The 129569-nt window shown below is 47.1% G+C and overlaps 1 protein-coding gene across 1 annotated transcript; it reads left to right on the top strand.

Moving 5' to 3' along the window:
• Positions 1 to 30577: 30577 nt before the first annotated feature.
• LOC122923010 (peptidase inhibitor 16-like) lies at positions 30578 to 114685 on the top strand. The gene is made up of 7 exons (XM_044273800.1): positions 30578 to 30792; positions 41109 to 41330; positions 84131 to 84240; positions 86352 to 86443; positions 96647 to 97798; positions 101683 to 101980; positions 110747 to 114685. Exons 1-6 carry the CDS (start codon positions 30652 to 30654, stop codon positions 101946 to 101948), a joined length of 1983 nt encoding a protein of 660 aa, XP_044129735.1. The 5' UTR covers positions 30578 to 30651; the 3' UTR covers positions 101949 to 101980; positions 110747 to 114685.
• The last annotated feature ends 14884 nt before the right edge of the window (positions 114686 to 129569 follow it).

Raw genomic sequence — 129569 nt, 5'->3', positions numbered from 1 at the left:
CATGGCTGGACGCTTCTCATGATGGGAGAGCTGGAGGCCTTGCTACTGGTGTGGCTGAGACATGGCTGGACGCTTCTCATGATGGGAGAGCTGGAGGCCTTGCTACTGGTGTGGCTGAGACATGGCTGGACGCTTCTCATGATGGGAGAGCTGGAGGCCTTCGTACTGGTGTGGCTGAGACATGGCTGGCCACTTCTCATGATGGGGGAGCTGGAGGCCTTGGTAGTGGTGTGGCTGAGACATGGCTGGACGCTTCTCATGATGGGAGAGCTGGAGGCCTTGGTACTGGTGTGGCTGAGACATGGCTGGACGCTTCTCATGATGGGAGGGCTGGAGGCCTTGGTACTGGTGTGGCTTAGACATGGCTGGACACTTGTCATGATGGGGGAGCTGGACGCCTTGGTACTGTGGTGTGGCTGAGGCATGGCTGGACGCTTCTCATAATGGGAGAGCTGGAGGCCTTGGTACTGGTGTGGCTGAGACATGGCTGGACGCTTCTCATGATGGGAGAGCTGGAGGCCTTGGTACTGTGGTGTGGCTGAGACATGGCTGGACGCTTCTCATAATGGGAGAGCTGGAGGCCTTGGTACTGGTGTGGCTGAGACATGGCTGGCCACTTCTCATGATGGGAGAGCTGGAGGCCTTGGTACTGGTGTGGCTGTATTACTGTTTCCTTCCTCCTCAGGCTTATTGCTGCTTCTGAGGATGTCTGTCCTGGCGCATGCGCCATCTGCACTTCTGAATGCTGAATCCTCGTCACTGTATGACTCTGTTGTAAAAAGAAGGAAGACCGGCACTCGCGTAAATTTTGAATGCTGTGAATTTATTCAGTCACTTATTTAAAGTATAGTGACGCGTTTCAGCACACACACGTGCTTTCTTCAGACTATGTAATGCAATCCTATCCTCATGTCTTATATACATCCAAATGACAAAAAAACTGCAAAAAACGGAAATGACATCATCATGTGAAGCTCCACCCACATGGGAGCCGATACAGATTATATAATGATAGATACTAGGGATCATAGAAATCAATGTAGAGAAGTTGAGCTTCAAGTCCGCTGAAAATAAGACATAAATGAAATATTAAATATTATATACACTTGATCGAGAGCTAAATAAAGCCAGAAATGCTATATTGCATGACGTTTCTCATGAAAATGATGAGGTAAGGGTAATAATAAATTCTCAGTGCGGAGGGTGGACTTATGTTTACCTAATCTGTCTCTTATCCGCATTGAGGTTTCCCCTACATAAAGTAAACCACAGGGACATTTCAGAATGTATATAACGTTTTTACTATCACATGGGAACATGCCCTTAATTGGGATTTGTTCACCAGAATAAGGATGGGTGAAAGTAGAGCCTCTAATGACGCTCAAGCAATTGTTGCAATTTAGACACGGAAATGCGCCCTGACGCGGGGTGGTCAGTGTGGTTTGTCTAAAGCTTGGTTTATTAGGGCCTGTATCTGCTCTAATGATTATCGCGGATATTGTCTGCTCTTTTGAAGCACATCATTGGAGGATTTTGAAATACCTCTATCTGGGGATATGACTTAGATACTATGGGCCAATGCTTGTTGGTATTTCACTACTAATGGAATACGTGGTGATTTAACCCCCTCAGCCCCGCTAGCTGAAACCCCCTAATGACCAGAGCACTTTTTACACTTCGGCACTACACTACTTTCACCGTTTATCGCTCGGTCATGCAACTTACCACCCAAATGAATTTTACCTCCTTTTCTTCTCACTAATGGAGCTTTCATTTGGTGGTATTTCATTGCTGCTGACATTTTAAAATTTTTTGTTATTAATCAAAATTTAACGATTTTTTTGCAAAAAAATGAAATTTTTCAGTTTCAGTTGTAAAATTTTGCCAAAAAAACAACATCCATATATAAATTTTTCGCTAAATTTATTGTTCTACATGTCTTTGATAAAAAAAAAAATGTTTGGGTAAAAAAAAATGGTTTGGGTAAAAGTTATAGTATTTACAAACTATGGTACAAAAATGTGAATTTCTGCTTTTTGAAGCAGCTCTGACTTTCTGAGCACCTGTCATGTTTCCTGAGGTTCTACAATGCCCAGACAGTAGAAAAACCCCACAAATGACCCCATTTCGGAAAGTAGACACCCTAAGGTATTCGCTGATGGGCATAGTGAGTTCATAGAACTTTTTATTTTTTGTCACAAGTTAGCGGAAAATGATGATTTTTTTTATTTTTATTTTTTTCTTTCTTACAAAGTCTCATATTCCACTAACTTGTGACAAAAAAATAAAAACTTCCATGAACTCACTATGCCCATCACAAAATACCTTGGGGTGTCTTCTTTCCAAAATGGGGTCACATGTGGGGTAGTTATACTGCCCTGGCATTCTAGAGGCCCAGATGTGTGAGAAGAACTTTGCAATCAAAATATGTAAAAAATGGCCGGTGAAATCCGAAAGGTGCACTTTGGAATATGTGCCCCTTTGCCCACCTAGGCTGCAAAAAAGTGTCACACATCTGGTATCGCCGTACTCAGGAGAAGTTGGGCAATGTGTTTTGGGGTGTCATTTTACATATACCCATGCTGGGTGAGAGAAATATCTTGGCAAAAGATAACTTTTCCCATTTTTTTATACAAAGTTGGCATTTGACCAAGATATTTATCTCACCCAGCATGGGTATATGTAAAATGACACCCCAAAACACATTCCCCAACTTCTCCTGAGTACGGCGATACCACATGTGTGACACTTTTTTGCAGACTAGATGCGCAAAGCGGCCCAAATTCCTTTTAGGAGGGCATTTTTAGACATTTGGATCCCAGACGTCTTCTCACGCTTTAGGGCCCCTAAAATGCCAGGGCAGTATAAATACCCCACATGTGACCCCACTTTGGAAAGAAGACACCCCAAGGTATTCAATGAGGGGCATGGCGAGTTCATAGAATTTTTATTTTTTTGCATAAGTTAGCGGAATTTTTATTTATTTTTTCTCACAAAGTCTCACTTTCCGCTAACTTGGGACAAAAATTTCAATCTTTCATGGACTCAATATGCCCTTCACGGAATACCTTGGGGTGTCTTCTTTCCGAAATGGGGTCACATGTGGGGTATTTATACTGCCCTGGCATTTTAGGGGCCCTAAAGCGTGAGAAGAAGTCTGGAATATAAATGTCTAAAAAATGTTACGCATTTGGATTCCGTGAGGGGTACGGCGAGTTCATGTGAGATTTTATTTTTTGACACAAGTTAGTGGAATATGAGACTTTGTAAGAAAAAACAAACCAAAAAAATAAAAAATATTTCCGCTAACTTGGGCCCAAAAATTTTTCTGAATGGAGCCTTACAGGGGGTGATCAATGACAGGGGGGTGATCAATGACAGGGGGGTGATCAATGACAGGGGGGTGATCACCCATATAGACTCCCTGATCACCCCCCTGTCATTGATCACCCCCCTGTCATTGATCACCCCCCTGTAAGGCTTCATTCAGACGTCCGTATGATTTTTACGGATACATGGATCGGATCTGCAAAACACATACGGATGTCTGAATGGAGCCTTACAGGGGGGTGATCAATGACAGGGGGTGATCAATGACAGGGGGGTGATCACCCATATAGACTTCCTGATCACCCCCCTGTCATTGATCACCCCCCTGTCATTGATCACCCCCCTGTAAGGCTCCATTCAGACGTCCGTATGATTTTTACAGATCCACGGATACATGGATCGGATCTGCAAAACACATACGGACGTCTGAATGGAGCCTTACAGGGGGGTGATCAATGACAGGGGGGTGATCACCTCATATACACTCCCTGATCACCCCCCTGTCATTGATCACCCCCCTGTAAGGCTCCATTCAGACGTCCGTATGATTTTTACAGGGGTGGCTGTGGATGTAGTGAGGTGAGTAGTACCCTGGACAGAGGGGCGGCTGTGGATGTAGTGAGGTGAGTAGAAGCCTGGACAAAGGGGCGGCTACGGATATAGTGAGGTGAGTAGAAGCCTGGACAGAGGGGCGGCTGTGGATGTAGTAAGGTGAGTAGTAGCCTGGACAGAGGGGCGGCTGTGAATGTAGTGAGGTAAGTAGAAGCCTGGACAGAAGGGCGGTTATGGATATAGTGAGGTGAGTAGAAGCCTGGACAGAGGGGTGGCTGTGGATGTAGTGAGGTGAGTAGTAGCCTGGACAGAGGGGTGGCTGTGGATGTAGTGAGGTAAGTAGAAGCCTGGACAGAGGGGCGGCTATGGATGTAGTGAGGTGAGTAGAAGCCTGGACAGAAGGGCGGCTGTGGATGTAGTGAGGTGAGTAGTAGCCTGGACAGAGGGGCGGCTGTGGATGTAGTGAGGTGAATAGAAGCCTGGACAGAGGGGCGGCTGTGGATGTAGTGAGGTGAATAGAAGCCTGGAAAAAGGGGCAGCTATGGATATAGTGAGGTGAGTAGAAGCCTGGACAGAGGGGCGGCTGTGGATGTAGTGAGGTAAGTAGAAGCCTGGACAGAAGGGCGGTTATGGATATAGTGAGGTGAGTAGAAGCCTGGACAAAGGGGTGGCTGTGGATGTAGTGAGGTGAGTAGTAGCCTGGACAGATGGGCGGCTGTGGATGTAGTGAGATAAGTAGCAGCCTGCACAGAGAGGCGGCTGTGGATGTAGTAAGGTAAGTAGAAGCCTGGACAGAGGGGCAGCTGTGGATGTAGTGAGGTGAGTAGTAGCCTGGACAGAGGGGTGACTGTGGATATAGTGAGGTAATAAGAAGCCTGTACAGAGTGGCGGCTGTGGATGTAGTGAGATGAGTAGAAGCATGGACAGAGGGGCAGCTGTTGATGCAGTAAGGTGAGTAGAAGCCTGGACAGAGGAAATGGCTGTGGATGTAGTGAGGTCAGTAACAGGCTGGACATAGGGGCTGCTGTGGATATAGTGAGGTGAGTAGAAGCCTGGACAGAGGGGCGGCTGTGGATATAGTGAGGTGAGTAGTAGCCTGGACAGAGGGGCGCTGTGGATGTAATAATATTAGTAGAAACCTGGACAGAGGGGCGGCTGTGGATATAGTGAGGTGAGTAGTATCCTGGACAGAGGGGCGGCTGTGGATGTAGTGAGGTGAGTAGTAGCCTGGACAGAGGGGCGGCTGTGGATGTAGTGAGGTGAGTAGAAGCCTGAACAGAGGGGCGGCTGTGGATGAAGGGAGGTAAGTAAAACCCAGGACAGAGGGCCGGCTGTGGATGTAGTGAGGTGAGTAGTAGCCTGGACAGAGGGGCGGCTGTGGATGTAGTGAGGTGAGTAGAAGCCTGAACAGAGGGGCGGCTGTGGATGAAGGGAGGTAAGTAAAACCCAGGACAGAGGGCCGGCTGTGGATGTAGTGAGGTGAGTAGTAGCCTGGACAGAGGGGTGGCTGTGGATGTAGTAAGGTAAGTAGAAGCCTGGATAGAGGGGCGGTGTCACAACCAGACAGCTGAGAAGCTCTGACAGAGGCCTTTCAGAACCTCCTCCTTGAGTTTCTGTGTTGTGGTATTCAGCTCCTCCTCTCGTTAGCCTCTCTCAGCTGTCATGTGTTGAACTAATTGCTTCCCTTTAAATTCTTCCCCAGAAGGCTTTTCTGGGCGGCTTATACTACTTCCTGGAGTGTGTGTGCACGCTGACTCTGTCCTCCTGTTTGCAGCAAAGCTAAGTGTTGTACCTTTATCTGTTATTTTCTGTTTGCTGGATCCCAGGTGACCCTGACTCCCTCCGTATCTTGTGTAGGGAGCCGGTGGTCGTGTCCCCTCACTATTGTAGGGTGCTCAGGGCTTTATAGTCAAGGTTCGTGGATATGCAAACCTCCACCATTCGGATCTTTGCATAGGCTGAGCAGCCAGGGAAAGTGCCAGGTCTTCTGCAGGGGTCTCCCTTGGTTCCTTAGCTTTTGGATCCAGCGAGTCGTTTATACATGTTGCTTTGCCTTGTTTCCTGTACACCGTCCGTGACATTATAAGCCGCCATAACCGTCTCAAGCATGGATCCGGTTTCACTTTTGGCTGAACGCTTCCAGAGTCTTTCATTGGAGGTAGCTGATCTCCGTAAGACTTTTTCTCAGCTTCAAGTGACCGGTTCAGCTTGCGTTCATGGAGTTTGTTCTGAGCCTAAGATCTCACTCCCGGATACGTTCTCCGGGGGTAGTGAGAATTTTGTGCGTTTTAGAGAGGCTTGCAAACTCCATTTTCGCCTTCTTCCCCACTCCTCTGGTGATGAGGAACAGAGGGTGGGGATCATTATATCGCTGCTCAGAGGTAACGCTCAGTCCTGGGCCTTTTCGCTGCCGGAGGGGGCACGGCCTCTCCGTTCAGTGGATGAATTCTTTTTAGCCCTGGGTCAGATATATGATGATCCGGATCGTATTGCTCTGGCTGAGTCTAGACTACGTCTATTATGCCAGGGTAAACAATCCGCAGAGATATACTGCTCAGAATTTCGGAGATGGGCAGTTGATACTGGTTGGAATGATGCTGCACTCCGAAGTCAATTTTGCCATGGTCTTTCAGAGGGATTGAAAGATGCATTTGCTTTTCACGAGAGGCCTATTTCCTTGGACTCTGCCATGTCTCAGGCCGTTCGTATTGACAGGCGTCTTAGAGAGAGAGGAGAGATCTCTCCTTCCTGTCATACTCAATCCCAGGACAGTGCAGCGGTCCCGCTCTGTGCGCAGGGGTCTCAGTCGCCGTCAGCGCCTTCTGAGCAGGAGCCCATGCAGCTGGGGTTGATTGCTTCTGACAATAGAAGATTCAGCTCGCATGGGAGGGTTTGTTTTTGTTGTGGAGGTATAAATCATTTGGCAAATGTTTGTCCCTCTAGGAGATTCAGGCAGTTCTCTGGGAGTAATAAAGAAACAAACAGGAAAAAATCTTTTAAAAATGTTCCGTCTGTTGCTATTGGCAGGGTTGAGGCGGAAATTGAAGGTTTTCCGTTTGCTTGTAGTTCCCGTTTTGTCCTGCCTGCTAGGGTGGCGCTAGAGAGCAAGAACATTTTTTGTGAGATTTTTGTGGATAGTGAAGCAGCGGTCAATCTCATTGATAATCAGTTTGCGATAACTCATGGTTTCCAGGTGTGCGCTTTGAGAAAGGTTATTCCGGTTTTTGCGATTGATTCCGCTCCACTTTCTCAGAAATCATTATAGGGCATAGTTCACAATATCCGTTAAATTGTGAGTGATGCTCATGTTGAGGATGTGTCATGTTTCGTCCTTATCGGTTTGCCTACCCCTCTAGTGTTGGGGCTACCCTGGCTCACTAAACATAACCCCACCATTGATTGGCAAGCGAGGCAAATAAATGGTTGGAGTGACTTTTGCAGAGAGAATTGCCTCATGACATCTGTTTCTGAGGTTGCTACTAAGACTGTACCATCTTTTCTCTCAGAATTTTCGGATGTCTTCTCTGAGAGTGGAGTTCAGGATTTGCCCCCGCACAGGGAGTACGATTGCCCTATTAATCTCATCCCAGACGCCAAGCTGCCTAAATCTCGTTTATACAATCTTTCCCAACCTGAGAGGATCGCTATGCGTGCTTATATCTCTGAGAGTCTGAGAAATGGACACATACGACCCTCGAAGTCACCTGTTGCCGCTGGTTTTTTCTTTGTTAAGAAAAAAGATGGTTCTTTAAGACCTTGTCTGGATTTCAGGGAGCTGAACAGTATCACAATTCGTGACCCTTATCCGCTTCCTCTGATCCCGGACCTGTTTAACCAGGTTGTTGGGGCTAAAGTATTTTCCAAATTAGATCTAAGAGGGGCATACAACCTGTTTAGGGTCAGAGAAGGAGACGAATGGAAGACGGCCTTCAATACCCCTGAGGGCCATTTTGAGAATTTGGTTATGCCTTTTGGTTTGATGAATGCCCCAGCCGTTTTTCAGCATTTCGTGAACAGCATTTTTTATCATTTGATGGGAAAATTTGTATTGGTGTATTTGGATGACATTTTGATTTTTTCTCCCAATTTCAAAACTCATAAGGAACATTTACGTCAGGTCTTGCTCATCCTGCGGGAGAATAAATTATATGCGAAACTGGAAAAATGTGTGTTTGCGGTTCCAGAAATTCAATTTCTGGGGTTTCTTCTCTCCGCTTCTGGTTTTCGCATGGACCCCGAGAAGGTCCGCGCTGTGCTTGAGTGGGAGCTTCCTGAGAATCAGAAGGCGCTGATGCGTTTTTTGGGCTTTGCCAATTATTACAGGAAGTTCATTTTGAATTATTCTTCTATTATTAAACCACTCACTGATATGACCAGAAAGGGGGTAGATTTTTCTTCTTGGTCAGTAGAGGCGCGTAAAGCTTTTTCTGATATCAAGGAGAGTTTTGCTTCCGCTCCCATCTTGGTGCAACCTGATGTTTCTTTACCCTTCATAGTTGAGGTTGATGCTTCTGAGGTGGGTGTGGGGGCGGTCTTGTCTCAGGGTTCCTCTCCTGCCAATTGGCGACCGTGTGCCTTTTTCTCAAGAAAACTCTCCTCCGCAGAGAGAAATTACGATGTGGGAGATAGGGAATTGTTGGCCATCAAGTTGGCTTTTGAGGAATGGCGCCATTGGCTAGAGGGAGCCAGACACCCTATTACCGTATTTACTGACCATAAAAATCTGGCCTACTTGGAGTCAGCCAAGCGTCTGAACCCGAGACAGGCCAGATGGTCGTTGTTCTTTTCTAGGTTTAATTTTGTTGTCACGTTCCGCCCTGGAGTTAAGAATGTGAAGGCAGATGCCCTGTCACGTTGTTTTCCGGGAGGCGGGAATTTTGAAGACCCGGGTCCCATTTTGGCTGAAGGTGTGGTGGTCTCTGCTCTTTTTCCTGAATTGGAGGCAGAGGTGCAGGCAGCCCAGTCAGAGGCTCCTGATCTTTGTCCTCCTGGGAGGTTGTTTGTGCCTCTCGCTTTAAGACACAAGGTTTTTAAAGAACACCATGATACGGTCCTTGCTGGGCACCCGGGGGTAAGAGCCACACTGGATCTCATCGCTCGGAGATTCTGGTGGCCTGCGCTTCGTAAGTCGGTTGAGGGTTTTGTGGCAGCCTGCGAGACTTGCGCTCGTGCCAAAGTCCCTCATTCACGGCCATCAGGTCCTCTCCTTCCCTTACCCATTCCTTCCCGTCCTTGGACACATCTGTCCATGGACTTCATAACGGACCTGCCTCGTTCCTCGGGGAAGACTGTGATTCTGGTGGTGGTGGACCGTTTTAGCAAAATGGTGCATTTCATCCCTTTTCCTGGTTTGCCCAATGCTAAGACGCTGGCGCAGGCATTTGTTGATCACATTGTCAAATTGCACGGTATTCCTTCAGACATAGTCTCTGATAGGGGCACACAGTTTGTTTCCAGATTCTGGAAGGCTTTCTGTTCTCGCTTGGGGGTTTGGTTGTCATTCTCTTCTGCTTTCCACCCGCAGTCGAATGGCCAGACAGAGCGCGTCAATCAGAATCTGGAGACATATCTGCGCTGTTTTGTGGCGGAGAATCAGGAGGATTGGTGTTCTTTTTTGTCCCTTGCTGAGTTTGCTTTAAATAACCGTCGTCAGGAGTCCTCTGATAAGTCACCATTTTTTGGTGCATATGGGTTTCATCCACAGTTTGGGACTTTCTCGGGAGAGGGGTCTTCTGATTTACCTGATGAGGACAGATTCTCCTCGTCTTTGTCATCTATTTGGCAAAAGATTCAAGATAATCTAAAAAGCATGAGTGAGAGATATAAGCGTGTGGCTGATAAGAGACGTGTGCTTGGTCCGGACCTGAATGTTGGTGATCTGGTGTGGTTGTCTACCAAGAATATCAAATTGAAGGTTCCCTCCTGGAAGTTGGGTCCTAGGTTTATTGGGCCTTACAAAATCCTGTCTGTCATCAATCCTGTTGCCTACCGTCTTGATCTTCCTCAGACTTGGAAGATCCATAATGTTTTTCATAAGTCCTTATTGAAACCTTATGTTCAACCCATTGTACCCTCGCCTTTGCCTCCTCCTCCGATTATGGTTGATGGGAATCTTGAATTTCAGGTCTCTAGGATTGTGGATTCTCGTCTTGTCCGCGGTTCTCTTCAGTACCTTGTTCAGTGGGAGGGGTATGGTCCTGAGGAGAGGATGTGGGTCCCAGTGACGAACATTAAGGCCTCTCGTCTCATCAGGGCTTTCCATAGGTCCCATCCTGAGAAGGTGGGTTCTGAGTGTCCGGAGTCCACTCGTAGAGGGAGGGGTACTGTCACAACCAGACAGCTGAGAAGCTCTGACAGAGGCCTTTCAGAACCTCCTCCTTGAGTTTCTGTGTTGTGGTATTCAGCTCCTCCTCTCGTTAGCCTCTCTCAGCTGTCATGTGTTGGACTAATAACTTCCCTTTAAATTCTTCCCCAGAAGGCTTTTCTGGGCGGCTTATACTACTTCCTGGAGTGTGTGTGCACGCTGACTCTGTCCTCCTGTTTGCAGCAAAGCTAAGTGTTGTACCTTTATCTGTTATTTTCTGTTTGCTGGATCCCAGGTGACCCTGACTCCCTCCGTATCTTGTGTAGGGAGCCGGTGGTCGTGTCCCCTCACTATTGTAGGGTGCTCAGGGCTTTATAGTCAAGGTTCGTGGATATGCAAACCTCCACCATTCGGATCTTTGCATAGGCTGAGCAGCCAGGGAAAGTGCCAGGTCTTCTGCAGGGGTCTCCCTTGGTTCCTTAGTTTTTGGATCCAGCGAGTCGTTTATACATGTTGCTTTGCCTTGTTTCCTGTACACCGTCCGTGACAGGCGGCTGTTGATATAGTGAGGTAACTAGAAGCCTGGACAGAGGGGCGGCTGTGGATGTAGTGAGATAAGTAGAAACCTGGACAGAGGGGCGGCTGTGGATATAGTGAGGTAATTAGAAGTCTGGACAGAGGGGTGGCTGTGGATATAGTGAGGTAAGTAGAAGCCTGGACAGAGGGACGGCTGTGAATGTAGTGAGGTGAGTAGTAGCCTGAGCAGAGGGACGGCTGTGGATATAGTGAGGGGAGTAGAATCCTGGACAGAGGGGCGGCTGTGGATGTAGTGAGGTGAGTAGTAGTCTGGACAGAGGGGCGGCTGTGGATGTATTGAGGTAAGTAGAAGTCTGGACAGAGGGGTGGCTGTGGATGTAGTGAGATGAGTAGAAGCCTAGACAGAGGGGCGGCTATGGATATAGTGAGGTGAGTAGAAGCCTGGACACAGGGGTGGCTGTGGATGTAGTGAGGTAAGTAGAAGCCTGGACAGAGGGGCGGCTATGGATATAGTGAGGTGAGTAGAAGCCTGGACAGAGGGGCGGCTGTGGATGTAGTGAGGTGAGTAGTAGCCTGGACAGAGGGGCGGCTGTGGATGTAGTGAGGTGAATAGAAGCCTGGACAAAGGGGCGGCTATGGATATAGTGAGGTGAGTAGAAGCCTGGACAGAGGGGCGGCTGTGGATGTAGTAAGGTGAGTAGTAGCCTGGACAGAGGGGCGGCTGTGAATGTAGTGAGGTAAGTAGAAGCCTGGACAGAAGGGCGGTTATGGATATAGTGAGGTGAGTAGAAGTCTGGACAGAGGGGCGGCTGTGGATGTAGTGAGGTGAGTAGTAGCCTGGACAGATGGGCGGCTGTGGATGTAGTGAGGTGAGTAGTAGCCTGGACAGAGGGCCGGCTGTGGATGTAGTGAGGTGAGTAGTAGCCTGGACAGAGGGGCGGCTGTGGATGTAGTGAGGTGAGTAGTAGCCTGGACAGATGGGCGGCTGTGTGATGTAGTGAGGTGAGTAGAAGCCTGGACAGAGGGCCGGCTGTGGATGTAGTAAGGTGAGTAGTAGCCTGGACAGAGGGGCGGCTGTGAATGTAGTGAGGTAAGTAGAAGCCTGGACAGAAGGGCGGTTATGGATATAGTGAGGTGAGTAGAAGTCTGGACAGATGGGCGGCTGTGGATGTAGTAAGGTGAGTAGTAGCCTGGACAGATGGGCGGCTGTGCATGTAGTGAGATAAGTAGCAGCCTGCACAGAGAGGCGGCTGTGGATGTAGTAAGGTAAGTAGAAGCCTGGACAGAGGGGCGGCTGTGGACGTAGTGAGGTGAGTAGTAGCCTGGACAGAGGGGCGACTGTGGATATAGTGATGTAATAAGAAGCCTGGACAGAGTGGCGGCTGTGGATGTAGTGAGATGAGTAGACGCATGGACAGAGGGGCAGCTGTGGATGTAGTGAGATGAGTAGAAGCATGGACAGAGGGGCAGCTGTTGATGCAGTAAGGTGAGTAGAAGCCTGGACAGAGGAAATGGCTGTGGATGTAGTGAGGTCAGTAACAGGCTGGACATAGGGGCAGCTGTGGATGTAGTGAAATCGGTAGAAGCCTGGACAGAGGGGCGGCTGTAGATATAGTGAGGTGAGTAGTAGCCTGGACAGAGGGGCGGCTGTGGATGTAGTGAGGTGAGTAGTAGCCTGGACAGAGGGGCGGCTGTGGATGTAGTGAGGTGAGTAGAAGCCTGAACAGAGGGGCACCTGTGGATGTAGTGAGATGAGTAGAAGCATGGACAGAGGGGCAGCTGTTGATGCAGTAAGATGAGTAGAAGCCTGGACAGAGGGGCGGCTGTTGATGCAGTAAGGTGAGTAGTAGCCTGGACAGAGGAAATGGCTGTGGATGTAGTGAGGTCAGTAACAGGCTGGACATAGGGGCAGCTGTGGATGTAGTGAAATCAGTAGAAGCCTGGACAGAGGGGCGGCTGTGGATGTAGTGAGGTGAGTAGAAGCCTGACAGAGGGGCGGCTGTGGATATAGTGAGGTAAGTAGAAGCTTAGACAGAGGGATGGCTGTGGATATAGTGAGGTAAGTAGATGCTTGGACAGAGGGTGGCTGTGGATGTAATGAGGTGAGTAGATGCCTGGAGAGACTACTGTGGATGTAGTGAGGTAAGTATAAGCCTGAACAGAGGGGCGCTGTGGATCCAGTGAGGCAAGTAGAAGCCTGGACAGAGGGGCAGCTGTGGATATAGTGAAGTAAGTAGAAGCCTGGACAGAGAGGTGGCTGTGGTTGTAGTGAGGTGAGTAGTTGCCTGGACAGAGGGGCGGCTGTGGATGTAGTGAGGTGAGTAGAAGCCTGGACAGAGGGGCGGCTGTAGATATAGTGAGGTAAATAGAAGCCTGGACAGAGAGGTGGCTGTGGTTGTAGTGAGGTGAGTAGTTGCCTGGACAGAGAGGTGGCTGTGGTTGTAGTGAGGTGAGTAGTTGCCTGGACAGAGGGGCGGCTGTGGATGTAGTGAGGTAAGTAGAAGCCTGGACAGAGGGGCGGCTGTGAATGTAGTGAGGTAAATAGAAGCCTGGACAGAGGGGCGGCTGTGGATGTAGTGAGGTGAGTAGTAGCCTGGACAGAGGGGCGGCTGTGGATGTAGTGAGGTAAGTAGTAGCCTGGACAGAGGGGCAGCTGTGGATGTAGTGAGGTAAATGGAAGCCTGGACAGAGAGGCGGCTGTGGATGTAGTGAGGTGAGTAGTAGCCTGGACAGAGGGGCGGCTGTGGATGTAGTGAAGTAATTAGAAGCCTGGACAGAGGGGCGGCTGTGGATGTAGTGAGGTAATTAGAAGCCTGGACAGAGGGGCGGCTGTGGATGTAGTGAGGTAATTAGAAGCCTGGACAGAGGGGCGGCTGTGGATGTAGTGAGGTAATTTGAAGCCTGGACAGAGAGGCGGCTGTGGATGTAGTGAGGTGAGTAGTAGCCTGGACAGAGGGGTGGCTGTGGATGTAGTGAAGTAATAAGAAGCCTGGACAGAGAGGCGGCTGTGGATGTAGTGAGGTAATTAGAAGCCTGGACAGAGGGGCGGCTGTGGATGTAGTGAGGTAATTTGAAGCCTGGACAGAGAGGCGGCTGTGGATGTAGTGAGGTGAGTAGAATCCTGGACAGAAGGGCGGCTGTGGATGTAGTGAGGTCAATAGTAGCCTGGACATAGGGGCAGCTGTGGATGTAGTGAGGTGAGTAGTAGCCTGGACAGAGGGGCGGCTGTGGATATAGTGAAGTGAGTAGAAGCCTGGACAGGGGGACGGCTGTGGATATAGTGAGGTTAATTGAATCTTGGACAGAGGGGCGGCTGTGGATGTAGTGAGGTGAGTAGAAGTCTGAACAGAGGGGTGGCTATGGATATAGTGAGGCGAGTAGAAGCCTGGACAGAAGGGCAACTGTGGATATAGGAAGGTGAGTAGAAGCCTGGACAGAGGGGCGGCTGTGGATGTAGTCAGGTGAGTATTAGCCTGGACAGTGGGGTAGCTGTGGATGTAGTGAGGTAATTAGAAGCCTGGACAGAGGGGCAGCTGTGGATGTAGTGAGGTGAGTAGAAGCCTGGACAGAGGGGAATCTGTGTATATACAGAGGAAGGAAGAAGCCTGGATAGAGGGGCGGCTGTGGATATAGTGCGGTAAGTAGAAGCCTGGACAGAGGGGCGGCTGTGGATATAGTGAAGTGAGTAGAAGCCTGGACAGAGGGGCGGCTGTGGATATAGTGAGGTTAATAGAATCTTGGACAGAGGGGCGGCTGTGGATATAGTGAGGCGAGTAGAAGCCTGGACAGAGGGGCAACTGTGGATATAGGAAGGTGAGTAGAAGCCTGGACAGAGGGGAGGCTGTGGATGTAGTGAGGTAATTAGAAGCCTGGACAGGGGGCAGCTGTGGATGTAGTGAGGTGAGTAGAAGCCTGGACAGAGGGTCGGCTGTGGATAAAGTGAAGTGAGTAGAAGCCTGGACAGAGGGGCGGCAGTGGATATAGTGAGGTTAATAGAATCTTGGACAGAGGGGAGGCTGTGGATCTAGTGAGGTAAGTAGAAGCCTGGACAGAGGGGCAGCTGTGTATATACAGAGGTAAGCAGAAGCCTGGACAGAGTGGCGGCTGTGGATGTAGTGAATTGAGTAGAATCCTGGACAGAGGGGCGGATGTGGATATAGTGCGGTAAGTAGAAACCTGGACAGAGGGGCGGCTGTGGATATAGTGAAGTGAATTGAAGCCTGGACAGAGGGGTGGCTGTGGATATAGTGAGGGTAATAGAATCTTGGACAGAGGGGAGGCTGTGGATATAGTGAGGCGAGTAGAATTCTGAACAGAGGGGTGGCTATGGATATAGTTATGCGAGTAGAAGCCTGGACAGAGGGGCAACTGTGGATATAGGAAGGTGAGTAGAAGCCTGGACAGAGGGGAAGCTGTGGATGTAGTGAGGTGAGTAGTAGCCTGGACAGGGGGCAGCTGTGGATGTAGTGAGGTGAGTAGAAGCCTGGACAGAGGGGCGGCTGTGGATATAGTGAGGTTAATAGAATCTTGGACAGAGGGGTGGCTGTGGATCTAGTGAGGTAAGTAGAAGCCTGGACAGAGGGGCAGCTGTGTATATACAGAGGTAAGCAGAAGCCTGGACAGAAGGGCGGCTGTGGATGTAGCGAAGTTAGTAGAATCCTGGACAGAGGGGCGGCTGTGGATATAGTGCGGTAAGTAGAAGCCTGGACAGAGGGGCGGCTGTGGATATAGTGAGGTGAATTGAAGCCTGGACAGAGGTGTGGCTGTGGATATAGTGAGGGTAATAGAATCTTGGACAGAGGGGAGGCTGTGGATATAGTGAGGCGAGTAGAATTCTGAACAGAGGGGTGGCTATGGATATAGTTAGGCGAGTAGAAGCCTGGACAGAGGGGCAACTGTGGATGTAGTGAGGTGAGTAGTAACCTGGACAGAGGGGGGGCTATGGATGTAGTGAGGTGAGTAGAAATCTGGACTGAGGGGCGGCTGTGGATGTAGTGAGGTGAGTAGTATCCTGGACAGAGGGGCGGCTGTGGATGTAGTGAGGTGAGTAGTAGCCTGGACAGAGGGGCGGCTGTGGATGTAGTGAGGTGAGTAGTAGCCTTGACAGAGGGGCTGCTGTTGATTTAGTGAAGTGAGTAGTAGCCTGGACAAAGGGGCGGCTATGGATATAGTGAGGTGAGTAGAAGTCTGGACAGAGGGGCGGCTGTGGATATAGTGAGGTGAGTAGTAGTCTGGACAGAGGGGCGGCTGTGGATATAGTGAGGTGAGTAGAAGCCTGGACAGAGGGGCGGCTGTGGATATAGTGAGGTGAGTAGAAGCCTGGACAGAGGGGCGGCTGTGGATGTAGTGAGGTGAGTAGTAGTCTGGACAGAGGGGCGGCTGTGGATGTAGTGAGGTGAGTAGAAGCCTGGACAGAGGGGCGGCTATGGATATAGTGAGGTGAGTAGAAGTCTGGACAGAGGGGCGGCTGTGGATATAGTGAGGTGAGTAGAAGCCTGGACAGAGGGGCGGCTGTGGATGTAGTAAGGTGAGTAGAAGCCTGAACAGAGGGGCGGCTATGGATGTAGTGAGGTGAGTAGTAGTCTGGACAGAGGGGCGGCTGTGGATGTAGTGAGGTGAGTAGAAGCCTGGACAGAGGGGCGGCTATGGATATAGTGAGGTGAGTAGAAGTCTGGACAGAGGGGCGGCTGTGGATGTAGTGAGGTGAGTAGTAGTCTGGACAGAGGGGCGGCTGTGGATGTAGTGAGGTGAGTAGAAGCCTGGACAGAGGGGCGGCTATGGATATAGTGAGGTGAGTAGAAGTCTGGACAGAGGGGTGGCTGTGGATATAGTGAGGTGAGTAGAAGTCTGGACAGAGGGGCGGCTGTGGATATAGTGAGGTAAGTAGAAGCCTGGACAGAGGGGAGGCTGTGGATATAGTGAGGTGAGTAGAATGGATGTATTTCTGTGTAATGATATTACAGGCTATAGCTTCTAGAGAGGGGTCGTTGATCCAGGGAGTTATTCTGATTCCTGATTGGAGTCAGGAAGGAATTTTTTCATTCCCCTAAAGTGGGGAAAATTGGCTTCTACCTCACAGGTTCTTTTTTTGCCTTCCTCTGGATCAACTTGCAGGATGACAGGCCGAAATGGATGGACAGATGTCTTTTTTCGGCCTTATGTACTCTTAAGGATCTGGATGTATTAGTAGATTATAGACTAAATAACAGCATGTAACGCCAGTCAGCAGCCTCTAAGGCCAACAAAATTATTGTATTTAACGAGGCATGGACTTGTGGGGCAGGGATGTGATATTACCACTTTACAAAGCGTTGGTGCGGCCTCATCTGGAAGATGCAGTTCAATTCTGGGCACCAGTCCATAAAAAGGATGCCCTGGAGTCAGTAAAAGTGCAAAGCAGAGCGACTAAACTGATGAGGGGCATGGAGGGTCTCAGCTCGGAGCAAAGAGTAAAAGAACGGAATTTGTTTAGTCTTGAAAATAGATGTCTGATGGGGGACATGATCAACCTGTAGAAATATAAAAACGGACCCTACAAAAAATATCAAGGAAGCTATTCTGTGTTAAACCCCTCAAAAAACAAGGGGCCGCTCCCTACACATGGAGAAAAAGATCCAGCCATAAGAAGAACCATTCTTTACTGTAAGGGCTATAATTCTCATGAAGAGCCGCAGGAGCCGCTCACAGCAGATACAGGAGATGCTTCAGAGAAGGTTTAGATGACTTTATATCTCACAATAACTTTGAGGCTTCTGACAACGTATAGAAATCTCCTTCTGCACACCCTTTCCATTTGGCCTAACCCCTCCTTAAAGGGAAGATGAACGCTGAGCCTGGGATTTGTTCCAAGGACCAGTACAGCAGGATTACAGGTTGGACTTGATGGACTTTTGTATTTTTCCAACCTTAATCACTATCTATGTTCTGAGGTTCTGTTCTGTTTTTCTGTGTTCTGTAGTTTTGGATTCACCTTGGTTGCCGTGAGATGTTGTGGGCTGCTCTGCTGTGTACTGAGGTTCTGGACTGTTTTGCTGCGTTCTCAGGTTCTGGACTCACCTGAGTTGTCCGGAGATGTTCTGGGCTGTTCTGCAGTGTTCTGAGCTCTCCTGGTGTCTCCTGGGCTGTTCTGAGGATTTCATCTGGGATATTCTGGACAGTGATTTGTGTTTAATAACTTGCTGATGGTTTCCTTTCACTGCCCCTGGTACATTATGACTATGTTCTCATGAGAAAAATATCCCACTAATATCTGAGAATAATCTTTGTACAAAACAAGAGTCCAGTGGGAGACCCTCCCGCCTACTTATCACCTGATGATAGGAGCTGGCAGGAGACCAAGGCTCGGCTTCTCGCTCCATCGTCCTATATTCAGGGTGTGGACACCATGTATGGAGAATGCTGAGGTCACCGCCCGGGGCCTGACACATCGCCAAATTATAGGCCTGATGTACAGCTCAGGATGGAGCAGGTGTGGGAAATGCTGATCGTTCATCAGTAATGGATTCATCAGAAGTTATGAGAGAGACAGAGAGTGACCTCAACCTCATGACTGCGGAGATAAAAGAGGAAAATGCTGATACATGTATGATTCAGTGAAAAAAAAACTCTGCCTGCCAGAGTCATAGTATGGCCAGACATAAGGTGGAGCCTGGTGTGATGAGCGCCATCTATAGGAGACAAAATACATGTCCAGACATAGTGTGGGATCTGGTGTGATGAGCTCCATCTAGAGGACACCAAACACATAACCGCACATAGTGTGATGAGTGCCATCTACAGGAAACCAGACACATGACCAGACATAGTGTGACAAACGCCATCTACAGGACACCAGACACATGACCAGACATAGTGTGATGAGCTCCATCTAGAGGACACCAAACACATGACCAGACATAGTGTGAGGAAGCCATCTACAGAACACCAGACACCTGACCGGACATAGTGTGGAGCCTGGTATGATGAGCGCCATCTCAGGACACCAGACACATGACCAGACATAGTGTGGAGCCTGGTGTGATGACCGCCATCTACAGGACACCAGACACATGACCGGACATAGTGTGGAGCCTGGTGTGATGAGCGCCATCTACAGGAGACCAGACACATGACCAGACATAGTGTGACAAACGCCATCTACAGGACACCAGACACATGACCAGACATAGTGTGATGAGCTCCATCTAGAGGACACCAAACACATGACCAGACATAGTGTGGAGCCTGGTGTGATGAGCGCCATCTACAGGACTCCAGACACATGACCGGACATAGTGTGACAAACGCCATCTACAGGACACCAAACACATGACCAGACATAGTGTGATGAGCTCCATCTAGAGGACACCAAACACATGACCAGACATAGTGTGGAGCCTGGTGTGATGAGCGCCATCTACAGGAGACCAGACACATGACCGGACATAGTGTGACAAACGCCATCTACAGGACACCAAAGACATGACCAGACATAGTGTGATGAGCTCCATCTAGAGGACACCAAACACATGACCAGACATAGTGTGGAGCCTGGTGTGATGAGCGCCATCTAGAGGACACCAGACACATGACCGGACATAAAGTGACAAACGCCATCTACAGGACACCAAACACATGACCAGACATAGTGTGATGAGCTCCATCTAGAGGACACCAAACACATGACCAGACATAGTGTGGAGCCTGGTGTGATGAGCGCCATCTACAGGAGACCAGACACATGACCGGACATAGTGTGACAAACGCCATCTACAGGACACCAAAGACATGACCAGACATAGTGTGATGAGCTCCATCTAGAGGACACCAAACACATGACCAGACATAGTGTGGAGCCTGGTGTGATGAGCGCCATCTACAGGACACCAGACACATGACCGGACATAGTGTGACAAACGCCATCTACAGGACACCAGACACCTGACCGGACATAGTGAGGAGCCCGGAGTGATCAGCGCCATCTACAGGACATTAGACACATGACCAGACATAGTGTGGAGCCTGGTGTGATGAGCACCATCTACAGGACACCAGACACATGACTGGACATAGTGTGATGAGCGCCATCTACAGGACACCAGACACATGAGCAGACATAGTGTGGAGCCTGGTATGATTAGCACCATCTACAGGACACCAGACACATGAGCAGACATAGTGTGGAGCCTGGTATGATTAGCACCATCTACAGGACACCAGACACATGACCGGACATAGTGTGGAGCCCGGAGTGATGAGCACCATCTACAGGACACCAGACACATGACCAGACATAGTGTGGAGCCTGGTATGATGAGCACCATCTACAGGACACCAGACACATGACCGGACATAGTGTGGAGCCCGGAGTGATGAGCGCCATCTACAGGACACCAGACACATGACCGGACATAGTGTGGAGCCCGGAGTGATGAGCGCCATCTACAGGACACCAGACACATGACCGGACATAGTGTGGAGACCGGAGTGATGAGTGCCATCTAGAGGACACCAGACACATGACCAGACATAGTGTGGAGCCCGGAGTGATGAGCGCCATCTACAGGACACCAGACACATGACCAGACATAGTGTGGAGCCCGGAGTGATGAGCTCCATCTAGAGGACACCAGACACATGACCGGTCATAGTGTGAGGAAGCCATCTACAGGACACCAGACACATGACCAGACATAGTGTGGAGCCTGGTGTGATGAGCGCCATCTACAGGACATCAGACACATGACCAGACATAGTGTGGAGACTGGTGTGATGAGCGCCATCTAGAGGACACCAGACACATGACCGGTCATAGTTTGAGGAAGCCATCTACAGGACACCAAACACATGACCAAACATAGTGTGGAGCCTGGTGTGATGAGCACCATCTACAGGACACCAGACACATGACCGGACATAGTGTGACAAACGCCATGTACAGGACACCAGACACATGACCAGACATAGTGTGGAGCCCGGAGTGATGAGCGCCATCTACAGGACACCAGACACATGACCAGACATAGTGTGGAGCCTGGTGTGATGAGCGCCATCTGCAGGACATCAGACACATGACCAGACATAGTGTGATGAGCGTCACCTACAGAACACCAGACATAGTGTGATGAGCATCATCTACAGGACACCAGACACATGACTAGACATAGTGTGGAGCCCAGAGTGATAAGCGCCATCTACAGGACACCAGACACATGACCGGACATAGTGTGAGGAAGCTATCTACAGGACACCAGACACATGACCGGGCATAGTATGAGGAAGCCATCTACAGGACACCAGACACATGACCAGACATAGTGTGGAGCCCGGAGCGATGAGCGCCATCTACAGGACACCAGACACATGACCGGTCATAGTGTGAGGAAGCCATCTACAGGACACCAGACACATGACCAGACATAGTGTGGAGCCTGGTGTGATGAGTGCCATCTACAGGACATCAGACACATGACCATACATAGTGTGATGAGCGTCACCTACAGAACACCAGACATAGTGTGATGAGCATCATCTACAGGACACCAGACATAGTGTGGAGCCCAGAGTGATAAGCGCCATCTACAAGACACCAGACACATGACCGGACATAGTGTGAGGAAGCTATCTACTGGACACCAGACATATGACAAGACATAGTGTGGAGCCTGGTGTGATGAGCGCCATCTACAGGACATCAGACACATGACCAGACATAGTGTGGAGCCCAGAGTGATAAGCGCCATCTACAGGACACCAGACACATGACCAGACATAGTGTGGAGCCCAGAGTGAAAAGCGCCATCTACAGGACACCAGACACATGAGCAGACATAGTGTGGAGCCTGGTATGATGAGCACCATCTACAGGACACCAGACACATTACCGGACATAGTGTGGAGCCCGGAGTGATGAGCGCCATCTACAGGACACCAGACACATGACCAGACATAGTGTGGAGCCTGGTGTAATGAGCACCATCTACAGGACACCACACACATGACCGGACATAGTGTGATGAGCGCCATCTACAGGACACTAGACACATGACCAGACATAATGTGGAGCCTGGTATGATGAGCGCCATCTACAGGACACCAGACACCTGACCAGACATAGTGCGGAGTCCTATGTGATGAGCGCCATCTACAGGACATCAGACACATGACCAGACATAGTGTGATAAGCGTCACCTACAGGACACCACACACATGACCGGACATAGTGTGATGAGCGCCATCTAGAGGACACCAGACACATGACCAGACATAGTGTGGAGCCCAAATTGATAAGCGCTGTCTACAGGACACCAGACACATGACCAGACATAGTGTGGAGCCCAGAGTGAAAAGCGCCTTTTACAGGACACCAGACACATGAGCAGACATAGTGTGGAGCCTGGTATGATGAGCACCATCTACAGGACACCAGACACATGACCGGACATAGTGTGGAGCATGGAGTGATGAGCGCCATCTACAGGACACCAGAGACATGACCAGACATAGTGTGGAGCCCAGCGTGATGAGCGCCATCTACAGGACACCAGACACATGACCGGGCATAGTGTGGAGCCCGGAGTGATGAGCGCCATCTACAGGACACCAGACACATGACCAGACATAGTGTGGAGCCTGGTGTGATGAGCACCATCTACAGGACATCAGACACATGACCGGACATAGTGTGATGAGCGCCATCTAGAGGACACCAGACACATGACCAGACATAGTGTGATGAGCACCATCTACAGGACACCAGACACATGAGCAGACATAGTGTGGAGCCTGGTATGATGAGCACCATCTACAGGACACCAGACACATGACCGGACATAGTGTGGAGCATGGAGTGATGAGCGCCATCTACAGGACACCAGAGACATGACCAGACATAGTGTGGAGCCCAGCGTGATGAGCGCCATCTACAGGACACCAGACACATGACCGGGCATAGTGTGGAGCCCGGAGTGATGAGAGCCATCTACAGGACACCAGACACATGACCAGACATAGTGTGGAGCCCGGAGTGATGAGCGTCATCTAGAGGACAGCAGACACATGACCAGACATAGTGTGATGAGCACCATCTACAGGACATCAGACACATGACCAGACATAGTGTGATGAGCGTCACACCACACACATGACCGGACATAGTGTGATGAGCGCCATCTACAGGACACCAGACACATGACCAGACATAGTGTGGAGCCTGATGTGATGAGCACCATCTACAGGACATCAGACACATGACCAGACATAGTGTGATGAGCGTCACCTATAGGACACCACACACATGACCGGACATAGTGTGATGAGCGCCATCTAGAGGACAGCAGACACATGACCAGACATAGTGTGATGAGCACCATCTACAAGACACCAGACACATGAGCAGACATAGTGTGGCGCCTGGTATGATGAGCACCATCTACAGGACACCAGACACATGACCGGACATAGTGTGGAGCCCGGAGTGATGAGTGCCATCTACAGGACACCAGACACATGACCAGACATAGTGTGGAACCCAGCATGATGAGCGCCATCTACAGGACACCAGACACATGACCGGACATACGGTGGAGTACTGTGTGAATAGCGCCATCTACAGGACACTAGACCGGACATAGTGTGAAGTCCGAAATGATGAGCGCCATCTACAGGACACTAGACACATGACCAGACATAATGTGGAGCCTGGTATGATGAGCGCCATCTACAGGACACCAGACACCTGACCAGACATAGTGCGGAGTCCTATGTGATGAGCGCCATCTACAGGACACCAGACACATGACCAGACATAGTGTAGCGCTGGTATGATGAGCGCCATCTACAGGACACCACACACATGACCGGACATAGTGTAGCGCTGGTATGATGAGCGCCATCTACAGGACACCAGATATAGTGTGATGAGCACCATCTACAGGACACCAGACACATGACCAGACATACGGTGGAGCCCTGTGTGATGAGCGCCATCTACAGGACACCAGCCATAGTGTGGAGCATGGTGTGATGAGCGCCATCTACAGGACACCAAACACATGACCGGACATAGTGTGAGGAAGCCATCTACAGAACACCAGACACCTGACCGGACATAGTGTGGAGCCTGGTATGATGAGCGCCATCTCAGGACACCAGACACATGACCAGACATAGTGTGGAGCCCGGAGGGATGAGCGCCATCTACAGGACACCAGACACATGACCGGACATAGTGTGAGGAAGCCATCTACAGGACACCAGACACATGACCGGACATAGTGTGAGGAAGCCATCTACAGGACATCAGACACATGACCAGACATAGTGTGGAGCCCGGAGGGATGAGCGCCATCTACAGGACACCAGACACATGACTGGACATAGTGTGAGGAAGCCATCTACAGGACACCAGACACATGAGCAGACATAGTGTGGAGCCTGGTGTGATGAGCGCCATCTACAGGACACCAGACACATGACCGGACATAGTGTGGAGCCCAGCATGATGAGCGCCATCTACAGGACACCAGACACATGACCGGACATAGTGTGGAGCCTGGTGTGATGAGCGCCATCTACAGGACACCAAACACATGACCGGACATAGTGTGAGAGAGCCATCTACAGGACACCAGACACATGACCAGACATAGTGTGGAGCCCGGAGGGATGAGCGCCATCTACAGGACACCAGACACATGACTGGACATAGTGTGAGGAAGCCATCTACAGGACACCAGACACATGACCAGACATAGTGTGGAGCCCGGAGGGATGAGCGCCATCTACAGGACACCAGACACATGACTGGACATAGTGTGAGGAAGCCATCTACAGGACACCAGACACATGAGCAGACATAGTGTGGAGCCCGGAGGGATGAGCGCCATCTACAGGACACCAGACACATGACCAGACATAGTGTGGAGCCTGGTGTGATGAGCGCCATCTACAGGACACCAGACACATGACCAGACATAGTGTGAGAGAGCCATCTACAGGACACCAGACACATGACCGGACATAGTGTGGAGCCCGGTGGGATGAGCGCCATCTACAGGACACCAGACACATGACCGGACATAGTGTGGAGCCTGGTTTGATGAGCGCCATCTACAGGACACCAGACACATGACTGGACATAGTGTGAGGAAGCCATCTACAGGACACCAGACACATGACCAGACATAGTGTGGAGCCCGGAGGGATGAGCACCATCTACAGGACACCAGACACATGACCGGACATAGTGTGGAGCCCGGTGGGATGAGCGCCATCTACAGGACATCAGACACATGACCAGACATAGTGTGGAGCCCAGAGTGATAAGCGCCATCTACAGGACACCAGACACATGACCAGACATAGTGTGGAGCCCAGAGTGAAAAGCGCCATCTACAGGACACCAGACACATGAGCAGACATAGTGTGGAGCCTGGTATGATGAGCACCATCTACAGGACACCAGACACATTACCGGACATAGTGTGGAGCCCGGAGTGATGAGCGCCATCTACAGGACACCAAACACATGACCAGACATAGTGTGGAGCCTGGTGTAATGAGCACCATCTACAGGACACCACACACATGACCGGACATAGTGTGATGAGCGCCATCTACAGGACACTAGACACATGACCAGACATAATGTGGAGCCTGGTATGATGAGCGCCATCTACAGGACACCAGACACCTGACCAGACATAGTGCGGAGTCCTATGTGATGAGCGCCATCTACAGGACATCAGACACATGACCAGACATAGTGTGATAAGCGTCACCTACAGGACACCACACACATGACCGGACATAGTGTGATGAGCGCCATCTAGAGGACACCAGACACATGACCAGACATAGTGTGGAGCCCAGAGTGAAAAGCGCCTTTTACAGGACACCAGACACATGAGCAGACATAGTGTGGAGCCTGGTATGATGAGCACCATCTACAGGACACCAGACACATGACCGGACATAGTGTGGAGCATGGAGTGATGAGCGCCATCTACAGGACACCAGAGACATGACCAGACATAGTGTGGAGCCCAGTGTGATGAGCGCCATCTACAGGACACCAGACACATGACCGGGCATAGTGTGGAGCCCGGAGTGATGAGCGCCATCTACAGGACACCAGACACATGACCAGACATAGTGTGGAGCCTGGTGTGATGAGCACCATCTACAGGACATCAGACACATGACCGGACATAGTGTGATGAGCGCCATCTAGAGGACACCAGACACATGACCAGACATAGTGTGATGAGCACCATCTACAGGACACCAGACACATGAGCAGACATAGTGTGGAGCCTGGTATGATGAGCACCATCTACAGGACACCAGACACATGACCGGACATAGTGTGGAGCATGGAGTGATGAGCGCCATCTACAGGACACCAGAGACATGACCAGACATAGTGTGGAGCCCAGCGTGATGAGCGCCATCTACAGGACACCAGACACATGACCGGGCATAGTGTGGAGCCCGGAGTGATGAGAGCCATCTACAGGACACCAGACACATGACCAGACATAGTGTGGAGCCCGGAGTGATGAGCGTCATCTAGAGGACAGCAGACACATGACCAGACATAGTGTGATGAGCACCATCTACAGGACATCAGACACATGACCAGACATAGTGTGATGAGCGTCACACCACACACATGACCGGACATAGTGTGATGAGCGCCATCTACAGGACACCAGACACATGACCAGACATAGTGTGGAGCCTGATGTGATGAGCACCATCTACAGGACATCAGACACATGACCAGACATAGTGTGATGAGCGTCACCTATAGGACACCACACACATGACCGGACATAGTGTGATGAGCGCCATCTAGAGGACAGCAGACACATGACCAGACATAGTGTGATGAGCACCATCTACAAGACACCAGACACATGAGCAGACATAGTGTGGCGCCTGGTATGATGAGCACCATCTACAGGACACCAGACACATGACCGGACATAGTGTGGAGCCCGGAGTGATGAGTGCCATCTACAGGACACCAGACACATGACCAGACATAGTGTGGAACCCAGCATGATGAGCGCCATCTACAGGACACCAGACACATGACCGGACATACGGTGGAGTACTGTGTGAATAGCGCCATCTACAGGACACTAGACCGGACATAGTGTGAAGTCCGAAATGATGAGCGCCATCTACAGGACACTAGACACATGACCAGACATAATGTGGAGCCTGGTATGATGAGCGCCATCTACAGGACACCAGACACCTGACCAGACATAGTGCGGAGTCCTATGTGATGAGCGCCATCTACAGGACACCAGACACATGACCAGACATAGTGTAGCGCTGGTATGATGAGCGCCATCTACAGGACACCACACACATGACCGGACATAGTGTAGCGCTGGTATGATGAGCGCCATCTACAGGACACCAGATATAGTGTGATGAGCACCATCTACAGGACACCAGACACATGACCAGACATACGGTGGAGCCCTGTGTGATGAGCGCCATCTACAGGACACCAGCCATAGTGTGGAGCATGGTGTGATGAGCGCCATCTACAGGACACCAAACACATGACCGGACATAGTGTGAGGAAGCCATCTACAGAACACCAGACACCTGACCGGACATAGTGTGGAGCCTGGTATGATGAGCGCCATCTCAGGACACCAGACACATGACCAGACATAGTGTGGAGCCCGGAGGGATGAGCGCCATCTACAGGACACCAGACACATGACCGGACATAGTGTGAGGAAGCCATCTACAGGACACCAGACACATGACCGGACATAGTGTGAGGAAGCCATCTACAGGACATCAGACACATGACCAGACATAGTGTGGAGCCCGGAGGGATGAGCGCCATCTACAGGACACCAGACACATGACTGGACATAGTGTGAGGAAGCCATCTACAGGACACCAGACACATGAGCAGACATAGTGTGGAGCCTGGTGTGATGAGCGCCATCTACAGGACACCAGACACATGACCGGACATAGTGTGGAGCCCAGCATGATGAGCGCCATCTACAGGACACCAGACACATGACCGGACATAGTGTGGAGCCTGGTGTGATGAGCGCCATCTACAGGACACCAAACACATGACCGGACATAGTGTGAGAGAGCCATCTACAGGACACCAGACACATGACCAGACATAGTGTGGAGCCCGGAGGGATGAGCGCCATCTACAGGACACCAGACACATGACTGGACATAGTGTGAGGAAGCCATCTACAGGACACCAGACACATGACCAGACATAGTGTGGAGCCCGGAGGGATGAGCGCCATCTACAGGACACCAGACACATGACTGGACATAGTGTGAGGAAGCCATCTACAGGACACCAGACACATGAGCAGACATAGTGTGGAGCCCGGAGGGATGAGCGCCATCTACAGGACACCAGACACATGACCAGACATAGTGTGGAGCCTGGTGTGATGAGCGCCATCTACAGGACACCAGACACATGACCAGACATAGTGTGAGAGAGCCATCTACAGGACACCAGACACATGACCGGACATAGTGTGGAGCCCGGTGGGATGAGCGCCATCTACAGGACACCAGACACATGACCGGACATAGTGTGGAGCCTGGTTTGATGAGCGCCATCTACAGGACACCAGACACATGACTGGACATAGTGTGAGGAAGCCATCTACAGGACACCAGACACATGACCAGACATAGTGTGGAGCCCGGAGGGATGAGCACCATCTACAGGACACCAGACACATGACCGGACATAGTGTGGAGCCCGGTGGGATGAGCGCCATCTACAGAACACCAGACACATGACCGGACATAGTGTGGAGCCCAGCATGATGAGCGCCATCTACAGGACACCAGACACATGACCGGACATAGTGTGAGGAAGCCATCTACAGGACACCAGACACATGACCAGACATAGTGTGGAGCCCGGAGGGATGAGCGCCATCTACAGGACACCTGACACATGTCTGAACATAGTGTGAGGAAGCCATCTACAGGACACCAGACACATGACCGGACATAGTGTGGAGCCCGGTGGGATGAGCGCCATCTACAGGACACCAGACACATGACCAGACATAGTGTGGAGCCCGGTGGGATGAGCGCCATCTACAGGACACCAGACACATGACCGGACATAGTGTGGAGCCCAGCATGATGAGCGCCATCTACAGGACACCAGACACATGACCGGACATAGTGTGAGGAAGCCATCTACAGGACACCAGACACATGACCAGACATAGTGTGGAGCCTGGTGTGATGAGCGCCATCTACAGGACACTAGACACATGACTGGACATAGTGTGAGGAAGCCATCTACAGGACACCAGACACATGACTGGACATAGTGTGGAGCCTGGTGTGATGAGCGCCATCTACAGGACACTAGACACATGACTGGACATAGTGTGAGGAAGCCATCTACAGGACACCAGACACATGACCAGACATAGTGTGGAGCCTGGTGTGATGAGCGCCATCTACAGGACACTAGACACATGACTGGACATAGTGTGAGGAAGCCATCTACAGGACACCAAACACATGACCAGACATAGTGTGGAGCCCGGAGGGATGAGCGCCATCTACAGGACACCAGACACATGACCAGACATAGTGTGGAGCCCGGAGGGATGAGCACCATCTACAGGACACCAGACACATGACTGGACATAGTGTGGAGCCTGGTGTGATGAGCGCCATCTACAGGACACATCAGGGTCTATGGGTGGGTGGAGATGACACTGCTCCTCTTAAACACTACAATGAAGTATCACTGCTTATACTCTTCTGCCCCTTGAATTATATGTGTGGGACACAGGGGCCCGGTGATCGGTGGAGCCCCTTCTGTCCTATGTTCGGTGTTTGGTCCACTGATTTCGGAGGAGACGAGTGGATGGATTATCTTCTCATTCACTGACCGGGCAGCAGTATCATCGTCGCTGCTTCTGCTAATGAAGTTCTTTCCTCCAGAGACAAAGCGTCATTTTGCGGACGGACGGATACCAGAGACGTCAGCGGAGATCGCGGTCAGCACCATCGCTCTGGATAACGGAGGAAGCACCTGAGCGAGTGTCTACTGACCAGACCAGATGGACAGGGCCCCTGGGGTACAGAGCCACTAATATGGGGGGAGCTTTAGACATTGTGCATTAAATAAGGTGTCCTAGGACATACAGCTGGGCCGCCCTGGTGTCCTGGACTGAACTCGGCACCAGTAACATAACGACTCCCTTTCAGCAACCATTGTGAAATTAACTATGTGCTTGCCAGTTGTTTGCTGCAACTTCTAGGTCCCCCATTGCCCACATTGTTCACACCCTTGTGTGTCCCCCTGTGAAGGGCCCTTCTCAGGGGTCACCAGGTGCGCCCCTCGGAACAGCACCGGGAGGTCTGTCCAGCTCTCCCCAGCAGGATCCACCTTTGGAGTTGAGGATGGTTTTCAGTTTTCAGCCTCTTGGCATCATGCTTGACCCTGGCACATGGACAGCTCCACCAGTAAAGAGGCCAATTACTAGTAACACTCCATCTGTGCCGCGGCTGGCAGGATTAACGCCTGAGGGTAACAGCAGGTGATTAACACCAGACCAGGGAAGGAAGGGTTAAGGTGTAGCCTCCGATGGACTGCTCTCCACATTCTATAGGAGAACATAAACTTTTACAGCCGTGTTGCTAATCCCTGGCTGGAGGCTCGGCTCGTTCTGCGGCTCTGCCCAGTCCCTGGTCCCTAAAAGACAATATTTCTGCTTCCAGCACAATACATCAGCGGGTGGAGAGATGACGCGCGTCCCACCCTGCCACAAACTTTATAGCCTCTGACTCCTTTGTATAGTCACACAGTGTCAGGCCTCACAGTCCCTCACACTACCTGGGCCTCCTCATATGCTACATGACATCGCAGAACGTGGACCCCTGGATCCAGGATGCAAGGGCCCCAATACATGCTGCTCTGCCTGGTTCACCTGATCACAGCACTGACAGATGAAGAGAAGAAGACCATTGTGGAGAAGCACAACTTCTATCGCGCCAGGGCAGAACCACCAGCGGCTGACATGAAGGCTCTGGTAAGATGAGGACACGTCTGGGAATAATGACAGATCAGACATCCATGACATGGGGAGTGACAGGTGACAATGCTTCCAGGGGGACAGGCATATGGATCGTCTAGGTCTGACCCAAAGTCCAGTCATATGAATCTTCACAGTTTAACCCATAGTCCAGTCATATAGACCTTCATATCTGACCCATTGTCTAGTTATTTGTACCTTCTAGGCCTGACCCATAGTCCAGTCATATACCCCTTCATATCTGACCCATTGTCATTTGTACCTTCTAGGCCTGACCCATAGTCCAGTCATATTTATCTTCAGTGTCTGAACCACAGTCCAGTCATATAGACCGATAAGATCAGTAGCTGATGCTTGAGATCATTACAGGCTTGGTGGACAGAAGAACTTTCCATTACTTGGTGGCTGGTGGTCAGTGGTACATTCTATGACTTTGTTACTGGTGGTCAGTGGTACATTCTATAACTTGGTGGCTGGTGGTCAGTGGTACATTCTATAACTTGGTGGCTGGTGGTCAGTGGTACATTCTATAACTTGGTTGCTGGTGGTCAGTGGTACATTCTATAACTTGGTGGCTGGTGGTCAGTGGTACATTCTATGACTTGCTGGATGGTGGTCAGTGGTACGTTCTATGACTTGGTTGCTGGTGGTCAGTGGTACATTCTATGACTTGCTGGATGGTGGTCAGTGGTACATTCTATGACTTGCTGGATGGTGGTCAGTGGTACATTCTATGACTTGCTGGATGGTGGTCAGTGGTACATTCTATGACTTGCTGGATGGTGGTCAGTGGTACATTCTATGACTTGTTGGCTGGTGGTCAGTGGTACATTCTATGACTTGCTGGCTGGTGGTCAGTGGTACATTTTATGACTTTGTTACTGGTGGTCAGTGGTACATTCTATGACTTGCTGGATGGTGTTCAGTGGTACATTCTATGACTTGCTGGCTGGTGGTCAGTGGTACATTCTATGACTTGCTAGCTGGTGGTCAGTGGTACATTCTATGACTTGCTGGTTGGTAATCAGTGGCTCATTCTGTGACTTACTGGCTGGTGGTCAGTGGTACATTCTATGACTTTCTAGCTGGTGGTCAGTGGTACATTCTATGACTTTGTGGTTGGTGGTCAGTGGTAAATTCTATGACCTGCTGGCTGGTGGTCAGGGGTACATTCTATGACTTTGTGGTTGGTAGTCAGAGGTACATACTATGACTTGGTGGCTGGTGGTCAGTGGTACATTCTATGACTTTGTGGTTGGTAGTCAGTGGTACATTTTATGATTTGGTTGCTGGTGGTCATTGGTACATACTATGACTTGGTGGCTTGTGGTCAGTGGTATGTTCTGTGACTTGCTAGCTGGTGGTCAGTGCTACATTCTATGACTTGGTGGCTGGTAGTCAGTGGTACATTCTATGACTTACTAGCTGGTGGTCAGTGGTACATTCTATGACTTACTAGCTGGTGGTCAGTGGTACATTCTATGGCTTGCTGGCTGTTGGTCAGTGGTACATTCTATGATTTGCTGGCTGGTGGTCAGTGGTACATTCTATGACCTGCTGATTGATGGTCAGTGGTACATTCTATGGCTTGGTTGCTGGTGGTCAGTGATGTCCTCTGTGACCCTTGGAATCCTCTAGTTGTATCAATCTTGGCTTTTTTCTTCTTTATTTGAAAACTCCATTTAACTTTTTAGACTTTTACATTGTTTAGACATTATCTTGTGAGCTTTAAACTGTCAAAACAGTCACCCACACTGACCTCAGCAAGAAACGGAAGTGTGACTTATACACCAGTCACTGGACTGTAGATGTGAGGTGTACATCGGTCACCAGACTGAAGATGTGATGTGTACACCGGTCACCAGACTGTAGATGTAATGTATGGACTGTAGATGTGATGTGTACACCGGTCACCAGACTGTAGATGTGATGTGTACACTGGTCACTGGACTGCAGATGTGATGTGTACACTGGTCACTGGACTGCAGATGTGATGTGTACATCGGTTACTGGACTGTAGATGTGATGTGTACACCGGTCACTAGACTGTAGATGTGATGTGTACACCGGTCACTAGACTGTAGATGTGATGTGTACACTGGTCACTGGACTGCAGATGTGATGTATGGACTGTAGATGTGATGTGTACACCTGTCAATGTACTGTAGATGTGATGTATGGATTGTAGATGTGATATGTACACCGGTCACTGGACTGTAGATGTGATATGTACACCGGTCACTGGACTGTAGATGTGATATGTACACCTGTCAATGGACTGTAGATGTGATGTGTACACCTGTCAATGGACTGTAGATGTGATGTATGGATTGTAGATGTGATATGTACACCGGTCACTGGACTGTAGATGTGATGTGTACACCGATCACTGGACTGTAGATGTGATGTGTACACCGGTCACTGGACTGTAGATGTGATGTGTACACCGGTTACTGGACTGTAGATGTGATGTGTACACCGGTCACTGGACTGTAGATGTAATGTATGGACTGTAGATGTAATGTATGGACTGTAGATATGATGTATGGATTGTAGATGTGATATGTACACCGGTCACTGGACTGTAGATGTGATGTGTACACCAGACACTGGACTATAGATGTGATGTGTACACCGGTCACTGGACTGTAGATGTGATGTGTACACCGATCACTGGACTGTAGATGTGATGTGTACACCGATCACTGGACTGTAGATGTAATGTATGGACTGTAGATGTGATGTGTACACCGGTCACCAGACTGTAGATGTGATGTGTACACTGGTCACTGGACTGCAGATGTGATGTATGGACTGTAGATGTGATGTGTACACCTGTCAATGGACTGTAGATGTGATGTATGGATTGTAGATGTGATATGTACACCGGTCACTGGACTGTAGATGTGATATGTACACCTGTCAATGGACTGTAGATGTGATGTGTACACCTGTCAATGGACTGTAGATGTGATGTATGGATTGTAGATGTGATATGTACACCGGTCATTGGACTGTAGATGTGATGTGTACACCGATCACTGGACTGTAGATGTGATGTGTACACCGGTCACTGGACTGTAGATGTGATGTGTACACCGGTTACTGGACTGTAGATGTGATGTGTACACCGGTCACTGGACTGTAGATGTAATGTATGGACTGTAGATGTAATGTATGGACTGTAGATGTGATGTATGGATTGTAGATGTGATATGTACACCGGTCACTGGACTGTAGATGTGATGTGTACACCAGACACTGGACTATAGATGTGATGTGTACACCGGTTACTGGACTGTAGATGTGATGTGTACACCAGTCACTGGACTGTAGATGTAATGTATGGACTGTAGATGTAATGTATGGACTGTAGATGTGATGTATGGACTGTAGATGTGATATGTACACCGGTCACTGGACTGTAGATGTGATGTGTACACCAGACACTGGACTATAGATGTGATGTGTACACCGGTTACTGGACTGTAGATGTGATGTGTACACCAGTCACTGGACTGTAGATGTAATGTATGGACTGTAGATGTGATGCATGGATTGTAGATGTGATATGTACACCGGTCACTAGACTGTAGATGTGATGTATGGACTGTAGATGTGATGTGTACATCGGTCACTGGACTGTAGATGTGATGTGTACATCGGTCACTAGACTGTAGATGTGATGTATGGACTGTAGATGTGATGTATACACCGGTCACTAGACTGTAGATGTGATGTGTACACCGGTCACTGGACTGTAGATGTGATGTATGGACTGTAGATGTGATGTATACACCGGTCACTGGACTGTAGATGTGATGTGTACATCGGTCACTAGACTGTAGATGTGATGTATGGACTGTAGATGTGATGTATACACCGGTCACTAGACTGTAGATGTGATGTGTACACCGGTCACTGGACTGTAGATGTGATGTGTACACCGGTCACTGGACTGTAGATGTGATGTATGGACTGTAGATGTGATGTATACACCGGTCACTAGACTGTAGATGTGATGTGTACACTGGTCACTGGACTGTAGATATGATGTGTACACCAGTCACTGGACTTTAGATGTGATGTGTACATCGGTCACTAGACTGTAGATGTGATGTATGGACTGTAGATGTGATGTGTACACCGGTCTCTGGACTGTAGATGTGATGTGTACACCGGTCTCTGGACTGTAGATGTGATGTATGGACTGTAGATGTGATGTATGGACTGTAGATGTGATGTATACACCGGCCACTGGACTGTAGATGTGATGTATACACCAGCAGTTATGGTCAGTTTGCAGTGTTCGCCAGTGAACACATGCGGGCTACCATCTTTAGTAAGGTAGACTCACCTGTCCGGCGATGCACAGGTAATCAAATGCAGTCACTGGGAGCAGGCAGTTCCGAGAACAGCCCGATGAAGGCCCCCGGCGACTGTTCTCGGAACTGCCTGCTCCCAGTGAATGCATTTGATTTCAGACCGGCACAGGCACAGGTAAGGAATTACCTGTGCATCGCCGGATGGGTGAGTCTACCTTACTAAAGATGGCAGCCCGCATGTGCTCGCTGGCGAACACTGCAAACTGGCCATCACTGCTGGTGTATACATAACATCTACAGTCCAGTGACTGGTGTACACATCACATCTACAGTCCAGTGACCGGTGTATACATCACATCTACAGTCCAGTGACCAGTGTACACATCACATCTACAGTCCAGTGATCGGTGTATACATCACATCTACAGTCCAGTGACCAGTGTACACATCACATCTACAGTCTAGTGACTTGTGTACACATCACATCTACAGTCCAGTGACCGGTGTATACATCACATCTACAGTCCAGTGACCGGTGTACACATCACATCTACAGTCCAGTGACCAGTGTACACATTACATCTACAGTCCAGTGATCGGTGTATACATCACATCTACAGTCCAGTGACTGGTGTATACATCACATCTACAGTCCAGTGACCGGTGTATACATCACATCTACAGTCCACTGACCGGTGTACACATCACATCTACAGTCCAGTGACCGGTGTATACATCACATCAACAGTCCAGTGACCGGTGTATACATCACATCTACAGTCCAGTGACCGGTGTACACATCACATCTACAGTCCAGTGACCGGTGTACACATCACATCTACAGTCCAGTGACCAGTGTACACATCACATCTACAGTCCAGTGACCGGTGTACACATCACATCTACAGTCCAGTGACCGGTGTACACATCACATCTACAGTCCAGTGACCGGTGTATACATCACATCTACAGTCCAGTGACCGGTGTACACATCACATCTACAGTCCAGTGACCAGTGTACACATCACATCTACAGTCCAGTGACCGGTGTACACATCACATCTACAGTCCAGTGACCGGTGTACACATCACATCTACAGTCTAGTGACCGGTGTATACATCACATCTACAGTCCAGTGACCGGTGTACACATCACATCTACAGTCCAGTGACCAGTGTACACATCACATCTACAGTCCAGTGACCGGTGTACACATCACATCTACAGTCCAGTGACCGGTGTACACATCACATCTCCAGTCCAGTGACCAGTGTACACATCACATCTACAGTCCAGTGACCGGTGTACACATCACATCTACAGTCCAGTGACCGGTGTATACATCACATCTACAGTCCAGGGACCAGTGTACACATCACATCTACAGTCCAGTGACCGGTGTACACATCACATCTACTGTCCAGTGACCGGTGTATACATCACATCTACAGTCCAGTGACCGGTGTACACATCACATCTACAGTCCAGTGACCGGTGTATACATCACATCTACAGTCCAGTGACCGGTGTACACATCACATCTACAGTCCAGTGACCGGTGTACACATCACATCTACAGTCCAGTGACCGGTGTACACATCACATCTACAGTCCAGTGACCGGTGTACACATCACATCTACAGTCCAGTGACCAGTGTACACATCACATCTACAGTCCAGTGACCGGTGTACACATTACATCTACAGTCCAGTGACCGGTGTACACATCACATCTACAGTACAGTGACCGGTGTACACATCACATCTCCAGTCCAGTGACCGGTGTACACATCACATCTACAGTCCAGTGACCAGTGTACACATCACATCTACAGTCCAGTAATCGATATACACATCACATCTACAGTCCAGTGACCGGTGTACACATCAAATCTACAGTCCAGTGACCGGTGTACACATCACATCTACAGTCCAATGACTTGTGTATACATCACATCTACAGTCCAGCGACCGATGTACACATCACATTTACAGTCCAGTGACTGGTGTACACATCACATCTACAGTCCAGTAACCGATGTACACATCACATCTACAGTCCAGCGACCGATGTACACATCACATTTACAGTCCAGTGACTGGTGTATACATCACATCTACAGTCCAGTAACCGATGTACACATCACATCTACAGTCCAGTGACTTGTGTATACATCACATCTACAGTACAGTGACCGGTGTACACATCACATCTCCAGTCCAGTGACCGGTGTACACATCACATCTACAGTCCAGTGACTGGTGTACACATCACATCTACAGTCCAGTGACTGATGTACACATCACATCTACAGCCCAGTGTCTGGTGTATACATCACATCTACAGTCCAGTGACCAGTGTACACATCACATCTACAGTCCAGTGACCGGTGTACACAACTCATCTACAGTCCAGTGACCGGTGTACTCAACTCATCTACAGTCCAGTGATCGGTGTACACATCACATCTACAGTCCGTTGACCGGTGTACACATCACATCTACAGTCCATACATCTACAGTCCAGTGACCAGTGTACACATCACATCTTCAGTCCAGTGACCGGTGTACACATCACATCTACAGTCCGTACATCTACAGTCCAGTGACCGGTGTACACATCACATCTACAGCCCAGTGTCTGGTGTATACATCACATTTACAGTCCAGTGATCGGTGTACACATCATATCTACAGTCCAATGACTTGTGTACACATCACATCTACAGTCCAGTGACTGGTGTACACATCACATCTACAGTCCAGTGACTGGTGTACACATCACATCTACAGTCCAGTGATCGGTGTATACATCACATCTCCAGTCCAGTGATCGGTGTATACATCACATTTACAGTCCAATGACTTGTGTACACATCACATCTACAGTCCAATGACTTGTGTACACATCACATCTACAGTCCAGTGACCGATGTACACATCACATCTACAGTCCAGTGACCGGTGTACACATCAAATCTACAGTCCAGTGACCGGTGTACACATCACATCTACAGTCCAATGACTTGTGTATACATCACATCTACAGTCCAGCGACCGATGTACACATCACATTTACAGTCCAGTGACTGGTGTACACATCACATCTACAGTCCAGTAACCGATGTACACATCACATCTACAGTCCAGCGACCGATGTACACATCACATTTACAGTCCAGTGACTGGTGTATACATCACATCTACAGTCCAGTAACCGATGTACACATCACATCTACAGTCCAGTGACTTGTGTATACATCACATCTACAGTACAGTGACCGGTGTACACATCACATCTCCAGTCCAGTGACCGGTGTACACATCACATCTACAGTCCAGTGACTGGTGTACACATCACATCTACAGTCCAGTGACTGATGTACACATCACATCTACAGCCCAGTGTCTGGTGTATACATCACATCTACAGTCCAGTGACCAGTGTACACATCACATCTACAGTCCAGTGACCGGTGTACACAACTCATCTACAGTCCAGTGACCGGTGTACTCAACTCATCTACAGTCCAGTGATCGGTGTACACATCACATCTACAGTCCGTTGACCGGTGTACACATCACATCTACAGTCCATACATCTACAGTCCAGTGACCAGTGTACACATCACATCTTCAGTCCAGTGACCGGTGTACACATCACATCTACAGTCCGTACATCTACAGTCCAGTGACCGGTGTACACATCACATCTACAGCCCAGTGTCTGGTGTATACATCACATTTACAGTCCAGTGATCGGTGTACACATCACATCTACAGTCCAATGACTTGTGTACACATCACATCTACAGTCCAGTGACTGGTGTACACATCACATCTACAGTCCAGTGACTGGTGTACACATCACATCTACAGTCCAGTGATCGGTGTATACATCACATCTCCAGTCCAGTGATCGGTGTATACATCACATTTACAGTCCAATGACTTGTGTACACATCACATCTACAGTCCAATGACTTGTGTACACATCACATCTACAGTCCAGTGACCGATGTACACATCACATCTACAGTCCAGTGACTGGTGTACACATCACATCTACAGTCCAGTGATCGGTGTATACATCACATCTCCAGTCCAGTGATCGGTGTATACATCACATTTACAGACCAATGACTTGTGTATACATCACATCTACAGTCCAATGACTTGTGTACACATCACATTTACAGTCCAGTGATCGGTGTACACATCACATCTACAGTCCAATGACTTGTGTACACATCACATCTACAGTCCAGTGACCGATGTACACATCACATCTACAGTCCAGTGACTGGTGTACACATCACATCTACAGTCCAGTGATCGGTGTATACATCACATCTCCAGTCCAGTGATCGGTGTATACATCACATTTACAGACCAATGACTTGTGTATACATCACATCTACAGTCCAATGAATTGTGTACACATCACATTTACAGTCCAGTGATCGGTGTACACATCACATCTACAGTCCAATGACTTGTGTACACATCACATCTACAGTCCAGTGACCGATGTACACATCACATCTACAGTCCAGTGACTGGTGTACACATCACATCTACAGTCCAGTGACTGGTGTACACATCACATCTACAGTCCAGTGATCGGTGTACACATCACATCTACAGTCCAATGACTTGTGTACACATCACATCTACAGTCCAGTAATCGATGTACACATCACATCTACAGTCCAGTGACTGGTGTACACATTACATCTACAGTCCAGTGACTGGTGTACACATCACATCTACAGTCCAGTAACCGATGTACACATCACATCTACAGTCCAATGAATTGTGTACACATCACATCTACAGTCCAGTGACTGGTGTACACATTACATCTACAGTCCAGTGACCGGTGTACACATCACATCTACAGTCCAGTAACCGATGTACACATCACATCTACAGTCCAGTGACTGGTGTACACATCACATCTACAGTCCAGTGACTGGTGTACACATTACATCTACAGTCCAGTGACTGGTGTACACATTACATCTACAGTCCAGTGACTGGTGTACACATCACATCTACAGTCCAGTAACCGATGTACACATCACATCTACAGTCCAATGAATTGTGTACACATCACATCTACAGTACAGTGACCGGTGTACACATTACATCTACAGTCCAGTGACTGGTGTACACATCACATCTACAGTCCAATGACTTGTGTATACATCACATCTACAGTCCAGTGACTGGTGTACACATCACATCTACAGTCCAGTGACTGGTGTACACATCACATCTACAGTCCAATGACTTGTGTATACATCACATCTATAGTCCAGTGACCGGTGTACACATCACATCTCCAGTCCAGTGATCGGTGTGGAGGGGTTGAAATATTTGTAGGGATACTGGAACACCAACGTGGGTTATATCAAGTGGTGGTGGCGTGGTTCTGGATAAGGTCTTGAATTTTTCATGTTGAGTGGCAGTCGAGACGGTGGGAGATCCTAGAAGCTGGTGGTATAGGACGATATTGGGAAATGGGAGGGCCTCAATGGTGGGGCTGGACTCTCACAGTTGAGGCACTTGGTTGGTTCGGAGAGGCGTCTATCAGTTGGCAGGATGGAAGTGCCATGATGGATTTTTATGGATGTAACATTTTGGGGCTTCTACGATCTCCCTCGTCAGGGTTAATGTTATTTTATTTCTGTTATGTATTTACTTTATTAATAAAACGGCTGCTGTGGCCGATCTAATCCGAACAGTGACTGTGTGCGTATTGGAAGGCTGGGGTTGGGGAAAAATCTAGAGGTTTAAGGGAGAGGCCCTGAGTAAATGACCAATAACCTCATCGTGATGTGAACTCCAGCCGTTGTATATCCCTACTTGAGCTCCTTTACATGGAGACACGTGGACCGGTGACTGGTGTGATTGATGAATGTTGAGGAACCCTTTAATGGTGGTCAGTACTGTAGTTATAGTTGTTTTTTGTACATTTCCAGCGATGGGACCAGACGCTCGAAGACCTGGCAAAGTCTTATGCTGCAAAATGTATCTGGGATCATAACGAGGAGCGCGGGTTCCGAGGAGAGAACCTCTTCATAATGTCCGGATCCAGTCTGGATGTGGAGCTGGGTCTGGCTGACTGGCACCGAGAGCGCGACTACTACAACTTCACCACTGAAACCTGTCAGGAAGGACAGATGTGTGGACACTACACCCAGGTACAGCTCCTCTCCGCACAACCCACTGGCATCCATCGTGATGTCCAGGAGAGTGTGTACGGCCCTGCAGAGCATTGTACAGATCAATGATTTCTAGATCTCTGTCTGCCATCTCAGAGTACCACTAAACTACTATATACTGTCCTGCCCGAGCAGTCTTATCTGAAAACAGCAGTCTAATCCGCACACAACAGTCCTATCCTCAAAGAGTCCGATCAGACAAAAAGAGTCCCTCCGAAAAGAGCAGTCCTATCCACACACAACAGTTGTATCCTCAAAGAGTAGTCCTATATACACACAACAGTGGTATCAGCAGTTCTGTCCACTCAGAGCAGTCCTAGCCGAAAACAGCAGTTTCATAAACTAGTAGTCCTAACCATAGAGAGCAGTCCTATCCATAGAGAGCAGTCCTATCCATACAGAGCAGTCCTAACCATAGAGAGCAGTCCTATCCATACAGAGTAGTCCTATCCATACAGTGCAGTCCTATCCATACAGAGCAGTCCTATCCATACAGAGTAGCCCTATCCATACAGAGTAGTCCTATCCATACAGAACAGTCCTATACATACAGAGCAGTCCTATCCATACAGAGCACTCCTATCCATACAGAGCAGTCCTAGACATACAGAGTAGTCCTAACCATAGAGAGCAGTCCTATCCATAGAGAGCAGTCCTATCCATACAGAGCAGTCCTAACCATAGAGAGCAGTCCTATCCATACAGAGTAGTCCTATCCATACAGTGCAGTCCTATCCATACAGAGCAGTCCTATCTATACAGAGCAGTCCTATCTATACAGAGCAGTCCTATCCATAGAGAGCAGTCCTATCCATACAGAGCAGTCCTATCCATACAGAGCAGTCCTATCCATACAGAGTAGCCCTATCCATACAGAGTAGTCCTATCCATACAGAACAGTCCTATACATACAGAGCAGTCCTATCCACACAGAGTAGTCCTATCAATAAAGAGAAGTTCTATCCATACAGAGCAGTCCTATCCATACAGGGTAGTCCTATCCATACAGAGCAGTCCTAGCCATACAGAGCACTCCTATCCATACAGAGCAGTCCTATCCATACAGAGCAGTCCTATCCATACAGAGTAGTCCTATCCATACAGAGCAGTCCTATCCATATAGAGTAGTCCTATCAATACAGAGAAGTCCTATCCATACAGAGTACTCCCTATCCATACAGGGCAGTCCTATCCATACAGAGTACTCCCTATCCATACAGAGTACTCCTATCCATACAGAATACTTCTATCCATACAGGGTAGTCCTATCCATACAGAGCAGTCCTATCCATACAGAGCAGTCCTATCCATACAGGGTACTCCTATCCATACAGAGTAGTCCTATATATACAGAGCAGTCCTATCCATACAGAGTAGTCCTATCCATACAGAGCAGTCCTATACATACAGAGCAGTCCTATCCATACAGAGCAGTCCTAACCATAGAGAGCAGTCCTATCCATACAGAGTAGTCCTATCCATACAGTGCAGTCCTATCCATACAGAGCAGTCCTATCCATACAGAGTAGCCCTATCCATACAGAGTAGTCCTATCCATACAGAACAGTCCTATACATACAGAGCAGTCCTATCCATACAGAGTAGTCCTATCAATAAAGAGAAGTTCTATCCATACAGAGCAGTCCTATCCATACAGGGTAGTCCTATCCATACAGAGCAGTCCTAGCCATACAGAGCACTCCTATCCATACAGAGCAGTCCTAGCCATACAGAGCACTCCTATCCATACAGAGCAGTCCTATCCATACAGAGCAGTCCTATCCATACAGAGTAGTCCTATCCATACAGAGCAGTCCTATCCATATAGAGTAGTCCTATCAATACAGAGAAGTCCTATCCATACAGAGTACTCCCTATCCATACAGGGCAGTCCTATCCATACAGAGTACTCCCTATCCATACAGAGTACTCCTATCCATACAGAATACTTCTATCCATACAGGGTAGTCCTATCCATACAGAGCAGTCCTATCCATACAGAGCAGTCCTATCCATACAGAGTAGTCCTATCCATACAGAACAGTCCTATACATACAGAGCAGTCCTATCCATACAGAGTAGTCCTATCCATACAGAGCAGTCCTATACATACAGAGCAGTCCTATCCATACAGAGCAGTCCTAACCATAGAGAGCAGTCCTATCCATACAGAGTAGTCCTATCCATACAGTGCAGTCCTATCCATACAGAGCAGTCCTATCCATACAGAGTAGTCCTACCATACAGAGCAGTCCAATACATACAGAGCAGTCCTATCCATACAGAGAAGTCCTATCCATACTGGGTACTCCTATCCATACAGAGCAGTCCTATCCATACAGAGCAGTCCTATCAATACAGAGAAGTCCTATCCATACAGGGTAGTCCTATCCATACAGAGTAGTCCTAACCATACAGAATACTTCTATCCATACAGGGTAGTCCTATCCAAACAGAGTAGTCCTATCCATACAGAGTAGTCCTAACCATAGAGAGCAGTCCTAACCATAGAGAGCAGTCCTATCCATACAGAGCAGTCCTATCAATACAGAGTAGTCCTATCTATACAGAGTAGTCCTATCCATACAGAGCAGTTCTATCCATACAGAGTACTCCCTATCCATACAGAGTACTCCTATCCATACAGAGCAGTCCTATCCATACAGAACAGTCCTATACATACAGAGCAGTCCTATCCATACAGAGTAGTCCTATCAATACAGAGAAGTTCTATCCATACAGAGTAGTCCTATCCATACAGAGTCCTATCCATACAGAGTAGTCCTATCCATACAGAATACTTCTATCCATACAGAGCAGTCCTATCCATACAGAGCAGTCCTATCCATACAGAGTAGTCCTATCCATACAGAGTAGTCCTATCCATACAGAGTAGTCCTATCAATACAGAGAAGTCCTATCCATACAGAGTACTCCCTATCCATACAGGGCAGTCCTATCCATACAGAGTACTCCCTATCCATACAAAGTACTCCTATCCATACAGAATACTTCTATCCAAAAAGGGTAGTCCTATCCATACAGAGCAGTCCTATCCATACAGAGTAGTCCTATCCATACAGAGCAGTCATATCCACACAGAGTAGTCCTATCCATACAGAGCAGTCCTATCCATACAGAGCAGTCCTATCCATACAGAGTAGTCCTATCCATACAGAGCAGTCATATCCACACAGAGTAGTCCTATCCATACAGAGTAGTCCTATCAATACAGAGAAGTCCTATCCATACAGGGCAGTCCTATCCATACAGAGCAGTCCTATCTATACAGAGTACTTCTATCCATACAGGGTAGTCCTATCCATACAGTCTGTATGGATAGGACTACCCTGTATGGATAGAAGTACTCTGTATAGATAGGACTGCTCTGTATGGATAGGACCGCTCTGTATGATACAGAGCGGTCCTATCCATACAGAGCAGTCCTATCCATACAGAGTAGTCCTATACATACAGAGCAGTCCTATCCATACAGAATAGTCCTATCCATACAGAGTACTCCTATCCATACAGAGTAGTCCTATCCATACAGAGCAGTCCTATACATACAGAGCAGTCCTATCCATACAGAGTAGTCCTATCCATACAGGGTACTCCTATCCATACAGAGTAGTCCTATCCATACAGAGCAGTCCTATCCATACAGGGTACCCCTATCCATACAGAGTAGTCCTATCCATACAGAGCAGTCCTATACATACAGAGCAGTCCTATACATACAGAGTAGTCCTATCCATACAGAGCAGTCCTATCCATACAGAGCAGTCCTATCCATACAGAGTAGTCCTATCAATACAGAGAAGTCCTATCCATACAGGGCAGTCCTATCCATACAGAGCAGTCCTATCCATACAGAGTACTTCTATCCATACAGGGTAGTCCTAACCATACAGAGCAGTCCTATCCATACAGAGCAGTCCTATCCATACAGAGTAGTCCTACCATACAGAGCAGTCCTATACATACAGAGCAGTCCTATCCATACAGAGAAGTCCTATCCATACAGGGTACTCCTATCCATACAGAGTAGTCCTATCCATACATAGCAGTCCTATACATACAGAGCAGTCCTATCCATACAGAGTAGTCCTATCCATACAGAGTACTCCTATCCATACAGAGTAGTCCTATCCATACAGAGTACTCCTATCCATACAGAGTAGTCCTATCCATACAGAGCAGTCATATCCACACAGAGTAGTCCTATCCATACAGAGCAGTCCTATCCATACAGAGTAGTCCTATCCATACAGAGCAGTCATATCCACACAGAGTAGTCCTATCCATACAGAGTAGTCCTATCAATACAGAGAAGTCCTATCCATACAGGGCAGTCCTATCCATACAGAGCAGTCCTATCTATACAGAGTACTTCTATCCATACAGGGTAGTCCTATCCATACAGAGCGGTCCTATCCATACAGAGTAGTCCTATCCATACAGAGTAGTCCTATCCACACAGAGCAGTCCTATCAATACAGAGAAGTCCTATCCATACAGAGTAGTCCTATCCATACAGAGTAGTCCTATCCATACAGAGCAGTCCTATCAATACAGAGAAGTCCTATCCATACAGAGTAGTCCTATCAATACAGAGAAATCCTATCCATACAGAACAGTCCTATCCATGCAGAGCAGTACTATCCATACAGAGTAGTCCTAACCATACAGAGCAGTCCTATCCATACAGAGTAGTCCGAACCATACAGAGCAGTCCTATCCATACAGAGTAGTCCTATCAATACAGAGAAGTCCTATCCATACAGGGCAGTCCTATCCATACAGAGTACTTCTATCCATACAGGGTAGTCCTATCCATACAGAGTAGTCCTACCATACAGAGCAGTCCAATACATACAGAGCAGTCCTATCCATACAGAGAAGTCCTATCCATACAGGGTACTCCTATCCATACAGAGTAGTCCTATCCATACATAGCAGTCCTATACATACAGAGTAGTCCTATCCATACAGAGTAGTCCTATCCATACAGAGCAGTCCTATCCATACAGAGCAGTCCTATCAATACAGAGAAGTCCTATCCATACAGGGTAGTCCTATCCATACAGAGTAGTCCTAACCATACAGAATACTTCTATCCATACAGGGTAGTCCTATCCATACAGAGTAGTCCTATCCATACAGAGTAGTCCTATCAATACAGAGAAGTCCTATCCATACAGAGCAGTCCTAACCATAGAGAGCAGTCCTATCCATACAGAGCAGTCCTATCAATACAGAGTAGTCCTATCTATACAGAGTAGTCCTATCCATACAGAGCAGTCCTATCCATACAGAGCAGTTCTATCCATACAGAGTAGTCCTATCCATACAGAACAGTCCTATACATACAGAGCAGTCCTATCCATACAGAGTAGTCCTATCAATACAGAGAAGTTCTATCCATACAGAGTACTCCTATCCATACAGAGTAGTCCTATCCATACAGAATACTTCTATCCATACAGAGCAGTCCTATCCATACAGAGCAGTCCTATCCATACAGAGTAGTCCTATCCATACAGAGTAGTCCTATCCATACAGAGTAGTCCTATCAATACAGAGAAGTCCTATCCATACAGAGTACTCCCTATCCATACAGGGCAGTCCTATCCATACAGAGTACTCCCTATCCATACAGAGTACTCCTATCCATACAGAATACTTCTATCCAAAAAGGGTAGTCCTATCCATACAGAGCAGTCCTATCCATACAGAGTAGTCCTATCCATACAGAGCAGTCATATCCACACAGAGTAGTCCTATCCATACAGAGTAGTCCTATCAATACAGAGAAGTCCTATCCATACAGGGCAGTCCTATCCATACAGAGCAGTCCTATCTATACAGAGTACTTCTATCCATACAGGGTAGTCCTATCCATACAGAGCGGTCCTATCCATACAGAGCAGTCCTATCCATACAGAGTAGTCCTATACATACAGAGCAGTCCTATCCATACAGAATAGTCCTATCCATACAGAGTACTCCTATCCATACAGAGTAGTCCTATCCATACAGAGCAGTCCTATACATACAGAGCAGTCCTATCCATACAGAGTAGTCCTATCCATACAGGGTACTCCTATCCATACAGAGTAGTCCTATCCATACAGAGCAGTCCTATCCATACAGGGTACCCCTATCCATACAGAGTAGTCCTATCCATACAGAGCAGTCCTATACATACAGAGCAGTCCTATCCATACAGAGTAGTCCTATCCATACAGAGCAGTCCTATCCATACAGAGCAGTCCTATCCATACAGAGTAGTCCTATCAATACAGAGAAGTCCTATCCATACAGGGCAGTCCTATCCATACAGAGCAGTCCTATCCATACAGAGTACTTCTATCCATACAGGGTAGTCCTATCCATACAGAGCAGTCCTATCCATACAGAGCAGTCCTATCCATACAGAGTAGTCCTACCATACAGAGCAGTCCTATACATACAGAGCAGTCCTATCCATACAGAGAAGTCCTATCCATACAGGGTACTCCTATCCATACAGAGTAGTCCTATCCATACATAGCAGTCCTATACATACAGAGCAGTCCTATCCATACAGAGTAGTCCTATCCATACAGAGTACTCCTATCCATACAGAGTAGTCCTATCCATACAGAGTAGTCCTATCCATACAGAGCAGTCCTATCCATACAGAGCAGTCCTATCCATACAGAGCAGTCCTATCCATACAGAGCAGTCCTATCATACAGAGCAGTCCTATCCATACAGAGTACTCCTATCCATACAGAGTACTCCTATCAATACAGAGAAGTCCTATCCATACAGAGTAGTCCTATCCATACAGAGTAGTCCTAACCATACAGAGTACTTCTATCCATACAGAGTAGTCCTATCCATACAGAGTAGTCCTATCCATACAGAGCAGTCCTATACATACAGAGTAGTCCTATCCATACAGAATAGTCCTAACCATACAGAGCAGTCCTATCCATACAGAGCAGTCCTATCCATACAGAGCAGTCCTATACATACAGAGCAGTCCTATCCATACAGAGTAGTCTTAACCATACAGAGTAGTCCTATCAATACAGAGAAATCCTATCCATACAGAACAGTCCTATCCATACAGAGCAGTCCTATCCATACAGAGTAGTCCTATCAATACAGAGAAGTCCTATCCATACAGGGCAGTCCTATCCATACAGAGCAGTCCTATCTATACAGAGTACTTCTATCCATACAGGGTAGTCCTATCCATACAGAGCGGTCCTATCCATACAGAGTAGTCCTATCCATACAGAGTAGTCCTATCCACACAGAGCAGTCCTATCAATACAGAGAAGTCCTATCCATACAGAGTAGTCCTATCCATACAGAGTAGTCCTATCCATACAGAGCAGTCCTATCAATACAGAGAAGTCCTATCCATACAGAGTAGTCCTATCAATACAGAGAAATCCTATCCATACAGAACAGTCCTATCCATGCAGAGCAGTACTATCCATACAGAGTAGTCCTAACCATACAGAGCAGTCCTATCCATACAGAGTAGTCCGAACCATACAGAGCAGTCCTATCCATACAGAGTAGTCCTATCAATACAGAGAAGTCCTATCCATACAGGGCAGTCCTATCCATACAGAGTACTTCTATCCATACAGGGTAGTCCTATCCATACAGAGTAGTCCTACCATACAGAGCAGTCCAATACATACAGAGCAGTCCTATCCATACAGAGAAGTCCTATCCATACAGGGTACTCCTATCCATACAGAGTAGTCCTATCCATACATAGCAGTCCTATACATACAGAGTAGTCCTATCCATACAGAGTAGTCCTATCCATACAGAGCAGTCCTATCCATACAGAGCAGTCCTATCAATACAGAGAAGTCCTATCCATACAGGGTAGTCCTATCCATACAGAGTAGTCCTAACCATACAGAATACTTCTATCCATACAGGGTAGTCCTATCCATACAGAGTAGTCCTATCCATACAGAGTAGTCCTATCAATACAGAGAAGTCCTATCCATACAGAGCAGTCCTAACCATAGAGAGCAGTCCTATCCATACAGAGCAGTCCTATCAATACAGAGTAGTCCTATCTATACAGAGTAGTCCTATCCATACAGAGCAGTCCTATCCATACAGAGCAGTTCTATCCATACAGAGTAGTCCTATCCATACAGAACAGTCCTATACATACAGAGCAGTCCTATCCATACAGAGTAGTCCTATCAATACAGAGAAGTTCTATCCATACAGAGTACTCCTATCCATACAGAGTAGTCCTATCCATACAGAATACTTCTATCCATACAGAGCAGTCCTATCCATACAGAGCAGTCCTATCCATACAGAGTAGTCCTATCCATACAGAGTAGTCCTATCCATACAGAGTAGTCCTATCAATACAGAGAAGTCCTATCCATACAGAGTACTCCCTATCCATACAGGGCAGTCCTATCCATACAGAGTACTCCCTATCCATACAGAGTACTCCTATCCATACAGAATACTTCTATCCAAAAAGGGTAGTCCTATCCATACAGAGCAGTCCTATCCATACAGAGTAGTCCTATCCATACAGAGCAGTCATATCCACACAGAGTAGTCCTATCCATACAGAGTAGTCCTATCAATACAGAGAAGTCCTATCCATACAGGGCAGTCCTATCCATACAGAGCAGTCCTATCTATACAGAGTACTTCTATCCATACAGGGTAGTCCTATCCATACAGAGCGGTCCTATCCATACAGAGCAGTCCTATCCATACAGAGTAGTCCTATACATACAGAGCAGTCCTATCCATACAGAATAGTCCTATCCATACAGAGTACTCCTATCCATACAGAGTAGTCCTATCCATACAGAGCAGTCCTATACATACAGAGCAGTCCTATCCATACAGAGTAGTCCTATCCATACAGGGTACTCCTATCCATACAGAGTAGTCCTATCCATACAGAGCAGTCCTATCCATACAGGGTACCCCTATCCATACAGAGTAGTCCTATCCATACAGAGCAGTCCTATACATACAGAGCAGTCCTATCCATACAGAGTAGTCCTATCCATACAGAGCAGTCCTATCCATACAGAGCAGTCCTATCCATACAGAGTAGTCCTATCAATACAGAGAAGTCCTATCCATACAGGGCAGTCCTATCCATACAGAGCAGTCCTATCCATACAGAGTACTTCTATCCATACAGGGTAGTCTTATCCATACAGAGCAGTCCTATCCATACAGAGCAGTCCTATCCATACAGAGTAGTCCTACCATACAGAGCAGTCCTATACATACAGAGCAGTCCTATCCATACAGAGAAGTCCTATCCATACAGGGTACTCCTATCCATACAGAGTAGTCCTATCCATACATAGCAGTCCTATACATACAGAGCAGTCCTATCCATACAGAGTAGTCCTATCCATACAGAGTACTCCTATCCATACAGAGTAGTCCTATCCATACAGAGTAGTCCTATCCATACAGAGCAGTCCTATCCATACAGAGCAGTCCTATCCATACAGAGCAGTCCTATCCATACAGAGCAGTCCTATCCATACAGAGTAGTCCTATCCATACAGAGTACTCCTATCCATACAGAGTACTCCTATCAATACAGAGAAGTCCTATCCATACAGAGTAGTCCTATCCATACAGAGTAGTCCTAACCATACAGAGTACTTCTATCCATACAGAGTAGTCCTATCCATACAGAGTAGTCCTATCCATACAGAGCAGTCCTATACATACAGAGTAGTCCTATCCATACAGAATAGTCCTAACCATACAGAGCAGTCCTATCCATACAGAGCAGTCCTATCCATACAGAGCAGTCCTATACATACAGAGCAGTCCTATCCATACAGAGTAGTCTTAACCATACAGAGTAGTCCTATCAATACAGAGAAATCCTATCCATACAGAACAGTCCTATCCATACAGAGCAGTCCTATCCATACAGAGTAGTCCTATCCATACAGAGCAGTCCTATCCATACAGAGCAGTCCTAACCATACAGAATACTTCTATCCTTACAGAGCAGTCCTATCCATACAGAGCAGACCTATCCATACAGAGCAGTCCTATCCATACAGAGTAGTCCTATCAATACAGAGAAGTCCTATCCATACAGGGCAGTCCTATCCATACAGAGTACTTCTATCCATACAGGGTAGTCCTATCCATACAGAGTAGTCCTATCCATACAGAGTAGTCCTACCATACAGAGCAGTCCAATACATACAGAGTAGTCCTATCCATACAGAGCAGTCCTATCCATACAGAGTAGTCCTATCCATACAGAGAAGTCCTATCCATACAGGGTACTCCTATCCATACAGAGTAGTCCTATCCATACATAGCAGTCCTATACATACAGAGCAGTCCTATACATACAGAGTAGTCCTATCCATACAGAGTAGTCCTAACCATACAGAGCAGTCCTATCCATACAGAGCAGTCCTATCCATACAGAGCAGTCCTATCAATACAGAGAAGTCCTATCCATACAGAGTAGTCCTAACCATACAGAATACTTCTATCCATACCGGGTAGTCCTATCCATACAGGGTAGTCCTATCCATACAGAGTAGTCCTATCAATACAGAGAAGTCCTATCCATGCAGAGCAGTCCTATCCATAAAGAGCAGTCCTATATATACAGAGCAGTCCTATACATACAGAGCAGTCCTCTCCATACAGAGTACTCCTATCCACACAGAGTACTCCTATCCATACAGAGCAGTCCTATCCATACAGAGCATTCCTATCAATACAGAGCAGTCCTATCCATACAGAGTAGTCCAATCCATACAGAGCAGTCCTATCCATACAGAGCAGTCCTATCCATACAGAGTAGTCCTATCCATACAGAGCAGTCCTATCCATACAGAACAGTCCTATCCATACAGAGCAGTCCTTTCCATACAGAGCAGTCCTATCCATACAGAGTAGTCCTATCCATACAGAGTAGTCCTATTCATACAGAGCAGTCCTATCCATACAGAGCAGTCCTATCAATACAGAGAAGTCCTATCCATACAGAGCAGTCCTATACATACAGAGCAGTCCTATACATACAGAGTACTCCTATCCATACAGAGAAGTCCTATCAATACAAAGCAGTCCTATCCATAAAGAGCAGTCCTATCAATACAGAGCAGTCCTATACATACAGAGCAGTCCTATCCATACAGAGTAGTCCTATCAATACAGAGCAGTCCTATCCATACAGAGTAGTCCTATCAATACAGAGTACTCCTATCCATACAGAGCAGTCCTATCCATACAGAGCAGTCCTATACATACAGAGCAGTCCTATCCATACAGAGCAGTCCTATCCATACAGAGTACTCCTATCCATACAGAGCAGTCCTATCCATACAGAGCAGTATGGATAGGACTCTGTATGGATAGGACTACTCTGTATAGATAGGACTGCTCTGTATGGATAGGACTGCTCTGTATGGATAGGACTGCTCTGTATGGATAGGACTGCTCTGTATAGATAGGACTGCTCTGTATGGATAGGACTACTCTGTATGGATAGGACTGCTCTGTATGGATAGGACTACTCTGTTTGGATAAGACTACTCTGTATGGATAGGACTGCTCTGTATGGATAGGACTACTCTGTATGGATAGGACTGCTCTGTATAGATAGGACTGCTCTGTATGGATAGGACTGCTCTGTATAGATAGGACTGCTCTGTATGGATAGGACTACTCTGTATGAATAGGACTACTCTGTATGGATAGGACTGCTCTGTATAGATAGGACTGCTCTGTATGGATAGGAGTACTCTATATGGATAGGACTACTATGTATGGATAGGACTACTTTGTATGGATAGGACTGCTCTGTATATATAGGACTACTCTGTATGAATAGGACTACTCTGTATGGATAGGACTACTCTGAATGAATAGGACTACTCTGTATGGAAAGGAGTACTCTGTATGGATAGGACTGCTCTGTATAGATAGGACTGCTCTGTATGGATAGGACTGCTCTGTATGGATAGGACTGCTCTTTATGGATAGGACTACTCTGTATAGATAGGACTACTCTGTATGGATAGGACTACTCTGTATAGATAGGACTGCTCTGTATGGATAGGACTACTCTGTATGGATAGGACTACTCTGTATAGATAGGACTACTCTGTATGAATAGGAGTTCTCTGTATACATACATAGCAGTCCTATCCATACAGAGTAGTCCTATCCATTCAGAGCAGTCCTATCCATACAGAGTAGTCCTATCCATACAGAGTAGTCCTATCAATACAGAGAAGTCATATCCATACAGAGCAGTCCTATCTATACAGAGCAGTCCTATCCATACAGAGCAGTCCTATCTATACAGAGTAGCCCTATCCATACAGAGTAGTCCTAACTAGGGATGAGCGAACTCGAACTGTATAGTTCGGGTTCGTACCGAATTTTGGGGTGTCCGTGACACGGACCCGAACCCGGACATTTTCGTAAAAGTCCGGGTTCGGGTTCGGTGTTCGTCGCTTTCTTGGCGCTTTTGTGACGCTTTCTTGGCGCTTTTTGAAAGGCTGCAAAGCAGCCAATCAACAAGCGTCATACTACTTGCCCCAAGAGGCCATCACAGCCATGCCTACTATTGGCATGGCTGTGATTGGCCAGAGCACCATGTGACCCAGCCTCTATTTAAGCTGGAGTCACATAGCGCCGCCCGTCACTCTGCTCTGATTAGCGTAGGGAGAGGTTGCAGCTGCGACAGTAGGGCGAGATTAGGCAGATTAACTCCTCCAAAGGACTTGATTATTGATCGATCTGCAGCTGTGGATCATTGAGCTGCTGATCCTCAATTGCTCACTGTTTTTAGGCTGCCCAGACCGTTTGTCAGTCACATTTTTCTGGGGTGATCGGCGGCCATTTTGTGTCTTGTGGTGCGCCAAGTGCATTTAACCCTCAATGGTGTGGTTGTTTTTTGGCTAAAGCCTACATCAGGGTGAAGCTGTCACACCAAGTGCATTTAACCAGCAATAGTCTGTTCATTTTTTGGCCATATACAAAATCAGGGGCAAGCTGCGCCTGTCACCAAGTGCATTTAACCCTCAATGGTGTGGTTGTTTTTTGGCTAAAGCCTACATCAGGGTGAAGCTGTCACACCAAGTGCATTTAACCAGCAATAGTCTGTTCATTTTTTGGCCATATACAAAATCAGGGGCAAGCTGCGCCTGTCACCAAGTGCATTTAACCCTCAATGGTGTTTTTGTTTTTTGGCTAAAGCCTACATCAGGGTGAAGCTGTCACACCAAGTGCATTTAACCAGCAATAGTCTGTTCATTTTTTGGCCATATACAAAATCAGGGGCAAGCTGCGCCTGTCACCAAGTGCATTTAACCCTCAATGGTGTGGTTGTTTTTTGGCTAAAGCCTACATCAGGGTGAAGCTGTCACACCAAGTGCATTTAACCAGCAATAGTCTGTTTATTTTTTGGCCATATCCCAGTCTAATTCTGTCACTAAATCCATACCGGTCACCCAGCGCCTAAATACTAGGCCTCAAATTTATATCCAGCTAAATCTGTCCCTAGTGCTGTAGCTGGGCGAGTTATTTAGTGTCCGTTCAAGCACATTTCTTGTTCTGGGTTGAAATACAATTCCCAATTTAGCAATTTCATAATTTAGTGGTTCCTGCTATATCAGAGCTATTTGAAATCTATCCCAAAAAGGGTATATAATATTGAAGGTGCACATTGGGTCATTCAGAATAACTTCACACACACCCGCTACTGTGTATTTCCAAGTCTAATTCTGTCACTAAACCCATACCTGTCACCCAGCGCCTAAATACTAGGCCTCAAATTTAAATCCCTCTAAATCTCTCGTTACCGCTGTACTGTTGTTGCTGGGCAAGATATTTAGTGTCCGTCAAAGCACATTTTTTGTTCTGGGTTGAAGTACAATTCCCAATTTAGCAATTTCATAATTTAGTGGTTCCTGCTATATCAGAGCTATTTGGAATCTATCCCTAAAAGGGTATATAATATTGAAGGTGCACATTGGGTCATTCAGAATAACTTCACACACACCCGCTACTGTGTATTTCCAAGTCTAATTCTGTCACTAAACCCATACCTGTCACCCAGCGCCTAAATACTAGGCCTCAAATTTATATCCCTCTAAATCTCGTTACCGTTAGTGCTGTAGCTGGGCAGAGTTATTTAGTGTCCGTTCAAGCACATTTCTTGTTCTGGGTTGAAAGTACAATTCCCAATTTAGCAATTTCATAATTTAGTGGTTTCTGCTATATCAGAGCTATTTGAAATCTATCCCTAAAAGGGTATATAATATTGAAGGTGCACATTGGGTCATTCAGAATAACTTCACACACACCCGCTACTGTGTATTTCCAAGTCTAATTCTGTCACTAAACCCATACCTGTCACCCAGCGCCTAAATACTAGGCCTCAAATTTATATCCCTCTAAATCTCTCGTTACCGCTGTACTGTTGTTGCTGGGCAAGATATTTAGTGTCCGTCAAAGCACATTTTTTGTTCTGGGTTGAAGTACAATTCCCAATTTAGCAATTTCATAATTTAGTGGTTTCTGCTATATCAGAGCTATTTGAAATCTATCCCTAAAAGGGTATATAATATTGAAGGTGCACATTGGGTCATTCAGAATAACTTCACACACACCCGCTACTGTGTATTTCCAAGTCTAATTCTGTCACTAAACCCATACCTGTCACCCAGCGCCTAAATACTAGGCCTCAAATTTAATCCCTCTAAATCTCTCGTTACCGCTGTACTGTTGTTGCTGGGCAAGATATTTAGTGTCCGTCAAAGCACATTTTTTGTTCTGGGTTGAAGTACAATTCCCAATTTAGCAATTTCATAATTTAGTGGTTTCCTGCTATATCAGAGCTATTTGAAATCTATCCCTAAAAGGGTATATAATATTGAAGGTGCACATTGGGTCATTCAGAATAACTTCACACACACCCGCTACTGTGTATTTCCAAGTCTAATTCTGTCACTAAACCCATACCTGTCACCCAGCGCCTAAATACTAGGCCTCAAATTTAAATCCCTCTAAATCTCTCGTTACCGCTGTACTGTTGTTGCTGGGCAAGATATTTAGTGTCCGTCAAAGCACATTTTTTGTTCTGGGTTGAAGTACAATTCCCAATTTAGCAATTTCATAATTTAGTGGTTTCTGCTATATCAGAGCTATTTGAAATCTATCCCTAAAAGGGTATATAATATTGAAGGTGCACATAGGGTCATTCAGAATAACTTCACACACACCCGCTACTGTGTATTTCCAAGTCTAATTCTGTCACTAAATCCATACCTGTGCACCCAGCGCCTAAATACTAGGCCTCAAATTTAAATCCCTCTAAATCTCTCGTTACCCACCGCTGTACTGTTGTTGCTGGGCAAGATATTTAGTGTCCGTCAAAGCACATTTTTTGTTCTGGGTTGAAGTACAATTCCCAATTTAGCAATTTCATAATTTAGTGGTTTCTGCTATATCAGAGCTATTTGAAATCTATCCCTAAAAGGGTATATAATATTGAAGGTGCACATAGGGTCATTCAGAATAACTTCACACACACCGCTACTGTGTATTTCCAAGTCTAATTCTGTCACTAAATCCATACCGGTGACCCAGCGCCTAAATACTAGGCCTCAAATTTAAATCCCTCTAAATCTCTCGTTACCCACCGCTGTACTGTTGTTGCTGGGCAAGATATTTAGTGTCCGTCAAAGCACATTTTTTGTTCTGGGTTGAAGTACAATTCCCAATTTAGCAATTTCATAATTTAGTGGTTTCTGCTATATCAGAGCTATTTGAAATCTATCCCTAAAAGGGTATATAATATTGAAGGTGCACATAGGGTCATTCAGAATAACTTCACACACACGCTTCTGTGCATTTCCAAGTCTAATTCTGTCACTAAATCCATACCGGTGACCCAGCGCCTAAATACTAGGCCTCAAATTTAAATCCCTCTAAATCTCTCGTTACCCACCGCTGTACTGTTGTTGCTGGGCAAGATATTTAGTGTCCGTCAAAGCACATTTTTTGTTCTGGGTTGAAGTACAATTCCCAATTTAGCAATTTCATAATTTAGTGGTTTCTGCTATATCAGAGCTATTTGAAATCTATCCCTAAAAGGGTATATAATATTGAAGGTGCACATAGGGTCATTCAGAATAACTTCACACACACCGCTTCTGTGCATTTCCAAGTCTAATTCTGTCACTAAATCCATACCGGTGACCCAGCGCCTAAATACTAGGCCTCAAATTTAAATCCCTCTAAATCTCTCGTTACCCACCGCTGTACTGTTGTTGCTGGGCAAGATATTTAGTGTCCGTCAAAGCACATTTTTTGTTCTGGGTTGAAGTACAATTCCCAATTTAGCAATTTCATAATTTAGTGGTTTCTGCTATATCAGAGCTATTTGAAATCTATCCCTAAAAGGGTATATAATATTGAAGGTGCACATAGGGTCATTCAGAATAACTTCACACACACGCTTACTGTGCATTTCCAAGTCTAATTCTGTCACTAAATCCATACCGGTGACCCAGCGCCTAAATACTAGGCCTCAAATTTATATCCCTCTAAATCTCTCGTTACCCACCGCTGTACTGTTGTTGCTGGGCAAGATATTTAGTGTCCGTCAAAGCACATTTTTTGTTCTGGGTTGAAGTACAATTCCCAATTTAGCAATTTCATAATTTAGTGGTTTCTGCTATATCAGAGCTATTTGAAATCTATCCCTAAAAGGGTATATAATATTGAAGGTGCACATAGGGTCATTCAGAATAACTTCACACACACCCGCTTCTGTGCATTTCCAAGTCTAATTCTGTCACTAAATCCATACCGGTGACCCAGCGCCTAAATACTAGGCCTCAAATTTAAATCCCTCTAAATCTCTCGTTACCCACCGCTGTACTGTTGTTGCTGGGCAAGATATTTAGTGTCCGTCAAAGCACATTTTTTGTTCTGGGTTGAAGTACAATTCCCAATTTAGCAATTTCATAATTTAGTGGTTTCTGCTATATCAGAGCTATTTGAAATCTATCCCTAAAAGGGTATATAATATTGAAGGTGCACATTGGGTCATTCAGAATAACTTCACACACACGCTTCTGTGCATTTCCAAGTCTAATTCTGTCACTAAATCCATACCGGTCACCCAGCGCCTAAATACTAGGCCTCAAATTTATATCCCGCTGAATTTGAATACAATACATTGGGCCAAATAATATATTTGTTGTTGTGGTGAACCATAACAATGAGAAAAACATCTAGTAAGGGACGCGGACGTGGACATGGTCGTGGTGGTGTTAGTGGACCCTCTGGTGCTGGGAGAGGACGTGGCCGTTCTGCCACATCCACACGTCCTAGTGTACCAACTACCTCAGGTCCCAGTAGCCGCCAGAATTTACAGCGATATATGGTGGGGCCCAATGCCGTTCTAAGGATGGTAAGGCCTGAGCAGGTACAGGCATTAGTCAATTGGGTGGCCGACAGTGGATCCAGCACGTTCACATTATCTCCCACCCAGTCTTCTGCAGAAAGCGCACAGATGGCGCCTGAAAACCAACCCCATCAGTCTGTCACATCACCCCCATGCATACCAGGGAAACTGTCTCAGCCTCAAGTTATGCAGCAGTCTCTTATGCTGTTTGAAGACTCCGCTGGCAGGGTTTCCCAAGGGCATCCACCTAGCCCTTCCCCAGCGGTGAAAGACATAGAATGCACTGACGCACAACCACTTATGTTTCCTGATGATGAGGACATGGGAATACCACCTCAGCATGTCTCTGATGATGACGAAACACAGGTGCCAACTGCTGCGTCTTTCTGCAGTGTGCAGACTGAACAGGAGGTCAGGGATCAAGACTGGGTGGAAGACGATGCAGGGGACGATGAGGTCCTAGACCCCACATGGAATGAAGGTCGTGCCACTGACTTTCACAGTTCGGAGGAAGAGGCAGTGGTGAGACCGAGCCAACAGCGTAGCAAAAGAGGGAGCAGTGGGCAAAAGCAGAACACCCGCCGCCAAGAGACTCCTGCCTGCTACTGACCGCCGCCATCTGGGACCGAGCACCCCAAAGGCAGCTTCAAGGAGTTCCCTGGCATGGCACTTCTTCACACAATGTGCTGACGACAAGACCCGAGTGGTTTGCACGCTGTGCCATCAGAGCCTGAAGCGAGGCATTAACGTTCTGAACCTGAGCACAACCTGCATGACCAGGCACCTGCATGCAAAGCATGAACTGCAGTGGAGTAAACACCTTAAAACCAAGGAAGTCACTCAGGCTCCCCCTGCTACCTCTTCTGCTGCTGCCTGCCTCGGCCTCTTCTGCTGCTGCCGCCTCGGCCTCTTCCTCCGCCTCTGGAGGAACGTTGGCACCTGCCGCCCAGCAAACAGGGGATGTACCACCAACACCACCACCACCACCTCCGTCACCAAGCGTCTCAACCATGTCACACGGCAGCGTTCAGCTCTCCATCTCACAAACATTTGAGAGAAAGCGTAAATTCCCACCTAGCCACCCTCGATCCCTGGCCCTGAATGCCAGCATTTCTAAACTACTGGCCTATGAAATGCTGTCATTTAGGCTGGTGGACACAGACAGCTTCAAACAGCTCATGTCGCTTGCTGTCCCACAGTATGTTGTTCCCAGCCGGCACTACTTCTCCAAGAGAGCCGTGCCTTCCCTGCACAACCAAGTATCCGATAAAATCAAGTGTGCACTGCGCAACGCCATCTGTAGCAAGGTCCACCTAACCACAGATACGTGGACCAGTAAGCACGGCCAGGGACGCTATATCTCCCTAACTGCACACTGGGTAAATGTAGTGGCAGCTGGGCCCCAGGCGGAGAGCTGTTTGGCGCACGTCCTTCCGCCGCCAAGGATCGCAGGGCAACATTCTTTGCCTCCTGTTGCCACCTCCTCCTTCTCGGCTTCCTCCTCCTCTTCTTCCACCTGCTCATCCAGTCAGCCACACACCTTCACCACCAACTTCAGCACAGCCCGGGGTAAACGTCAGCAGGCCATTCTGAAACTCATATGTTTGGGGGACAGGCCCCACACCGCACAGGAGTTGTGGCGGGGTATTGAACAACAGACCGACGAGTGGTTGCTGCCGGTGAGCCTCAAGCCCGGCCTGGTGGTGTGTGATAATGGGCGAAATCTCGTTGCAGCTCTGGGACTAGCCAATTTGACGCACATCCCTTGCTTGGCGCATGTGCTGAATTTGGTGGTGCAGAAGTTCATTCACAACTACCCCGACATGTCAGAGCTGCTGCATAAAGTGCGGGCCGTCTGTTCGCGCTTCCGGCGTTCACATCCTGCCGCTGCTCGCCTGTCTGCGCTACAGCGTAACTTCGGCCTTCCCGCTCACCGCCTCATATGCGACGTGCCCACCAGGTGGAACTCCACCTTGCACATGCTGGACAGACTGTGCGAGCAGCAGCAGGCCATAGTGGAGTTTCAGCTGCAGCACGCACGGGTCAGTCGCACTACAGAACAGCACCACTTCACCACCAATGACTGGGCCTCCATGCGAGACCTGTGTGCCCTGTTGCGCTGTTTCGAGTACTCCACCAACATGGCCAGTGGCGATGACACCGTTATCAGCGTTACAATACCACTTCTATGTCTCCTTGAGAAAACACTTAGGGCGATGATGGAACAGGAGGTGGCCCAGGAGGAGGAGGAGGAGGATGAGGAAGAGGGGTCATTTTTAGCACTTTCAGGCCAGTCTCTTCGAAGTGACTCAGAGGGAGGTTTTTTGCAACAGCAGAGGCCAGGTACAAATGTGGCCAGCCAGGGCCCACTACTGGAGGACGAGGAGGACGAGGATGAGGAGGAGGTGGAGGAGGATGAGGATGAAGCATGGTCACAGCGGGGTGGCACCCAACGCAGCTCGGGTCCATCACTGGTGCGTGGCTGGGGGGAAAGGCAGGACGATGACGATACGCCTCCCACAGAGGACAGCTTGTCCTTACCCCTGGGCAGCCTGGCACACATGAGCGACTACATGCTGCAGTGCCTGCGCAACGACAGCAGAGTTGCCCACATTTTAACCTGTGCGGACTACTGGGTTGCCACCCTGCTGGATCCACGCTACAAAGACAATGTGCCCACCTTACTTCCTGCACTGGAGCGTGATAGGAAGATGCGCGAGTACAAGCGCACGTTGGTAGACGCGCTACTGAGAGCATTCCCAAATGTCACAGGGGAACAAGTGGAAGCCCAAGGCCAAGGCAGAGGAGGAGCAAGAGGTCGCCAAGGCAGCTGTGTCACGGCCAGCTCCTCTGAGGGCAGGGTTAGCATGGCAGAGATGTGGAAAACTTTTGTCAACACGCCACAGCTAACTGCACCACCACCTGATACGCAACGTGTTAGCAGGAGGCAACATTTCACTAACATGGTGGAACAGTACGTGTGCACACCCCTCCACGTACTGACTGATGGTTCGGCCCCATTCAACTTCTGGGTCTCTAAATTGTCCACGTGGCCAGAGCTAGCCTTTTATGCCTTGGAGGTGCTGGCCTGCCCGGCAGCCAGCGTTTTGTCTGAACGTGTATTCAGCACGGCAGGGGGCGTCATTACAGACAAACGCAGCCGCCTGTCTACAGCCAATGTGGACAAGCTGACGTTCATAAAAATGAACCAGGCATGGATCCCACAGGACCTGTCCGTCCCTTGTCCAGATTAGACATTAACTACCTCCCCATAACCATATATTATTGGACTCCAGGGCACTTCCTCATTCAATCCTATTTTTATTTTCATTTTACCATTATATTGCGATGCTACCCAAAGTTGAATGAACCTCTCCTCTGCCTGTGTGCTAGGCCTAAATATATGCCAATGGACTGTTGCAGTGGTGGCTGACATGAAGCCTGATTCTCTGCTATGACATGCAGACTAATTCTCTGCTGACATGAAGCCAGATTGTCTGTTACGGGACCTCTCTCCTCTGCCTGGGTGCTGGGCCTAAATTTATGACAATGGACTGTTGCAGTGGTGGCTGACGTGAAGCCTGATTCTCTGCTATGACATGCAGACTGATTCTCTGCTGACATGAAGCCAGATCCTCTGTTACGGGACCTCTCTCCTCTGCCTGGGTGCTGGGCCTAAATTTATGACAATGGACTGTTGCAGTGGTGGCTGACGTGAAGCCTGATTCTCTGCTATGACATGCAGACTGATTCTCTGCTGACATGAAGCCAGATCCTCTTTTACGGGACCTCTCTCCTCTGCCTGGGTGCTGGGCCTAAATTTATGACAATGGACTGTTGCAGTGGTGGCTGACGTGAAGCCTGATTCTCTGCTATGACATGCAGACTGATTCTCTGCTGTCATGAAGCCAGATTGTCTGTTACGGGACCTTTCTCCTCTACCTGGGTTCTGGGCCTAAATTTATGAAAATTGACTCTTACAGTGGTGGGTGACGTGAAGCCTGATTCTCTGCTATGATATGAAGACTGATTCTCTGCTGACATGAAGCCAGATTGTCTGTTACGGGACCTTTCTCCTCTGCCTGGGTTCTGGGCCTAAATTTATGAAAATGGACTCTTACAGTGGTGGGTGACGTGAAGCCTGATTCTCTGCTATGATATGAAGACTGATTCTCTGCTGACATGAAGCCAGATTGTCTGTTACGGGACCTCTCTCCTCTGCCTGGGTTCTGGGCCTAAATTTATGAAAATTGACTCTTACAGTGGTGGGTGACGTGAAGCCTGATTCTCTGCTATGATATGAAGACTGATTCTCTGCTGACATGAAGCCAGATTGTCTGTTACGGGACCTTTCTCCTCTGCCTGGGTTCTGGGCCTAAATTTATGAAAATTGACTCTTACAGTGGTGGGTGACGTGAAGCCTGATTCTCTGCTATGATATGAAGACTGATTCTCTGCTGACATGAAGCCAGATTGTCTGTTACGGGACCTTTCTCCTCTGCCTGGGTTCTGGGCCTAAATTTATGAAAATTGACTCTTACAGTGGTGGGTGACGTGAAGCCTGATTCTCTGCTATGATATGAAGACTGATTCTCTGCTGACATGAAGCCAGATTCTCTGTTACGGGACCTCTCTCCTCTGCCTGGGTGCTGGGCCTAAATTTATGACAATGGACTGTTGCAGTGGTGGCTGACGTGAAGCCTGATTCTCTGCTATGACATGCAGACTGATTCTCTGCTGACATGAAGCCAGATTCTCTGTTACGGGACCTCTCTCCTCTGCCTGTGTGTGTGCTGGGCCTAAATATATGCCAATGGACTGTTGCAGTGGTGGGTGACGTGAAGCCTCATTCTCTGCTATGACATGCAGACTAATTCTCTGCTGACATGAAGACAGATTCTCTGTTACGGGACCTCTCTCCTCTGCCTGGGTGCCGGGGCCTAAATATCTGAGAATGGACTGTTCCAGTGGTGGGTGACGGGAAGCCAGATTCTCTGCTATGGAACCTCTCTCCAATTGATTTTGGTTAATTTTTATTTATTTAATTTTTATTTTAATTCATTTCCCTATCCACATTTGTTTGCAGGGGATTTACCTACATGTTGCTGCCTTTTGCAGCCCTCTAGCTCTTTCCTGGGCTGTTTTACAGCCTTTTTAGTGCCGAAAAGTTCGGGTCCCCATTGACTTCAATGGGGTTCGGGTTCGGGACGAAGTTCGGATCGGGTTCGGATCCCGAACCCGAACATTTCCGGGATGTTCGGCCGAACTTCTCGAACCCGAACATCCAGGTGTTCGCTCAACTCTAGTCCTAACCATACAGAGCAGTCCTATACATACAGAGCAGTCCTATCCGTACAGAGTACTCCTATCCATACAAAGCAGTCCTATCCATACAGAGCAGTCCTATCTATACAGAGCAGTCCTATCCATACAGAGTAGTCCTATCCATACAGAGCAGTCCTATCCATACAGAGTACTCCTATCCATACAGAGCAGTCCTATCCATACAGAGCAGTCCTATCTATACAGAGCAGTCCTATCCATACAGAGTAGTCCTATCCATACAGAGCAGTCCTATCAATACAGAGCAGTCCTATCCATACAGAGCAGTCCTATCCATAAAGAGCAGTCCTATCCATACAGAGTACTCCTATCCATACAGAGCAGTCCTATCAATACAGAGCAGTCCTATCCATACAGAGTAGTCCTATCCATACAGAGTAGTCCTATCCATACAGAGCAGTCCTATCCATACAGAGCAGTCCTATCCATACAGAGCAGTCCTATCCATACAGAGTAGACCTATCAATACAGATTACTCCTATCCATACAGAGCAGTCCTATCCATACAGAGCAGTCCTATACATACAGAGCAGTCCTATCGATACAGAGTACTCCTATCCATACAGAGCAGTCCTATCCATACAGAGCAGTCCTATCCATACAGAGTACTACTATCTATACAGAGCAGTCCTATCCATACAGAGCAGTCCTATCCATACAGAGCAGTTCTATCCATACAGAGCAGTATGGATAGGATTCTGTATGGATAGGACTACTCTGTATAGATAGGACTGCTCTGTATGAATAGGACTGCTCTGTATGGATAGGACTGCTCTGTATAGATAGGACTACTCTGTTTGGATAGGACTTGTAACGGACCGTTTCAGCAGACAAGGGGTTAAAATCCGTTTAGGCGATAGGCCCCTTTCTGAGAGACAGGCACAGCTACTGCAGAACACCAACCTCCCGAACTGGATACAAAATATCACTCCAAACTGGAACCTCGCAAATAACTGTCAGCAGACGAACAGGAAAAGCATACAATCAGCTTACACTCCTGGCAATCAGTCTCCAACAGCATACAGGGAATTCCCCCAATAACGAGACAAGGCTCCGTCTTGAGGGTCTAGCAGTGGTCTGACGTTCTGGCACACCCAGCCTGGTTTTTATTACAGTTTTGCAAATACAGAACAGATACAACACATCCCCACAATGCATCATGGTTTCCTCCCCTCTGTCCCGGAGACGACCGAAGGCAATCCAATTATCTCTCAGGACAAAGGGAGATCGCCAATACACATGTGGAGACAACAGGACAGACATCACCATTTAAACACACAATGGGACAATAGAAACACACCCACACAAAATCCTCCCCTCTGCCGATGATGACCGTTGAACACAAGGGCGAATATAATTATCAAAGGCAGAGAAATACAGTTTTATAAAACATATCACAGGAACCCCAAAACATGCAATAACCCCATAACCAATATATCCTCGGAACCGGGGGATCTGGGTGAACCCCATGTCCAAAATTCACCCACATCCGTTCAGTAGTTTGGAAGATACAGTTACACTGAAAATATACAAGTTATACAGAAAATAGTCACTAATAAATGTGTCCCCTGTTTGGTAGTTTCACACTACTGAATGATGTCTCTGTGCACCAAATACAGGCAAGATAGCACCGTGTGGGAAAGTCAGAACAGTGTCTGTGAGCTACAATGGCCGCTATCTATTGTTCTCACCATGTGCTCCATCCAAGCAAGTAAGGCAGAGGATGCAATCCAGGGACAGAGGGCTCCGTCCCAAGTGCCTTAAGACCCAATAACTTAAGGGACCATAATCCCAGGGCAGGAGGCTGGTAAACAGTCCTCTCCAAAACACTGTGGCGAGGTTGGTTTCGCCACAGGACTACTCTGCATGGATAGGACTGCTCTGTATAGATAGGACTGCTTTGTATGGATAGGAGTACTCTGTATGGATAGGACTGCTCTGTATAGATAGGACTGCTCTGTATGGATAGGACTACTCTGTATGAATAGGACTACTCTGTATGGATAGGACTACTCTGTATGGATAGGACTGCTCTGTATGGATAGGACTACTCTGTATGGATTGGACTGCTCTGTATAGATAGGACTGCTCTGTATGGATAGGACTACTCTGTATGGATAGGACTACTCTGTATAGATAGGACTACTCTGAATGAATAGGAGTACTCTGTATACATACATAGCAGTACTATCCATACAGAGCAGTCCTATCCATACAGAGTAGTCATATCCATTCAGAGCAGTCCTATCCATACAGAGTAGTCCTATCCATACAGAGTAGTCCTATCAATACAGAGAAGTCATATCCATACAGAGCAGTCCTATCCATACAGAGCAGTCCTATACATACAGAGCAGTCCTATCCATACAGAGTACTCCTATCCATACAGAGCACTCCTATCCATACAGAGCAGTCCTGTCTATACAGAGCAGTCCTATCCATACAGATCAGTCCTATCCATACAGAACAGTCCTATCCATAAAGAGCAGTCCTATCCATACTGAGTACTCCTATCCATACAGAGTACTCCTATCCATACAGAGTAGTCCTATCAATACAGAGCAGTCCTATCCATACAGAGCAGTCCTATCCATACAGAGTACTACTATCCATACAGAGCAGTCCTATCCATACAGAGCAGTCTTTTCCATACAGAGCAGTCCTATCAATACAGAGCAGTCCTATCCATACAGAGTACTCCTATCCATACAGAGCAGTCCTATCCATACAGAGCAGTCCTATCTATACAGAGCAGTCCTATCCATACAGAGTAGTCCTATCCATACAGAGCAGTCCTATCAATACAGAGCAGTCCTATCCATACAGAGCAGTCCTATCCATAAAGAGCAGTCCTATCCATACAGAGTACTCCTATCCATACAGAGCAGTCCTATCCATACAGAGCAGTCCTATCCATACAGAGTAGTCCTATCTATACAGAGTACTACTATCCATACAGAGCAGTCCTATCCATACAGAGCAGTATGGATAGGACTCTGTATGGATAGGACTACTCTGTATAGATAGGACTGCTCTGTATGGATAGGACTACTCTGTTTGGACAGGACTACTCTGTATGGATAGGACTGCTCTGTATGGATAGGACTGCTCTGTATGGTTAGGACTACTCTGTATGGATAGGACTACTCTGTATGGATAGGACTGCTCTGAATAGATAGGACTACTCTGTATGGATAGGACTACTCTGTATGGATAAGACTGCTCTGTATGGATAGGACTGCTCTGTATGGTTAGGACTACTCTGTATGGATAGGACTACTCTGTATGGATAGGACTGCTCTGAATAGATAGGACTACTCTGTATGGATAGGACTACTCTGTATGGATAAGACTGCTCTGTATGGATAGGAGTACTCTGTATTCATACATAGCAGTCCTATCCATACAGAGCAGTCCTATCCATACAGAGTAGTCCTATCTATTCAGAGCAGTCCTATCCATACAGAGTAGTCCTATCCATACAGAGTAGTCCTAACCATACAGAGCAGTCCTATCCATACAGAGCAGTCCTATCCATACAGAGTAGTCCTGTCCAAACAGAGTAGTCCTATCCATACAGAGCAGTCCTATCCATACAGAGCAGTCATATCAATACAGAGCAGTCCTATCCATACAGAGCAGTCCTATCCATACAGAGCAGTCCTATCCATACAGAGCAGTCCGATCCATACAGAGTAGTCCTATCCATACAGTGCAGTCCTATCCATACAGAGCAGTCCTATCCATACAGGGCAGTCCTAGCCATACAGAGCAGTCCTATCCATACAGAGTACTCCTATCCATACAGAGCAGTCCTATCCATACAGTGCAGTACTATCCATACAGAGCAGTCCTATCCATACAGAGCAGTCCTATCCATACAGAGTAGTCCTATCCATACAGAGCAGTCCTATCCATACAGAGCAGTCCTATCCATACAGAGCAGTCCTATCCATACAGAGCAGTCCTATCCATACAGAGTAGTCCTATCCATACAGAGCAGTCCTATCCATACAGGGCAGTCCTAGCCATACAGAGCAGTCCTATCCATACAGAGTACTCCTATCCATACAGAGCAGTCCTATCCATACAGTGCAGTACTATCCATACAGAGCAGTCCTATCCATACAGAGCAGTCCTATCCATACAGAGCAGTCCTATCCATACAGAGCTGTCCTATCCATACAGAGCAGTCCTATCCATACAGAGCAGTCCTATCCATACAGAGTAGTCCAATCCATACAGAGCAGTCCTATCCATACAGAGCAGTCCTATCCATACAGAGTAGTCCTATCCATAGAGAGCAGTCCTATCCATACAGAGTAGTCCTATCTATTCAGAGCAGTCCTATCCATACAGAGCAATCCTATCCATACAGAGCAGTCCTATCCATACAGAGCAGTCCTATCCATACAGAGCAGTCCTATCCATACAGAGTAGTCCTATCCATAGAGAGCAGTCCTATCTATACAGAGTTCTCCTATCCACCAACATTGTATACACTGTACACATCTATATACTGTACATATCTATACACTGTACACCTCTATATACTGTACACCTCTATATACTTTACACATCTATACACTGTACACCTCTATATACTGTACACCTCTATATACTGTACACCTCTATATACTGTACACCTCTATGTACTGTACACATCTATACACTGTACACCTCTATACACTGTACACATCTATATACTGTACACCTCTATATACTGTACACATCTATATACTGTACACCTCTATACACTGTACACCTCTATATACTGTACACATCTATACATTGTACACCTCTATATACTGTACACCTCTATATACTATACACATCTATACACTGTACACCTCTATATACTGTACACCTCTATATACTGTACACCTCTATACACTGTACACATCTATATACTGTACACCTCTATATACTGTACACATCTATATACTGTACACCTCTATACACTGTACACCTCTATATACTGTACACATCTATACATTGTACACCTCTATATACTGTACACATCTATACACTGTACACCTCTATATACTGTACACCTCTATATACTGTATACATCTATATACTGTACACCTCTATATACTGTACACATCTATACACTGTACACCTCTATACACTGTACACATCTATACACTGTACACATCTATATACTGTACACATCTATACATTGTACACCTCTATATACTGTACACCTCTATACACTGTACACCTCTATACACTGTACACCTCTATACACTGTACACATCTATATACTGTACACATCTATACACTGTACACCTCTATACACTGTACACATCTATATACTGTACACATCTATACACTGTACACATCTATATACTGTACACCTCTATATACTGTACACCTCTATACACTGTACACATCTATATACTGTACACATCTATATACTGTACACCTCTATACACTGTACACATCTATACACTGTACACCTCTATATACTGTACACATCTATACACTGTACACCTCTATACACTGTACACATCTATATACTGTACACCTCTATACACTGTACACCTCTATATACTGTACACCTCTATACACTGTACACCTCTATATACTGTACACATCTATATACTGTACACCACTATACACTGTACACATCTATATACTGTACACATCTATACACTGTACACATCTATATACTGTACACATCTATACACTGTACACCTCTATATACTGTACACCTCTATATACTGTACACTTCTATACACTGTACACTTCTATATACTGTACACCTCTATACACTGTACACCTCTATACACTGTACACATCTATATACTGTACACATCTATACACTGTACACATCTATATACTGTACACCTCTATATACTGTACACATCTATATACTGTACACCTCTATACACTGTACACCTCTATACACTGTACACATCTATATACTGTACACATCTATACATTGTACACCTCTATATACTGTACACCTCTATACACTGTACACCTCTATACACTGTACACATCTATATACTGTACACATCTATATACTGTACACCTCTATATACTGTATACTGCTATATACTGTACACATCTATACACTGTACACCTCTATATACTGTACACATCTATATACTGTACACATCTATATACTGTACACATCTATACACTGTACACCTCTATACACTGTACACCTCTATATACTGTACACATCTATATACTGTACACCTCTATATACTGTACACCTCTATACACTGTACACATCTATACACTGTACACCTCTATATACTGTACACATCTATACACTGTACACCTCTATACACTGTACACATCTATATACTGTACACCTCTATACACTGTACACCTCTATATACTGTACACCTCTATACACTGTACACCTCTATATACTGTACACATCTATATACTGTACACCACTATACACTGTACACATCTATATACTGTACACATCTATACACTGTACACATCTATATACTGTACACATCTATATACTGTACACCTCTATACACTGTACACCTCTATATACTGTACACCTCTATACACTGTACACCTCTATATACTGTACACCTCTATACACTGTACACCTCTATATACTGTACACCTCTATATACTGTATACCTCTATACACTGTACACATCTATATACTGTACACATCTATATACTGTACACCTCTATATACTGTATACTGCTATATACTGTACACATCTATATACTGTACATATCTATACACTGTACACCTCTATATACTGTACACCTCTATATACTGTACACATCTATATACTGTACATATCTATATACTGTACACATCTATATACTGTACACATTTATACACTGTACACCTCTATATACTGTACACCTCTATACACTGTACACATCTATATACTGTACACCTCTATATACTGTACACATCTATACACTGTACACCTCTATATACTGTATACTGCTATATACTGTACACATCTATATACTGTACACATCTATACACTGTACACCTCTATATACTGTACACCTCTATATACTGTACACATCTATATACTGTACATATCTATATACTGTACACATCTATATACTGTACACATCTATACACTGTACACCTCTATATACTGTACACCTCTATACACTGTACACATCTATATACTGTACACCTCTATATACTGTACACATCTATACACTGTACACCTCTATATACTGTACACCTCTATACACTGTACACCTCTATATACTGTACACCTCTATACACTGTACACATCTATATACTGTACACCTCTATACACTGTACACATCTATATACTGTACACCTCTATATACTGTACACCTCTATATACTGTACACCTCTATACACTGTACACCTCTATATACTGTACACCTCTATACACTGTACACCCCTATACACTGTACACATCTATTTACTGTACACATCTATATACTGTACACCTCTATACACTGTACACCTCTATACACTGTACACATCTATATACTGTACACCTCTATACACTGTACACCTCTATATACTGTACACTGCTATATACTTTACACTTCTATATACTGTACACATCTATACACTGTACACCTCTATATACTGTACACCTCTATACACTGTACACCTCTATACACTGTACACATCTATACACTGTACACATCTATATACTGTACACCTCTATACACTGTACACCTCTATATACTGTACACATCTATACACTGTACACCTCTATATACTGTACACATCTATACACTGTACACCTATATACACTGTACACCTCTATATACTGTACACTGCTATATACTGTACACTTCTATATACTGTACACCTCTATACACTGTACACATCTATACACTGTACACATCTATATACTGTACACCTCTATACACTGTACACCTCTATACACTGTACACATCTATATACTGTACACCTCTATATACTGTACACATCTATATACTGTACACCTCTATATACTGTACACCTCTATACACTGTACATCTCTATACACTGTACACCTCTATATACTGTACACATCTATATACTGTACACCTCTATATACTGTATACCTCTATATACTGTACACATCTATACACTGTACATCTCTATACACTGTACACATCTATATACTGTACACCTCTATATACTGTACACATCTATACACTGTACACCTCTATACACTGTACACATCTATATACTGTACACATCTATGTACTGTACACCTCTATACACTGTACACATCTATATACTGTACACATCTATATACTGTACACCTCTATACACTGTACACATCTATATACTGTACACATCTATGTACTGTACACCTCTATACACTGTACACATCTATATACTGTACACCTCTATATACTGTACACCTCTATATACTGTACACATCTATATACTGTACACCTCTATATACTGTACACCTCTATATACTGTACACATCTATATACTGTACACCTCTATACACTGTACACATCTATATACTGTACACCTCTATATACTGTACACCTCTATATACTGTACACATCTATACACTGTACACCTTTATACACTGTACACATCTATATACTGTACACCTTTATACACTGTACACCTCTATATACTGTACATCTCTATACACTGTACACCTCTATACACTGTACACATCTATATACTGTACACCTCTATACACTGTACACCTCTATATACCGTACACATCTATATACTGTACACCTCTATACACTGTACACCTCTATATACTTTACACATCTATATACTGTACACCTCTATATACTGTACATCTCTATCCACTGTACACCTCTATATACTGTACACCTCTATATACTGTACACATCTATATACTGTACACCTCTATACACTGTACACATCTATATACTGTACACATCTATATACTGTACACCTCTATACACTGTACACATCTATATACTGTACACATCTATGTACTGTACACCTCTATACACTGTACACATCTATATACTGTACACCTCTATATACTGTACACCTCTATATACTGTACACATCTATATACTGTACACCTCTATATACTGTACACCTCTATATACTGTACACATCTATACACTGTACACCTTTATACACTGTACACATCTATATACTGTACACCTTTATACACTGTACACCTCTATATACTGTACATCTCTATACACTGTACACCTCTATACACTGTACACATCTATATACTGTACACCTCTATACACTGTACACCTCTATATACCGTACACATCTATATACTGTACACCTCTATACACTGTACACCTCTATATACTTTACACATCTATATACTGTACACCTCTATATACTGTACATCTCTATCCACTGTACACCTCTATATACTGTACACCTCTATATACTGTACACATCTATATACTGTACACATCTATATACTGTACACCTCTATACACTGTACACCTCTATATACTGTACACCTCTATACACTGTACACATCTATACACTGTACACATCTATATACTGTACACATCTATACACTGTACACATCTATATACTGTACACCTCTATACACTGTACACCTCTATATACTGTACACCTCTATACACTGTACACATCTATACACTGTACACCTCTATACACTGTACACATCTATACACTGTACACATCTATATACTGTACACATCTATATACTGTACACCTCTATACACTGTACACCTCTATATACTGTACACATCTATACACTGTACACCTCTATATACTGTACACATCTATATACTGTACACCTCTATATACTGTACACCTCTATACACTGTACACCTCTATATACTGTACACATCTATACACTGTACACCTCTATACACTGTACACCTCTATATACTGTACACATCTATACACTGTACACATCTATATACTGTACACCTCTATACACTGTACACCTCTATATACTGTACACCTCTATATACTGTACACCTCTATACACTGTACACATCTATATACTGTACACATCTATATACTGTACACATCTATACACTGTACACCTCTATACACTGTACACCTCTATATACTGTACACCTCTATACACTGTACACATCTATATACTGTACACATCTATATACTGTACACCTCTATATACTGTACACATCTATATACTGTACACCTCTATACACTGTACACATCTATATACTGTACACCTCTATACACTGTACACCTCTATATACTGTACACCTCTATACACTGTACACATCTATATACTGTACACATCTATATACTGTACACCTCTATATACTGTACACATCTATATACTGTACACCTCTATATACTGTACACATCTATATACTGTACACATCTATACACTGTACACCTCTATATACTGTACACATCTATACACTGTACACATCTATATACTGTACACATCTATACACTGTACACATCTATATACTGTACACATCTATACACTGTACACATCTATATACTATACACATCTATACACTGTACACCTCTATATACTGTACACCTTTATACACTGTACACCTCTATATACTGTACACCTCTATATACTGTACACATCTATACACTGTACACCTCTATATACTTTACACCTCTATACACTGTACACATCTATATACTGTACACCTCTATACACTGTACATCTCTATACACTGTACACATCTATACACTGTACACCTCTATATACTGTACACATCTATACACTGTACACATCTATACACTGTACACATCTATATACTGTACACATCTATACACTGTACACATCTATATACTGTACACATCTATATACTGTACACCTCTATACACTGTACACATCTATATACTGTACACATCTATATACTGTACACCTCTATACACTGTACACATCTATATACTGTACACATCTATACACTGTACACCTCTATATACTGTACACATCTATACACTGTACACATCTATATACTGTACACATCTATACACTGTACACATCTATATACTGTACACATCTATACACTGTACACATCTATATACTGTACACATCTATACACTGTACACCTCTATATACTGTACACCTCTATACACTGTACACCTCTATATACTGTACACCTCTATATACTGTACACATCTATACACTGTACACATCTATACACTGTACACCTCTATATACTTTACACCTCTATACACTGTACACCTCTATACACTGTACACCTCTATATACTTTACACCTGTACACATTGAAAACCAAAAAGCACACTAGACCCTCCCTCTCACTCTGTAAATCGCAAAAACTTCAGGTTTGTTACAATCTGAATTTTTGGGTAAATACAGGACACATTCCAAACCTGTAGAATTTAATTACTGCACTGTACACAGCTGCACATTAACTAGACTCTGCGCAGTTCTGTCTTGCAGTAGAGTGGTCCCAACACTACGCTGGGTCCCCTGGACATCGTCACCACGTGTTGCTGCTCTCTAGAAGGGATGGTAAGGTGTGGTGCACTCCAATGGGCAATAAGACCAGAGTGTCCGGGTCTGCAGTAACCAGGGGGCTTATTTACTGGAGGGATTTAGGTGCAAAATAATACAGGCGAGGCATAGGGCTGGCTTCTCCCGTCTTCTCCCTGAGACGAGGCATAGGGCTGGCTTCTCCAGTCTCCTCCCTGAGATGAGGCATAGGGCTGGCTTCTCCCGTCTCCTCCCTGAGACGAGGCATAGGGCTGGCTTCTCCAGTCTCCTCCCTGAGACGAGGCATAGGGCTGGCTTCTCCAGTCTCTTCCCTGAGACGAAGCATAAGGCTGGCTTCTGCAGTCTACTCCTAGAGATAAGGCATAGGGCTGGCTTCTCCAATCTCCTCCCTGAGACAAGGCATAGGGCTGGCTTCTCCAATCTCCTCCCTGAGACAAGGCATAGGGCTGGCTTCTCCAATCTCCTCCCTGAGACAAGGCATAGGGCTGGCTTCTCCCGTCTCCTCCCTGAGACGAGGCATAGGGCTGGCTTCTCCAGTCTCCTCCCTGAGACGAGGCACAGGGCCGGCTTCTCCAGTCTCCTCCCTGAGACAAGGCATAGGGCTGGCTTCTCCAATCTCCTCCCTGAGACAAGGCATAGGGCTGGCTTCTCCAATCTCCTCCCTGAGACAAGGCATAGGGCTGGCTTCTCCAATCTCCTCCCTGAGACAAGGCATAGGGCTGGCTTCTCCCGTCTCCTCCCTGAGACGAGGCATAGGGCTGGCTTCTCCAGTCTCCTCCCTGAGACGAGGCATAGGGCTGGCTTCTCCAGTCTCTTCCCTGAGACGAAGCATAAGGCTGGCTTCTGCAGTCTACTCCTAGAGATAAGGCATAGGGCTGGCTTCTCCAATCTCCTCTCTGAGACAAGGCATAGGGCTGGCTTCTCCAATCTCCTCCCTGAGACAAGGCATAGGGCTGGCTTCTCCAGTCTCCTCCCTGAGACGAGGCATAGGGCTGGCTTCTCCAGTCTCCTCCCTAAGACAAGGCATAGGGCTGGCTTCTCCAGTCTCCTCCCTGAGACAAGGCATAGGGCTGGCTTCTTCAGTCTCCTCCCTGAGACAAGGCATAGGGCTGGCTTCTCCAGTCTCCTCCCTGAGACGAGGCATAAGGCTGGCTTCTGCAGTCTACTCCTAGAGATAAGGCATAGGGCTGGCTTCTCCAGTCTCCTCCCTGAGACGAGGCATAAGGCTGGCTTCTGCAGTCTACTCCTAGAGATAAGGCATAGGGCTGGCTTCTCCAGTCTCCTCCCTGAGATGAGGCATAGGGCTGGCTTCTCCAGTCTCCTATCTAGGACAAGGCATAGGGCTGGCTTCTCCAGTCTCCTCCCTGAGATGAGGCATAGGGCTGGCTTCTCCAGTGTTCTCCCTGAGATGAGGCATAGGGCTGGTTTCTCCAGTGTTCTCCCTGAGATGAGGCATACGGCTGGCTTCTCCAGTCTCCTCCCTGAGATGAGGCATAGGGCTGGCTTCTCCCGTCTCCTCCCTGAGACGAGGCATAAGGCTGGCTTCTGCAGTCTACTCCTAGAGATAAGGCATATTGCTGGCTTCTCCAGTCTCCTCCCTGAGACAAGGTATAGGGCTGGCTTCTCCCGTCTCCTCCCTGAGACGAGGCATAGGGCTGGCTTCTCCAGTCTCCTCTCTAGGACAAGGCATAGGGCTGGCTTCTCTAGTCTCCTCCCTGAGATGAGGCATAAGGCTGGTTTCTCCAGTGTTCTCCCTGAGATGAGGCATAGGGCTGGCTTCTCCAGTCTCCTCCCTGAGATGAGGCATAGGGCTGGCTTCTCCAGTCTCCTCCCTGAGACGAGGCATAAGGCTGGCTTCTGCAGTCTACTCCTAGAGATAAGGCATATTGCTGGCTTCTCCAGTCTCCTCCCTGAGACAAGGCATAGGGCTGGCTTCTCCCGTCTCCTCCCTGAGACGAGGCATAGGGCTGGCTTCTCCAGTCTCCTCTCTAGGACAAGGCATAGGGCTGGCTTCTCCAGTCTCCTCCCTGAGATGAGGCATAGAGCTGGCTTCTCCAGTGTTCTCCCTGAGATGAGGCATAGGGCTGGCTTCTCCCGTCTCCTCCCTGAGACGAGGCATAGGGCTGGCTTCTCCAGTCTCCTCCCTGAGACGAGGCATAGGGCTGGCTTCTCCAGTCTCTTCCCTGAGACGAAGCATAAGGCTGGCTTCTGCAGTCTACTCCTAGAGATAAGGCATAGGGCTGGCTTCTCCAGTCTCCTCCCTGAGACAAGGTATAGGGCTGGCTTCTCCAGTCTCCTCCCTGAGACGAGGCATAAGGCTGGCTTCTGCAGTCTACTCCCAGAGATAAGGCATAGGGCTGGCTTCTCCAGTCTCCTCCCTAAGACAAGGCATAGGGCTGGCTTCTCCAGTCTCCTCCCTGAGACAAGGCATAGGGCTGGCTTCTCCAGTCTCCTCACTGAGACGAGGCATAAGGCTGGCTTCTGCAGTCTACTCCTAGAGATAAGGCATAGGGCTGGCTTCTCCAGTCTCCTCCCTGAGACAAGGCATAGGGCTGGCTTCTCCAGTCTCCTCCCTGAGACGAGGCATAGGGCTGGCTTCTCCAGTCTCCTCTCTAGGACAAGGCATAGTGCTGGCTTCTCCAGTCTCCTCCCTGAGATGAGGCATAGGGCTGGCTTCTCCAGTGTTCTCCCTGAGATGAGGCATAGGGCTGGCTTCTCCAGTGTTCTCCCTGAGATGAGGCATAGGGCTGGCTTCTCCAGTCTCCTCCCTGAGAAGAGGCATAGGGCTGGCTTCTCCAGTCTCCTCCCTGAGACGAGGCATAGGGCTGGCTTCTGCAGTCTACTCCTAGAGATAAGGCATATTGCTGGCTTCTCCAGTCTCCTCCCTGAGACAAGGCATAGGGCTGGCTTCTCCCGTCTCCTCCCTGAGACGAGGCATAGGGCTGGCTTCTCCAGTCTCCTCTCTAGAACAAGGCATAGGGCTGGCTTCTCCAGTCTCCTCCCTGAGACGAGGCATAGAGCTGGATTCTCCAGTGTTCTCCCTGAGATGAGGCATAGGGCTGGCTTCTCCCGTCTCCTCCCTGAGACGAGGCATAGGGCTGGCTTCTCCAGTCTCCTCCCTGAGACGAGGCATAGGGCTGGCTTCTCCAGTCTCCTCTCTAGGACAAGGCATAGTGCTGGCTTCTCCAGTCTCCTCCCTGAGATGAGGCATAGGGCTGGCTTCTCCAGTGTTCTCCCTGAGATGAGGCATAGGGCTGGCTTCTCCAGTGTTCTCCCTGAGATGAGGCATAGGGCTGGCTTCTCCAGTCTCCTCCCTGAGATGAGGCATAGGGCTGGCTTCTCCCGTCTCCTCCCTGAGACGAGGCATAAGGCTGGCTTCTGCAGTCTACTCCTAGAGATAAGGCATATTGCTGGCTTCTCCAGTCTCCTCCCTGAGACAAGGCATAGGGCTGGCTTCTCCCGTCTCCTCCCTGAGACGAGGCATAGGGCTGGCTTCTCCAGTCTCCTCTCTAGGACAAGGCATAGGGCTGGCTTCTCCAGTCTCCTCCCTGAGATGAGGCATAGAGCTGGCTTCTCCAGTGTTCTCCCTGAGATGAGGCATAGGGCTGGCTTCTCCCGTCTCCTCCCTGAGACGAGGCATAGGGCTGGCTTCTCCAGTCTCCTCCCTGAGACGAGGCATAGGGCTAGCTTCTCCAGTCTCTTCCCTGAGACGAAGCATAAGGCTGGCTTCTGCAGTCTACTCCTAGAGATAAGGCATAGGGCTGGCTTCTCCAGTCTCCTCCCTGAGACAAGGTATAGGGCTGGCTTCTCCAGTCTCCTCCCTGAGACGAGGCATAAGGCTGGCTTCTGCAGTCTACTCCCAGAGATAAGGCATAGGGCTGGCTTCTCCAGTCTCCTCCCTAAGACAAGGCATAGGGCTGGCTTCTCCAGTCTCCTCCCTGAGACAAGGCATAGGGCTGGCTTCTCCAGTCTCCTCCCTGAGACGAGGCATAAGGCTGGCTTCTGCAGTCTACTCCTAGAGATAAGGCATAGGGCTGGCTTCTCCAGTCTCCTCCCTGAGACGAGGCATAAGGCTGGCTTCTGCAGTCTACTCCTAGAGATAAGGCATAGGGCTGGCTTCTCCAGTCTCCTCCCTGAGACAAGGCATAGGGCTGGCTTCTCCAGTCTCCTCCCTGAGATGAGGCATAGGGCTGGCTTCTCCAGTCTCCTCTCTAGGACAAGGCATAGTGCTGGCTTCTCCAGTCTCCTCCCTGAGATGAGGCATAGGGCTGGCTTCTCCAGTGTTCTCCCTGAGATGAGGCATAGGGCTGGCTTCTCCAGTGTTCTCCCTGAGATGAGGCATAGGGCTGGCTTCTCCAGTCTCCTCCCTGAGATGAGGCATAGGGCTGGCTTCTCCCGTCTCCTCCCTGAAACGAGGCATAAGGCTGGCTTCTGCAGTCTACTCCTAGAGATAAGGCATATTGCTGGCTTCTCCAGTCTCCTCCCTGAGACAAGGCATAGGGCTGGCTTCTCCCGTCTCCTCCCTGAGACGAGGCATAGGGCTGGCTTCTCCAGTCTCCTCTCTAGGACAAGGCATAGGGCTGGCTTCTCTAGTCTCCTCCCTGAGATGAGGCATAAGGCTGGTTTCTCCAGTGTTCTCCCTGAGATGAGGCATAGGGCTGGCTTCTCCAGTCTCCTCCCTGAGATGAGGCATAGGGCTGGCTTCTCCAGTCTCCTCCCTGAGACGAGGCATAAGGCTGGCTTCTGCAGTCTACTCCTAGAGATAAGGCATATTGCTGGCTTCTCCAGTCTCCTCCCTGAGACAAGGCATAAGGCTGGCTTCTCCCGTCTCCTCCCTGAGACGAGGCATAGGGCTGGCTTCTCCAGTCTCCTCTCTAGGACAAGGCATAGGGCTGGCTTCTCCAGTCTCCTCCCTGAGATGAGGCATAGGGCTGGCTTCTCCAGTGTTCTCCCTGAGATGAGGCATAGGGCTGGCTTCTCCAGTCTCCCCCCTGAGATGAGGCATAGGGCTGGCTTCTTCAGTCTCCTCTCTGAGACGAGGCATAGGGCTGGCTTCTCTAGTCTCCTCTCTGAGACGAGGCATAAGGCTGGCTTCTCCAGTCTCCTCCCTGACAGAATAAGGGTTTGATGCTGAGGAAAGGCTTGAGCTAGCTATCCTTCTCTCTCTCAGAACACTGGTACCCTGGTCCAAGGCTGGTGATCCAGGGTCTGTGGCAGCATATCCCCATCTCAGCATCTTCTTCTGGTCACTCAGTATTCTGGTAGAGTCTTCCCCTCCAAGCGCTGTTACCTAACTGCAGAAGACTAGCGGCTATGACTGCCCTCCTTATATACAGTTTCTAGCTAGACTGGAACCTTCTAGTGGAGAGGTTGAGTGGTGAATCTCAGCACAAACAGATACAATGTTAACTAAGGATGAGCGAACCTGTGGAAGTTCGGGTTCGCCAGGTTCGGACGAACTTCAGGTCAAAGTTTGGGTTCGGGGCCCGAACTTGACCCCGAACCTGAACCCCATTAAAGTCAATGCGACCCGAACTTCACTTTATTATTTTCCATTATAACATGGTTATAACGGAAAATAATAGCATTCTTAAGACAGAGTTCTAAATAAAATGGTCATTGAGGGGTTAAAAATAATAAGAAAAACTTACCTCATCCACTTGATCGTGCAGCCAGTAACCTCTTCTTTCTTATTTCTGTAGGACCTGCAAAAGGACCTGCGATGATGTCACCACGTGGTGAGCGCTGTGACATCATCACAGGTCCTTTTGAAGGTCCTGCAGAAAGAATAAGTTACTGGCTGCGTGATCAAGTGGATGAGGTAAAGTTTTTTTTTATTATTTTTAACCCCTCAATGGCCATTTATTTAGCATTCTGTCTTAAGAATACTATTATTTTCCGTTATAATCATGTTATAATGGAAAATAATAAAATCACCCAAACACCGAACCCAAGCCTGAACTTCAGAAAAAAAGTCCGGGTTCAGGTCCGGGTACCCAAACTCGCAAAGTTCGGTACGAACCCGAACTTTGCAGTTCGGGTTGGCTCAACCCTAAATGTTCCCACTCCTGTCTGGTATAGACTTACATTAGAGCTTTAATGATACTCAATGGCAATGATACTGCAGTTTTTCCAGACAAAAACAAGTTTCCAGACATAACAACCGAGCTAAAACCAGGCGGTCACAAGGTCCGTCTGTCCACTTTTGGTAGTAAGCAACATCTGGCTTTTTCCCTCCAAAACATGCTCTTCTTTAACCCTATGGCAGCTGTGGAAAATTATCATCTTCTCATTCAAAGTCCCAAATGTCTCTCAGTATTCATTAACCCTTTCCACAGTGCTGTGCAAACACAGTGATAAAGAACAGGATATATATCACAGCATACATATAAAATGCAGTTACACAGTATTAAACAGTGCACGTTAACCCTTTCAAGTGAAATAAAGTAAGATGTTTATACCTTTGCATAGGAGAAACAGGGGCAAATGTCCAGACTTCAAAGTACCCCTTTCCAGGACACTACAATCTGCATTGCCCAGTTCTCTTCCCACTATGTCTTGTCTTCTCTACAATGCCAAGTCCTTTCTTTTCTGCCCTGCCTCTCTCCCCTCTGCCCAGTAATCTTCACACTGTGTACACTTCTCCATCTTGTCCACTCTTCTCTACACTGCCTAGTCTTGTCCAATTTACCCATCCTTCTCCTCCCCGGCCCAGTAATCGTCTCACTGTGCACACTTCTCCCTCTAGTGCAGTCTTCTCCACAGTGTCCAATCTTCTGCAATTTTCCCATCCTTCTCCCCCCGGCCCAGTAATCTTTACACTGTGCACATTTCTCTGTCTTGTCCGGTCTTCTCCACATTGCCCATCCCCTCCCTACTCAGTAATCTTCACACTGTCCAGTCTTCTCTAATTTGCCCATACTTCTCCCCTTGCCTAGTAATCTTCTCACTGTGCAAACTTCTCCATCATGCCCAGTCTTCTCCACACAGTCTAGTATTCTCATCATTGCCTAGCTATATGCCTGCTGCCCAGCAATCTTCACTCTGTCTGGTGCTTTTCACACTGTCCACACTTCTCCCTCTTGTCTGGTCTACTCCACGTTGCCCTGTCTTCTTCATTGTGCTCAGCCTTCTCTCCTCTACCTAGTAACCTTCTCACTGTCCACCCTTTTCTATTCTGTCCAGTTTTCTCCATCATTCTCCCTTCTACTCAGTCTTCTTCACATTTCTCAAGTCTGTCTAGTCTGCTCCACACTGCCCAGTCTTCTCCATTTTGCCAATCCTTCTTCCCTCTGCCCAGTAATCTTCACACTGAAAAAAAACGAAACACCTCCCCACATATAAAATATAACGTTTAATAGATAACTTCTAAAAATGTAAGCTCAAATCAAGCCCAGATCCGGTGGGTCCTGCGGTACATCCAAATAGCACACTTATTATCTCCAACAGAAAAAAATGATAATATCATTGATGTTACTCACAGTTTGTAGAGATCTCAGCTTTTTGGTAAAGATATTTTTAAGAAGTTATCTATTAAACGTTATATTTTATATGTGGGGAGGTGTTCAGTTAAGTTTTTGTCGATACTCCCCTCACACAGTGAACCTACTGTTTCGACGGTTCTTGTTGTTGTAATCTTGTATAATCTTCTTCACACTGCCCAATCTTCTCCATCATGCCCATCTTCACACTTCTCATATCTGTCAACTCTTCTCCACACTGCATAGTCTTCACTTTTGCCCATCCTACTCCCCTCTGCCCAGTAGTTTTTCACTGTGAAAACTTCTCCATCCGGTCTAGTCTTCTCCACATTGTCTAGTATTCTCCATCTTGCCTATCTATATCCCTGCTGCCCAGCAATCTTCACACTGTCAATTGCTCTTCACACTGTCCACACTTCTCCATCTTTCCTAGCCTTCTCCCCCACACTTCTCCATCTTGTCCAGTCTTCTCCACACTGCCCACTCTTCTCCCCGCTTCTCAGTAATCTTCACACTGTCCACACTTCTCCATCTTTCCTAGCCTTCTCCCCCACACTTCTCCATCTTGTCCAGTCTTCTCCACACTGCCCACTCTTCTCCCCGCTTCTCAGTAATCTTCACACTGTCCACACTTCTCCATCTTGTTCAGCTTTCCCCAAACTTACCAGTCTTCTTCATCTTGCCTATCTTTTTCCCTTCTGCCCAGTAATCTTCACATGTCCACAGTTCTCCATCTTGTCAAGTTTTCCCCACACGTCCCATTCTTCTCCATATTGCCCATCCTTCTCCCCCCTGCCCAGTATACACACTGCCCAGTCTTCTCCATTTTGGCAATCCTTCTACCCTCCATCTTGTATAGTCTACTTCACACTGTCCACACTTCTCCATCTTGTCCAGTCTTCTCCACACTGCCCAGTCTTTTCTTTCTTGCCCATGCTTTTCTTCTCTGCCTAGTTATCTTCACACTGTCCCCGTCCCCTTGTCTTTATTGTGACCACATGAGCAGAACATTGAAGATAAGATACTCCTAACCCTGACTCCATACCTTTACTTTATATCTTAGATGGTCTGGGCCAATTCCGAGCGTGTCGGCTGTGGAGAGAATTTCTGTGAAAAACTTGAAGGCTTTGATGAGACAAATATGTTTCTCCTGGTCTGTAACTATGAACCTCCGTAAGTGTTATCTCTGATTCACACAAAGAATAGTTGTACCTAAAAATATCAAAACGAAAATTAAGTTCTCCATAAAAACATCAAACATTTCTCATAAAATCCTGTGGACCAATAAAGTGCCTGAAGCTGCTGTCTGAAAAGGGGGTCCAATAAATGAGATGAACCTAGACAGAAGCGGACAGTAATCCAGATGATTACAGGGTGGATTAACCTGGATCATCTGCATATAGGAGGCTGAGTGTATACCAAGGGAACTGGGGATTAAGAGCTAATCCTTACCTTAGGCCTTACCAAGTCTTAACCCTACTACTAACCCTACTGCATATAGAGGACATTGAGAAATTAAAGCTCAGCACTGACATAAACCAAATCACAGCTGATGCTAACCCTACCCTGGCCTTACCGCTAACCCTGATAACAGCTAATAATAACCGTAATGCATGGAGATGTGTGCCAGAAACACAACTAAGCCTAAGGCCTCATACACATGACCGTATTCTCAGTCTCCATCTGATCCTCATTTTTTGTAGATAGCACACAGACCCATTAATTTCCAAAGATGTGGACAGTAGTCGGTGGGATGCACACGGCCAGGATGCATGTTAGTGGATCTGTGATTTCCAGAACGTAAAATGGATATGGTCATATGCAAGACTCCTACGACTAATTCAATTTCAACTCTAATACTAAACCTTACTTAATATCAAACCCACATCACAGCAGATACTAAACCTAAATCCAACCCTGATACTAACGCCAAATCACAGCTAATCTTAACTAAATCCTAACACTAACCCCAGCTCTCACTGTTGGACTAAACACCCAGCAGTGTAACCCTAAATTAAATCTCATGGACGTTCACAAGGAGGTGCGTGATCAGCGCTCACCCTAACACTACAGCTGGCCATACACACAAGATATACGTTGGTGACCAGGATCCAGTCTGACCATCCAATAGGTACAGGGACCTCCTGGATCCTATCTGATACCAGATGTTGGGGAGAGTTGTTATGTTGGGTTTCATCATGCCTAGTGCTCCTGTTCTTGGGGCGTCTGAATGTTTATGGTGGATTAAGGAGAGATATCTGTTCACCAACAATTAACCCTAATTACAGCTGGTCCTAATCCTAACTAGTCCTACCCTTAATACTAATTCTTACACTAACCCTAAAATCTGCTAATTTTAACGATAATCATAACCAATCCTCTCGCTCTAATAACCCTAACCTGACCTCTAATCCTACCCTGACCTCTAAACCTAACCTGACCTCTAATCCTAACCTGACCTCTAAATCTAACCTGATCTCTAATCTTAACCTGACCTCTAATCCTACCCTGACCTCTAAACCTAACCTGACCTCTAAACCTAACCTGACCTCTAATCCTACCCTGACCTCTAAACCTAACCTGACCTCTAAACCTAACCTGATCTCTAATCCTAACCTGACCTCTAATCCTAACCTGACCTCTAAACCTAACCTGAACTCTAATCCTAACCTGACCTCTAAACCTAACCTGAACTCTAATCCTAACCTGACCTCTAATCCTAACCTGACCTCTAAATCTAACCTGATCTCTAATCCTAACCTGACCTCTAAATCTAACCTGACCTCTAATCCTAACCTGACCTCTAAACCTAACCTGAACTCTAATCTTAACCTGACCTCTAATCCTAACCTGACCTCTAATCCTAACCTGACATCTAAACCTAACCTGACCTCTAATCCTAACCTGACCTCTAAACCTAACCTGAACTCTAATCCTAATCTGAATTTAAACCTGAACTCTAATCCTAGCCCTTAGGGTACATTCACACTAGCGGCAGGGGAGTCCGACAGGCTTCTCCGGTGGGTGAACAGCCTGTCGGATCAGTACTGCCGCTAGGCCCCCCTTGACTATAATGGGGTCGGGGGCGTAGTTCTGGCAGCAGCACAGCAGCGCACGACGAGAGGCAGCCGGACTAAAAGTACGACATGCTAACTCCGCCCCCAACCCCATTATAGTCAATGGGGACGGAGCGGCAGTCCGGGGGCACACGGTTACTAGTTGCAGGACGCATCCGACAGGCTGAAACTAGCCTAATCTGAAACCTTTAATGTTTCATTCCGCAGGGGAAACTTTCAAGGAGAGAAGCCGTACACACCTGGAGCCTTCTGTTCCTCCTGTCCATCCTCACACGTCTGCAGAGAGTCTTTATGTGCAGGTACAGTAGGTCCAGGGCCCCATTCCCTGTGTATACAGCTAATAGTAAAATCTCCAACAAATTATTCTCTAGAAAGTGATGGAGCCGTGGTACACTCAGGACACTCCATTTAGTGGATGACCATGCCTTTCATGTGTCCAATGGGGCTGGTCCTGAAGATAAAGCAGTCTCCTCGCTGATACCTGTTCCTATGCTGCCTTTCCTGGAAGGAATTCACTTCGCATGACTTTTCCTTTGGTAATCATGTTTGGGATCATAAATACACCTATTTACTCCTGAAAATAACTTTTAGTAAAGGTGCCCTCCGCTGGATGATGAATCTTCTCCCCAGCATCATGTCTCTTGTAGTGATGTCCCGAACTATTCGCCAGTGAACAGTTCCCGGGGAACATAGCTTGTTTACGTTCGCCGCTGCGGGCAAACATATGCGATGTTGGGTCCGCCCCCTATACATCATCATTGAGTAAACTTTGACCCTGTACCTCACAGTCAGCAGACACATTCCAGCCAATCAGCAGCAGACCCTCCCTCCCAGACCCTCCCACCTCCTGGACAGCAGCCATCTTAGATTCATTCGGAAGCTGCATTCACAGTGAGAGGAGGGACAGTGCAGCTGCCTCCTTGACGCACCATCCTCCTCCAGCTCAGCTTTGGTCACCACTCTCCCGCCCGCCGCCACCACCACCACCACTACCACCACAGCCACCACAGCCGCTTCACTTGATCCCTCAGAGGAGTTATTTACACATCAGTTGGATGAAATGAGTGATGCGCAACCATTATTGCCAGGGGATGTAGATAACAGGGATGTGTCTCAGTCAGACAGCATTACACACATGGACGTACAGTGTGATGATGATGATAATGTTGTACCCGCTGCTGCTTCCTTTGCTGAGGTGTCAGATACAAGTGAAGCGGTTGATGATGACGATGTGTCCGTGGATGCCACGTGGGTGCCCGCTCGAAGAGAAGAAGAAGAGGGGGAAAGTTCAGAAGGGGAGACAGAGAGAAGGAGGAGACGAGTTGGAAGCAGGGGGAGGTCGTGGCAAGGAGCTAGTGGCACAGTCAGACAGCATGTATCAGCACCCGGGGTCAGCCAGAGAGCACGCCAATCAACGCATGCTGTTGCCACCACCAGAATGCCGTCATTGCAAAGCTCAGCAGTGTGGCATTTTTTTTGTGTGTCTGCCTCTGACAACAGCGATGCCATTTGCAGCCTGTGCCAAAAGAAACTGAGTCGTGGGAATTCCAACACCCACCTCGGTACAACTGCTTTGCGAAGGCACATGATCGCACATCACAAACGCCTATGGGATCAACACATGATGACGAGTACAAGCAGCACACAAGCTCAAAGCCACCATCCTCCTCCTGGTCCAGCATCTTCAGCCACGTCAACCACTGCTGTCTTCCTTGCCCCTTCTCAACCACCTGCCACTCCGCCTCTCACCTTCAGCAGTTCCTGCTCATCTGCCCACAGTCAGGTGTCTGTCAAGGAAATGTTTGAGCGTAAGAAGCCAATGTCACAGAGTCACCCCCTTGCCCGGCGTCTGACAGCTGGCTTGACGGAACTCTTAGCCCGCCAGCTTTTACCATACCAGCTGGTGGAGTCTGAGGCCTTCAAAAAAATTGTTGCTATTGGGACACCACAGTGGAAGGTACCCGGATGATTTTTTTTTTCTAATAAGGCAATCCCAAACCTCTACTCAGTGATTGAAAAGGAGGTCATGGCATCTCTGGCATACAGTGTTGGGGCAAGGGTCCATCTGACTACTGATACCTGGTCTGCAAAGCACGGTCATGGCAGGTATATCACCTACACTGCGCATTGGGTCAACCTGCTGACGGCTGCCAAGCATGGAATGCGTGGCTCTGCAGCGGAGTTGGTGACACCGCCATGACTTGCAGGCAGGCCTGCTGCCACCTCCTCTACTCCTCCTACTCCATCCTCTTCGCTAACCTCCTTGGCTGAGTCCTCTTCTGCTGCGGCGTCTGGCTGCACATCAACTGCACCCCCTCAGCTCCCCAGGGGCTATTCCACATCCCGGATACGACAGTGTCACGCTGTCTTGGGGTTGACTTGCCTGAAAGCAGAGAGTCACACTGGACCAGCACTCTTGTCCGCCCTGAACGCACAGGTGGACCAGTGGTTGACCCACACCAACTGGAGATTGGCAAAGTGGTGTGTGACAATGGAAGCAATTTGTTGGCAGCATTGGGCAAGTTGTCACATGTGCCGTGCATGGCACATGTGTTGAATCTCATCATACAACGCTTTGTGTCTAAGTACCCAGGCTTACAGGACGTCCTCATCCCATTTGGTTTCTTCCTGGAGCTTGCCCTGCGAAGAGTGCTGGATCAGGCCATAGATGAGCGTGAAGAGGAAGAGTTGTGGTCACCATCACCACCAGAAACAGCCTTGTCATCATCGCTTGCTGGACCTGCTGCAACGCTGGAAGAGGAGTCAGAGGAGGAATGTGGCTTTGAGGAGGAGGAAGACCAACCACAGCAGGCATCCCAGGGTGCTCGTTGTTGTCACCTATCTGGGACCCGTGGTATTGTACGTGGCTGGGGGGGAAGAACAGACCGTCAATGACATCAATGAGGACGAGGAACGGGAAATGAGTAGCTCGGCATCCAACCTTGTGCAAATGGGGTCTTTCATGCTGTCATGCTGTTGAGGGACCCTCGTATAAAAAGGATGAAGGAGAACGACCTGTACTGGGTGGCCACGCTACTAGACCCCCGGTATAAGCAGAAAGTGGTGGAAATGTTACCAAATTACCGAAAGTCAGAAAGGATGCAGCAGTTCAAAACCAAACTAAAAAATATGCTTTACACAGCTTATAAGGGGGATGTCACAGCACAACAGGAATCTAACAGGGGAAGAGGTGAAAGTAATCCTCCTCCTACCACGACCACGGCGGCAAGGACAGGACGCTTTACAGATGTGTTGTTGATGGAGGACATGCGGAGCTTTTTCAGTCCTACACATCGCCACAGCCCTTCGGGATCCAGCCTTAGAGAACGACTCGACCGACAGGTAGCAGACTACCTCGCCTTAACTGCAGATATCGACACTCTGAGGAGCGATGAACCCCTTGACTACTGGGTGTGCAGGCTTGACCTGTGGCCTGAGCTATCCCAGTTTGCGATAGAACTTCTGGCCTGCCCCGCTTCAAGTGTCCTGTCAGAAATGACCTTCAGTGCAGCAGGAGGCATTGCCACTGACAAAAGAAGTCGCCTCAGTCAAAAAAGTGTTGATTACCTCACCTTCATTAAGATGAATGAGGCATGGATCCCGAAGGGACTGACAGTGGGGGATACGTTTGACTAACAAAAGGCCTGATGAGATGCCTTGGCCTCAAAATGGTCCCCACGCTGCTGTATTTACTGTCTGCATACCGGATGACTTTCGGGAATTCTCCGCCACCAACTAGGGTTCAAGCCGCAATGTTTTAGTCACCTTTCTGCCTGGAAAACATCAATTTTTCCGGCCGCTGCTACAACAGCGGCTGCAACAATACCTAATTTTTCAGGTATGTGTACATGCCTAATGTTTCTGGCCTCTGGTGCTGCACTGTGGCTGCAAAAACAATACAAAAAAAAGGCACATACAAGTGTCAATTCCCCTTCGTGATCGTTACCTTGTTGTGGTGAAAGGGGTTTGCGTATCACAATGAAGCGATCATCACCTCTATGAGTGTGTTGGCAATGTTGCCACCCCCCAGATGATAAGGCCGTTGCTTCATTATGATCAGACCAAAAGCGATCGGCTGGATAATTTTTCATAGAAAAAACATTAATTTTCTTCTTCTTTTTTTAAGTTGTATGGGTGGGTTTTTAATACATAAAATAAAAAAATCATAATAAAGTCTCTTAATAGTTTATTAGAAATAATGCAGACAATTTAAAAAATCCCCATCAATTCCAATACAAAGCAAGTACAGAGCTCAGAACTAAATTATTCCAGGATGTCGTAATGGTTCGTTAATTCGACAATGGTTAATCAATTCGACACAGGTCCCCGGATAGGGGACGTAACAGGGATTAAACTGATAGGAATAGGACTAGTTAGGACACCACTCATATAGGGTGTCACAGCACATTGCTCCGTGCACGCGCAGTGCCCCAACTTGGGAGTAAGAGGACCGACCAAGCTGCTTTTTCCATCTCCCGGTTCCTAAAATCAATTCAGTTTGGTGTATCAGAGTTTGGTCTGTCACTGTGAAGGCAGTCGAAGGTTTTTTTCACAAAAGGCAATCCCTGATATGGGACGTAACAGGGATTAAACTGATGAGAAGAGAGAACTACAGGAAATACCACTCATATCGGGTGGGACAGTAAATTGCACGGCGCAGACGCAGTGACCGTGGATTCAAACAAAGGGGTGGGAGACAGCAATTTTTTTTACCATCTCCCCGTTCGAAAAATCTATTTAATTCACCTTTCGGGGACCCTTGGTGTTGTACGTGGCTGGTGGAGGAAGAAACCTTCAATGACATCAACGGTACATGGCTAGCTTGGTATCCAACCTTGTGCAAATGGACTGTTTGCGGTTGTTTGCGGTGCATTAAAAGGGGAGTTTGGTCTGTCAATGTCTGTGAAGCGGGCGTAACCCTTACACTGCCTGATCGATACAACATCATACCTGATCGTATACACACACTGGATGTTTTAAACCACGTTGTTCAAAATAAAATTTGGATTGTTAGGTGATTTATGCCCTTTATGGATTAAAACCCAACTCTGCGTCAACTATGTAATTTTCCATGGGAGTTTTGCCATGGATCCCCCTCCGGCCACAGTCCAGGTGCTAGTCCCCTTGAAACAACTTTTCCATCACTATTGTGGCCAGAAAGAGTCCCTGTGGGTTTTAAATTTCGCCTGCCTATTGAAGTCAATGGCGGTTCGCCCGTTCGCGAACATTTGTAGAAATTCGCGTTTGCCGTTTGCGAACGGAAAATGTTATGTTCGCGACATCTCTAGTCTCTTGTAGACTGCAACAGGTTTCCACGAGGTCGCCTCTTTCACTTGGGTCTTTACTAGGGATGAGCTAATTGACTTCGGATTTTCATCCGAAGTCGATTCGCTCATCCCTAGTCTTTACCTTCACAATCCTTCCAGAAATGGCTGCAGGGACATGGTCACACCTCAGAACAGTCTATAAACCTGATATAACATGTTCCACTCAGGCAGGGTTGTCATTGGGACATAGGAGGAGAAGCTCTTCTCACATGAAGCTGAACTTTGACTGATGAATCAGTACAGACTCCTGAAACTTCACCATGGTATAAAGTTTTGTAACTTTCAGATAGACTGTGGGCCTCCTTTATCAAAGCTGTCTAATTGCCAGACTGTCTTTGTTAGACATAGCAACCTATGATAGAGCAGCTTTCTTCCCTGGAAAAATGAAAGCCGCACTCTGGTTGCTGACTACCACACAGTTTTGAGGAGTGATGTGCTTCACTTTCCACCATGTTCAATAACTGAACCTCTCTTGACCTAGTGTTGCTCACACAGCAGACTACTCACAGACTGGTGGATTTTTGATGAACGAGGAATCGGCCACTCACTCCACCCTCCATCATCTAACGTCCTTTCTCGGTGGTATGACAGATGGCCAGACCTTCAGTGATGGGTTAAGGCTGGTCTTAACCCACCACTGCTTCGGGAATAAACACCGTTGCTATTTCACCACACCACAAACTCTTGTATCGGTACATCACCTGATGAATCCTTTCTGGAGAAACTTGAGGAAATTCTAGTGAGATGTTCCTGCTGGCCGGGCTGACCTTGACAGGGTGGCACTAGGGACCATATCCCTGCTTAAGCATTCATGTAGGCATCCAGCGCAGTTCTGCTACTTTCATCATCTAGTTTTCCTCCCACAGTGCACACAATAAGCCTGGAGACCTGAGAACTACTCTGCTCGATCATAGTTGTTCACCCATAAGACCTTGGGGTTCTACTGGGGCTGGCTGGTCTCAGTTTCTGATTGTGCTCTGAGCCCTCCACACTCCTGACCATCTAGTGTGCTACATTGGACCCCCTCACTGTATGCTGATGCTCCCTTGGGCCTATTTGTCTGTAGGCCACTTCGTCCCGCTCTCTCGACCTCTGCTCTGGCCTCTATTTCTCTTGACCACTTTGTCCTTTTCTCTGTCTATCTAGGCCACGTCATCCCTCCCATTCTGGACCTCTCCTTGGGCCTCTCTCTCTTTATAGGTCACTTTGTCCCTTTCTCTCTGGACCTACTATGTATAAAGGGGTTCAGGTGCCGCTACCATGGCTGCAGTGCAAACACAAACAAAGACTGCAAGTAGCAGCATACTGCCCCATGCACAAAGACACAGCAAACACTGAAAACAAGAATATGTGTGAACTCCATTACTGCTGGACTTCCTGTATGTATGGACTTCCTGTATGTATGGACTTCCCGTATCTATGGACTTCCTGTATCTATGGACTTCCTGTATCTATGGACTTCCTGTATGTACGGACTTCCCGTATCTATGGACTTCCTGTATCTATGGACTTCCTGTATGTATCGACTTCCCGTATGTATGGACTTCCAGTATCTATGGACTTCCTGTATGTATGGACTTCCCGTATGTATGGACTTACTCTATGTATGGACTTCCCGTACGTATGGACTTCCCGTATCTATGGACTTCCTGTATCTATGGACTTCCCGTATGTATGGACTTCCAGTATCTATGGACTTCCTGTATGTATGGACTTCCCGTATGTATGGACTTCCCGTATCTATGGACTTCCTGTATCCATGGACTTCCTGTATCTATGGACTTCCCGTATGTATGGTCTTCCAGTATCTATGGACTTCCTGTATGTATGGACTTCCCGTATGTATGGACTTACTCTATGTATGCACTTCCCGTACGTATGGACTACCTGTATGTATGGACTTCCTGTATGTATGGACTTCCTGTATGTATGGACTTCCTGTATGTATGGACTTCCCGTATGTATGGACTTACTCTATGTATGCACTTCCCGTACGTATGGACTTCCCGTATGTATGGACTTCCTGTATGTATGGACTTCCTGTATGTATGGACTTCCCGTATGTATGGACTTCCTGTATGTATGGACTTCCTGTATGTATGGACTTCCCGTATGTATGGACTTCCTGTATGTATGGACTTCCTGTATGTATGGACTTCCCGTATGTATGGACTTACTCTATGTATGGACTTCCCGTATGTATGGACTTACTCTATGTATGGAGTTCCTGTATGTATGGACTTCCTGTAAGCTCAGTGCACTTTCTCACGTGGTTTCGAGGTGCTGGTCTAACTCTCTTTTGCATTGTATATTTGAGGGCGCGACCGCCCCCATTTCTTTAGGTGCAGCAGTGGTGCAGTTCACACTTGTTCATGTTTCTAGGTTTGCTGTATCATTGTGCATAAAGCAGTGTGCTGCTACTTGTTGTCCTTGTTTGTGTGGTGGTGAAGACCACCGATGGTCAGCAATGTAAAGAGTCCTGTAAATGAATGATTGTACCTCCCAAATCTGTAAATAATCACACAGATTCACCTATCTACCCTCTATTGTTCCAGGGGGCACTCTGGTACTGTGTATGGGGGAACTCTGACTGTGATTCTGGGGGTGCTCCAACAATATTTATGTGGGCATGTGATGAATACCGCGCCTCACGGCCCGGCCTGACTTCAACTACGTCGAGCTCACGAGATACAGTTTAGTCACTGGTTTCCAAGATGTTACGCCCTCCCTGGGAGCACGTAAGGTCAGCTTGATACAGTTTACACAGACGCCTCCTGTCTACGTGGTCACAGGGAGGCAGGGGGGTGAGAGACAGTGGTCCACTCGACCTCCGGCATAACTCCACACTTGCTCACAACCCTGACAAGCTGAGAGAGCCTTTTCACTGCACCAGTGAAACAGAGCTTTCCCAGCCTTGTAGACTTCTTGTTTGATATAAGCCTGGTCCGCTATCGGGATTATATAGGGTGAGAAACCGACCTGTGGTAGCTTATAACTAGGCCGAAACACGGACGTGGGAATTCGTGGACCAAGATACAAGAACAGCACAAGATTAAATTATATATTTAATTGCCTTAAGGGCGCACTAGACAATACACGATATACACAGAGAATAAATACAGTGGTCGGATGTGCAAATACAGGTGGTATGATACAACAGAGTTAAACAGAGCAAGAGTCAGTTACCAGATGGATGAGTTGTCCTTTGGGTTATGATGAATTCTGGGGTTCTGTAATGCTTGGCTGTAGTCACATGGGGGCAGTGATATCAGCAGTTTGTCCACGGTCCCTCCAAACACAGTACTCGATGTGACCCCCTTCAGAGAAAGACCCAGGCCTCTGGCCTACCTGGACCTTTTCACCTGTAGTCGGTCATGCCCCTCCCTGCCTCTAGGAGGAATCCACTCCTCCTTCCTGGTCCTGGGAGCCAAAGACCCTCAACATCCATTATTGCCCATAGCTCCAGACCGGAAGGTCACAGGGAGATGGTTCTGGGACAAACAGATCCACCTGGGTTCTGGCTACAGGTGGAGACCAAACATAACACTGTCATTAAGTTCCTTCTTGGAGATCTTTGTATCTCCCCTTCCCGGCATCCGACCCCCAAACTATGACCAGGGGCATGTCCGTCTTGGTCCCAGGATCGCAGCTATGGAACCGGTTTATGCCTGTGATGGACAGGCAATTCATAATTCCTTATGAACCCCCGGTTCCATGATGTCTGATGGATTTGAGGGATCTGGGGAATAGCTGAGACCCCCTACATGGGTGTGGATTGTACGCATGTGGCCTGCTTGAAGCCAGGACTCCTGCAGAGTTCACTCCCTCTGCTATCTCACAGCAAATGGCTGGAATTAGATTATGGCTGGCATTAGATCATATTTCCATATTCCTCACAGGGCACATTTGACACTGGTTATAGGACACTGGTTAAGGAATCATTCTAACAGAACATAGGGGCAATTGAACACTATTATTGGGAGCACTCGGACACCAGTTATAGGAAAACTCTGACACTTTATGGGAGCACTCTGATACACTAAGACATGCACATCATGCTCAGGTCGGAAGGCTCTCTACAGCTTCTTTTATAGTGTTGCATTGTGCCGGACACATTTTGTGTTGATGTCCACATAAGTGATGTCCACTTGTCAGCAGGACTGCAGTAGAGTCCTTCCTGTCCTCTCCCCTGAGATGGAGATGTGGATGGGAGGATTGGACAATGACTTCTAACCTGTTCATGGTCATGCTTCAGAAATATTGCCCCTCTGAGACTCTGACAAGACAGTCTATTGATAAGCCTATCCCTGCCCACGCAACTCTTATGCTGCTGCAGGCTCGTGTCCACTTAGCACCCCTTAGTACTTTCACCCCATTTAATAAAAATATATAGGGCTGAGAACTCTTGATTCAACTTCGATTGTTGCCCTTTGCTCAGGTCTTTTCATCTAAGCGCCTCTTCTTCCTGTTCTCCTCGTCCGCGATGGTTCTCACTACAGTCCTCCTGGATAATCTTCTCCTTTCTGAAGGGCAGGTCTATTATCACTGAGAACCTGGTGCCTCTGAACTGCTTAGCCCGGTTTCACATTTTTAGTAAGACGATCCGGCAGGTTGCTCCCATCCAGAACAGCCTGCCAGATCTGCTTACTGCAAGTGTGAAACAAGCCTTAGTCTTCAACTGGTTTTTATAGGGAAAAAAGCCAGATCCCACAAGGCCCACGTACAATGTAATCTACAACTGTGTGTTTCACAGTGTTCTTGCCCAATGGCTTCTCCTCTACAGGCAGTCATGGAGAAAAGATAATCCTGGTGTAATTACAATGTCAGGTTCAATGAGAAAGAACATCCCTTCCATGAGGATTCGATTGGGGATCATGATACCAAATGAGAGCTTAGTGTTAGTCGTGACACAATTCCCAGAAGAAGATGGTACAGAAGACATCAAGTCCGGGGTTACACAAGTCAATGAAGGAACGGAGACCATCATACAAACAATTTAATCTGAAGTGTTCCCGGACCGCAATCGGGAAGTATCCAAATACTTACTGTCTGGTCCAGTGGAGGTAGATAAAGGATCAGGCTGATCCTGATTGGGTGATAAAAGTTTTGATCACAGATACAATATGTCAGTCGCCCAAAAAATTAACTGAAAATTCTCTTTTTATTCATGATCAGATGAAGGCTTAGAGCAGGAAGAAACCAGCACAGCTGAACTGGGCACAACGTTGGCAGAATTTCCGTCAGACACAACACATTCACAGATTTATCCAGAACCTACACAATCAGAGCTGGACCTAGAACCAACAAAACCAGAGCTGGATCCAAAAATAATATCACAGCTGTTCCTAGAACCTACACAGTCAGAGCTGGTACCAGAACATACACAATCAGAGCTGAACCTAGAACCAACACAACCAGAGCTGGATTCAAAAACAATATCACAGATGTTCCTAGAACCTAAAAATTCTGAGCTGGTAGCAGAACCTACACAATCAGAGCTGGACCTAGAACCAACACAACCAGAGCTGGATCCAAAAACAATATCACAGTTGTTTCTAGAATCTACACAGTCAGAGCTGGTACCAGAACATACACAATCAGAGCTGGACCTAGAACCAACACAACCAAAGCTAGATTCAAAAACAACAAAATCAGAGCTGGTTCCAGAACCTACACAGTCAGAGATGGTCCCTGAACCAACAAAACCAGAGATGGATCAAAAAGCAACAAAATCAGAGCTGGTTCCAGAACCTACACAAACCGAGTTGAACCTAGAGTCGGAATTAAAATTAACACCATCAGAGATGGTGCAGGACTTAATGTCCACCCGGACTACCACAGAACCTCTAGAAATAATCACAACACAGAGAGTGGAAAAGTCCAGTCCAGATGTCATAGAAGAGACATCAGTACATTCCACCAGCCAAGTCATTGCCTTTCCAGATCAAGAATACATTTCTGTCTCTGTGAGACCATCTCTTCCAGTGACCGCTACACCCCACATTGATAAGACTACCATTGAGAAAGTTTTTTTCAACGATGAACCAGATACACCAACAGAAAAACAAAGAATCCCAGTAACAGTTAAAGTTACCACCACACAGCCAGTAAAAACACATGACATGTCTGTATTAGTAGACAAACCCCAGGAGAAAATTGTGGACACGGTAACCAGCCAAGATCAGGCGAGACGGAAAGACCAACAGTCACCAAAGGCTCCTTCAGAAAAGAAAAAGCAGAAGCAAAAAAACATGAACGTAACATCAAACAAATGGAAAACCCAATTGTCCTCTTCCATGAGACGGGATTATAAATCAGGCCTGGCAGGTAAGATCACTCTCAACATCCCAAGAACTAGGCGAGAACCTGTCCTGAAATAGCAGGGACACAAGTTGTATGTTTTTTACCTCCTGTCATAGTTGTGTGTGTTTCATCACCTGTTGTAGTCATTTTACAGCACCTGTTGTAGTTGTTTGTGTTTCACTGCCTGTCGTAGTTGTATTTCATCGCCTGTTGTAGTCGTGTGTTTCCGAATGGAAACCTATCGGATCCCATTATAGTGAATATGACCCCAGATTAACACCACATTCATAATACAGAAACTGGTGGTGATGAAAAATCTCCCAATGTATGGATTGTATTTCTTGACTTCACAAACGACAAATCAAATTTCACAGATCACTTCACAGAGACTAGGACTATAGGGGTAGAACAGAGCATAGGGTAATAAAAGCAGATAAAGTTCCATAAAGCATGACCAAATCATGGGTCTTGAAGAGAATGTAGGGTTAATGCAAAGAGTCTGGAGGGAGCAGAAGAGTCTGGAGGGAGCAGAAGAGTCTGGAGGGGGAAGAAGAGTCTGGAGGGGGAAGAAGAGTCTGTATGGGGAAGAAGAGTCTGTATGGGGAAGAAGAGTCTGTATGGGGAAGAAGACTCTGGAGGGGGAAGAAGAGTCTGGAGGGGGAAGAGGAGTCTGGAGGGGGAAGAAGAGTCTGGAGGGGAAGAAGAGTCTGGAGGGAGCAGAAGAGTCTGGAGGGGAAGAAGAGTCTGTATGGGGAAGAAGAGTCTGGAGGGGGAAGAAGAGTCTGGAGGGGGAAGAAGAGTCTGGAGGGGGAAGAAGAGTCTGTATGGGGAAGAAGAGTCTGTATGGGGAAGAAGACTCTGGAGGGGGAAGAAGAGTCTGGAGGGGGAAGAAGAGTCTGGAGGGGGAAGAAGAGTCTGGAGGGAGCAGAAGAGTCTGGAGGGGAAGAAGAGTCTGGAGGGGGAAGAGGAGTCTGGAGGGGGAAGAAGAGTCTGGAGGGGGGAGAAGAGTCTGGAGGGGGGGGAGAGTCTGGAGGGGGGAGAAGAGTCTGGAGGAGGGGAGAAGAGTCTGGAGGGGGGGAGAAGAGTCTGGAGGGGGGGAGAAGAGTCTGGAGGGGGGAAGAAGAGTCTGGAGGGGGGAAGAAGAGTCCGGAGGGGGGAAGAAGAGTCTGGAGGGGGGGAGAAGAGTCTGGAGGGGGGAAGAAGAGTCTGGAGGGGGGAAGAAGAGTCTGGAGGGGGGAAGAAGAGTCTGGAGGGGGAAGAAGAGTCTGGAGGGGGAAGAAGAGTCTGGAGGGGGAAGAAGAGTCTGTATGGGGAAGAAGACTCTGGAGGGGGAAGAAGAGTCTGGAGGGGGAAGAGGAGTCTGGAGGGGGAAGAAGAGTCTGGAGGGAGCAGAAGAGTCTGGAGGGGAAGAAGAGTCTGGAGGGGGAAGAGGAGTCTGGAGGGGGAAGAAGAGTCTGGAGGGGGGAGAAGAGTCTGGAGGGGGGGGAGTCTGGAGGGGGGAGAAGAGTCTGGAGGAGGGGAGAAGAGTCTGGAGGGGGGGAGAAGAGTCTGGAGGGGGGGGAGAAGAGTCTGGAGGGGGAAGAGGAGTCTGGAGGGGGGGGAGAGTCTGGAGGGGGAAGAAGAGTCTGGAATGGATAGAGGAGTGTGGAGGGAGCAGAAGAGTCTTGAGGGGTAGAGAAGTCTGGAGGGGACAGAAATCTTTAGTGGGACATTGGAGTCTACAGGAGGAATGAAGAGCTTGGAGGGGACAGAGGAGTCTGGAGAGGACTGAGAAATCTTTATTGGGACACATGAGTCTGGAGGGGATAGATGGTATGGAATGGACTGAGAAATATTTAATGGGACACAGGAATCTAGATGGGGCAATGGGGTCTGCAGAGGACTGAGAAGTCTGTAGTGGAACATTGGAGTCTGAAGGGGGACAGTCTGGAGGGCAACAATGTTCTGGAGGGGTACAGAGAGATCTCTATGGACAGGGCAGAGGAGTCTGGAGGGGGGAAAGGGTTTAGCCAATGACTTGTTTCACTTTCATAAACACGTTTGAGGAGTTTGGGGGGCGGTCAGCTGCCATCATCTATCTATGGTCAGGTATGCAGCACAAGGCCTGAAGTTACTATACTGTACACACAACAGTCAATCCAGTGTATGTCTAATCTACAGGCATAAATCTGTGAAGTACCATGGGGTAGGCAGAGGAGCCAGAATCAGGTATGGATTGTGTGAGGATTTGCTCTGGTAGGCAGGGTAAGCAGACGCAGAACAGAGGCAAAAGAAACAGTTTGAAAAACAAAACTTCAGGGTTTATTCACACAGGAGAAAAAAAATAAAGCAACATTGACAATCTTAGTGTTCGTTCACACAAAGGAAAGTCCAAAGCACAAAAACAGTCATCTTGGTAGCAGGTTCTTTCAGCGCCCACAGCAGGCTTTAGGGGGCCTGTTTCCCCGCATGCGGCTCTCAGCCCTCTAGTACGGCACCATGCCTCAGATCCCAATACGGAGACTCCGATTCTGAGCCCAGCTGCCTATTTAAAGGACAACCAGGTGCTGCCAAAACCCAGACCGGCACTTGATCTCACCTGGCTGGAAATCAGCCTAGCCACCCATGTTAGGAGGAAAATACCTGCCCTCCCAAACAAAAGCCCTTGCTATGTCACAATTGTTAGACAGGAGTATGCAGTACTAGTGAGGTAGTCAGAAGCAATAGTCAGGTGAAATGTTCTAGACCTGCAATTTGGAAACTCTTTGGAAAAGTCAAGTTCTGGGAGCAGATCTACAGTGTTGATGTCCTGATTATTCCTTGTCTACATTCACAATGAGGTTCTATCCATCATTAGTGATCATCCACCCATGATTATCCATCATGTCTGATCATCGAACCTTTATCCCTGATTATTCATCATCTTTGACCATCGACATGGCAAACTTTCCATAATCCCTGATCATCCAGCCATGCATCATTGCTGCTCATCCATCTAACCATGAATTCATTGATCAGCTCTGACCATCTACCATGATTGATCATCCAACCATCGTCCCTGTTTATCTATCATGATTTTTGTGATCTGTGATCATCCTCATGACAAGCCACCCATCTATCATGTAGGATACGGAGTAAGCAGGTGATCGGCTCACCACTCTGCTGTTGGAATCAGCCTCCCAGCATGGATCCATTTTTTATTCCATTTTTCTTTTAAGGACCTATCATCTATGATCTTCCAACCATCCAGCAAGTCACCCATTCACTCATCCATTATTGTTGATTTTCCAACCATCCATTAATCATCTCTGATCTTCCAAACAATCATCCATTCATCCATCCAGTCATCATCCCTGACATCCACATAGCAAATCCATAATTGCAAATCACCAAACCATCCATCATCTGTGATTGTCTGTCCATCATCTAAGGCAATCTGCAAATCAAGTAATCCCTGATGTCTGTGCTTGTCACCTGCATCCATGCATCCATCATCTACTGCTGACCTCCCATTATTCTTAAGTTTGTTGCTGTAGTTGTTATTACTGGTATATCTTTACTCAGAGGCAGCACCATTGTTCTCTTCATTCTTCATTGATTTGTTTCTTGTTCCTAATCTCATTGTTTTTGGCAGACATTCCACGTCCTGACTGGGGATTCCTCCAGTTCTGTACAATTGGAGTTTTTGCTTTTCTCATCCCTGAGGGACCTTTCCTATTCCCCTGGAAAAGGACCTTATTCTTCCACTGGTTCAGAATAGAGAAGACTAGACTGTCTATAGGGCCTCTGATCTATATGTGATAGCATGTGCAGACAGCATTGTGTGATTAAATACTGAAGATTTAGCTGAGGACAAGTTCACTCATTTCATCCTCTTCAGTAACTGCAGATTTTTTCTTTTTATCTTTGGCTCTGTGATGGACCTCCAGTGCAGACATACTTTGGTCGTCCTGTCCAGAGCTGGCACCTTGCACGAGCTCCTAGGCCTTGTCTATACCCATGTCCCAGGTCAAAGTCTCAACTGGTGTTTCCTCTTTATCGCACAAATCACATTTCATCTTTGGGAGGATATGATGAGCAAAGCCAGAAGATCAGTAAATCTCTCGTGAAGCCCAGCTTCCAGCAGCTTTGGAGACAGTTAGGGTACAAGAGAGGCGTTTACAGCCTGTACCTCCCCCCTGCTCAACAACATTAAGGATCAGCTAAAGACAAATGTCCACAAAACAGGTAAGTGACAGTTTTACCCTGTGAGCTAAGGAGATTGCATGTAGCTTCAGGGCTTCCCAGAGGTCCAGAACTAGGAAATGAACCATCACCTTTCCAGGTGTCTGTGCTTGCACTGAACTATGACATGACTAACTCTGTATGACCCATTAATGATTATACCTTCACAGGGTTGGCGCTCCAGTCATGACTGTACTAACCAATACTAACAAGACTAACAGTCCTATGTATGTTGCATGTTTAGTAGACTATGCGAATCATGGGCATCCCACCACCAGACCACCAGCAGTGACAAAAAAGACAGATGCCACCGCAGAAAAACCGTTTCTTGCTGCAAAAGATCTCCTATCCAACCTTGCTTCATTCTTCTGGTCCAAGTGGTTTTAGTAAGTAATGCATGAACTTCAAAAGGTGTTGAAGAAGGGATTAGGTACCAACCATCTACAGGAGGTTCTGCTGGACAACTCCCCTTCTATTTCTGGGTCCTGCTTTGTGTAGGTCTCGGTTACGCTGCTTCATCTTTAGGTGGAGAAGGAACATAAGAGCCTTTACATGGGGGTGATGATCGCCCGAACTAATGTTCCTCCTACAATGTTCATTCTCAAACATTGCCCCAACATGCCCAGTGATCAAACGATAAACTACAACTTATCCTTTTGTCGTTTGGTCACAAGTTATAAAAGTTATTTGTGGTCAGCAGTAGAGTTGAGCGAACACCTGGATGTTCGGGTTCGAGAAGTTCGGCCGAACATCCCGGAAATGTTCGGGTTCGGGATCCGAACCCGATCCGAACTTCGTCCCGAACCCGAACCCCATTGAAGTCAATGGGGACCCGAACTTTTCGGCACTAAAACGGCTGTAAAACAGCCCAGGAAAGGGCTAGAGGGCTGCAAAAGGCAGCAACATGTAGGTAAATCCCCTGCAAACAAATGTGGATAGGGAAATTAATTAAAATAAAAATTAAATAAATAAAAATTAACCAAAATCAATTGGAGAGAGGTTCCATAGCAGAGAATCTGGCTTCCCGTCACCCACCACTGGAACAGTCCATTCTCAGATATTTAGGCCCCGGCACCCAGGCAGAGGAGAGAGGTCCCGTAACAGAGAATCTGTCTTCATGTCAGCAGAGAATTAGTCTGCATGTCATAGCAGAGAATGAGGCTTCACGTCAGCCACCACTGCAACAGTCCATTGGCATATATTTAGGCCTAGCACACAGGCAGAGGAGAGAGGTCCCGTAACAGAGAATCTGGCTTCATGTCAGCAGAGAATCAGTCTGCATGTCATAGCAGAGAATGAGGCTTCACGTCAGCCACCACTGCAACAGTCCATTGGCATATATTTAGGCCCAGCACACACACAGGCAGAGGAGAGAGGTCCCGTAACAGAGAATCTGGCTTCATGTCAGCAGAGAATCAGTCTGCATGTCATAGCAGAGAATGAGGCTTCACGTCAGCCACCACTGCAACAGTCCATTGGCATATATTTAGGCCCAGCACACACACAGGCAGAGGAGAGAGGTCCCGTAACAGAGAATCTGGCTTCATGTCAGCAGAGAATCAGTCTGCATGTCATAGCAGAGAATGAGGCTTCACGTCAGCCACCACTGCAACAGTCCATTGGCATATATTTAGGCCCAGCACACACACAGGCAGAGGAGAGAGGTCCCGTAACAGAGAATCTGGCTTCATGTCAGCAGAGAATCAGTCTGCATGTCATAGCAGAGAATCAGGCTTCACGTCAGCCACCACTGCAACAGTCCATTGTCAGATATTTAGGCCCAGCACACAGGCAGAGGAGAGAGGTCCCGTAACAGAGAATCTGGCTTCATGTCAGCAGAGAATCAGTCTGCATGTCATAGCAGAGAATGAGGCTTCACGTCAGCCACCACTGCAACAGTCCATTGGCATATATTTAGGCCCAGCACACACACAGGCAGAGGAGAGAGGTCCCGTAACAGAGAATCTGTCTTCATGTCAGCAGAGAATTAGTCTGCATGTCATAGCAGAGAATGAGGCTTCACGTCACCCACCACTGCAACAGTCCATTGGCATATATTTAGGCCTAGCACACAGGCAGAGCAGAGAGGTCCCGTAACAGACAATCTGGCTTCATGACAGCAGAGAATCAGTCTGCATGTCATAGCAGAGAATCAGGCTTCACGTCACCCACCACTGCAACAGTCCATTGGCATATATTTAGGCCTAGCACACAGGCAGAGCAGAGAGGTCCCGTAACAGACAATCTGGCTTCATGTCAGCAGAGAATCAGTCTGCATGTCATAGCAGAGAATGAGGCTTCACGTCAGCCACCACTGCAACAGTCCATTGTCATAAATTTAGGCCCAGCACCCAGGCAGAGGAGAGAGGTCCCGTAACAGACAATCTGGCTTCATGTCAGCAGAGAATTAGTCTGCATGTCATAGCAGAGAATCAGGCTTCATGTCAGCCACCACTGCAACAGTCCATTGGCATATATTTAGGCCTAGCACACAGGCAGAGGAGAGGTTCATTCAACTTTGGGTAGCATCGCAATATAATGGTAAAATGAAAATAAAAATCGGATTGAATGAGGAAGTGCCCTGGAGTCCAATAATATATGGTTATGGGGAGGTAGTTAATGTCTAATCTGGACAAGGGACGGACAGGTCCTGTGGGATCCATGCCTGGTTCATTTTTATGAACGTCAGCTTGTCCACATTGGCTGTAGACAGGCGGCTGCGTTTGTCTGTAATGACGCCCCCTGCCGTGCTGAATACACGTTCAGACAAAACGCTGGCTGCCGGGCAGGCCAGCACCTCCAAGGCATAAAAGGCTAGCTCTGGCCACGTGGACAATTTAGAGACCCAGAAGTTGAATGGGGCCGAACCATCAGTCAGTACGTGGAGGGGTGTGCACACGTACTGTTCCACCATGTTAGTGAAATGTTGCCTCCTGCTAACACGTTGCGTATCAGGTGGTGGTGCAGTTAGCTGTGGCGTGTTGACAAAAGTTTTCCACATCTCTGCCATGCTAACCCTGCCCTCAGAGGAGCTGGCCGTGACACAGCTGCCTTGGCGACCTCTTGCTCCTCCTCTGCCTTGGCCTTGGGCTTCCACTTGTTCCCCTGTGACATTTGGGAATGCTCTCAGTAGCGCGTCTACCAACGTGCGCTTGTACTCGCGCATCTTCCTATCACGCTCCAGTGCAGGAAGTAAGGTGGGCACATTGTCTTTGTAGCGTGGATCCAGCAGGGTGGCAACCCAGTAGTCCGCACAGGTTAAAATGTGGGCAACTCTGCTGTCGTTGCGCAGGCACTGCAGCATGTAGTCGCTCATGTGTGACAGGCTGCCCAGGGGTAAGGACAAGCTGTCCTCTGTGGGAGGCGTATCGTCATCGTCCTGCCTTTCCCCCCAGCCACGCACCAGTGATGGACCCGAGCTGCGTTGGGTGCCACCCCGCTGTGACCATGCTTCATCCTCATCCTCCTCCACCTCCTCCTCATCCTCGTCCTCCTCGTCCTCCAGTAGTGGGCCCTGGCTGGCCACATTTGTACCTGGCCTCTGCTGTTGCAAAAAACCTCCCTCTGAGTCACTTCGAAGAGACTGGCCTGAAAGTGCTAAAAATGACCCCTCTTCCTCATCCTCCTCCTCCTCCTCCTGGGCCACCTCCTGTTCCATCATCGCCCTAAGTGTTTTCTCAAGGAGACATAGAAGTGGTATTGTAACGCTGATAACGGTGTCATCGCCACTGGCCATGTTGGTGGAGTACTCGAAACAGCGCAACAGGGCACACAGGTCTCGCATGGAGGCCCAGTCATTGGTGGTGAAGTGGTGCTGTTCTGTAGTGCGACTGACCCGTGCGTGCTGCAGCTGAAACTCCACTATGGCCTGCTGCTGCTCGCACAGTCTGTCCAGCATGTGCAAGGTGGAGTTCCACCTGGTGGGCACGTCGCATATGAGGCGGTGAGCGGGAAGGCCGAAGTTACGCTGTAGCGCAGACAGGCGAGCAGCGGCAGGATGTGAACGCCGGAAGCGCGAACAGACGGCCCGCACTTTATGCAGCAGCTCTGACATGTCGGGGTAGTTGTGAATGAACTTCTGCACCACCAAATTCAGCACATGCGCCAAGCAAGGGATGTGCGTCAAATTGGCTAGTCCCAGAGCTGCAACGAGATTTCGCCCATTATCACACACCACCAGGCCGGGCTTGAGGCTCACCGGCAGCAACCACTCGTCGGTCTGTTGTTCAATACCCCGCCACAACTCCTGTGCGGTGTGGGGCCTGTCCCCCAAACATATGAGTTTCAGAATGGCCTGCTGACGTTTACCCCGGGCTGTGCTGAAGTTGGTGGTGAAGGTGTGTGGCTGACTGGATGAGCAGGTGGAAGAAGAGGAGGAGGAAGCCGAGAAGGAGGAGGTGGCAACAGGAGGCAAAGAATGTTGCCCTGCGATCCTTTGCGGCGGCAGGACGTGCGCCAAACAGCTCTCCGCCTGGGGCCCAGCTGCCACTACATTTACCCAGTGTGCAGTTAGGGAGATATAGCGTCCCTGGCCGTGCTTACTGGTCCACGTATCTGTGGTTAGGTGGACCTTGCTACAGATGGCGTTGCGCAGTGCACACTTGATTTTATCGGATACTTGGTTGTGCAGGGAAGGCACGGCTCTCTTGGAGAAGTAGTGCCGGCTGGGAACAACATACTGTGGGACAGCAAGCGACATGAGCTGTTTGAAGCTGTCTGTGTCCACCAGCCTAAATGACAGCATTTCATAGGCCAGTAGTTTAGAAATGCTGGCATTCAGGGCCAGGGATCGAGGGTGGCTAGGTGGGAATTTACGCTTTCTATCAAATGTTTGTGAGATGGAGAGCTGAACGCTGGCGTGTGACATGGTTGAGACGCTTGGTGACGGAGGTGGTGGTGGTGGTGTTGGTGGTACATCCCCTGTTTGCTGGGCGGCAGGTGCCAACGTTCCTCCAGAGGCGGAGGAAGAGGCCGAGGCGGCAGCAGCAGAAGAGGCCGAGGCGGCAGCAGCAGAAGAGGTAGCAGGGGGAGCCTGAGTGACTTCCTTGGTTTTAAGGTGGTTACTCCACTGCAGTTCATGCTTTGCATGCAGGTGCCTGGTCATGCAGGTTGTGCTCAGGTTCAGAACGTTAATGCCTCGCTTCAGGCTCTGATGGCACAGCGTGCAAACCACTCGGGTCTTGTCGTCAGCACATTGTTTGAAGAAGTGCCATGCCAGGGAACTCCTTGAAGCTGCCTTTGGGGTGCTCGGTCCCAGATGGCGGCGGTCAGTAGCAGGCGGAGTCTCTTGGCGGCGGGTGTTCTGCTTTTGCCCACTGCTCCCTCTTTTGCTACGCTGTTGGCTCGGTCTCACCACTGCCTCTTCCTCCGAACTGTGAAAGTCAGTGGCACGACCTTCATTCCATGTGGGGTCTAGGACCTCATCGTCCCCTGCATCGTCTTCCACCCAGTCTTGATCCCTGACCTCCTGTTCAGTCTGCACACTGCAGAAAGACGCAGCAGTTGGCACCTGTGTTTCGTCATCATCAGAGACATGCTGAGGTGGTATTCCCATGTCCTCATCATCAGGAAACATAAGTGGTTGTGCGTCAGTGCATTCTATGTCTTTCACCGCTGGGGAAGGGCTAGGTGGATGCCCTTGGGAAACCCTGCCAGCGGAGTCTTCAAACAGCATAAGAGACTGCTGCATAACTTGAGGCTGAGACAGTTTCCCTGGTATGCATGGGGGTGATGTGACAGACTGATGGGGTTGGTTTTCAGGCGCCATCTGTGCGCTTTCTGCAGAAGACTGGGTGGGAGATAATGTGAACGTGCTGGATCCACTGTCGGCCACCCAATTGACTAATGCCTGTACCTGCTCAGGCCTTACCATCCTTAGAACGGCATTGGGCCCCACCATATATCGCTGTAAATTCTGGCGGCTACTGGGACCTGAGGTAGTTGGTACACTAGGACGTGTGGATGTGGCAGAACGGCCACGTCCTCTCCCAGCACCAGAGGGTCCACTAACACCACCACGACCATGTCCACGTCCGCGTCCCTTACTAGATGTTTTTCTCATTGTTATGGTTCACCACAACAACAAATATATTATTTGGCCCAATGTATTGTATTCAAATTCAGCGGGATATAAATTTGAGGCCTAGTATTTAGGCGCTGGGTGACAGGTATGGGTTTAGTGACAGAATTAGACTTGGAAATGCACAGAAGCGGGTGTGTGTGAAGTTATTCTGAATGACCCAATGTGCACCTTGAATATTATATACCCTTTTTGGGATAGATTTCAAATAGCTCTGATATAGCAGGAACCACTAAATTATGAAATTGCTAAATTGGGAATTGTACTTCAACCCAGAACAAAAAATGTGCTTTGACGGGCACTAAATAACTTTCCCAGCTACAACAGTACAGCGGTAACGAGAGATTTAGAGGGATTTAAATTTGAGGCCTAGTATTTAGGCGCTGGGTGACAGGTATGGGTTTAGTGACAGAATTAGACTTGGAAATACACAGTAGCGGGTGTGTGTGAAGTTATTCTGAATGACCCAATGTGCACCTTGAATATTATATACCCTTTTAGGGATAGATTTCAAATAGCTCTGATATAGCAGAAACCACTAAATTATGAAATTGCTAAATTGGGAATTGTACTTCAACCCAGAACAAAAAATGTGCTTTGACGGACACTAAATATCTTGCCCAGCAACAACAGTACAGCGGTGGGTAACGAGAGATTTAGAGGGATTTAAATTTGAGGCCTAGTATTTAGGCGCTGGGTGACCGGTATGGATTTAGTGACAGAATTAGACTTGGAAATGCACAGAAGCGTGTGTGTGAAGTTATTCTGAATGACCCTATGTGCACCTTCAATATTATATACCCTTTTAGGGATAGATTTCAAATAGCTCTGATATAGCAGAAACCACTAAATTATGAAATTGCTAAATTGGGAATTGTACTTCAACCCAGAACAAAAAATGTGCTTTGACGGACACTAAATATCTTGCCCAGCAACAACAGTACAGCGGTAACGAGAGATTTAGAGGGATTTAAATTTGAGGCCTAGTATTTAGGCGCTGGGTGACAGGTATGGGTTTAGTGACAGAATTAGACTGGGAAATGCACAGAAGCGGGTGTGTGTGAAGTTATTCTGAATGACCCAATGTGCACCTTCAATATTATATACCCTTTTAGGGATAGATTTCAAATAGCTCTGATATAGCAGGAACCACTAAATTATGAAATTGCTAAATTGGGAATTGTACTTCAACCCAGAACAAGAAATGTGCTTGAACGGACACTAAATAACTCGCCCAGCTACAGCACTAGGGACAGATTTAGCTGGATATAAATTTGAGGCCTAGTATTTAGGCGCTGGGTGACCGGTATGGATTTAGTGACAGAATTAGACTGGGATATGGCCAAAAAATGAACAGACTATTGCTGGTTAAATGCACTTGGTGTGACAGCTTCACCCTGATGTAGGCTTTAGCCAAAAAACAACCACACCATTGAGGGTTAAATGCACTTGGTGACAGGCGCAGCTTGCCCCTGATTTTGTATATGGCCAAAAAATGAACAGACTATTGCTGGTTAAATGCACTTGGTGTGACAGCTTCACCCTGATGTAGGCTTTAGCCAAAAAACAACCACACCATTGAGGGTTAAATGCACTTGGTGACAGGCGCAGCTTGCCCCTGATTTTGTATATGGCCAAAAAATGAACAGACTATTGCTGGTTAAATGCACTTGGTGTGACAGCTTCACCCTGATGTAGGCTTTAGCCAAAAAACAACCACACCATTGAGGGTTAAATGCACTTGGTCGCAGCTTGTGCTGGCGCACCACAAGACACAAAATGGCCGCCGATCACCCCAGAAAAATGAGACTGACAAACGGTCTGTGCAGCCTAAAAACAGTGAGCAATTGAGGATCAGCAGCTCAATGATCCACAGCTGCAGATCGATCAGTTAATCAAGTCCTTTGGAGGAGTTAATCTGCCTAATCTCGCCCTACTGTCGCAGCCGCAACCTCTCCCTACGCTAATCAGAGCAGAGTGACGGGCGGCGCTATGTGACTCCAGCTTAAATAGAGGCTGGGTCACATGGTGCTCTGGCCAATCACAGCCATGCCAATAGTAGGCATGGCTGTGATGGCCTCTTGGGGCAAGTAGTATGACGCTTGTTGATTGGCTGCTTTGCAGCCTTTCAAAAAGCGCCAAGAAAGCGTCACAAAAGCGCGAAGAAAGCGACGAACACCGAACCCGAACCCGGACTTTTACGAAAATGTCCGGGTTCGGGTCCGTGTCACGGACACCCCAAAATTCGGTACGAACCCGAACTATACAGTTCGAGTTCGCTCATCCCTAGTCAGCAGCACAGTGTAAATAGGAGAAGGGAAGGAAGGATCATGTGAACGACCGTTCGTGTGGACCCCAGCCTTGATTATTGCAGCAGGTGAATGTTGTAAACAAGTGCCACCATATTGTGGATGGGAATTGATCTGCTTGTGTAAAAGAATCACCCATCATATTACCCAAATCAGGGCACAATTCTCCTTGAGTAGTGCAAGAAGAAAAGTAGGAAGCAAAGAATTAGGGATTTGGTGTAAGTGGGAAGACTGAGCAGATAAATGTACACAGAGCAGACGGCTGTGGACAGTAGAATTCAAGTGAAGTTGGAAGTATGTAAGGTGCTAGGGGGCCACACTACGAGATCCATAATCAATAAGAAAGGAATGACTGATGCATTTTATCCCTGTTCTTCTTAGGTTTTGATTATCTTCGGTTACTTCAATGGTTTACTGAATGTCCGTCAAGAAGTCTTCAACTGCCTTTCATGCCTGGAATAGCAAGATCATTAGGAACTGTTTAGGCCTCATGCCTGTGGGTGACATCACAGATGCTGGGAGTTATCTGTCCTGCCTGTTAAGTCATAGAAGCTCTATAATGGAATCTAAAGTCCTGGATTATATGAAGTCCTTTCCAGCATATCAAAAGTCCGGGCATATTCATCACCTCTGGCTGCAGTGCATCTGGTCGGCATCATCTCCACTGCTTGTGCTTTTCTCTATTATTTAGTTTTATTCATCGTCTCTGGCTATGGTCCAGCTGGTCAGCATGATCTCCACTGCTTGTGCTTTTCTCTATTCTTTAGTTTTATTCATCATCTCTGGCTGTGGTCCAGATGGTCAGCATGATCTCCACTGTTTGTACTTTTCTCTGTTATTTAGTTTTATTCATCGTCTCTGGTTGTGGTCCAGCTGGTCACCATGATCTCCACTGTTTGTACTTTTCTCTGTTATTTAGTTTTATTCATCATCTCTGGCTATGGTCCAGCTGGTCAGCATGATCTCCACTGCTTCAGCTTTTGTCTATTCTTTAGTTTTATTCATCATCTCTGGCTGTAGTCCAGCTGGTCAGCATGATCTCCACTGCTTCAGCTTTTGTCTATTCTTTAGTTTTATTCATCGTCTCTGGCTGTGGTCCAGCTGGTCAGCATGATCTCCACTGCTTGTGCTTTTCTCTATTATTTAGTTTTATTCATCATCTCTGGCTGTAGTCCAGCTGGTCAGCATGATCTCCACTGCTTGTGCTTTTCTCTTTTATTTAGTTTTATTCATCATCTCTGGCTGTAGTCCAGCTGGTCAGCATCATCTCCACTGCTTGTGCTTTTCTCTATTATTTAGTTTTATTCATCGTCTCTGGCTGTGGTCCAGCTGGTCAGCATCATCTCCACTGCTTGTGCTTTTCTCTATTATTTAGTTTTATTCATCGTCTCTGGCTGTAGTCCAGCTGGTCAGCATGATCTCCACTGCTTGTGCTTTTCTCTTTTATTTAGTTTTATTCATCATCTCTGGCTGTGGTCCAGATGGTCAGCATGATCTCCACTTCTTGTGCTTTTCTCTATTCTTTAGTTTTATTCATCGTCTTTGGCTGTGGTCCAGCTGGTCAACATGATCTCCACTGCTTGTGCTTTTCTCTATTCTTTAGTTTTATTCATCGTCTCTGGCTGTGGTCCAGCTGGTCAGCATGATCTCCACTGTTTGTACTTTTCTCTGTTATTTAGTTTTATTCATCGTCTCTGGTTGTGGTCCAGCTGGTCAGCATGATCTCCACTGCTTCAGCTTTTCTCTACTATTTAGTTTTATTAATTGTCTCTGGCTATGGACCAGCTGGTCAGCATGATCTCCACTGCTTGTGCTTTTCTTTGTTATTTAGTTTTATTTATCATCTCTGGCTGTGGTCCAGCTGGTCAGCATGATCTCCACTGCTTGTGCTTTTCTCTATTCTTTAGTTTTATTCATCGTCTCTGGCTGTGGTCCAGCTGGTCAGCATGATCTCCACTGCTTCAGCTTTTGTCTATTCTTTAGTTTTATTCATCATCTCTGGCTGTAGTCCAGCTGGTCAGCATGATCTCCACTGCTTGTGCTTTTCTCTATTATTACGTTTTATTCATCATCTCTGGCTATGGTCCAGCTGGTCAGCATGATCTCCACTGCTTGTGCTTTTCTCTATTATTACGTTTTATTCATCGTCTCTGGCTGTGGTCCAGCTGGTCAGCATGATCTCCACTGCTTGTGCTTTTCTCTATTCTTTAGTTTTATTCATCGTCTCTGGCTATGTTCCAGCTGGTCAGCATGATCTCCACTGCTTGTGCTTTTCTCTATTATTTAGTTTTATTTATCATCTCTGGCTGTGGTCCAGCTGGTCAGCATGATCTCCACTGCTTGTGCTTTTCTCTATTCTTTAGTTTTATTCATCGTCTCTGGCTGTAGTCCAGCTGGTCAGCATGATCTCCACTGCTTGTGCTTTTGTCTATTCTTTAGTTTTATTCATCGTCTCTGGCTGTGGTCCAGCTGGTCAGCATGATCTCCACTGCTTCAGCTTTTGTCTATTCTTTAGTTTTATTCATCATCTCTGGCTGTAGTCCAGCTGGTCAGCATGATCTCCACTGCTTGTGCTTTTCTCTATTATTACGTTTTATTCATCGTCTCTGGCTGTAGTCCAGCTGGTCAGCATGATCTCCACTGCTTGTGCTTTTGTCTATTCTTTAGTTTTATTCATCGTCTCTGGCTGTGGTCCAGCTGGTCAGCATGATCTCCACTGCTTCAGCTTTTGTCTATTCTTTAGTTTTATTCATCATCTCTGGCTGTAGTCCAGCTGGTCAGCATGATCTCCACTGCTTGTGCTTTTCTCTATTATTACGTTTTATTCATCATCTCTGGCTGTGGTCCAGCTGGTCAGCATGATCTCCACTGCTTGTGCTTTTCTCTATTATTTAGTTTTATTCATCGTCTCTGGCTGTAGTCCAGCTGGTCAGCATGATCTCCACTGCTTGTGCTTTTCTCTATTATTTAGTTTTATTTATCATCTCTGGCTGTGGTCCAGCTGGTCAGCATGATCTCCACTGCTTGTGCTTTTCTCTATTATTACGTTTTATTCATCGTCTCTGGCTGTAGTCCAGCTGGTCAGCATGATCTCCACTAGTTGTGCTTTTCTCTATTATTTAGTTTTATTCATCATCTCTGGCTGTGGTCCAGCTGGTCAGCATGATCTCCACTGCTTGTGCTTTTCTCTATTATTTAGTTTTATTCATCGTCTCTGGCTGTAGTCCAGCTGGTCAGCATGATCTCCACTGCTTGTGCTTTTCTCTATTATTACGTTTTATTCATCGTCTCTGGCTGTAGTCCAGCTGGTCAGCATGATCTCCACTGCTTCTGCTTTTCTCTATTATTTAGTTTTATTCATCATCTCTGGCTGTGGTCCAGCTGATCAGCATGATCTCCACTGCTTGTGCTTTTCTCTATTATTACGTTTTATTCATCGTCTCTGGCTGTAGTCCAGCTGGTCAGCATGATCTCCACTAGTTGTGCTTTTCTCTATTATTTAGTTTTATTCATCATCTCTGGCTGTGGTCCAGCTGGTCAGCATGATCTCCACTGCTTGTGCTTTTCTCTATTATTTAGTTTTATTCATCGTCTCTGGCTGTAGTCCAGCTGGTCAGCATGATCTCCACTGCTTGTGCTTTTCTCTATTATTACGTTTTATTCATCGTCTCTGGCTGTAGTCCAGCTGGTCAGCATGATCTCCACTGCTTCTGCTTTTCTCTATTATTTAGTTTTATTCATCATCTCTGGCTGTGGTCCAGCTGATCAGCATGATCTCCACTAGTTGTGCTTTTCTCTATACTTTAGTTTTATTCATAGTCTCTGTCTGCAGTCCAGCTGGTTGGCATGATCTCCACTTTTTTATTTTCTCTATTCTTTATTTAGTTGCCATCACAGCTCTTGAGAATGCTTTTGATCTTTAACTTATTAATGGAAATGGCCCAGATTCCCGTCTCCATCCACGTGTAGCTCAATCATTATAGCATCTGGAGATGGCCTGTCCATTCCCTAACTAATCAACACAGCTCCAGTTGCCTCTGAGAAAACAAGAGATGTTATGAAAAGGCAAGTACCCATAGACATCCCAAAAGATGATTGTTTGTAGGAACTCATGGAGTCACCCAAGGATGAGTGCTGAGTGACAAAAAGCTATGGGTTGGCGAACATCTTCACCAGACACTGATGATGTCTTTGTTGGATGTGTCGTATGAACTATTGGACTGGATGTCTTAAGATGGGATATGGATTAGGATCCATCATTCTGGTACTGACAGGATCTCGGGTGTCATTATTTATATTTGTCCCTCTCACTGTATATACTCCTCCTAAAACATAATAAACATTGTACATATAGCAGTGGTATCTGTGTTCTCAATATATGACATCTTGAAGACCCTCCATAGATTACCATAGATTCCGCTGGCACTGACATAATCTGATGTATTCAGGACACAGTCAGTAGATGCTCTACAGGTTCCACAGAACAAATCTGCTCCCTCATGATGGAGAAAGTGGCTCTGAGAAATGTTCTGAGGCAAACAAGCCAGCAGAGAAGCAGGCAGGAGACGAGTCAGGGAGCTGTGGAACCATTGTGTAGTTTTATTGAGTCTTCTTTTGCCCACAGCATCTGATCCAGTATCAGCGTCACAATGAGGGAACGCATCAATGACATGAGAGTTAGATTCTTTGGTCTTCCAATGGTGAGGAACATCTTAGTTCAAGAATATCTTCATGAAAAGAGAACACATCTGATGATTAATCCTAGTTCTCTGGGGTGTCACAAACCAGCAGGTGTGAACCCACTGTACCACGTGTCCTACCTCCTCTAAGGGCGTTGTCTAAGTGAACCCCTGGATCTTCACAGTACCCCTGATGGTGGGGATAGACTTTCCTGAGGGGTACACCAGGTCACTAACTCTTAAGGAGGATTGGCACACAAGGCAGCTGGTCCAGGCGGACCAGGAGGTTCCTGAGATAGGTACCAGAGGTGCAGGACCAAAGGATGAGGCAGAGGTGTAGTCAGACAGGCAAAAGGTCAGGGCAGGTGGCACGGATCAGCAACAGGAGAGTCAAGGCAAGCAGGTAGGGATATAACAAATAGCAGAGTCCAGGAATATAGATACGAGTCAGGAACACAAGAACACAATCTGAGAACAAGAACCTTAGCAGGACACAAGGACCTTGACACTGAGGCATCTGGGAAGGGGCTGAGACACTTATATATGCGCAGGAGGACTAGGATAGGTCAGCGAGGTCACATGACATTACCCATAAAGCCCAGGAAGTGATGTGCGCCGGCCCTTAAGGAAGTGCTGTAGAAAAAAAGAAACAAGCATGCTGTGGCCAGGGCTGAGAGCAAACTGTGGAGTGGATCCCAGAACATCAGTACCTACACAGAAGCGGTGAATGTGAAGCACCGGCCGCAGATCACCACTGAACACGGCACTAGGGACTGTGGCGGTAATCAGGGCAACAGCGGGGCACAGCAGGTGCTGTTACAGTACCCCCCCTCTTCTAGAGTCCACGACGAGACAAACTTTTTAATCAGGCTCGGAGCATGAATGTTTTCCTCTGGTTCCAAAGACCTCTCCTCAGGACCAAAGCCCTTCCAGTCAATAAGATAGTAGGTCTTCTTACCACGCTTCTTGATGTCCAGGATGTCTTTGACCTCAAATGTCTCGTCAGAATCTTCAGATACTGGAGCTGGAGTAGAAGGAGCAGTCGAGAAGAGATTAAGGACTACTGGTTTTAGCAAGGACACGTGGAAAGCATTAGGAATATGCAGAGAGAGAAAGGCAGATATAACTTATATGTCACTTTGCTGATCCTCCTCAAAACTTCAAATGGTCCAAGGAACCTAGGAGCAAACTTGAAACTGGGAACCCTTAAGCGGATGTTTTTAAAAGAGAACCATACCTCATCTCCAGATAAGAACTGAGGCGGTTTTCTTCTTCTCTTGTCTGCTTCCGCTTACATGCGGGTTACCGCTTTGTTGATGCAGTCCTTGTTGTCACGCCAAATCTTCAAAAGATCCCTAAAAGAGAATTCCACAACTGGTACTACAGAAGATGTAGGAACAGGGAGAGGAGTACAAGGGTGTTGTCTATAAACGACAAAGAACGGAGAGGATCCCATAGACTCACTAGAGTGGTTGTTACAGGAGAATTCAGTCCAAGGTAGCAATTGTACCCAGTTGTCGCGTTGGGCTGAAACAAAATGCCGGAGATAGTTCTCTAATATTTGATTGACCCGCTCTACTTGCCCGTTGGTCTGGGGGTGATAACCGGAAGAAAAGTCCAGCTAAATGTTTAGCAGCTGGCAAAGAGCTCTCCAGAGCTTAGATGTAAACCGGACTCCGCGATCAGAAACAATATGCTAAGGTAGACCATGCAAGCGGAATATGTGTCTCATGAACAAGTTTAGCAAGTTAAGCAGCCGAGGGCAGTCCAGCCAAACGAACGAAGTGCGCCATCTTAAAGAAGCGGTCTACAACCACCCAGATAGCTGTACATCCGGCAGAAAAGGGCAGATCCGTAACAAAGTCCGTGGCAATGTGTTGCCATGGGGAATCAGGAACAGGAAGAGGTAACAGTCCGGGTGGTTTGGTCCTGGAGCCTTTATGCTGAGCACAGACGGTGCAGGCAGAGACATAATCATGCACATCTTTAGACGGTGTGGGCCATCAGTAGTGGCGAGACAAAAGTTCTGTGGTCTTGCGGATTCCTGGGTGACCAGCCAGTTTGGAGTTGTGCCCCCAAGCTAGAATACGTTTTCTCTTGGCAGATGGCATGAATGTCTTCCCGGAAGGGATGTCTTTTACCAGAACAGAAGCCACTGTGATCAAGCGAGCAAGATGTCCAATGTACTGGGGCTCCTCCTGCTGGTCGGATAAGTCAAATGACCAAGACAGAGCATCCGCCTTGATGTTCTTCTCAGCCGAGCGAAAGTGAAGCTCGAAATCAAAACAGGAGAAGAAGAGTGCTTATCTGGCTTGGCAAGGGTTCAGACATTGGGCCGTCTGCAGATATGTAAGGTTCTTGTGGTCGGTGAAGATTATCACTGGATGCTAGGCCCCCTCCAATAGATAACACCACTCCTCTAAGACACGTTTTATGGCCAGAAGCTCCCTGTCTCCTATACAGTAATTCCTCTCAGCAGGGGAGACGAGCTTGGAGGAAAATACACATGTAGATATCTTTCCCTTGGAACCTTACTGTAGTAAAACAGCACCGACTCCTATGCAGGAGGGTTCTACTTTTAAAAAGAATCGTCGGGAGACATCGGGATGATGCAGAACAGGTGCAGAAGCAAAGGACCTTTTTAATTGGATAAAGGTGGCTTCAGCCTCAGGAGTCCAGACTCTGGCATTCACCCCTTTCTTAGTAAGAGCAGAGATCGGAGATGTAAGAGATTAAAAATTCAGGATGAACTGACAATAGAAATTAGCAAATCCAAGGAAGCGCTGTATAGCACGAAGACCCTGTGGGTGGGGCCAGTCTATTACTGCATTCAATTTTTCAGGATCCATCTGCAACCCGGCATCTGAGATGACTTATCCGAGGAACGATACGGTAGATTTTTCAAAAATGCATTTCTCGTGTTTGGCAATAAATTCGATTTTCTCTCAACCGCTGTAAAACCAAACATATATGCGAGTCGTCAAATCTGGAGAATAAATCAGTATATCATCCAGATACACTATCACTCAGACATAAAGCAGGTCCCGGAAGATATAGTTTACCAACTCCCGGAATACTGCGGGAGCATTGCACAGACCGAAGGGCATGACGAGAAACTTGTTGTCACAACCAGACAGCTGAGAAGCTCTGACAGAGGCCTTTCAGAACCTCCTCCTTGAGTTCTCTTTGTTGTGGTATTCAGTTCCTCATCTCGTTAGCCTCTCTCAGCTGTCATGTAGTTGGACTAATTGCATCCCTTTAAATTCCGCCCCATAATGCATTACTGGGCGGCTTATATTACTTCCTGGAGTGTGTGTGCATCCTGATCCTGTTTTCCTGTCTGCTACTAAGTTAAGTGCTGAACATTTATCTGTTATTTTCTGTTTGCTGGATCCCAGGTGACCCTGACTCCCTCCGTATCTTGTGTAGGGAGCCGGTGGTCGTGTCCTCTCACTATTGTAGGGTGTTCAGGGGTTATATAGTCGAGGTACGTGGCTATGCAACCATCCACCTTTGAGATCTTTGCATAGGCTGAGCAGCCAGGGAAAGTGCCAGGTCTTCTGCAGGGGTCTCCCTTTTGTTCCTTAGCTTTTGGATCCAGCGAGTCATTTATACATGTTGCATTGTCTTGTTTCCCGTACATCGTCCGTGACATTATAAGCCGCCAAAACCGTCTCAAGCATGGATCCGGTTTCACTTTTGGCTGAACGCCTTCAGGGTCTTTCATTGGAGGTAGCTGATCTCCGCAGAACTTTTTCTCAGCTTCAAGTGACCGGTTCAGCTGGCGTTCATGGAGTTTGTTCTGAGCCTAAGATCTCGCTCCCGGATACGTTCTCCGGGGGTAGTGAGAATTTTGTGTGTTTTAGAGAGGCTTGCAAACTCCATTTTCGCCTTCTTCCCCACTCCTCTGGTGATGAGGAACGGAGGGTGGGGATCATTATATCGCTGCTCAGAGGTAACGCTCAGTCCTGGGCCTTTTCGCTGCCGGTGGGGGCACGGCCCCTCCGTTCAGTGGATGAATTCTTTTTAGCCCTGGGTCAGATATATGATGATCCGGATCGTATTGCTCTGGCTGAGTCTAGACTACGTCTGTTATGCCAGGGTAAACAATCCGCAGAGATATACTGCTCAGAATTTCGGAGTTGGGCAGCTGATACTGGTTGGAATGATGCTGCACTCCGAAGTCAATTTTGCCATGGTCTTTCAGAGGGATTGAAAGATGCATTTGCCTTTCATGAGAGACCTACCTCCTTGGACTCTGCCATGTCTCAGGCCGTTCGTATTGACAGGCATCTTAGAGAGAGGGGAGAGATGTCCCCTTCCTGTCATACTCGGTCCCAGGACAGTGCAGCGGTCCCATTCTGTGCGCAGGGGTCTCAGTCTCTGTCAGCCCCTTCTGAGCAGGAGCCCATGCAGCTGGGGTTGATTGCTTCTGACAATAGAAGATTCAGCCCTCATGGGAGGGTTTGTTTTTGTTGTGGAGGTATAAATCATTTGGCAAATATTTGTCCCTCTAGGAGATTCAGGCAGTTTTCTGGGAGTAATAAAGAAACAAACAGGAAAAAATCTTTAAAAAATGTTCCGTCTGTTACTATTGGCAGGGTTTTTTTTTTCTTTTTTTTTTTTTCAAAAATTTATTGGGAAAAATACAAAACATTTACAGTAAGGAAAATTTTTACAATCTCTCAATTCTTAGTGACCCAACTAATTATATATAAACATAAATATATTCAACTCGTCTTTTCATAACATTTAGAAAACCCTCCCCTCCCTCCCCCCCAGTTTGTGGTGCGTCAAAGTAGGACCCCTATATATGAAACAACTTGACCTCAGCTAATCAATCCTCCAACCACCCCATATCCTACTCCACTGGTCCTCACCTTCCCTCCGTTTATATATAATTTTCTCATAGTTCTTTACCTTATCAGTTAAATTTATCCATGTGTTTATGTCTGGAGTGGATCGGGCAAACCAGGTGCGGCTGATCAGAACTCTAGCCAACATCAATATTCTGCTCAGGAAAATCTTTTGATACTTGTGATTTTTTAGTTTGGAAAGATCATTAAGAACAAATACTTGTGGTTCAAAAGGAATTCGAATTTTTAGTTTATACATAATATAATTATTGATACTATTCCAGTAATTTATAAGTTCTGGACAGGTCCATATCATATGGAGAAAGTCCGCTCCTGCAGTGTCACATTTGGGGCAATTGGACTTGTCTCTTAACCCGCATTTATTCATCCATAATGGAGTAATATATAATCTGTGGCAAATATAGAATTGTATTAGAACATGGTTGAAGTTCTGGGATAATGAAGATAAATTCCCAAAAATATTCTCCCACCCTTCTATTTGTAAATTCGGACAATCCACCTCCCACGCTTTTTGTCCTGGTGACTGTGTATCACTAAACCGTACCTTAAGTAATAACTTATATATATTTGAAATTTTTATTCTAGAAGGTGTACCCCCTACCCATTAATTCAAAAAAGATGAATTATCTATATCCAGCAGCCGCTTATCATCCAAACTGGATAATACAGATCGCAATTGAAAATACCTAAACCATGAAAGATTTTTTATATTATGTGTCATTTCTATAAAGGGTTTAATTTCTCTGTCTTTAACTACCTGTGAGATATATAGAATTTTATTCTTCTGCCAAAATGTGTCGGCTGCAATTTCATCCAGCCTTTGTAAATACACATTATGCCAAAGAGGCGTAAATATAAGTGAACCCTTAACCTTCAACCATGTCCTAGTTGTAGCCCACACTTTAAGGAGTAGTTTTATAGTCTCTCTATAGCCTCGCTCATAACCCTTCAATAGCCCAGATTCCAACAAGGTAAAAATATTATTGTGAGCATAGCTAGTTACCAACTTCCCCAGGAGTGCACTGTTCTCTGATTCATAGCACATCAATAACTGGGCTGCAATAAAGTACCCTTTAAAGTATGGAAGATTTAGCCCCCGCACTCCACTGATTTATACAAATATTCCAGCTTAATTCGAACTCGCTTTCTTCCCCATATTAAATCATTAATTATTCTTTCCATAAGTTTAAAATGTTTGTCTTGTATCCAAATAGGTGTATTCCTGAGCACATAAAGAAATTGTGGTAGTATCAACATTTTAACTAGTGAAACTCGATCAGCTCTAGATTGGCAGGGTTGAGGCGGAGATTGAAGGTTTTCCATTTGCTTGTAGTTCCCGTTTTGTCCTGCCGGCTAGGGTGGCGCTAGAGAGCAAGAACATTTTTTGTGAGATTTTTGTGGATAGTGGAGCAGCGGTCAATCTCATTGATAATCACTTTGCGATAACTCATGGTTTCCAGGTGCGCACTTTGAGAAAGGATATTCCTGTTTTTGCTATTGATTCCGCTCCACTTTCTCAGAAAGCATTAAAGGGCATAGTTCACAATATCCGTTTAATTGTGAGTGATGCTCATGTTGAGGATGTGTCATGTTTCGTCCTTAGTGGGTTGCCTACTCCTCTAGTGTTGGGGCTACCCTGGCTCACTAAACATAACCCCACCATTGATTGGCAAGCGAGGCAAATAAATGGTTGGAGTGACTTTTGCAGAGAGAATTGCCTCATGACATCTGTTTCTGAGGTTGCTACTAAGACTGTACCTTCTTTTCTCTCTGAATTTTCGGATGTCTTCTCTGAGAGTGGAGTTCAGGATTTGCCCCCGCACAGGGAGTACGATTGCCCTATTAATCTCATCCCAGACGCCAAGCTGCCTAAATCTCGTTTATACAATCTTTCCCAACCTGAGAGGATCGCTATGCGTGCTTATATCTCTGAGAGTCTGAGAAAGGGACACATACGACCCTCGAAGTCACCTGTTGCTGCTGGTTTTTTCTTTGTTAAGAAAAAAGATGGTTCTTTAAGACCTTGTCTGGATTTCAGGGAGCTGAACAGTATCACTATTCGTGACCCTTATCCGCTTCCTCTGATCCCGGACCTGTTTAACCAGATTGTTGGGGCTAAAGTCTTTTCCAAGTTAGATCTAAGAGGGGCATACAACCTGGTCAGGGTCAGAGAAGGGGACGAATGGAAGACGGCCTTCAATACCCCTGAGGGCCATTTTGAGAATTTGGTTATGCCCTTTGGTTTGATGAATGCCCCAGCCGTTTTTCAGCATTTTTTATCATTTAATGGGGAAATTTGTATTGGTGTATTTGGATGACATTTTGATTTTTTCTCCTGATTTCAAAACTCATAAGGAACATTTACGTCAGGTCTTGCTCATCCTGCGGGAGAATAAATTATACGCGAAACTGGAAAAATGTGTGTTTGCGGTTCCAGAAATTCAATTTCTGGGTTTCTTCTCTCCGCTTCTGGTTTTCGCATGGACCCCGAGAAGGTCCGCGCTGTGCTTGAGTGGGAGCTTCCTGAGAATCAGAAGGCACTGATGCGTTTTTTGGGCTTTGCCAATTATTACAGGAAGTTGATTTTGAATTATTCCTCTATTGTTAAACCACTCACTGATATGACCAGAAAGGGGGTAGATTTTTCTTCCTGGTCGGTAGAGGCGCGTAAGGCTTTTTCTGATATCAAGGAGAGTTTTGCTTCCGCTCCCATCTTGGTGCAACCTGATATTTCTTTACCCTTCATAGTTGAGGTTGATGCTTCTAAGGTGGGTGTGGGTACGGTCTTGTCTCAGGGTTCCTCTCCTGCCAAATGGCGACCGTGTGCCTTTGGCCTCATGCACACGACCGTTGTGTGCATCCGTGGCCGTTGTGCCGTTTTCCGTTTTTTTTCGCGGACCCATTGACTTTCAATGGGTCCGTGGAAAAATCGGAAAATGCACCGTTTTGCAGCCGAGGCCGTGATCCGTGTATCCTGTCCGTCAAAAAAATAAGACCTGTCCTATTTTTTTGACGGACAACGGTTCACGGACCCATTCAAGTCAATGGGTCCGTGAAAGAACACGGATGCACACAAGATTGGCATCCGTGTCCGTGATCCGTGGCCGTAGGTTGATTTCATACAAACGGATCCGAAGATCCGTCTGCATAAAAGCTTTTTCAGATCTAAGTTTTCACTTTGTGAAAACTCATATCCGACAGTATATTCTAACACAGAGGCGTTCCCATAGTGATGGGGACGCTTCTAGTTAGAATACACTACAAACTGTGTACATGACTGCTGCCTGGCAGCACCCGATCTCTTACAGGGGGCCGTGATCAGCACAATTAACCCCTTCAGGTGCAGCACCTGAAGGGGTTAATTGTACTATCATATCCCCCTGTAAGAGATCAGGGCTGCCAGGCAGCAGGGGGCAGCACCCCCCCTCCCCAGTTTGAATATCATTGGTGGCCAGTGCGGCCCCCCCCCTCCCTCCCTCTATTGTAATAATAGCTTGGTGGCCAGTGTGCACCCCCCATTGGGCCCCCCCTTCCTCCCTCTATTGTAATAAATCGTTGGTGGCACAGTGTGCGCCCCCCATCGGGCCCCCCTTCCTCCCTCTATTGTAATAAATCGTTGGTGGCACAGTGTGCGCCCCCCATCGGCCCCCCCCTCCCTCCCTCTATTGTAATAATAGCTTGGTGGCCAGTGTGCGCCCCCCATCGGGCCCCCCATCGGGCCCCCCCCTTCCTCCCTCTATTGTAATAAATCGTAGGTGGCACAGTGTGCGCCCCCCATCGGGCCCCCCCTTCCTCCCTCTATTGTAATAAATCGTTGGTGGCACAGTGTATGCCCCCCATCGGCCCCCCCTTCCTCCCTCTATTGTAATAAATCGTTGGTGGCACAGTGTGCACCCCCCATCGGCCCCCCTCCCTCCCTCTATTGTAATAAATCGTTGGTGGCACAGTGTGCGCCCCCCATCGGCCCCCCTCCCTCTATAGCAGTAACAACATTGGTGGCCAGTGTGCTGCCTCCCATCTCCCCCCCCCCGATCATTGGTGGCTGCGGAGTTCCGATCGGAGTCCCAGTTTAATCGCTGGGGCTCCGATCGGTAACCATGGCAACCAGGACGCTACTGCAGTCCTGGTTGCCATGGTTACTTAGCAATAGTACAATAGTAGAAGATTCATAGTTACCTGCTTGCTGCTGCGATGTCTGTGTCCGGCCGGGAGCTCCTCCTACTGGTAAGTGTCAGGTCTGTGCGGCGCATTGCTAAAGAACTGTCACTTACCAGTAGGAGGAGCGCCCGGCCGGTCACAGACATCGCAGCAGCAAGCAGGTAAGTATGAATCTTCTACTATTGTACTATTGCTAAGTAACCACGGCAACCAGGGCTGCAGTAGCTTCCTGGTTGCCATGGTTACCGATCGGAGCCCCAGCGATTAAACTGGGACTCCGATCGGAACTACGCTGCCACCAATGATCGGGGGGGGGGAGATGGGAGGCCGCACACTGGCCACCAATGTTGTTACTGGTATAGAGGAAGGGGGGGCCGATGGGGGGCGCACACTGTGCCACCAACTAATTATTACAATAGAGGGAGGGAGGGGGGCGGGCAATGGGGGGCGCACACTGTGCCACCAACTAATTATTACAATAGAGGGAGGGGGGCCGATGGGGGGCGCACACTGGCCACCAACGATTTATTACAATAGAGGGAGGGAGGGGGGGCGATGGGGGGCGCACACTGTGCCACCAACGATTTATTACAATAGAGGGAGGGGGGGGGCCGCACTGGCCACCAATGATATTCAAACTGGGGAGGGGGGGGTCTGCCCCCTGCTGCCTGGCAGCCCTGATCTCTTACAGGGGGATATGATAGTACAATTAACCCCTTCAGGTGCGGCACCTGAGGAGTTAATTGTGCTGATCACGGCCCCCTGTAAGAGATCGGGTGCTGCCAGGCAGCAGGGGGCAGTCATGTACACAGTTTGTAGTATATTCTAACCTGAAGCGTCCCCATCACCATGGGAACGCCTCTGTGTTAGAATATACTGTCAGATCTGAGTTTCACGATGTAGCTCATATCCGACAGTATATTCTAACATAGAGGCGTTCCCATGGTGATGGGGACGCTTCAAGTTAAAATATGCCATCGGACTGGAGAAAACTCCAATCCGATGGTATAAAAGAACTCCAGACTTTACATTGAAAGTCAATGGGGACGGATCCGTTTGAAAGGGCACCATATTGTGTCAACGTCAAACGGATCCGTCCCCATTGACTTGCATTGTAATTCAGGACGGATCCGTTTGGCTCCGCACGGCCAGGCGGACACCAAAACGACTTTTTTTTCATGTCCGTGGATCCTTCAAAAATCAAGGAAGACCCACGGACGAAAAAACGGTCACGGATCACGAACCTACGGACCCCGTTTTTGCGGACCGTGAAAATAAACTGTCGTGTGCATGAGGCCTTTTTCTCGAAAAAACTCTCCTCCGCAGAGAGAAATTACGATGTGGGAGATAGGGAATTGTTGGCCATCAAGTTGGCTTTTGAGGAATGGCGCCATTGGCTAGAGGGAGCCAGACACCCTATTACCGTGTTTACTGACCATAAAAATCTGGCCTACTTGGAGTCAGCCAAGCGTCTGAACCCGAGACAGGCCAGATGGTCTTTGTTCTTTTCAAGATTTAATTTTGTTGTCACGTTCCGCCCTGGAGTTAAGAATGTGAAGGCAGATGCCCTGTCACGTTGTTTTCCGGGAGGCGGGAATTTTGAAGACCCGGGTCCCATTTTGGCTGAAGGTGTGGTGGTCTCTGCTCCTTATCCTGAATTGGAGGCAGAGGTGCAGGCAGCCCAGTCAGAGGCTCCTGATCTTTGTCCTCCTGGGAGGTTGTTTGTGCCTCTCGCTTTAAGACACAAGATTTTTAAGGAACACCACGATACGGTCCTTGCTGGGCACCCGGGGGCAAGAGCCACACTGGATCTCATCGCTCGGAGATTCTGGTGGCCTGCGCTTCGTAAGTCGGTTGAGGGTTTTGTGGCAGCCTGCGAGACTTGCGCTCGTGCCAAAGTCCCTCATTCACAGCCATCAGGTCCTCTCCTTCCCTTACCCATTCCTTCCCGTCCTTGGACACATCTGTCCATGGACTTCATAACGGACCTGCCTCGTTCCTCGGGGAAGACTGTGATTCTGGTGGTGGTGGACCGTTTTAGCAAAATGGTGCATTTCATCCCTTTTCCTGGTTTGCCCAATGCTAAGACGCTGGCGCAGGCATTTATTGATCACATTGTCAAATTGCACGGTATTCCTTCAGACATAGTCTCTGATAGGGGCACGCAGTTTGTTTCCAGATTCTGGAAGGCTTTCTGTTCTCGCTTGGGGGTTCGGTTGTCATTCTCTTCTGCTTTCCACCCGCAGTCGAATGGCCAGACAGAGCGCGTCAATCAGAATCTGGAGACATATCTGCGCTGTTTTGTGGCGGAGAATCAGGAGGATTGGTGTTCTTTTCTGTCCCTTGCTGAGTTTGCTTTAAATAACCGTCGTCAGGAGTCCTCTGATAAGTCACCATTTTTTGGTGCATATGGGTTTCATCCGCAGTTTGGGACTTTCTCGGGAGAGGGGTCTTCTGGTTTACCTGATGAGGACAGATTCTCCTCGTCTTTGTCATCTATTTGGCAAAAGATTCAGGATAATCTAAAGAGCATGAGTGAGAGATATAAGCGTGTGGCAGATAAGAGACGTGTGCCTGGTCCGGACCTGAATGTTGGTGATCTGGTGTGGTTGTCTACCAAGAATATCAAATTGAAGGTTCCCTCCTGGAAGTTGGGTCCTAGGTTTATTGGGCCTTACAAAATCCTGTCTGTCATCAATCCTGTTGCATACCGTCTTGATCTTCCTCAGACTTGGAAGATCCATAATGTTTTTCATAAGTCCTTATTGAAACCTTATGTTCAACCCATTGTACCCTCGCCTTTGCCTCCTCCTCCGATTATGGTTGATGGGAATCTTGAATTTCAGGTCTCTAGGATTGTGGATTCTCATCTTGTCCGCGGTTCTCTCCAGTACCTTGTTCATTGGGAGGGTTATGGTCCTGAGGAGAGGATGTGGGTCCCAGTGACGGACATTAAGGCCTCTTGTCTCATCAGGGCTTTCCATAGGTCCCATCCTGAGAAGGTGGGCTCTGAGTGTCCGGAGTCCACTCGTAGAGGGAGGGGTACTGTCACAACCAGACAGCTGAGAAGCTCTGACAGAGGCCTTTCAGAACCTCCTCCTTGAGTTCTCTTTGTTGTGGTATTCAGTTCCTCATCTCGTTAGCCTCTCTCAGCTGTCATGTAGTTGGACTAATTGCATCCCTTTAAATTCCGCCCCATAATGCATTACTGGGCGGCTTATACTTCTTCCTGGAGTGTGTGTGCATGCTTATCCTGTTTTCCTGTCTGCTACAAAGCTAAGTGCTGTACATTTATCTGTTATTTTCTGTTTGCTGGATCCCAGGTGACCCTGACTCCCTCCGTGTCTGGTGTAGGGAGCCGATGGTCGTGTCCCCTCACTATTGTAGGGTGTTCAGGGGTTATATAGTCGAGGTACGTGGCTATGCAACCATCCACCTCTGGGATCTTTGCATAGGCTGAGCAGCCAGGGAAAGTGCTAGGTCTTGTGCAGGGGTCTCCCCTTGGTTCCTTAGCTTTGGATCCAGTGAGTCATATTTGCATGTTGCATTGTCTTGTTTCCTGTACACCGTCCGTGACACTTGTAGTGACCATCACGAGTGTTGAAAGCAGTCTTTCACTCATCGCCCTTTAGAATGCAGATAAGGTTGTCAAAATTTGTGAAGACTTTAGCTCCCCGTATCCTGTCAAAGAGTTCAGAGATTAGTGGAAGAGGGTATCGATTCTTGACTGTGACCCTATTCAGACCTCGATAGTCGATACAGGGCTGTAAGGACTCATCTTTCTTCTGCACAAAGAAGAACCCGGCACTGGCTGGTGAAATAGATTTCCAGATAAACCCCCTCTTGAGATTCTCCTTGATGAGATTACTTGGGAACCGTTAGCTCAGGTAGTGCAGGGCATGGGGGCTGGGAGGGTAGTGGGCCTCATGTGGATGTAAGCAGGGGTTTAGTGCAGTTGTTGGGGGGTTTGGCGGGTGTGGCGAAACCAACCTCACCACTGGGTTTTGGAGGGGATTGGCTACCAGCCTCTTGCCCCAGGATTATGGGCCCTGTCATCAGCCAGGCTTCCTTTGTTCACAAAGGACTTGTACTAACTTGAACCCCTGGTCTAATTCGTGCCATTTTGGGATGTTAAATGTCTATGTGTATTGTAAAGGGTGGGACATTGTAGACGTTGAGTAGTGAGGTCTGTTCTATTGTCTCTGTGTGTATTGGCGATGTCCCTTTGTCCTGAGAGATAATTGAATTACGTCTCGGTTGTCTCCAGGACGGAAGACATTGTGTATTCTCCTGCCTGTGATGATTACATCAACCCAGTGTGAAGTAATTGTATCACAGGCAGAGGGGAGGATTTTGTGTGGGAGTGTCTGAGTGTATTGTACGTGGTTATTGGCTGTTTTTACAAAACCCTGTGGGTGGTAACCTTGTTGGAAGAAGTGTATAAAATGCTTGTGTGTTCAAATAAAGAGTTCCTGTTTTTACATGCAACATAGAGCCTCGTCTCATGTGTGTGGGGATTGCTATACCGGGCGTTGGGGTGTCAGTGCAGATGCAGACGGGGGCTGAGGTACAGGAGGAAGCAGTGCGGGTGGACGATAAGGCAAAGGGAGAGGTGTATGTTTGTTTCGAGGGGCCTTTGGGGGCTCATTTGAAGGCAGAGGTTCGGGAGCGGATTTGGAAGGGGGAGTATGTAGAGATTTTTTCTCTGCTCCCCCTTGAAAGGTTTAATTTGGATAGGGCGAGGAAGGACAAGGGTAAAAAAGAGGAGGAGGAGAAACGCTGTTGTGGCGAAACCAACCTCGCCACTGGGTTTTGGAGAGGGCTGTTTAAAAGCCTCTTGCCTCAGGATTATGGCCCATAGTAACTTTAAAGGAGAAGACAGACCGGCCGCACAGCTTAAATCTGTCTGTAGAATTGTATTTTATGTTATTATGCGTTCGGTTAAATTGTATGTTATGTGAGGGCACCCAGATAGCTAATATTATTGTATTCGTGTATTCTGAGTGCCATTCACCTAATGATATGCACTCAGACTTGAGCTATCTGGGGATATGTTAAATGTCTGTGTTTGCTGTGGGGGTGTGCCATTGTGTGTTTGGGTGGTGATGTCTGTCCTGTTGTCTCCACATGTGTATTGGTGATCTCCCCTTTGTCCTGAGAGATAATTGGATTGTCTTCGGTCGTCTCTCAGGCAGAGAGGAGGAAACCATGATGCATTGTGGGGATATGTTGTATCTGTTCTGTATTTCAAAATCTGTAATAAAAACCAGGCTGGGTGTGCCAGCACTTCAGATCACTGCTTGACCCTCAACACGGAGCCTTGTCTCGTTATTGGGGGGATTCCCTGTATGCTGTTAGAGACTGATTGCCAGGAGTGTAAGCTGACGGATACGCTTTTCCTGTTCGTCTGCTAGCAGCTATTTGCGAGGTTCCAGTTTGGAGTGCTATTTTGTATCCAGTTCGGGAGGTTGGTGTTCTGCAGTAGCTGTG

The sequence above is a fragment of the Bufo gargarizans genome, unplaced genomic scaffold, assembly GCF_014858855.1.
Source record: "Bufo gargarizans isolate SCDJY-AF-19 unplaced genomic scaffold, ASM1485885v1 original_scaffold_1150_pilon, whole genome shotgun sequence".
NCBI lineage: Eukaryota > Metazoa > Chordata > Amphibia > Anura > Bufonidae > Bufo > Bufo gargarizans.
The sequence above is the reverse complement of the archived record's forward strand: the minus strand, read 5'-3'. Positions and strand labels throughout refer to the sequence as shown.

Excerpts from the sequence above, each read along its gene's own strand:
- LOC122923010 (XM_044273800.1), top strand. The coding sequence starts at position 30,652 with ATGCAAGGGCCCCAATACATGCTGCTCTGCCTGGTTCACCTGATCACA. Across the intron at positions 30,793-41,108 it reads CGGCTGACATGAAGGCTCTG|CGATGGGACCAGACGCTCGA; the intron begins GTAAGATGAGGA and ends GTACATTTCCAG. Across the intron at positions 41,331-84,130 it reads TGTGTGGACACTACACCCAG|ATGGTCTGGGCCAATTCCGA; the intron begins GTACAGCTCCTC and ends TTTATATCTTAG.